Source organism: Megalops cyprinoides, chromosome 22, assembly GCF_013368585.1.
Source record: "Megalops cyprinoides isolate fMegCyp1 chromosome 22, fMegCyp1.pri, whole genome shotgun sequence".
Lineage (NCBI taxonomy): Eukaryota > Metazoa > Chordata > Actinopteri > Elopiformes > Megalopidae > Megalops > Megalops cyprinoides.
Genome location: NC_050604.1, coordinates 7,543,205 through 7,687,383, shown reverse-complemented (window position 1 = coordinate 7,687,383; position 144,179 = coordinate 7,543,205). Strand labels below are relative to the sequence as shown.

General features: G+C 43.6%; 5 protein-coding genes across 6 annotated transcripts; 3 read left to right on the top strand and 2 right to left on the bottom strand.

The window, feature by feature from the left end:
* Positions 1 to 28,999: 28,999 nt before the first annotated feature.
* On the bottom strand, positions 29,000 to 76,190 carry LOC118769795 (polycomb group RING finger protein 3-like). Its single transcript, XM_036517119.1, has 10 exons — positions 76,119 to 76,190; positions 50,124 to 50,227; positions 48,098 to 48,215; positions 42,302 to 42,398; positions 38,393 to 38,448; positions 37,561 to 37,671; positions 35,849 to 35,937; positions 32,514 to 32,651; positions 30,190 to 30,270; positions 29,000 to 29,565 (listed from the first exon to the last, which is right to left on the bottom strand). The coding sequence occupies exons 2-10, from the start codon at positions 50,136 to 50,138 to the stop codon at positions 29,518 to 29,520; spliced, it is 753 nt and encodes a 250-aa protein (XP_036373012.1). The 5' UTR covers positions 50,139 to 50,227; positions 76,119 to 76,190; the 3' UTR covers positions 29,000 to 29,517.
* A 9,808-nt stretch (positions 76,191 to 85,998) lies between these two features.
* Positions 85,999 to 91,562, top strand: LOC118769764 (DNA repair protein complementing XP-A cells homolog). Its single transcript, XM_036517066.1, has 7 exons — positions 85,999 to 86,127; positions 86,637 to 86,872; positions 87,113 to 87,220; positions 87,465 to 87,570; positions 88,309 to 88,474; positions 89,200 to 89,317; positions 90,627 to 91,562. The coding sequence occupies exons 2-7, from the start codon at positions 86,677 to 86,679 to the stop codon at positions 90,779 to 90,781; spliced, it is 849 nt and encodes a 282-aa protein (XP_036372959.1). The 5' UTR covers positions 85,999 to 86,127; positions 86,637 to 86,676; the 3' UTR covers positions 90,782 to 91,562.
* A 1,851-nt stretch (positions 91,563 to 93,413) lies between these two features.
* LOC118769747 (nuclear cap-binding protein subunit 1) lies at positions 93,414 to 106,561 on the bottom strand. Its single transcript, XM_036517039.1, has 23 exons — positions 106,380 to 106,561; positions 104,613 to 104,701; positions 104,230 to 104,330; positions 103,620 to 103,776; positions 103,304 to 103,411; positions 102,730 to 102,851; positions 102,266 to 102,335; positions 100,403 to 100,618; positions 100,017 to 100,114; positions 99,555 to 99,618; positions 99,301 to 99,411; positions 98,426 to 98,490; positions 98,167 to 98,229; positions 97,517 to 97,591; positions 97,213 to 97,313; positions 96,905 to 97,027; positions 96,410 to 96,512; positions 96,230 to 96,323; positions 95,560 to 95,663; positions 95,162 to 95,279; positions 94,656 to 94,796; positions 94,168 to 94,281; positions 93,414 to 93,611 (listed from the first exon to the last, which is right to left on the bottom strand). Exons 1-23 carry the CDS (start codon positions 106,411 to 106,413, stop codon positions 93,498 to 93,500), a joined length of 2,385 nt encoding a protein of 794 aa, XP_036372932.1. The 5' UTR covers positions 106,414 to 106,561; the 3' UTR covers positions 93,414 to 93,497.
* Positions 106,562 to 108,088: 1,527 nt separating this feature from the next.
* LOC118769720 (protein transport protein Sec24B-like) lies at positions 108,089 to 126,439 on the top strand. Its single transcript, XM_036517001.1, has 24 exons — positions 108,089 to 108,570; positions 110,161 to 110,787; positions 111,644 to 111,805; positions 112,720 to 112,845; positions 114,671 to 114,751; positions 115,639 to 115,811; positions 116,329 to 116,510; positions 116,913 to 117,015; positions 117,317 to 117,443; positions 117,798 to 117,907; positions 118,113 to 118,225; positions 118,748 to 118,866; positions 119,263 to 119,318; positions 119,420 to 119,626; positions 119,933 to 120,056; positions 120,762 to 120,920; positions 121,331 to 121,504; positions 122,129 to 122,239; positions 123,120 to 123,295; positions 123,857 to 123,994; positions 124,203 to 124,307; positions 124,409 to 124,501; positions 125,115 to 125,218; positions 125,611 to 126,439. The coding sequence occupies exons 1-24, from the start codon at positions 108,477 to 108,479 to the stop codon at positions 125,723 to 125,725; spliced, it is 3,579 nt and encodes a 1,192-aa protein (XP_036372894.1). The 5' UTR covers positions 108,089 to 108,476; the 3' UTR covers positions 125,726 to 126,439.
* A 9,799-nt stretch (positions 126,440 to 136,238) lies between these two features.
* hopx (HOP homeobox) lies at positions 136,239 to 142,681 on the top strand. 2 transcript variants are annotated; one of them, XM_036517148.1, is made up of 3 exons: positions 136,239 to 136,300; positions 136,658 to 136,838; positions 141,168 to 142,681. In XM_036517148.1, exons 2-3 carry the CDS (start codon positions 136,674 to 136,676, stop codon positions 141,243 to 141,245), a joined length of 243 nt encoding a protein of 80 aa, XP_036373041.1. In that variant the 5' UTR covers positions 136,239 to 136,300; positions 136,658 to 136,673; the 3' UTR covers positions 141,246 to 142,681. The 2 variants fall into 2 exon arrangements, with proteins under 2 accessions (XP_036373041.1, XP_036373042.1); XM_036517149.1 differs by lacking the exon at positions 136,239 to 136,300 and having other exon boundaries at positions 136,396 to 136,838.
* Positions 142,682 to 144,179: the final 1,498 nt, after the last annotated feature.

The window sequence follows — 144,179 nt, the reverse complement described above, 5'->3', positions numbered from 1 at the left end:
ATAAAACCGGTCAAAACGCTGAGGCTAGAAAAAAGAAAATAACCAGACTAAACAGACAGGTTTTCACAGCTGCTGTCATCATTGTCCTTTCGCCTTGTGATATTTTGCTGTAGGGCCTTGCACCCATGCATGAGGTGCTTTAAGGAGCCAGTGGCTTGAGTCAAGCTGATTAGCGTGAGGAGGGGTCGCAGGTGGTGAGACCTGACAGGGGGTTTCCTCGGTGCTCAGTGGAACAAAAGAAGAAACCGTGAGGATGCCAGTCGCCAGGCAGAGAGCCTGGCGACGAGAGGTATTTATGATTGTGTGTAAACATGTCAGACTGCTGCCTGGCGCTTGACGTGGGACCCCAGTTGCTTTTTTTCTGGTCTTTGAATCGAAATGTCAAGCAGCACGAGCAGAACCATCACACTGGGTCTGCAAATAATTGCGGTTAATCTCATCTTCTAATGCTACAAAGTATTGCAGGACAGACCAATGTGCAGGGAAGAGAGGACCTGTGTCACGAGCAACTTTTGTCTAGGCCTCCCTGGTGGAATGATAATCTACATGGAGTCCTCTGTCTGTAGATCTCCTTGTCAGACTATACAATCAAGCAGCAAAACTATAGGGCAAACCATCAACATAAATCTCTAATGTACAGTTGAGATGGCAGCCTGACATCAGAGCCAAACATAGAGATTGTATAGTTCCTGTTATATGTTACTGCAGTGGTGTTTGCAACAATTTTACACGTCACTATATCGATCATGCAATGATGTATTACACTTGGAAAGTTATATTATTATTTAATACAGTATTATTTAGAAATACATTCATTGCTGTATGATGGCTACATTTTATTAGTGTGATTGCGAAGCGAAGCTTCCCATCACTCATTCTATATTTACAAACAAGAAACAAATCAATCAGTCTGAGGTTAGTGGAGTCTGTGGGGTTAAACAGTAAACTCTGCATCTTGTGTCTGTGCAACCTCTCCTTTCCTCTCCCTTCATATCAGCATAGTCCCCCTAAGGGGGGGAAGACCTCATGCTACACACTGAATCCCCAGGCTTTGTTTTGCACCTGTTAAAAGGAGCGAAACATCTCAGTGTGACACTTTCCTCTCAGCACGCAAGACGTATGGGAGCCATTACTGTCATACTGAGGCTCCGAGTTTTTTTTCTGTATCTTTCAGGCATCTTCCCTCCTCGTCTCTTGGCCTTTCGCCCGTCCCCATTCAGCGGCGGAAACGACGCCTTCACGCCTCATTTCCCCTCGCCCACACTGTGGCCCCAGCACAGTTCCCAGGTCTGCAGAAACACCGCCCCCCCCCCCGTAAAAAACTCATCGCCCTCCCTGCATGCTCAAAGTCAACCTAGGGGAGATCCCACCCCGCACATTATCACAGTCAAGCTCACCGACCTCTCTGAGGTGATCGGGTTTCTGGGTTCTGAAAAAACAGTGGGAGAGCGTGGGTGTGAAGGGGCCATGAATGCCAACACAGGAAGGTTCAGAGCCAGGAAACGAGTCCAAATCATTGCTCTGCTTGGTTGCGGCCTCAGCGCGATGCTTTTTTTATGTCATGGCTTCCTTTTTCGTGTCGAAATGAGCCTCGTTTCAGATGCCTGCACTAACAGTATGACGCAGCGCTGGCAGCTGGAATCTACACCTCCTCCAATTTGATTCAGATTGATGTTCCTGCGAAATGACATTTTTGGTACAGAGTATCTGTCATGAAGCTGCATTTATTTAGCTCCATTGTGCTGAATGAATGCTCAGAGCACCAGTTTTGGTTGCAACAATTTGCAATTTTCCACTCTCTGTCATTTTTGAAAGCAATATTAACAAGTTGACAGCTAGCAGTTATGTAATATTTTCACTGAATTCTTCATACAGTAATATGGGTCTGAACTGCCATTCTTAGACAACAGTTATAGATTTGTTGTGTACTTATTTTATCATATTGTGAAATAATCCCAGTGTGTAGAATACAGTTGCAATACTTTATCTGTGATTGACAGCAAAATAGCAGAGTATCTAAAATATTCATATTATAATTAAGAACCAATTGATCTTGTCATAATTATATATGTACAGTAATGATCCTGATTATAACTGTGGCCTAATTAATATTGCAGTTTTATTCCACTGCATTTCCAAATAGCTCTTGGAAAGGCCCTTAAAGAATCACTTGTGCTTTCTTTTTTATTTTTATTTAAATGTGACGGTTATTATGCAAAAAGTCTTACAAGTTGTTTACATGAGATGAGAAAACTAATTTCCAGCCTTGTATGTCAACATTTTTAATTGTCACCATGCTCGACAAAGCTAAGGATATCGCTCTTATTCTTGGCTTCTTTATAAAATTGTCGTTTTTTTATGTGATGATGTGAAGAGATGTTGACCATATGAGGGAGCATAGTTTTGAAGTATCGCTTCCACAGACACAGAAAGCCCTCATCCCCTATTAAAGTAAACTTTCTTTGGCTTGATGCAGGCCAGATTGCCATTTCATGGGTCCCACAAATAAGGAATGCCTCACAGGGCAAAGCAGGTAAACATACATCATGAGTGTTCATCTTCTAAACTTTGTCTGTAGTATAGTTATAACCTATGGCTAAATGTCTATACTGAACTCAAATTGAGTAGAATGGAGGGAAAATATGTCCACTGTTATCATTAAGTAAAACAGTACCAACAGAAGTAAGGAAGTCCATTCAAAATTACAATTCAGTAGTCAGTCAGAGGACCTAATATCAAAGCCCTGTTAATTAATTTATTTTTGGAACATATGTGTAAATATTCACATTCATTAAACACAGATGTACAGTAGTCTTTAAAACACTTAATATTATATGGCATTGCATAAATATGTCATTAACAGTCATTATCCTTTGTATCCCATATAATACATTTGTAAGCAACTTATAATAATCATATTACAAGACAATTTATTTATACCATGCATTTGCTGTTGTTATAAACATAAATATCCCATTAACTTGACAGAATAAACTCTCATCTAACGGGTTTATGCAACTGAGCACTGCAGTCCCATTATACACAGATATGGATTCACAAAATCAGATTTCACAGGAAGTAGGCAAGATTTCACAGGAAGTAAACCATATTTCATAGGTAGTACGCCACCTCCCCAGGGCTCTCCTTTCTCAGATTCATGCAATTTAGTGGAAACACGGTTTCACAGATGCTGGGTTTGCATTACCAAGTTGATCCAACTCTTTTTTTTCCCTACAGTTTCATTTCTTTATTCCTTTCAAATTCTCTCTGTAAGATCTCCTCACTCCCCAGCATCCAGCTGTGTGATTCCGGCCTCCAGGAATTTTGTACTTGATGTTCTTTGCCGGAACATATCGACAGTAAACATCACACGTCACGCTCTACGATTTTGAGAGATATGTTTGATGGCAGTGTTACTAAACCGCATGAGTGGTTAATCCTTTTAAACTGTGGTTAATCTTTTTACGGTAACTGAATCTACTCACAGAAGTACTGGGGCTTCTCCTGGCAGCTGCAGGCCAAAAATGCATTGTTAAATTGAACTTTGGAAGTCAAATAAATTAGGGGCTCTTTTATAGATCTTGGGAGCCAGGATTGCTCTGAATTGCTTACTTGTATAATCAACGCTAAGGTGTCCCCCTCTAAGACTAATCAAAAAAGAATCTGAAAGCTGTGGTTTCATGCAATCCTCCATACATCTATTTAGTAAAAGATGTGTAAATGGGACCTTAGGAGGTTCAAAGTAACAATGTATAATAATTAAGAATGCAAAGAAAATGGGGTCTTGACATTGGTCCAAATATCCATTGTATGAGACAGGGCAGAAAAACATACCTTTGCCTCTGCTTCCCTCTCCCTTAAACCAATCTGATAGGAGACCATTAAGCAATGTCATACACAATTATCATAATCATTAACCTCTGTATCTCTGGGTATGCACTCCCTGTCAACGCTGCTGAAAAGATGCTTCCCACCATTTCTCCCTATTACAGTACATTGCTTTCAGAGATTGCGGTCATTTCCGCAACTGTCTACACAGCTGTGACTGATATCTGGCTCCCACGGAAGGCAAAACAAACGATCAAAAGCTTACACAAGGGGTGTGCTGGTTTTCCGTCCTCTCATTGGCTGAAAATTCTGACTTTCATGTCATGTGGTGCCTCGCAGCACCATGTGACTTGTCAGGTCCAATCTGGGGCAAGATGCAGGATGCAGATCTACATGAGAGAAGCACACTGCTTTCTCTGCTTACGTGCAAACAAGCAGATGCTGTGTTTGTCTGGCAAAAAAAAAATTGAAGAGTGAGTTAATTAGAAAACTCTCTTACCTGTCAGGTGATATGTTTGCATTTAGAGCAATGTGATGTCCTGGCTTACCTACCCTACCTACCTAACGATATGACACGATTCCTGCCCGCCCCCCCCAAACCCCACACCCCCCACCACTGAGCTGGAAATACACTCTCTTTGAAAAAAGGGGCCATTTTGGTCCCAGTTTTAAGGTTCTGTTTGGCTAACAGTGGTTTTATGATCCACATAAATTGTGGGGCTGAGTCATATGAATTGAGTGGAGTAATTCATGCACAGAAATTTTCTCCATTTCTGTTCTTATATGAGGGAAAGTTTTAAAAGCAATTATCGCACTAGAAAGGGGAGCAAGAAAAGTAATTTTGTGGTCCGAATCAGAGGGAGAAATGGTTCTTTAAATTTTGATGGAAAAAGGCCTGAATTAACTGAAAAACTAAATCATAAAAAAGGTTTGCTTTCAGTCATTAAAGGCTGTGGGATGACAGAGACAATGACTTTTTGCTTATATCTGGCTTTCCATTATAAATGATCTTTCAAAAGACATAACTGCTGAATGTCACATTGAATACACAGTTTATTAATGGTTTATAACTCAGACAAAAGATAAACAGCATGGCTATTTACAGAGTAATCACTAGAACAAAACAATGTTCCCTCATCCCACAGGTTTTCCAAATGTAAAAATGCATTTTGAAAGTTTGGATGTACTTTACATTCTCGTAACTATTGTAAACTATTGTAAATCGTAACTATTGTTTGTAAATTCTGTGGTTATTCATTTCCTGTGCAATTAATGGTGCGTTCAGAGCCCTGGGGCAAAGGTCCCGCCAACAAGCACATCCAGGTAGCAGGCTGGGCTGCTGTGCCGCCTACGCCATGGATAACCGAGCGTGTGTTTGTGTGTGGTGGGAGGGACTGCATCGAATCAACCCCCTAGCTCAGAAATAATGAACAGATGGTTTAACTGCCTCATTTTTATTTAATGTTTTTCATGCCTGAAGCCTACTGTTCCAGTACATGAACAGCAGCTGACAGTCAGGTGAGCCGTTGCTCAGACAGTGTCTCTGCGTTGCATGGGGACGGTGACAGATGCATGCAACCGCAGTCTGAATGCAGCTCCGTCCCCATTTGGGGACAGCAGGTTGCCCAGATGGTGTGGGCGTGCCAACACTTCATGTGACAGTATCAAAAAGGCACACGCACGCAGCAGTGTGGTGGTGCTCCGTTACTTTGCCCCCCCACCCCCAAATCAGCTGTTCTAAACAAGTTTTTCTCTGCATACTTTTACCCATGCTCAGCATGTATGCAGAACTAGGACTGGTGTTCCTGAACCAAGTGTCACGTCAGCCTCTTCGGAAAGCTTGAGGGTGCCCGGATGATGCACTTTTTGGAGGAAATGACCCACTTCCTCTTTTGATGAAGTGGCGCGTTAGCCCTCACTCATTATCCAAATTATTGCTCTGTCGCCGATACAAGCAGACAATCTCGCCTTCCAGATCTCCAGATTGTAACTCTCCATCTTCCACTTTTCATGTTGATGCTATTGATGTCGGCCTGTCCCTGCCTTCTCCACAGCTCAGCTCTCTGTGATTTCGGAAGCAAGCACATTCAGAAACAGTATGTTGCGTGACTGAACAAGCTTCCTCTGAAACAGCAGCTCATATTAATTACAGCCTTTGAAATGAAACAGGTAATTCTTTGCTTAAAGCCTTTGTGAGCAATTTAAATTTCAATTTCACTTAGATATGCCTTACAGCTTTCATAAGGGAAGACCCCATTCCTTTCAAGACAGGAGGAAGACCCAAACTGCAGTGACAGTCGGGGAAGGTGTTCACCCATAAACAATGTCTGTTTGTTCCCTAATCCTTGCACTGTTTTTGGGATGTGAAGCAGAGGTGTAGCCTGTCCTTCCCTACAATGGTAGCACACATCAAACTAACTCACAGTACAGAGTGGAGGGAGCATTCACCTGCTCCTGAAGGTGCATGCTAAAGGCAAAAGCAAAAACCCCAAAACCCCCGCAACAGCAAATGATACCTTTCACACTTATCATTATTATGCATTTCTTTCTTGTTTTATGCTGCCGTGTTGTTCCAACAGGAGTGTGGGGAGAAATGCAAGATGCCTCTGATTCACTCGTCATCTAAATACCTGCAATGCAGCACTGCCACAGACATGACACATAAAACCACGCATTCTGTCTTTATCCAAGAGGTCTATTTATACTGAAAATAGAAAAAAAGGAAATGGGAAACCACAGATAATTTAATTTATCAAACTGCTAAGTTTTAACTGTTAAGAAATAATGAGTGAGTGGTAAGAAAGTAATAAATGTTGAGTTTATTGAAATCATTATTATTATTATTTTTAAGGAGCTACATCTGGCATGTTTAGATCTGATCTACTTAAAGCAAGCAGTCAAGAATTGTGTAATGTCGATGAGCATTTGCATGTCAAGACCATGACCGGGCAATTTGATTATTGTTTCAATTGTTCAGTATTCAGTGACCCAAAAAGCATGTTTAGCCATAGCTCTCTCATCAGGCATTGAGCCAACGAGTGGCTAATGAACAAACACGACAAACTGACAAATTGAACAAATCACTGAGTTGGATTCTCAGACTGGACTGAATCAATCGAAATAGACACAAACAGAGCCGGACTGCCCAAAGTTTAGTGAATTCGTACTTTTCAAACATGCTTTGCTGTGGGTGGTGTTTGTGGGCCAGTAGGGGACAGCCTTCCTTCCAGACTAAGCAGGTAGAGGAACACTGTGCTGTAGGAGATGTTGTTTTTGGATATGAAAGTTAATTCCTGGCTGACTGTAATCATTGAAGATACCATGACACTTTTCACAAAAACTGGGGGAATTCCCCAGTACCCTGGCAAAAATCCCTCTCCACCCCAGCTCATGTGTGGTGAGTGCTCTGCTGCAAAAAATCCTCACCCAGGTGAGTGCAATAAAGTAGTGGTCACCCCACAAGGTGGATACAAATAGAACCCATATGTCATATGTCTTCTTCTCCTGATTCTTCTCCTTAATATTATTATTTAAACACAGGGCCTCGATAACATCAGCAGCATTTATTTAGCCTAAGAACTGATCCAATCACGTAATCCAAGGTTCGAACAGAACAAAAGCTCAAAGCGACTCCAGCACTGAAAAGCAACAACTCTGCTCTCCCCAGTGGTAGAACGGGTGAATGATTCTGACAGACTACGGAGCGTGCTGTGCAGCGGGGAAAGCAGAGGCCTCTGTGCCTTCACCTCTGCAGATGCCGTGCGTGCGTGAGGCAGGCTCGTTAGACCTGCCATCAGTCAGGAGAGAGGAGGAGATTAAATTACGGCCGTGGCATATCGCATCAGACTGCACATAAGTCGCGCAGCAGAGCAGGGAATATCAGATGAGTCTGCTCGCATCGGACACCCTTCATACACCTTTCCCTCTTCTGTTTCTTCTTCTAACGAGACCTGGGCTTTTTTTCCATCAATTGCGTACCTTCTTCTGGATCATTCCAGTAGCCAGGGAATAAAGAATTTTTTGAAGTCCAAAAAAAAGTTCATTTTTAAATTATTCAAGTCCCCTCCTTCTGCTTTTCCAGCTCCAAGATTTAACTTTGTTTTATCTAACAGCCCCTCATTATGTTATGCATGCTGTAGTCATATCTGAAGAAGAACATAAAGTGGAGCATCCTTTTTAACCACTGTGCTTCGTGTTTAACTTTCAGTATTGATTTTTTTTAGCAAGGATTGCATTGTGTTCCATTATTAAGCATTATCAGCAATTCCACAGCCACTGATATTAATCAATAAAAGGAATCGTGTGAGAATGACAATGCGCTGTAGCTTGGATCAACAGTAGTCATTAGAGGGGCTGGAAAGAGCAAAAACTTGAATACATTCCAGTTTCATGCAAATGGGAAAAACGAGGCGACTTACTCCAGTAAAGGGAATGCAATTTGTATCCATTCACATGCAACACACTCAGCATTGTGAAGAGGCAGTAACTATCCACAAAGGACAGAGAAGCCGGAGGACAGCATAAGGGAAAGGATGAGTGCAATTTATGGGTCTCAATGGGCAGGCGGTGTGATAAATAACAGAGGAACGTCTTCAGGGTTTCAGCATTGTTTGACCTTGAGACCTTTTCTGTGGGCAGTGGGTGGTAGGACCTTCATTTGTTTGGTGGAAGGGTAACATTTGTGAGCTCGTTGCTTTTGGCACTCTCAGCAAAATGACCATGCTGATGCATGTTAATTTTATAGGGTATTACAAAGTGATGGAGACTGTCCCAAAAAAAAAAAGGATTGGTTTCAAAAAGCTGTGCATCTGTCCACCATACAGAATGTGCAAAATATGGAACAGTTACTAAAGCATTGAAACCTTATGTGGTCTTTCAAGTTACTTAATTTTCAAATCTTTTTAGCATGCAATTCTAATTGCATTCACTTTGATGTCTGAAAACGCTTCCCTGGGAATCAGCATGCCCAACGTCTTTGACATTAAAGTAAAGAGACGGAGTAAAAGGAATTAAACTCTCATGAAGTTCATTCAATTCAAATAATGCTGAACTTCTTGTGAATTAAGCAGCTGAAAAGTTTCTATCCACATGCCCCTGTTACAAGACATGACATTAATGTATATACTGTCATGCCATAATGCTTGACATTGGTATTGGTGATTCAACATTTCGATCATACATGCATATTGGGTTTAACTTCCAACCGTTTATTCTCGTGCGGCACTTCAGTTAGGCCTAGGATGGAGGGGTTTTAATCTTTAGTGGATACTGTAGTGTTATTAATGAGTAATTATTCTTCCTGTGGTTAATAGGTGACTTTCTTTAAGTTTCTTCACTGAATTCCACAGGAACAAATTGCACCTTCTGTTCCACAAGCAAAGCATGTTTTCTATTAATCACGCAGAATCCCTGTTGCGCATAACTTCTGAGTCACCCTGTGTTTGGCAATAATTGCTACTTAAAGCTTCATGGATACTGCCTACCTAATCAAACACCTCCTACCCAAACAACCCTGTAACTTGTGAATAATTGCAGAAACTACTTGAGTTAACTGTTAAGAAATGTATGTGGTACTTATTCTTGTTTCATGTTTTCTTGCAGTTTCTGTAGAACGCGCATTTTACAGGGAATGTCGTCACTACAGGAAGCAATGTGTTGTGTTTTAAATGTTTGTGTCCCAAGTTAGCTCAAGGTAAAGTTAAGTTCTCATGGGCCCTCACCATTGGGAATCTGCAGTTTTCATATGCAGGCTTCATTTAACTCCTCCTATTTCCTTATGGACATGCACAAGGAATGTAAATTTCAAAAGGTCAATAGCAGTGACCTCAACAAGGGGTTTATACCTTGAGTTCAGACCACTTGACCACCAAACGATTAGAGGTGGATTGGCTGTTCCTGATTAATTCCTGCTAAGGTCATTGCAATTGTCACTTACAGCTTGTGAATGGGTCACTTAAGCAGCTCTCGTGGAAGGAGGAGTAGGCTTTGAAATCCATCAAATTTGGACGTGAATGAAATCCTGAGACATTCCAATTCAAATGGACAGCAAGTTAAACAGAAAAGATCTGACAGGCACAGATTTAATGTGGAGCTGTTCCCTTTGAAACGGCTATTACTTCATTGTTGTGGCAATTTCTCCAACATGCTTGAGGTCACCTTGAATAGACGAAAGCAAAGCACAGCGAGTGAAATTGTTGCATTTATTAATTTGCAGTGTAATGAGACCACGTTAAAATCACATCTGTTTTGCAGTACTTCCACATATGTTTTATGTGACTGCTTCTGTGTTTTGTGTGTTGGGGGTTATTGATAGCAGCAGCATAAAATAACAAAAAAAAAGATGAGATCAAGGGAAAACACGGATTACCGCTGCATTAAAAATTCCCTCTCATCTGCTGCCACAGTGACCTTATTACATTCACATGAAGGAGCCCCTTAGGTTCAGGGCTGCCAGCTCATGCTGAAATTTTAGAGGGGGGCGGGCATTTTCCACCTGGTCCCACCACCACTCACCAGCGGTAACCTGAAGCATCGGAGTTAATGGAGGAGTATCAATGGATGGAGGACTCCTTTGTCAATCCAATACCATAGCTCAAATGTCAATATCAGCCGTTTTTTCTGAGTGAAATGTACTTATGTGACGTGTGGGATAGTGTTACCTCTCAATATTGGATGTTTCCAGAAAAAAAGTACCCTGACCAGTATGCAAGTAATAATTGTTACACTTGGAATTGTGAAATTGTTTGTTCCTTGCAATGTTTCTGCTTCATCCTTTGCATGGTAATAATTAAACTTTGCTTTGACAGTTTAATAACTCTGAACAAGGAGTGTACGGACTGAATGTACAATTTGTCTCATAGTATAGGTGACCAGACAGACCCGGGCCCAGTGGCAATAGAATATCAATGTACTTCAATATCTCATGCATATCTGTGTCTGTGTCTATGTGTGAAAGAGATAGAGAGAGAGCATTTCTATGTGAGTGGTGTATGCATGCGTGAGTGTGTATGTGTTTCTGTGTGCGAGCATGTTTTTATATGTATATGACCCCAGAGAAAGACACACCAGTCTATCATCCTGAAGTGTCCTTTTACTCATTCCTTCAAGGAATGCCATAATTACATCGCTAGTTGGATCAATACAAGCAACTTAATGAACTGGGTTGGTGAAACACACAGGACTCATTCTGCAGGCCGATGGTGCTGCTTTAAGTAATATTCACCTTCTGTAGACATGACTGATGTCAGAAGAAATGATCAATAGGCTGTCAATACAATTGACATACAACTAAGTGTCATTTTTTGATCCGTGCTCCACAGAGAGGGTGGTATATTTTTCATTCTCAGATTTTCCAACAGAACACTTGCCAAGTCAGGCGAGAGACCACTAGATACTGTTTATCCTTTGCACAGATGTCCCACCAAAGCAAAGTGTTTTTTTTTTTCCTTTAAAGCAAAGCTCATTTCGACCCTGCCTTCAAAATCTATATACGGCTCGATGAAAGCACTTTAGCTTTGCCATTAGCTGCAGTGCGATTGGTGTGTGGGAGCAGGCTACTGCAGACGATGAGTATTCCTGTCACATACAGCCACTGCAGACTTTTACCCGGTCACTCAACATCTGCAGCCGAGTGTTTCTGAAAACTATCAAAATGTCTGCACGACTGAGCGGAGCAGCCCTCAACTCCCCCAAAGGAAATCAGGCCCAAACACACATTCAGAGAACAAACCCCCCCCCACCCCAAAATTTTCACTTCTATTTTCTCAGAGATGCCCTCACCCTGAGTGACTTGCAATTGTGCCCTGACACATCACTCGTTTATGTGTGAATAATTCCTGAAGCAATTCGCATTGGAGTCAAACTTGCAGCACCCCCCTCCCGGATCGGAGCCCAGCTTAAACTGCTATGCCACCACTGTGTAACATCTTTTTTTCACTGAGGGAAATATCAGAGGCACGCTCTGTTTGGGTGAAGCCTGACCCAGGTCCTTTCAATTTGCTGTGAAAGGGACAGCTGCAGGCCTGTGTTGCTTACACCAGCAGTGACATATTAAAACTGAAAGATGACATTCCGCACCACCGTTTGACAAGAAATGGATAAACAGTATTCATTTGATTTACCATGGGATTAAAAGATTTGTTTTAATAGAACTACAGCAGAGAAATGCAAATAACCTAAGGAGTTGCTTTTGGACTGACAAGTGGAGCCTGCATTCAGCAATGCTGAAGTTAACAGGGTTCAACAGCAGATGCCACGGTTGACAACACCAAACATATATAAATACCCGCAACTAACAATTGATTGTGGGCGGTTGTGCAACTTGGAACATCGGTTACCATGGTATTCCATTAAAGCTCAGAGCCAGCTTACCTTGCATCTCCAAGTTATTTTCCCCATATTATGGCAAACACACTCAATGTAAAAGCATGAGTTATTGTATTCCAAGCAATCCTTGAAACCAGATGTATTCAGAATGTATGTAAAGTATGCCTTGAATGTGGCCCCGTAGGAATACTTTGAACAGCGCACTCTCTGATTTTACAGCTTTTGAAGAAAACAATGTGTATTTATGGAAGCTGTAGAATGTAGAATGTCTACACATAAAAAGAGAAAACGTAGATAAAGGGATCCTCATTAAGAATTGAACTGGGTGGAATGAGTGGGTGGCTGTTTGGCTGGTGCATTATTAATGTATCGTAAATGTACATCCGCACTTGGCTTTCAGAAACCTCAGCCGCACCCAAATTCAGCGTCGTTCTGTGGCCGTTGAAATGCAAAGCCCCCGCCATCTTGAGGCCGGACCTTGCTTTGCTTTGATGCATCGAAAATAGGCATTGACTGTGTTTGGCTGACTCCCACTGTGGCTCGGTTGCCACCAGAAAGACACACAAGTCAAACTGAGCGCTCTAAAAATGCAACTCATCCAGGGGCCAGTACAAGGCAGCAGTGTAAAGACTGACCACTGAGCTTCAACAACACATACCCCTATGTGAACTAAAATGCTATTTAGGATGCATTGCAAGGCTTATAAGGGGAGAGAGTGATAGCATCAGGAAATGGGAAAGAACTCTGTAGCTCTGATACCACTTCGTTTCAGAGCAATTTCTACCTTGCTTCGTGTTTCACTGTTTTTACCCAAACCCCATTGAGGGAATGGTTGGAAGTTAACACTGCAGTGTTTCCATAGTTTTCCACAATTCTTTATACCTCCATCCCAAGCTGCAAAACATGCACCTCTGCAGACCCATGTCAGCTGCTCTTTAAGTCTACAAATAAACAAATTTGCTTCCAATAAGTCCACACATGGGTGTGCTGTATCAAGTTGCCGACATGGTAAAATGACTTTATCTGCAGCCTGGCTCATGCATTCTTTCATGACCTTCAGAAGGAATAAATGGAGAGACAGCTCGAGACAGACGGAGACGGAGAGAAAAAGACAGCTAAAAGTGACCAACTTCTTAGGAATTAAGAAAAAACAACACCTTAACCCATAAACAATATGACCATTCTGAGGATACTCTCCAGGTTCCATAAGTGTTACACTAGAAGAAGAAAAACAAAACTGACACCAAACCGTTGAGAACTGAGAAACAGCTTTGTAACGGAGCTTTGTAACACGACTGTTCATAACTTACCCATTTTGTACAAAAACAGTTTGTGGAATTCTGACAAGTTTGTTAGTATGCAACCAAGTGCACTGCGCACATGTTTACAAAACAAAGTTTTAAATTACTGTCAGGCTACGCTGTTGTTGTTAAGGTGGCCAACTACCAGGGGAGTGAAGCTACAAGCTGACAAAAACTTAGCTAAACAGTTTTAACTTTGTTTTACATGTTTATGGTACTGTGTTGTTGTGCTAACTAGCAAACATCTTACCACGTGTCTGTTTGTGTTTCAGTCAGCAGCCACTGTTTCCAGGTCAACGGGAGCAAAGGGTGATTCCTGCACTGTGACTGTATTTATAATATACATCGGGTGGTATATTCCAGCTAATACCAAATTTTCATATATGTTTTTTTTTCTTTATTTGTTTTATTTTCAGTTTGGGATTAAAAAGAATTAAAATTGTTTTGGATTGTCCCAGCCAGTCAGGAGGGTATTTAAGGGAGCCTTTGCCCTCATTTTGGGGTTGGCTGAATGGGAGTGAAGTGGGTATAGAAGTATACGGTGAGTGAGTATTGTTTGAAAACCCGGTAAACAGTTTTGTTTACCTGTTTGCTATTTTATTCTTTTGTTTTTTGTTGCATTATGGCAAGGGAATGCGTGAGGGACGCCTTGGTGCGTGAAGCACATGGGCGCGCTTCCCGAGGGGGAGGGCAGTGTGACGGAGTGCCGTCACTACGGTTGAGTATGTGCTCTGACTGCCATACCTGCCATACTGCTCTTTGGCATCGTGGTCAAAGTGGCATGGTTGGTACCCCGTAGACCTGGGTTCGAGGCTGGGTGGGGTGACTGCTCTCGCCCTTCGCTACATGCATCTCTGTTGCTTGAGTTCTGTGTTTGTTTATTTTGATACTTTTGCCACCTGCACTGTGTATGTAGCTGTCATCTTTAGCTGCATGCCTGGGAACCAATAAACACCCTTGCCACTTCATTTGTTGTTTGGCTCCATTTTTGGATTTTTTTTTGCCTGGCTGCTGCGGTTGTCCCGTCACAAGCTTATCGATTTGGGATTCGGATCAAAAAAGAGAAGGACATTTAGGGGCCAATGGGTGAGCACATTTACCTTTGTGAAATGAAATCCCTTGGCAAGGATGCTTGTGCACTGGTAAAGGCCGTGCTGCATTATCTGATAAAGATTGAACTCTTAAATGTGTTGGGGCTATTCTCACATAGCCCCGTGTCATCAAACATGGTCATGCACTGGTCAATCATTGACAGCAATTTGTGTTTAAACACTCCAATCATTCTAACAAATTTGGAATTTGGAACATATTTGACAGCCAGTCATCCGTAGTGGTTTGCAACTAACTAATAAATTGATTGTCTTGGTGTGGACCAATGACAGTCAAGTTCATAAGCCCTGGAGGATACCAAATAACAGGTAATCTTGTGCATATTAACGTCCAGCATCCAGTGGTGCTATGCTCATATAGGCGACACTAGTTTTTAGTGGTGGATAACAGTATGCCCCTGTTAGCATGGGAAAGATGAATGACATGTTACGAGATGAGGCCAGGTGAGGCTCAGGGGAGCCACAGTTACTTTTAGCCCATAACTGGCCCAGGGGCATTGTTTACATAGCTGAATTTGAGTAAAGGTTACGAGTAGTATTGGGAGAGCTGATCCTGAGTCAGTCGTCAATGGCAGAAAGTAAAAGCAGGTCACTACTTCCAGAAGGACATTCCTGTTTTTTTTTCTTTGTGTTGTGTTTTTGTACCATGAAAAAAATAAATCAAATTAAAAAATAAAAATTTTGGAATTGATAAAAAATAAGCTGTCACAGGGCCCCCTGGTGGTAGTGTCCTATACAGCACCATACTTTGCATGGCCATGAGCTGTCCTTGCCTCTCTGGAGCCTGTGACAGCGTGAAAGAATAGAGTGGCATTGGCGGAGGTATATTTATTGTTTTTGCTGTTTTTATGTGTTAAGATGCTCAGTGGTCCTCATTGTTTAAAACTGAGGGGTAAAAACATTACAGTGGCATTACAGGGGTTAAATATTATGTGGCGTCACTTACTAGCCTTCCCCTGAACAGACAGCCTCACAAACCCCCAGGGACATGAATTTCCATACAACATGAATGTGTTTATTGGAGACCGTGGAGGTTGCAGGGGTCATGAGGCCGAGGTTGGTGACACTCCTTTTGACATCATAAACAGGGGGAGATGCTTTGAACAGCTGACATGAGAAGGAAGTGCTAAGTGGGATTTTTTTATATATATTTGTACAGTGGCTTATCTAGTTTTGGTTAATAGCATAGGGATTTCGTGCTTCATACAGTAAGTATGCATGGACAACAGGGAGGATCATTGCTTGTTCCTCCCAATGTCTCTTATGTAATGGAGAACTGTTATTGTGTTCAAAATGTGCGGATGAAACACCCACTGCTTTCGACTGCTCAGCCTTTGCAAATGTCATCTCAGCTTACGGTGTGTTTGTTACTGCAGATTTTGTCAAGCCTTGTGAGCAAAATATTACAAAGGATACTAATACACAACTGCATGCACACATACCTGGATAAACATAATTCTTAAAGTATCAAAATACAAAAACGTATCATCATTATAGGCAAGTAAATTTTTTATTAAGGCTCATGTGTTGTTGTATTGCTGGTCATTTTGTGACCTTTATCAGACATGATGTTTATTACACAGATCATCAATGTGTAATAAAGGTATTGTTGATACCTTATTGATTCATAATTACAGTGTTATTGTCTGTGATTGATCATTGTACTGAAGTATTTCTGATTTACCCAGCAAATCTATTATATTATTTTGTGATGTTTTGTGAAATAAACTAAGTGTGGCATGTGCATACCTTCTCAGTCCACCTTCTGGGGTAGTGTAACCAAGCAAACAATAAAATTTTCAATTCAATTCAATTTTTCAATTCAGTTTATTTATATAGCGCTTTTTACAACCTGAGTTGTCACAAAGCAGCTTTACATTGGTAGTCCAGGCCTGATACCCCCTCAGAACCAGCCAAAGGTGAGGAAAAACTCCCTGACTAATAGGAAGAAACTCGAGCAGAACCCGGGTCAGAGGGGGAGCCCATCTGCTTCTGGCTGGCACTGGGTGGACAAATAGAGTAGTAAAGAATTACCTATGAAGTTCTTAACAGTACTTAAGAATAGTGAAACATGTATTAACATGTAGTAAGACACAACAATGAAACATGTATAAACATGTAATAAGACACAACAATGTAGGTGTGTAATACACAATGAGTCTTGTAAATCTTAAATCTTAAAAGTTATACAGCAGAATATGCATGGCATGTAGTCCTCGAGGGTCCAGTTCTTGATACTTGGAGGGCTCCACAGAAATGACAGCGAGGAAGCGGAGCTGGGGGTCCCGAAGCTTGAGTTACAGCTCCAGGCAGGAGCCCGGAGCCAAGTGGGGAAAACAGAATTGAAAACCATAGGTTAGTGGATGATAAGAATGGCAGGAATGTACAACAGAGAAGCAAGAGAGGAGGGGCAGGAAAAAAGATGCCAGTGTGCAACAAGGAAAAAAAACGCCGGCTGGCTAACATTATGGCAGCATACCTAGGGGACAGGAGGCAAGGGACCGGCATAATCATGAGGGCCGACCCTAAGGCAGTCAACACCAGATCACGGCCAATGACCACTTAGTCCACCAGAGACTCTATGATCCATGCCAGCAGCAGGCCATGTCCCTCAGCTGAAGGATTTACTGTATAGATATGTTTTAAAATGACCATCTTAATCAATGACTATAATTCACTGTAACAAAGTCTTCTGTTTATAAAAAGGTCTCACAAGTATTGTTGTATCAAAAGTATTGGCAAAATTGTTTCTCAGACACGATCCCTTTCTGTACTGGTCCCTCAGTGGTGGAATGAACTTCCCTCAGGGGTCAGGACAGCAGAATCATTGGCCATCTTCCGATGCACACTGAAGACCCACCTCTTCAGACTGCATCTCAGATCCACTTCAATCTCTGCCCCCTAACACCTGATTCCTCTAGTTTTTGACACTTATTTTATGTGTAGTATTGTGTTGTATTTTGGATTCTGTGTTCTAGGGACTGTTATATCATAGTATACTTGGCTTCCATCAGATTGGACAAGTTAACTTGTGGTAGGGCTTGAATAGTGTTATGCTCACACTCATTGGTCTGGGAGTGTTGTTAGCCTGGTCTGACACTGTTGTTCATTTAATGGAATGGATACACTTACACTTATGTTCTGTTGTGCTGGAAGTTCCTCTGGATAAGGGGATCTGCTAAATGAATGCAATGTAAAGCCATTGTCCAAGAAATTTCCATAGATTTTTTAATGTTTTTTATTTTTATAATGACTGGAGACTGACCAAAGTGCTCATAAATGCTTCAGCCCACTTATAACCATCCTCACAACATAAGTGTCATAATGTGACATAATGTTGCATGTATTGAAATGTTATGGTACATTAAAACAAGCACACATTCAAGGGTTGGGGGCTGAGTTGGGCTTTCTATGTAGAAAGGTAAAAAAAACAGTCTTCTTTTGGTTTCAACTGGATACACACACAGTATGTCAAAGATTTCGGCAACAAAAAATATCCCTCCGTAAATGCATGAGGGTAGACCAGTCACTAGCTGTCATCTTAGGCGTCCCTATTGGATTTTGTGAGGGAGGGCCTCTGGTAAGCACAAAGGATGCGTTGTCGGGTCATTTAAACACTGGCACGATCAAGGGCTCCTTCCAGAATCTGACACGGCATCTGGGAGGGTGAGACAGGCACAATGCCTGAATACAAAGGCGTGCCCGTCGTGCCAATCTCTACTCCATATCCTTTAGCGCAGACGCAGCACACACAATGAAGGGTGATGAATGACTGCTGGATGGAGCGCTGTGCTGATACAGATTCGCGTCTTTTCTCTGGATTTTATTGACGGAATGAATACAGCCACTTTCTGCACACACCCCACAGATGCGTAATCTTTCCGTTGTTCACCACGGCGTATCTTGTGGCGCTTATTTTAAAAAGGCAAAGGTAAAGTGTTGTACTCTTGTCAAATCCCCCCCAATGTCCTAGAAGACATAGCTGTGACACACCTTGTGTTGTGATTCTTCCTTGAACTGTTGACCATTAACATTCACATGAACAGCAGAGTACTTTTGGAGGCTGCTTCTTCATGGAGATATGTGATGTCATAACAGACTGCCTCCTGGCAGCACAAGAGAAACGTGGTTAAATAAATTGTACACATTTTCCTGCTCATCTCATGACCATCTAACAGAGGTGAATTTTTCTGCTGCCTTGATTATTCAGTTTATCTTCTTTGAAATCAGCATAATAGCAAGTTAAGCTGAATACAGGACACAGTGTTTGTTCCGGCTTTAATGGGAGTTTTAATGGGAGTGGTGTAACAACCAAAGTACTCGGAGCTGAGAGTTAGAAATCTGGAATCAAAAAGTTACAGGCCAACTTAGAACACGTTGCCTGGCAAACATCCCTTTTGAACACAGAAATCGACCTTTTTAATCAAACCCCATTATTAACACACTTTAAATATTGTGTTTTAAATGCTACGAAAACTCTGAGATAATTCCCAGGATCCACTAAACACATTTCAGGTGCTAGCAAATCGCTCGTGAGTTAATCAGCAATCGGTCTTCCCACTTCTTTAATGAACAGTGAGCAGCGTCGGCAATAACTCATCTCAGTAAGGAGTTCCTGGGGACTCTCCAGGCTGGCGGGAAGATGAAAGGATTCGAGTGAAGGGAAAGAGAAGAGGTGCACAGCTTCACAGCGTGCGCCACTGCTACCGTCAGCACGTTACCAACACCATTATCCAAGCAGTTTCACAGCCCGGCAGCGTCCAGCTTCGTAGGATGCGCTCTGATGATAAATGAAGTTGATTTAAAAATGTGCTGCAGGTGTCAGGTGTCATGCAATCAATATGCCCAGGTGAAACGTTTTGAAAAACACTGAAAGTTTACTTCACCATGTAAGTAATGTGGGCCTTTGAGTTGATTTCTTGGTAGGCCTAGAGAAACACATACCCAATATGCACATTTTTTATGTTATGTTGCATTTTGTTTTTATTTGATCACGGATGTGAATCAGGCCCAGTGCTACGGAGGTGCTTAGGGGAGCAGTGGACCCCAGTTGTCTCCTTATATCCCAATGCCTACATAGTATTTATGACTTTTTGTGGCCGCCCCATTGATTGCAATTGCACCCCTCTGTATTTTTTCCTGGCACCAGGCCTGGTATGAATACATTTAGAGGGCAATTTATATGTTTTTGAGGGAAACATTTTACATGTCTCTGACCTGTGCTGTAATACCCTATTAAATTACATTAACATAATACCATATGTCTTCCCCTACAGTGATGATTGGTTATACTCTGGAAAGAAGGTAGTGTCTGTATGGTTTTGTTTATAGACATGTAAATAAATTCTGTTGTATTCAAATGACATGACACCATTATGCATTCATATTTGATGTAGCAAGTGCCACTGGATTTAGTTAATTTATTTTAGTTATTTTCTTTGTACTTACAGTCATTTCAAATGAATCACAGCTTTCTGTGAGTTACTAAGGTGGGTCTTCAAAAGAAAGTTGTTTTAATTTAATAAACGGCAGCATCGACCCGGCAAAAAACACAATCTGACCCAGGGCAGCCAACTCCATTGCCTTGGAGTGGTCTTCATTATTGTTTCAGGCAGTGGAATGTGAAGACTTTAAGTTTTACACCGCAGAGTTAAATTGCTTTCAAACCGAAGTCGCGAATAGGCTGATCAATGGAGAGTTGTTAAGTTCAGAAAATCTATGGCTGCAGAGAGAAAGCCGATTCGTTCCATTGAAGTTCTCTCTTTTATCCCTCGGCCCTAAAGACTAATACTGAGGATTATGTAGCTGAAAGGAAATCATAAACAACTTTGATGTGGAATAGCGCGGAAGCTCCAGGATATTGATGTTCTCGAATTGCGGTTGTCCAGGCTCTTTTAGCTCCGTGCGCGAGGCGTATTCCTGCATGCTCAGGAAGTAATCATCCACTCTGGCATTTTCCACAGAGACAGCAATGATAACGATCCATTCAAAATGGAAGATGGAAAAAACGCATTTACAGGAAGCCACCATACCATACTATGAAGGGTGTAATTCTGTGTACAATACAAACATCACATGCTCTCAGTTAAGACAGATTTTGACTTTATGTGGTCTCCTGATGGCAGTGTCTCTTGAAAACTTTGAGTAACTAATAACACATTTTTCTTATTTATCTGGTAAATGCCCTCATCAAGAGTACTTCACAGCAAGAGGCTAAACCTACTGTTTTGTCCACTACAACTCTAAACACTGGCACTGACCCCTGATGGATGATGGGAGAGATGCATGTGCCAGAAGATTTGGAAATGGATGTGTGATGACTATGAAAATGAACCTTTTATAAACAGGGCTGTCGAAGTGGCAGAGTGGGAAGGTAACATACTACAAACATCACCAATGTGTAGCACCCACCTGCATGATTCTTGGCAGCCATTTTTGCACTGGGACACTCATCACACATCAGCTGAGGTACAGTGGAAAGGATTTATATAGCCAGTTAAACTGAGAGAGGGGTAGATCAGGAATTTGGCCAGGACACTGGGGAACAACCCTCTCTTTGTGAAGTGTCATGGTACTTTTAATGACCATAATGAATCAGGTCCTCTGTTTAATTTCTCATCCAAATGACTGTCTCTCATTGCACTGGGGAACTGGTTTCCCTGCTCCACCCAGATGGATGTCTGCCCCCCTACTGGCCCCAGAACACCATGTGTGGGAGCAGCGTGGATTCCCCAAAGCACCAAGCACACCAAAGGCTACGGGGTGGTCGAGCTGCTAGCAGGAGCATCACCCCCATGAGTCTTCGCGCCGGCGGGAGTCGCAGCGGCAGGCTTATCGTTAGCACGTGCCTCTCTCCCAGCTCCATGACTTGGCCAGCCCACGCTCCCACATTGAGAATCCATATCTGCCAATGCCAAACGCAAACATAATACCACCCTGTTTGACTGGAGCGACATGAATGGGATTAGTTTGGCGTGTTCCAGGGAATCCACACCAGCAGGGAGGCAGTGAACGCAGCTCCCGCGGGATAATGGCTGGCTGTTGTTTGTCGACGAATTCAGCCGCACTGTCTACCCTTGATTGTAATTATCCACAGGTCTTCCATTTGATATCAGATAAAGGCTTAACAGCCCTGACAATTTTGACAATTAACACCTCTGTCTAAAATGCAATCTGATAGCACATACCATACAACATGTGCTGATGCACCCGGGTCCTACATATTCCATGCTAGCTTGCTGGGATTACTTATGACGGTAAAACTACTTCTATTTACTGAATTCTTTTATTAAATGCTGTTACATGTTTATTTTGCGAATACTGTCATCAGGGCATGTTGTGACAGGCTTCAAAAGAAATTGAAATCAGTCTGTCAGCACAGATCTGACCCACCTGATAACACAGAAATTGGGTGTGCAGCCGGCAAACCAAAGTTTGTCTGCAGCATCTTGCTTGAGATTGCTTGACATTTTCGCACTGTGCCTCCATGACAGAAATGCGACAGAGTTCAGGTCGATTCCGCTAGGTCGGTCAGTTAAGCCCTGATGGAATTTTATCTTAGCAGGGGGGAGAATCCAATGGGCAATGTGACAGAAATTCAACCAATCGCACAGCAGGGAGAAGGTCACATGGTGACAGGGGGTTGTGATGTGAAAACAAGGTGAAAAATGCTCATTAGAGTGGAAGCCAGTGCAAGTGGGAGAGTGGGAGCAGAAGCAGGACTGTGGCTTATTGGGGGATTTGGTTCAAGGACGCGCCATGCCCTCTTGGCTATTCATGTGTCATCCCCCATTGGGCTCAGCAGGGAATTGGGGCTCCCAGTGGGATGGTCAGATTTCAGGAGCCCCTGTCCCTGTGCAACCTCCATTTTAAATTCAGTGTCCCTGCAGTACAGGTGCACCTTGAGGTGCAATTACTTGTCAGTCCTGTTTTGTATATGTTTTATTGGGCTTGGTTCTAGCATGTGGTTTTATGAACAAGAAGGTCCCAGAGGAATTTAACACTGATGTTTACATTTTTAACAACTTTTTGAGGACAAGCTAGCAGAATTTTGCTATTCAACTTTCAAGACTTCAAATTCAAATTTAAGACTTATCATTGGACCAGAAGGCTTAAAACACTAATAGCTAAATAAATTTAATTTGCTTGACCGGCTAAAATGGCTAAAATTGGCTAAAATGAAAATATCAAACTTAACCAGGACTGTCATTAAAAACATTTAATTCACTGCATTTTCCCAGTGAACAATTCTTGTAATTAAATAACGGTAAAAAAATCCAGCTTTCAGCAGCAAAAGAGACCAAGGAGGTTCTGAAAAGCCAAAGGGGTTGCCGAGGTTATAAAACCATTTGAAATTTTTAATTTAAAAACTTACAATTTGAATAATCCAATGTAATCATTTGATTACATGAGGGTAGATGATAATTATGGTAAACTCTAATCAGAATTTTAATTGATTTGTACGTTATTACAGTTCAACATTTAATTTGATCTGTCCCTGGGAATGGTGGCACTCATTAGTGTTCCTGCAGGATGAATGAAGTAAATATTGAACTGAATAATTCATTTTTAATTCACGAAGCTCATTCTAGAAACTATTTGAGAACAGGACTTTAGTTAAATTAATGTCACGCATAGTTAAATATGCAAATATAAGTGCTGGGCCCCTCAATATCACCCTTTTCCATTCTTTTCATAGTAATTTTGCACCATGTTGCCACTTCTAGATTTAGAGCAACAAGCCATAGCTATAATCAGCAATTCTAAAGGCCCACCCAGTCAATGGAAGGACATGAATGCATTAAATTTTAGCCATGCTGTGAATGTGTTCGATGCAGACGGGACATTTGTGGCACTGGGTATTTGAGTAATGACCACTGCAGTCTGATTCTCAATTGAGTCTTTCGTTAAGCCTTAATTATTCAATTGGACCCATCTGCTAGAATCCTATGTGCCCTTAAGACAGTCAAAAAACCCCACTTTCATTTCTCTAAAAATTGAAGATGAACACATATCACTTGCTGCCTCCCTCAACTAATCTAATCCATTTAAAATGACTGTGCTCTGCATCTTGGGTACCATTCAAAAACAAAATACATACTTGTGTCAAAACGCTTTATAGAGCCCTTAAAACACCCTAATTTCCAAAGGGAGACCCATTAAGGCATCCGTTAAAAATTTAGTGCCATGGAAATGAGGCTACTCTCAAGTGCTTTGCAGAGCACTGCTCACTGTAATTTGATATCCTTCAAAATCCAGTGAGGTCGTTTGTACACAGCGCACATACATGGGGACAGCGTGTAGAAATCATTCATACTGAGGTGCAGAGCACTTCACACAGCATACACACACCACGTACATGAAACATTAATTTTTAGACTCCAATTAACCGTCCCACATGAGAGATAAACTGTCCCACATCAAAGATAATAAAGGACAGATAACACATGGAAACAATCAAAGTGGTTACCGGAAGAAGGAATAACATATTCCAGAAATAGTCATTAAGCAATTAGGAAAATGGCAATGAATCAAAAGCAGAAATGAGATTTAGTTGGCCTTGGATGCAGTCACTTGTCAGTCTGAAAGGAGAAATCAACACAGACAAGGAATATTTAAAAGGCATTTATTAATGAAATGAGCACTCTTAAATTTGACAATGCTTTCTCAGTTATGCGCGTCAGAAGAGATAAAAAACAGCTTGCTCATTTTTCGCTGAAACTCTGGCTCTTTTCACATGGCAACGAAAACAAATCCTTTTATTACATGTGCAATAAATAATCGATTTTAAAAAAAGAAATGACAAAAGAGAACTACACCGGAATAAGTGCCCCTGTTTAAACCCAAACCTCAACACCAACCACAAAAAACCATATAGAACCATATAGAAAAAAAAAGACAACACAAAATATCACTGTTTCTTCTGTCTGCATTAGTGTAATCTGGAGCTTCCCAGTGTCCTGTACAAGAGAGGACTGGGCGGGCAATTTGTGACCTGAGAAAGATTTACGGAAAGTTTTCGGTTGCAAATTTGAACCATCTGAGAAGCATATATTGCACATTTTTTCCACAAACTGTACTGAGTAACACTGCCACACTGACTCTTTTCAAACACCTTATTCCCAAAAGAAGCACACGTTTAAAACGTTCGCAGTACACAGAAAACTGTAACGCAAATGTAATCACATTTCACAATGACAAAAGGAAAAGATGAAAAGTTTTGAGTAAGACCAAGCATGGAAAATAATGCTGTATACGTGAAAAAAAAAAAAAAAGTTAAAGGATTGCGATTTAGTTTGATAGAAGCCTCTATGCTGGAGACCAACATTTGAATCTACACTTATAGTGACATTTAGCTGTTAGAAAATGTAGAGTTATCTTGAACCTGATTCCCTATATGCAAAAACAAAATAATAATAAAACAAATCATAATCATGACCTCTTTGAAAGACAAAGAGTCCTAAGACCATGTATGTCTGAGATGCCACCAGGACAGGTAAATCTGTGCAGAGAAACTCTGGGTTTCTTTTTATTTGGACAGCAACGCTACTGGCTGCAGCTGCAGTATGGCTCGTAGGGGGCGTGGTGCTTGTGAAGGCTGATTGCTGTGGCTTTTTTTTTTTTGCCAGTATAAAAGAGCCACCTACGCTTGGCTGTCTCGCAGAAGTTTGCCCTGTATAAACTTCGACTGTCGGAGAACCTTGTATCGCTTCTTGGCTGGGTTGTGAAAATATGTCACTTTTTGTTTCATAACTCTGACATTTCATGTGCTTACTCCTGTGTCATCACAATGCCAAACTTCCAAACCTGCAAAAAAAGGACCTCACAACCACACAAACTCTGATGTGAAACACAACAGGCTGAGAATCAATATTTTGCTGGTAAGGTTGTTGAAGCATTTTCCTATATAATCTTACATGTAGGAGAGCATCTCTAGGTAGACAGCGGTGTCAAAATGACCTGCCAAAATGTGTAACAGCACCACAGCTGTTTCACAGACAGGCCGGTGTCCTTTTCAAAACATGTGTTTGACGCACATCTGATCCTTACAGCGCAAACTTCCTGTAAGTATACACGTTGCGAATATACACCGAGTGGACGGATGGTTACAGAGCGGGTTCCAGAGTGAAATGACCCCTAGCCAATGAGGGAAGAGAAGAGAGGGGAATGATGAGAAGGGTGACAGAGCCGACAGGGAAACGGTGATGTCACTGGGAGGTTGTGGGGTCATTGCTGCCGCCCCCCCCCAAGCAGTGATGCACCCTTAACAGCTTTAGTAAATGCTCAGTCGGGTAAATGGGGAAAATGTATAAAATAGCACCGGCATAATCTGCCCTGATTATGCTAATAACTAATGATGACATCACCAACCAACTCAGAGATTAAATGTAGCACAGGTCTCCAGACAAATGTAGACCCCAATAACAGACCCCATTAAAGACCTGACTGGTTTACTTCACTGAAACCGAATTCTGAATCCTTAGAAAAGTTCCCTGTGTATTTTTAGCACTCTCTTCTGACGAAAAGGAGACCCATTTTTTCGTCTTTCCCTCCTCGGTCTCCTCCTTTCACAGCAAACCGAAAATACTGCACCCCCTTGGCAAGACAGAGAGCACACGAGCTCAAGCTCAAAAACCCCCCAAAAAGCCGACACTTTGAAGGCATCAAAGTTCACGCGAGGTAACACGCTCTTGAGACGAGTGCCCCGAAAAACCGTGGAGCTCGTTCCCCAGAGACCAATCTGCACTATGTTGAGTTTATACAGTAAAAACGTTAGCACCATCAGTGGCTTCGGCGACAAAAGAGGGTGACCAGCATTCACCATGGCAACACTTCACCCCAAACTCTGTCCCAGAGCTCCGCAGACACCTCAACAGTACTTGCCAAGTACTAAATACAAAAACCTAACAACCATACGAAAAACAAAGAATGTGCCTTTGTCTAAATTATACCAGTTGTTTTAAAGCCACAAACTATTGTTGTACTCTGTCAAGAACCATTTCGTTTGACACGTTAGCTCTGTGCTATAAACGTCACACTCTGTTATAAGGATGAGATGGCTATTTCACAGCTAGTACCCAAAGGGTACTAGTCAGTTACACAAGCAATAATATGCAAACATAAAATTCTTTGAACATGAGGCAAGTAAATAAATGAAATGACAGAAGTTAAAGTAGCATAATATTCTACATCACTGACTGCATGGACAATAACTGGGACTTTACATGAACATATTCTAGGTAAAGGCATAAAGGGATTATCATGTTATCAAGAAAAAATAAAAATAAAATCCAGCAGTTACATGCAACCTATACATGTGACTGGCGAATCCTGCTTAACCTTAGAAGAAGGAAGAAGCCATCTGTTAAGGTGTTGAGTCAACATCTTGTATTTAAGATGCATGATATCTGGCTCCTTGCAGTCCGAATAGTAACTAATCTATGTGTAATTAATATGTGGCTGTAAAAGGACTGAATAATCCAGTAACTGGTCTGATACTGATACCTTGATGACATAAAAAGTATCACAAAACATATTTACCACAGACCACTTAACATACAGATGTTATTGAACACCAATGTTTGCCATGTTGGGTTCCATTTCCAGGAAAGCCAATCTCCATGATTTGGAACAACAAAAACCTTGGAAATGTTAAGAAATGTAACTTACCCTTATTTGTGTTTCAGTTCTGATTCTGTTCAGATCAAATGAACATACTCTGAACTCCAGCTCCCTAAATCTCTTTGTAGATTTTGATTTAGATTTCTTATGATTTTCTCCTATGCTCCCATGCATTTGCAATTTACTTAGAAAACTTACTTAGAAATACATGATTAGTGAGATAGTGAGGTTGTTATACATCGCAAACGTAGGATGGAAATGGTGAAAAAATCACATATATATATATTCGGTAAATATATGTGTGTATGTATTTCTCACACCCTTTGTCACAAAAACCATTAAAGAACAAATCAAAAACGTGGGGATGTTAATTCAGCAGAAAGCAAACATTTAATCACCACCCTGCTCCAGTATCCTGTACGCATTGGACTTGGAACCTAAACTGCTGTCCTACTCTTGGGAAAACGTATACCTAAGAAGCATGGAAGATTACATATGTGTATAGCTCACTTTATTCTGTACAGCTCTAGACACATAAAATGTACAAGTCACTTTGGTTTTCAGAACACCTGTTTATAGAAAATTATTTAACACTGTCTACAGTGAGGTTAGTGAATAGCGAATCAAAAACCTTTGCATATCCGAGTGGGTTGTTTTGCGATAATTTCGTATCAAGAAGTTACATCTTTGAGAATTGGCAGAAAAAAATTACCAATATCCAAAGCTTCTTCAAAGCAAAAAGTCATATTTCAAAGGGTTAACTGCCTCAGAAAATGAGAAGCTACTGTTATTTCCTTTCCGTCAAGATACTTTCTTAATTTAAAGCGACGTAGGCTTATATGAGATCCGGTAAATTTTAGTATGCACACTCAAATGGTGCGCTGGATAAGATGCGGATGCAGATCAGACGGGTTAGAGGAGCCATCATTACTGAAGGGAGCGATAAGCTGAGAAACGGGGCTGCGTGCGCAAACTGCCCCGCAGAAACGCATACATTCTCTCTGCATTCGCATACAGATGCAACGCAAGCTGCTCGATGCGTCCGCCTTTCTTATGCATGAGCCCGCGTATCATTTGATTTGCTAAAGACTCGCGAACATATGAGAGGCTGCTAAATTAAAGGACAGGCGCGGAGGAGAGAGGCATATGAATAAGTAATACATCCTCATCTGTTCAGAACTACACCGGAGATTTCGATGCGGAGCGAGCAACGGCGAAAGCTTAATTTCATCGGCATTCTGAAGCGACCGCAAAATGCTGGCCTCAGACAGCGTTAATCGCTTTCTCGCTTTCTCTGCAGTTTGCAGTTTGCAGTTTGCAATCGCGTCAGTCCCTCTCCCCAAACATATTGCATCCATTATGGCAGTGAGACATCAGAGTAACCCTACTCTCGCACCAATGGGACAACATAGCTAGATTTGGATTCCTTTCCCAACACAATTTATAATGCTCTAATAATGAAGAATAATAACGAAGCCGGAATGTATTTAAAATCCAAATTCAGTTTTAACTTATACACCCCGTCCCCCCACCCCACCCACTCCCCAACTGCAATTATAGCAATTATAGCACTTTTGGAAAACATGCCTATAACTCTCTGAAAACCACTCATAATGACATTTTTTATATACAATATTGGTATATAGAACATAAGTTACTACACAAAAAAAAAATTCATCCTATTCACAACTGACTCAAAGAACTGAACCAAAAAAAAAATAATAATAATAATACATTTGCAGAGACGGTATACAACTCAACAAACAGTTCAGAAATTATGCAATACATAATTATATATAGTTTCTTTGACCCTAAGGCTCCATAAGAGAGGAAACCAAACAGAGAGGAAGTCAAGTACCTCTCTTCCACCTCATCCAGTTCCCAAATAAGATGAACCTTTAACGCCAAGATGAGTTTGCAGCAAATGAAGGAGAGATGACCAGTTTAAAATAATAATATTTATATGATACTAACAATAATAAAAATTGTCACGCGACTCCTTACCTCCCAGTTCTTGTGTAAACACAGTGCCAGTAGTGTCTTTGCGGCTTTTCCAATCTCTCGTCTGTACAAAAGTATAAATATACGCTTTCTTCAAATGTTCACATATCTAGGACGCAGCGGACATGAGGGCTGTTTTACATAACCCCGCCCCTCAACCTAACCCTGCCCACCCGTTGGTGTCGGTGCCGGTTCCTGGCTGTGGTTTGCTGGTTCATACCGGTGGGACTTGCATGGTCGTGTTCGTTTTTGGTGCACTTTGTGCCGGGGTGATAGTCTCTGCATAAACAGCACCGTCCTGGGCTGGAGGGCCACGGGAAACCCTTCTCGTCCTACAATAAATCCATTTTGGGTCTGTAGTATAGGAGGAGGGGGGACTTCTGCAAAGAGGAGACAGAGACACACATCAAAAGGTGGCAGATGGGTAAGATAAGCAGAAGCGTTACTGTGGTTCTTCTGCTAGATTTCACTACATCGTACCTGTGCTTCTGAACACCCCCACTGCTTTACCACAAAATGGAAGTCAATGATGGGACAATGATGGAGGCGAGAGACTTATTAATATTTTATATTACATCTTCTGACATAGGGAAATAAATGCTCTAGCATAAAGTCAACTGTCAGCACACAGAGCCATCAAAATACTATGGGGAAGATTAAGCCCTGCCTGCAAACTACAGTTACTCATTTAGGCTGCTATGTCTTAACAAAACTGGCTTCTATACTCACATTGTACTACTGTACAAGGGCAAAACACAAAAGCTCTCAAGTGCTGTGCAAAAAGCAAAACTTTGAGCACCAGTAGCATTTCATCAGTACAAAAGTAACAAAAGTCACAAACGGTGTTGGCTAATCAGCAACAATGGCTAATCAACTGCCGACAGTACACAACTGAATCCATTAATTATCAATGCAACCTTGTACACATTTCTTTTGGTAGTATGCAAATGATGCCTTCATTTTTGTTTTTTTTTTCCTCTTGTTATCAGATTTGTGATAATTACCTTAAATCTCCATCTTGTCACGACTACAAATTTCAATGTGTGGTCCTTGCCCAAGATTTCTTCATTGCATAAAATATCAAGCTGGTAAGAGAACATATTAAAGGTGACATTAGTGTCAAAATTCATTGAAAGCTATCAATACTTAAAAATAGCATGCCTGGAAATAAGGCCCAGATCACTGGTCAGTAACAAATGAGCAAACAGGATTTTGTTGTATACTAATGTCTGATGGGAAGTATGTATGTGCTATGAACCTCATTCTGTCTCAAACACTACCTGTGCCAGACAATAACACCTACAGAGAAAACAAATCAAAATCATTAGATGGCTTTCATCAGGAGCAATGTTAGAAAATGACGGGGAAGAAAAATATTTTATATTACGTGTTACATAGTGTTTCTTTCCTTTTCTTTTTTCCATGTTATCATACTTGGTATTCGTGTTTTTAGACAAAAAGATATGTGAACAAAATATCTGTCAGTAACCTTTCTCAGTCGAGAAATCTATATACAAGAATGGGTTTAACTGGCCACAACAAGCTGTCTTTCTGTAGCATACTGTAGTATACAGTGATCGCACCTCAAATAGAGGGCCACCTCATTACAGACTGATACCTTTATCTATATTCAGGATATCAAGGGAAATGGAAGAAGCTGGAAATGGGTGGTGATCCAGAAAACTGGGTGTGGATTAAATCTCCTCCTCCCATATCCTCATGCCGCCACACCTCCAGACCTTTCTCTCCTCACAAACTGAGCTGAAGCCTTTTTTTTTGCCAGAGATAATGAAACTACTGGTGCAGCTGACGTGTATAAGGAGGATCAGGTAAAAAGCTCTACAATGAGGGGATACTGAACATGCAACATCTTTGGATTAAACGTGCTGAACTCCAAGGAGATCGAAATGAGAAGGAGATCAAGTTGAGAAACAAGACGTAATGTTTCCTGGGGATTGGTTTGGGGATTTTTTTTTGATTGAGGTAAGGGTGTAACTACATCTGAACTTCCTGTTAGCAGCTCCGGCAAATGCCTCATGCCAAGTTTCATCCAGAGTGCAGCTTAACCTATGCCTTAAACTAACAGTAGTAATGTGCTAAAGAGTACTATCCACTGTAACACACTGATATTCTCTCAGTCTGCAAACATCTGCAGAGTCTGATCAGTCTTTTCTCAGACACAAGGGTAACAAAGACTACAGGCTTCAGTCCAATACAGCATTGCCACAGAAGGCCCTGGCAGTTTATTGTAATAATGGTTTTGTTTTTCTTTTCAATGCCCACGGGAAGAGTATGAATCAGAATTTAAAGAGTTGTCCTCCACGGAAAGGAGAGATATGTCACATGTCTACAAATGCAAATGTGATGGTTGGGGGGGGGTGAAATTCAAAGAATCTACTGGTGTGATGATACACACTTATACAATCAGGACTTAAGAAATGTTTAGACAGAGGACAGGGAGTGAGTCATCTCCCGTCGCCATGTCTTTCCCCCCCGAAAATGTGTTTAACCAACGAGCTGTCATTCTTCATGGTTTAGCTACATAATGGCAGCGAGAGGTACGGATGGATATTTGTAACCGAGATGAGTGTTATGACGCTCGCCCACGCGGCTTACGACAGGCGGTATAAAACATCCCGCGAACAATCGGAGCGATTTGTCGCATTCCGCGCTTATGTAGTGATTCACAGCAGAGATGCTCCGCCAGGCAGAACGAAAAGTGGCAAACAAACAAGCCTGGGACGAAATTACACTAATTTCCTAATGCAGATACAAGGACTGAAGAGGGGGTGTGAGATCGAGGCAGGAGATGAAAACGAGGCTCTAAGGTTCCAGCAGCATTGCCCTAACATTGTGGCAATGTTTTTTTCTCACAGAAATGTTTTGAGTATGTCAAGTGTTAGCGGGGTTGTCAGTTATTGAAAAGGGATCAGTCTTTTTGAAAGATAACTTTAATGGGGATGGCAAATCCTTAGCAAGTCCAGTGAAGCAGAGGCAGGCCAAATTTCTGGGACATTTCCAGGCAGAGCACGGTCAGCTAAGCGCACATGACTCAGAGACTGCCTTTGTCTCTGGTTGAAACAGAGGGGATGGGGGTTACTGTAAATTTCAGATTTTTACTTATGCATGAAAAGAGACAGAAGGCATTTTTGGAACACGAATGTCCAACAGCAGTTTGCCTTCAAATGGCCAAACTAAATAGTGCCACAGGAAAAAAAACAGAAAACTTATGGTTACGAATACTGGATTCAGGCCCTATGCCAGGCACACCACTGCAGCACACACCCTGGCACCGACTCAGTGGGTATTTAAGGGGTGGGGGGGTTACCTCGTTAAAGGACGTCAGGTTGAGCTTTTTGGCGATGAACTTCTTGAGGTGCAGGACAGTGGCCTGCGCCGAGCAGCGGATCCACTTCCTCTTGAGCCCGCGGAGCTTGCTGCTGTTGCATTCCAGGCAGATGCTCACCTTCAGGAGAGAGTAAACGCACACAGAGACAGGGGAAGGGAGCCCAAACGCACACAGAGAGGGAGACAGGGAGACCAAACACACAGAGAGGGAGACAGGGAGACCAAACACACACAGAGACAGGGGAAGGGAGCCCAAACGCACACAGAGAGGGAGACAGGGAGACCAAACACACACAGAGAGGGAGACAGGGAGACCAAACACACACAGAGGGAAGGAGAGAGACCAAACACACACAGAAAGAGGGAGGAAGACAAGCGCACACAGACAGAGGGACAGCGAGACCACAGAGAGGGGGTGGATTAATAAGAATTCCCACATTCCTCATTCAGTATTCAATGCACACTCCTTATTTATCTTGCTGCACTCACATTTTCTCCCACAGAGCTCTCCGACCTACCCTGTCCCCCACCCCCACCACCAGCCCCCTATTTTTCCTGTGCATGTGTGTACTCCAGCCTGAATCCACAACCCCCCCCCCCCCCACCCAATTTACAAATGAACCATTGAATTTGTCTTGAATTTGAATCAAACACAGGTCCATGATGTATGTGAATGCCTTTTTCTGTTGTCACAGAACAGCTTTGAGCATGAAGTCTGAAATGCTTGTTCAGCATCTGAACTGCATCCACCAACATTACAAATCTGAGGAATGGATACTTGGCGCAAGTGGGGCAAGGGGGGCGAACAGGTGTCAACCCAAGAAAACCAGAGGACGGTCGGTAATTGAATCGGACCTTGATAAAAACCCAATGGGAAGCAGAGGACACGACACCTCTACTTTAAATGATAATTATGTGGTGCGATGTGATGAAACCAGCAGCAACACAATCACCTAAAGTAAGTTCAAAAAAGTTACTTGCAATCCACGTCCTCAGGAGACACAATAGGGGCCGTTGTTTCTTTTCAATCTAAATGTAAAAGCAGCAATAATGTAAAAAAAAAAAAAAAAAAAAACAACCTCCCCCTGGCCATTATTTTTTGTTATGCTGCTACTTCAAATAAATAAGAAAAATCTACTTCTAATAGAAAATGCTCCACCTCTGCAGCAGATCTAAGAGTTAGCCTTTTCTTTCTTTCAGGGGGAGGTGAAACATTCTGGTCTTTTCCCAGAAGGCACTGCAGGTGGGCGGGCACTCAGCAACAGGAAGAGGACAAGCTCTCAAAAGGCATTAAGAGTGCCTTGCCATTCCCTGTGACAGTAATGGTAGCTGATTGCCCAGGCAGAGCTGCACTTCGCCCTGCTGATACAATTATGTTTAAAAAACTCTAATGCAGCAGGTTTCTAATGCAGGAGGACAGCACTTTGTTCTTTCACAGAACAACAAGGAAGCGTGAACCGTCTGCTCGAAAGGCTCGTTTGGGCTTGCGTGTCAAACTGTTTTCCGCCGCAAGGTCAAGGTCGTAAAACGTGTTTCTGCTTGCCTACGAATTTAAAATTAAACATCCACAACACATATAATAACAACAACAACAACGATAATAACAATAACACAAGGAATCAGATACATAACTGGTGCTGCAACTGAACAGCCAGTGTTCAAGGACATTAGCAACATGATCTCTGTCTTTATTAGGCTCAACGGCTACTTTGCTCTTGCAGAACGCAGAAATGACTGTAATGCGATGAAAATAATAAATAGAATTTCCACTGCGCCCAGACCCATAATCTAAATGATGTTTTTGGGCTCAATGGCAGCACGCTTTTACCTAAATAAAACATCTACATCAGGCAGGTGAATTCCTGCCCTACTCCTTGCATTAATTTGATTAAAGCCTATATACAGAAAGGTATGGAGGATGGAAGAAGTTACAGGACTAGGAAGGAACAGCATTTGCGTTAATGTGATTAAGATTGGATTGGCTGTGTGCTTGCACAATGTGCAATCAGTCACAGTTTCAAAACACCGTGACGCATGTGACACATGCATTTAACTGACTAATGTGCTTTGAATTTTCCTCTCCCTGCATCTCACATAAGAGTAATATGTACGCGTGCTGCATTCGTGACATCTTTCTTATTCACGCAGAAAGCGCTGGAAACCTTGGGGGGGGGTGTCTTTGTGCTTTAGGAACAATTATAAACACAATACATCACAAAATTGCCCTGACAATTTCTCCACTCCTTCCACAGTCTGAACCCGCTCATCGAAGGTGATGCTATTTGTCTTTGTTGATGCTACAAGGTTGTGTGTCAGACGGTGCCGAGTCACCACACCTTCAGGTGAGCTTTACCCCTGCCACTTTATTTATACCTTTAAAATAAGGCTTGTGGCGACCTGTCGAAATGACGGGGGGGGGGGGGGGGGGGGGTCTGTCCCTGTCTCTCCTTTCTGCCCTCGAACAATGCTGATCTGTCCTGCACTGTGCTTGGTGCAGACAGCATTAATGCGGCATTAAACATTCAGCCCACACTCCATCTCTCCTGAATATCAAAAGGCCAGGGCCTTCACCCTGTGCTGCGCCGCTCTTTCAAAGAAAAAAAAAAGAAATCCTTTTCCCCGCTATATGTAAAAACGCTTTTTTTCCATTAATGCAATCTCGATCCTTCATCAATAAAACCGGCGTTAATGAGCACTGTAAACTTTTTTTTCTCCCCTATGGTAATTACAGTATGGTATACAGCGCTAGAACCATCAGAAAAATGCGGTGCTTCTAAATAGGCTAGGGCTGAATTTATTCTACTGTGCATACGTAATAAATATGGTGGAATGCATTGCATGGAATGCAAATGATAAACTAAAGTATGACTATTCAACATACTTGCACAACTTGTGAAATTGGCCAACCTAAACTAAGGTATACACAACACTTCAAAGTAGTTCCATACTGATTTAGTATATTCAAACCCTTGGATATGTAACTTTTATACATTATCTGCCTGACATAATTAAATTTTCATTCATTAACATAACACAAGGGAAACTGTACGTTTTTTTTTCCAAATTTTATATTTGATGTATACACATAAACAAACACACACACACACACACACACGCACACACACGCTCACCATGTAAAAAAATGGGAGCATACGCTCCCATTGCAGATAGGCTGATAAAGGCAGTTTTGAGCAGGTGATGTCATTTTTAAGTATAATGTCAAAGTTTAAGTAGAAACCTAGTCCACTCATGAAAATCCGGAAAGAACCGTGCCAGGTTACTGTAAGCCGTAATGGAGAGGCGGTAGATGGGCACCTGCTCGTCACTTCTGTGGTAGTCCTCATCCTCCTCGCGCTTCTCCTCCCCCGTCTCCTTGTTGGCGGTGTCCTCTGACTTGATGTCACCTTGGGTTATCAAGAGGCAAAACGGTAAAGTGTCGTCATGTAATAGAAAACGAGAATATGTTTACTGAATCGCTGGTCTGAAGTACTCAATGAGGAGGTTCAGAACACGCAGGCAGGTGGAAGACGAATTGATCTCAACCTTTATTACCAATTTGGGTGTTGTCTATTACAGACATGAGACTAGCACATTTAGGGACTAATGTACAGTGAATTTGCTCTGGTGAATTGCATTTTGGCTGTAAGATTAATTTACACTCCTCCTGACACCTATTAATTTGACCGAGCCAATATTCCCAAGGCTATCAAGCACACGGTAAAAGATGTGTTCAAGTTCGCAAAATGGCAGCTTTTCCAAAAAAAAAAAAAAGTATGGATTGGGGAAATGACATTGACTGCCCGCAATTTTCTTGTCACTTCCCTCAGTCACAGTATACATTTCAAACGCAGGATATCCTTAATCACCGCAACGTGATTAACACTCTATTTTCATCCCCTGAATTATTATTATTATAATTACAAGAGTCCCTGTTTAGAGTAATCAGCTTCGAGGATGTAATTACGGTTGAAAAAAATTGACATGTGATGAGGTAATTACTCAGATTCCAGCATCACGAGTGGATGAGAGGGCGACGCTCAGGGAAGGATGCATATATCCTAGCAAAGAGACACAGTGATACAGTGGTGAGGTACTGCTAAGTAACACCTCCTGTTCTGTCTGTTCTTGCTGATGGGCTGTTGTGTTAAAAGCCTTGGAGGAGGGTGGAGAATGAGTCTTTTAGTCCAGAGCCATTCACTCTCTGTGGTGGTATGATAGAAAAGAAGCCTGTCTGAGCTGTATTGTAATCCTTGCTCCCCGGAAAGCACCCTTTTTCTCAGGCAGTGCCACCTCCTTGCTTTAATAACTTAATTAAGAGCACACATTTGATGATACTCCCAAAGCCATCATGTATCACCACAAGTTTTAATCAAGCCTTCCCTTTTAAATTCTCTATCAAATCCCCACTTTTAAGTGCAAACAGCTCACTTAAAGCAAACTGACTGGGAATTCCTGTATCTCTTTTCCTGTGGAAGTCAGACAATAAATTGGCCTGTCCTGAATCCTGGTGCACTGTGGCTATTAGGGTAGGGGGAAATAGTAGATCTGGTAGAAGAGTTGAATTAACTATTGAATCTGCAGTTTGAAGAACCGCACACAATGACTGACTGATTTAACTGCAAACTTTTCAAAGCTTCTGAAAGCTCTTGAGAGGCAAGAATAGCATAAGCAATCTGCCTTAGATGCACTCCCATTGTATACAGTTGCTGAATACTGTATTGCTGGGGTAGGGAACTCACTTCCTGCAGTACTATAATTGTCCTCTCCAAACTCTTAACCTCATAACGAGAGAAACTATTTTGCCAAATTAATGCAGGTGGCAGTGTGCTTGAGGTACACATTTCACAGTTGAGGCCGTATCACCTGCATTGATTTAGTGTAATAACTGATCCAGCTGTGTCAGAACTTGGGTGGATCAAAAAGCACCTGAAACACCCCAGGACCAGGCGTCCCCGCCCCTGCAGAGGAAGATGCTGAGCGAGAGGCAGAGTTTAGTGCGTTGATACGGAGCAAACGGGGGACCCTACCGTTGCGGTGAGCATCTTGCTGGGTCTTCATTCCACACAGTTCTGCTTTGACATCCCCTGGCACCTCCATCCCCAGCTTCTGGTAGAACTCCCTTTGTTTTTTCATTTCCGCTGTGGGAAAAGAGAAAAGTTCAAATTTCTTTCATTGGGAGGGAGGGATTGGGGTGGGGCATTGCGCTGTAGTTGTTGGTAGAAAATAATGTCCGGCCTTAGAAGGCAAGTGGGCATTCTCAGGGATGTCAGTGGTTTATGCATACAAGCACCCTGAATGTAGTAGTGTAACTCATTACTGAGTGATGGTTATTAATAAACGGTCATCTCATTAATGAACGGTTCATAAAAATATATCCTCTGCCTTTCAAGAAACTAAATAAAGACTGGCTAGTGTAGCGGGTTTATGTAGTGGTGATGAGCACAGCTTGTAAGGCAAAGGTTACCACTTTAGCTCCCTGGTGGGGGACTGCTGTTGTACTGTTGAGGAAGGTAATTAACCTGAATTGCATCAGTAAATCTCCAGCTGTATGAATGGATGCTATGTAAATCGCTCTGGATAAGAGCATCTGCTGTATAACTAATGTAATGTAATGAAGGACCAGCACTGATCTCTGATTTATCCAATCAAATTTAGGAGGTAAACGGACATTGACTACAAATGATGTAATGCTGATAACAATATCTAGCTAGCATTGATTTGCTGATTTTGATTTTCCAGGAATGGGCCTTATAAGATTTAAGTGCAGATGAACATGGGGAAGAGAATGGACTGTGAACAAACATGGATTCAGGGCAACCAAACAAGATCACAACAGCAAGATTAAGTCCAGATACTGACCGTCCTGAAGGCCAGGCACCAGTTTGTAGACAATGTCTTGCATTGTTCTGTCATGGCTACAAAAGAAAGGGAGAGAGGAAATGTCAAATGCGAAACATCACGAAACATTCATTCCAGATGCACTACGCGCATGGTGCTACAGGACTGAGAAGCTTGTGAAATTCAGAACCAGAATCCAAATCAATTTCTTCTCACTTTAATATGTGTGTAAGAACACTTGCAGCCACTAATCATTGGTACGGAAGTCTTTGATTCATTTAAAAAACAAGTGAGTTATCAGATTTCTCTCAGTGAGGATAGACTAGTAATTTATAGGTGCTCGATAAGTCACTTAGGGCTACTGATCCAATGAATACTGTCTGACATAAGTTGACCCAACTCTGGTTGAATGAAGTTGATTGTCCTGTGGATTCTAAGTCATAGTTATTTTACAACATAGCACAGATTCAAACAACCAACGTCTGGATTGCCAACAGGCTCAATCTGGTCTTGGTACAACTGCCAAGTGAGCTGATCAGGGGTGATAAGTTGGTTTCTTACCGTGAGACAGAGAGCAAAACAACGTTTCAGCCCATACGGGTCTGTGTCAGGTTATATCATGGTGATTGACCTAACAGATCCAAGTGGATGGACACATAGATGGATCACAGATCAAAGTGTTGTCTTGGCTTTGCATTACAAAGCAGGAGGCATATTTCAGGGCTGAACAGGTGCATGGGCCTTAAATTTAATTTACTTGCCTATTCATCTCTCTTCTCTTTCTGTCCTCTCTGTCACTGTGCCACTGAGATCTGGTGGCTGGCATGCAAACGACCAACATTGATGTCAATTTCAATTGGAAAAAAGGAGACTGAAATCCAATTTTCTGTGACCTTAGTGCAGCACGAGAAGCTGAACACCTCGTCCAACAACTGACATTTGCATTCTCCTGTGACTCAGCTTCCAAACAGGGTTGCACATGCTGAGGTTGTAGAGGACAATGGACTAGGCAGGTCAAAACTCCAGCGAGCCCTGTTCATGGTCGACCAAAGTCAAACAGTTTGGGGGGCAGGGCGTTTGAAATTGCTGATCCAGCAACAGCACAGATGCACCACAGTGATGCATAATCTGGAGCTGAGGAAGGTCATTCCAAGGGCAAATGGCTGAGAACCTCATCCTGTTTTGAGGGGACATTCAATCCCTTGCAATCCCATGTTGAGGTGAGCCATGCATAAGTAGATAGTAGATAGTAGCCTACCATTAGAGGCTAAACCTGTAGTATGGTGCTTCCCTGTAGACTTTGACAATGCAGATACAATAGTTTGGAAAAAAAAAGTTGGGTACATGGAACACTGCATCAAATTGAGCTGCCATCAGTGAACTTTTGAAATTAAGTTTGTAAAGGCCTAATGATAAAGCAGCTTGATGCCTTTTTCAATCAGGAGGTTGGAGAAACTTGATTGCTTGTGCATCTTAATTGCTCGAGACAGGAAGTGAGAGCAAAAGGTTTTAATTCCAAGGGAGAAGAACAGGGAGTGACAGATTAATATGCATAGGTGAGAAACACAGGTTGGATAAAAATAGAGCTTTAATTTATGTGGGTCTGTAATGGTTTGATTCCTTTTTTCTTCGGCAAAGAGAACATTAAAATCCATTTTAAAAACAAAATTTAAATTAAAAACCATTTTAATTGTGTGCGTGTTTGTGCACTTGGGAAGGGGGGGGGGGGGGTGTTGCTTAACATCCATGTGAAAGCTATTGAAACCTACCGATTTGAATTGCTTGCGCCCTACTTGATCAAATTACATTTGCTCTACTATACTTAAATTATGTGACACCAGGTTCAAATCAATGACTGTTTTTGGTCTGTCTGATAAAATATTTCTATACATATAACCTGCTGTCCGTTTTCTCTTGCCAATTCTATTTGCTGAATGTATTAACCACCACAAAACTTTTTGCAAAGAAAGTAAAAGTCATGGCCTGTCATGGATACGAATGATGAAAAAATGTTGAAACTAACGCGGCAGGGTCGCCCACCAACAGCAGGATGCCGTGTGCATTTGTCAGTAGTTGCCAAGTTCAAAGAAAATGTCCAGAAGGTCAAGGTATATATGTTCATGTTTTATAAAAGCTCCTTTTATACATGTACTTAGAAAGATCCACATGCAGCATTATGGACTGAAGTTATCACAAGCTACCACGTCATGAAAATGAAACCCCAAATATAAAAAGGCACCCTGGTACATCTTTTCCTTAGACCTTCATTATTCCATAACTTGCAGGTTCTACACTGTTGCCTTGGACTTTACAGTGGATTGCAATGCTCAAGCAGACAGTGACCTCTACAGGCAGGAGGTTGAATTGTAGGATCAGGGCCTTCCACTGGAGATGCCAATTAGCCCTTTTGGGGTGGTGGGCAGGCGGGTGCACAGTGAAGGACACCCTGCCGATCCGCTCGGCAGCCACTTTCTGTCACGCGTGCAGCGGTTTGAAAAAGGTCACACGACAAACTCAGGGGGAGGGGGTGGCCATCCAATTAACTTCTGGCGGGGGGCTGACTATGCCCTGTGTGAGAACACAAGCACCCTGTCATGAGGCTATACAGGCGCACAGCACCAATGCTGGTAAAAGGCCAATCGGCAAGCCCTGGGGCCTCAGCCTAACGTCGGAGCCATTCACACTATGTGATGCGGAGAGAGAGGTTTCAGGCTACAACACAGACGCTGGACGATATTTCACAAGACAACTCACTCGAACCCCATCATCAGGTTTGGCATTCCCATTGGCTTTCACAATGCCTCAGCTGAAACCAATCCACTTTGGTTCATTCCGTTTCCCATTCAAATAAATTGCTGAATGATGGTGAAATGAGCAAAAAGGAATTCCTTTTTCCATCCGCTCTTTATGTGTATGAGCCTACAAGCTTCACAGACAGAGGGAAGAGGCACGTCTTCCTGTTCTGCGTATTCATTATCCCGCTCTTCTTTTTCTGAAGACAAGCCTGGCCTTTTCTGCCTCCACTAAATTGTTTGACAAATTGCTGGAACACGTTTTAATCTGGAAAATGCTTCAATTGCCTGCTGAGGGCGAGCTGTGAAATTAAGGGGCTTTTGTGCTGAAAGTACAGTTGGACAATGGCTTTTGAGCCAGAGAGCAGGGACTGCCTGGCTTTTGTGTGCGTGTCTGGGGACGGAGCGGGGTGCTTCATTACCGCTAACCTCCTCTCTGGCGCTGATGAGAGGCCAGAGCAGGGGCTTTTTCGTGACTGGGGATGATCATAAAACTCCTAACCTTCTGGACATTAATGAGGGGCTCTAGGAGGGCTGTGTAAAAAGCCCACGAGGCTCATGGCCCTGACCAGGAGCATGTCATTATCAGCAGTCTGTTAGAGTCAAACTGACACGAATGACTTCCACCCTCCCTTTGGTCTAGAAGAGCACGCAATATGACTGTGCATGGGTGTTCAAATCCATTCGGGATGCCACTGCGTTCAGCACGTCTGCGTTCTGCCAGACATCTGAAAAGACACCTGAGGGTTGTTAAGCGAGCAATGACATCCCCAGGGAAACTATTTATCTGGACCCTGCACGGAGTTGTAAATTTCCCTCACAATGGCTGATTAGTTGGGTATGTCAGACAAAGGTCTTTCTCTGGCGACATATTTTCAATAAAGACCATATAAATGTTGCACTCCAGGAAGACACATGTGTTGCATGGTGATACTGAGGTAAAGTGGGGTGTTTTCCAGAGAACAGCCCAGCTGCGGTCTTGGACACAGCACGGCCAGGTGGTGCAGCATCAGGGTTCACAGGGCTGGCTGGGGCGATGCTGCGCAGATGGACGTGAGCAGATGCAGATGGCCACAGACGGACGCAGTCGGCCGTTCCAGCTGCTCCGGCTGCCCTGGGCCCGGGCCCTGACACTCACCCAATGTACTGCAGCGGGTGGCTCTGGTGGATCACGATGCGGCACGTGGGACAGGTGTTGCTCTCCTCCAGGTACTTCACCAGGCAGCTCCTGCAGACTGCACAGAGCACAGAGGCAGGTTAGAGAGCCCACCGATTACAACAAGTTCTGAACATTAGTTAAGAAAGCTTTGGGCATTGCTATAGAGACCTCTGAGTATTGCTATTACAGAGAACTCATCATTAATACAGACTGTTCTGAGCATTATCATTGAGAACTCTGATTATGAATATTACAGAAAGCCCCCAACATTACTATAGAGAGCTCTGATCATTACCATAGAGAGTTCTGAGCATTATTATAGACAGCTGAGTATATAGAGAGGTCTGAGCATTACTGTAGAGAGTTCAGAGCACTATTACAGAGAGCTCTGGGCATCATTATTATAAAGAGCTTTGAATATTATAATTAATAGCAGTAGTATTTATTATCTTCAACTTAAATTGACACCACACCTATCTAGGGTGACTTAAGCAGCAGCTTCATTTTCTGAACATCTGTTTGTAAAGCTCAAGTACCAACCCCATGAGCGCAACAACAGCACCCCACCTGGGATTAAACTCTGCAACCTTCTCAGTACAACACCTCTTCCCTAACTACCACTATGTCTCCTGCCCCTCAGGTACTGACCCAGGATCAGATTACTGAACTCATCACTAATTTTAAAGCAGCAGGGTGCCACAGGAGTCCAGCACTGGGGCAAGTAACCAGAGGGTTGCAGCTGTGACCTTGAATCACTTCAGTAAAAAATCCAGCCGTACAACTCCTTCCAGACCACGGTGTCTACTAAAAACAAAGGTAACAGTAAAAATAACCACAGTTATTTCAAGAGAACAGCTCTAGGGTCAGTGCTTGCGGGTATATTCACTTAAGCGACTCAGACTTTTGCTATTCAATGCTAATGTTATGTCATTGCTCTGCATATCAATAATGCTCTTCTCGTGATACAGCATGTTAAAATATGACCATCCCAGTATTATTAACAATGCAAACCCTCTAATGCAGTGGTGAGAGGAAATGAATGGAAAAAATGAGAGCTGCATTCTTATGAATCTCCTTATGAATTTGCTTCTTCTCGAGTTCATCTGTAACTACACACCTCCCTCTAGTGGGCAACATAAGTACTAGTACTTTGCGGAGCTTTGCGATCGGCTGCTTTCAACATCCAAAGGGTTCCAGCATCACTACCAACAGTAACAAGTTCAAAACAGGGGATAATGCTGCAGTATAGCGTACCGGTAAGAAGCAGGGCTTGTAACCAAAAGGTTGCTGGTTCAATTTCTCGCTGGGGCACTGCTGCCGTACCCTTGGACAAGGCAATCAACCCAGAATTACCTCAGTAAATATCCAGCTGTACAAATGGGTAACATTTAAAAACTATAATCTATGTAAGTTGCTCTGGATAAGAGTGTCCGCTAAATGACAAGGTCCCTTTCTGCACCCCAGACAGGTTTGACAGCGCTTTCTTGTTGCTCTTCCACAGACATGTTTGGCAGTATTGTGTGGAGGCATTTCATTCTTGGATAATCTGTCAATCCCTTACACACCTCTGCCCGTCACTCTGCTCTGTAGGGCGGTTTTTTCCTTGCCATGGGCTTTACATGGCATATATGATTGTTCACCCAGCTTTCAAAGCTATCCACTTATTTCACTATTTTTAATTTGCTTCCATCTATACATTTGTCATGGGGGAGTTATATCAGTTTATGTTAAATTATTTCTTTATATTAAAAATTGTTGTAACTGTAATATTTACTTATATATTCATACTATATACTATATATTCACCATGCGAGTGCTTTATAATATAAAATATGTATACAATTACATTAATGCAACAAGTGACACATCTCGTATGATCCTTATTCTTGGCAATAAGCAGAAATATTCCTTATTTTGACAACATTAACATTTTCATGAGGACCAGCATCCTCTAGTATCTCTTTCATGTTGGATCAACCAGGCTTGCCTCTACAGCACAGGAACAGGTAACAGGAAGTACCCCAACTCCCCAGAGGAAGTGGTCAGGCTTAATCGACCTGGGGCTTCTCAAGTTTTGAAGCCACAGCAACAGCAGCAGAGTCAATCCCAACATCATAAGACGCTCTCTCAACATTGCCGCAACATTACGACCCCTGAACAATGTAACAGCCGTTTACATAGCTGTTGCGTGTTAGCTGATGCAGCATGAAATTCTGTTGTCAGCCAGACAACTATAACGAGTTCCCCATAATTCACACACAAGTGTATTTTCATGTGGACATGCTTGTGACCCACAACGGTTCATTGTAACAGGGCTGACAAATGCACTGAAACAGAAAAATATTTACTATCTCCAACAACAAAAAAAAAAACAGAACCAGCCGTTTTATAGCCATAAAACTAGCAACTACCAACTAAAAGCAAACTAGCTCTTCTGACCTCTAGAGTAGTAGAGTCAGTAAAGTATATGTGAAGATGGCTGAAGGTTAATCTTTTGCGTTAATGCACATCTTAATTCAAAACAGAAGGAACGCAAATCGAACAAAACCTTAAGAGACCTCACGCCGCATCTCAGCCAGGGGTCCTACTGTCTGCCGTTTAAACCGCCGTTAACGAGCTTCTCGGTTTTGCATCTGGCCGCACTGCCCTCAGGAGGCGCAGCTGCATCTGGATAAACCACTGCACAGATGCCGACTGTGCCCACAGACACAAACATCTCCAGCCAAAGCTCTCATAAAAATGAAGGCTTGAAGCAGAAGGCTGATCTTAGCGTAAATATCACATGAAACCAAAGACATGTTTGTTTTTAAGTAGGCCGACGTACTTCAACATGAAGCGTTTTTCCCCCCCTTTTCATCCGTCTTATCTGCAATGTACCTGCACCTGCATCACACCTGCTGAGTGTCTAGAATTGATGCATGCACTGAACAGGCTGCCCAGCTAAGGCTGGAGAAATAAGCCTTCCCACCCATCAGCTTGAACTCCTTCACCTCCAGGCAGAAGTTGGCAGCAAGTTATCTCTAAAATTGTACTCGTTATCTATACCAGCTAGCTTGGACGTTGTCTGGCCAACCATTGAAACCTGGTCATGCAGCGCTTCTGAAAAGCCCCTTTCAGACATGCACTGCAACCCTGAAGTTATCTAGACATTACCCAGAGGAGCTGTATGTGAGAACGCAAATGTCCGAATCAGTCGGACCGGACATTAAACGGACTTTACCCTGCCAGCTCCCTAGTACAAAGTCATGTGTAATGTCCGATTGAGTCCATGTGTGAATAGAGCAGGTCATTTTCTGGAGAATTCACAGGAGGCGAGTGGGCGTGTTGATGACGTTTCTATCATGCGACTGGCGCGAAACCGGAAGAATACAAACATCCAAGGGTGAAGAAGAAGGGTCATATGCAACTGGCACGAAACTGGAAGAATACAAACATCCGAGGGTCATTTACACGAAGATGCCTGCCTGCGTATATTGCTTTCCACTCTTTTGCTGATATTGTGGATATGTCCAAATACATGTAGCATTGATATCAACACAAAAAATCATTACGGCTGAGTCGGTAGCCTCGTCTGCCATCTTCGATATGCTGTAAACAAAACACTGAGATTTCCGCAGCGTACTTTTTGCATCATGTCCTGCCTCCTGCACGCTCTACCCAGGCGCCGCCCCTCGCCTAAACCAAACGGAGTATTTCCAGTTGTTGAGAGCGCGTCTGACACGGACAACCTCCTGTTGTGTGCTACATGTGTGAAAGGGCAACTCCGGACAATGTCCGGACCCGATTCTCCGGACATTGTCAACATACCTGTAGCTTTTTTGGCTTCTCTGCCTCCCTGATTTATCAGGCTCATGTTGAGAAAAATCACAAATAAATTTCAATTAGCTTTAAAAAGCGCAAGACAGGAACAAAGCTGAAACAGCCGGCGAAATGTTCCATGACCACAGCGTAACATTGGTTTAACATTCCTCCTGAAAGACTTCACCTCTAACTGCACAGTCACATGGGCATTAGATTTACTGGATCCAGCAGGAAGAGTGCCCCCTTCTGACCACTTCCAGCAACAACCTGGTTTGCCTTGACATCTTCAAAGGGTGCATTTGTAAACCTGTTTCACTACTCCAATTTTGTTCAATGAATTAAGAAACAAAACCATACACGCAGATGAAAATGGCACCTGAAGTTCAAAAGACACTGTTAAATAAAAATAACCCTGCCCTCTACAAAAATTGCAATAATCATTTAGAATAATGCAAGTCCCCCAGCTTTAAGAATTAAATTCTACTTGGCAATCAGCTCTAAGGTGCTGACATTTATGATGCAGCATCAACATGTCACCACAAGGGGGTGCAACTGAGCAGACCAGGCTTTGCCGTTCACCTCAACTGAACCTGTGGGCCTCAACAGGCTAGCAACGGGCAAGAAGCAGACACAGACCCAGACAAAACATTATTCTCACACAATCCACGAGCAGAGACTGCACAGCAAATCCTGGTTGTCATGGAGAGCAATGCACTGTGGAGGAATTCTCAGCAACACGCCAAGGAGAAAATGTGGCAAACAAATTTCTTCTTTTCTGTCATGTGTTTATCTTTTGTGTAATTCTCTCTTTGAAACATTTCACTAAAATTCAAACAACTTTTTGCACTGGAAAGCACAAAATCTGTTCAGTTTTGAGGCTGTGTTCAGCTTCATTCCAGTTGCTTATGATTCAGTGGCCTCAACCAGTGAGCTGCAATACCTGTCCAAGCAGTAAAGAACCCATAAGCACGGGTTCAAAGGTTTGTCATGTCAGCATAACAACACAGAAACTACAGAGATCATCAGCCTTTAAAAGATGGCATCCTCTGTGTTTAAAGCTGTGCAGCTTGCCTCGAGTGCTGTCCCACAAATGTTCTGTATATGGACCAGATATGTAGCTCCCTTGGCTTCACACCGAATGTTCTGTACAATTGTTGAAGCTGTAAGTGCTCTGATTCGCTGGCCCGTTATGAACAATGTTTAAGGGGCGTGGCTGGAAGCAAAATGACCACGGCTAGTAAAGTAACACAGACAGTACTGGAACATTCTGGATAAGGAAGCAGGGAGGACAAAAGGAAAGCAGGAGCTGGATATCTGGTCATGTTGTAGAGCAGTGGTTCTCAACCAGTGTGCCGTGGAATTTTATATAAATGTGTGTGTTATACTCTGTGAAAAGACCGATGTTTTATATTGTGCTATTAACCCTTCTGCGCGTAACTTATTTTTATACTATGTAGCCGTTTCCTCAAAGCTAAAATTAGTCAGAATTTTTCCAATCTAGTGTTCTAATCGCACCGGTTTTAGCATACGCGCTAAACGGCAAATCACACCGGTGTGACCGTACGTGCGAAAGGGTTAATGGAGAAATGTTTTGTTTTATTTTGTTTATTTTATTTTAGTATGTTGCTGATAATGATGCCAGACAAGTTCTTGCTCCAGTGAACTTCAGTGCATTTTTAATAAATTATACAATTGCCTGTCTGATTTAACTATCTGTTTGATAATTATTTGACAGTCTGCTGTAGTGCAGTATGGATCAAATCTCGCTAATGACATTATAGCCTATCATAATGTGTGTGACATTCTTCATAATCGGTAACCAACTTTAAGTTGGTGTGCCTTGACGTGCTGAGTTGACCTTTGATGTGCCTTAGCCCCAAAAAGGTTGAAAACCTCTGTTGTAGGGCATCCGTGGATGTGCTGCACTCTTAAGATGTGAGCGTGCCCAAGAGCGTGAGCATGCCTGATACTCACAGGTGTGCAAGCACTCCGTAACCGTGGTGGCATCGATCAGGTAGCCCTCGCACAGGCGACAGGTGATGTGGGCGTTGATGTCCCACAGCTTGATCTTCCTGGTCAGCATGTCGGAGTTCTGGGCAGAGACACAGGGCGAAAGAGAGAGAGAGAGAGAGAGAGAGAGAGAGAGAGAGAGAGAGAGAGAGAGAGAGAGAGAGAGAGAGAAAGAGAGAGAGAGAGAAAGAGAGAGAGAGAGAGAGAGAGAGAGAGAGAGAGAGAGAGAGAGACCTGAAAGCAAGGGTCAAGTGACCACCTACATGCAAAAACACTGACCTTAACTGCATACAAATACAGCTTCAAAGTACTTATCTTTAAATGCTTGGTAAAAATTTGCATCACATAAATGGAAATAATAAATATAAGATGCGCAAAACATCCTAAAAAGGGCCGATTTCTTATAAGCAAATTAATCAAAATGTGTTTCTAACCTATTTGGTTTCACTGAGAAAGAACTGACCAACCGTGATTGGAAGCAGCCCGTGCTCCCTGTACAACGGTGAATGTCTTAAAATGACCACTGAGAGAGTCAGTGGGTCGCATAACATGCGTGTTTTGAAAGTAGTACAGTAATCCTTTTTTGTGGACTGATTATATTTTTGGCATCTGTTTGATCAACTCATCAGATGTAACTGAATGCGATATACTCAAGTGGATTTGACTGTTGCTTAAGCAGTATATCAAATCATTAGACAGACAGGGCACTGGTGACTGGACATGCACGAAGAGGAGACCTAACCTTTTGAATGTCAATCCCGGTCAAACTCAAGAAGGAAAAAGAGAAAAGGAACTAATAGGACACTGCTTATCAAGAGAAAAGCGTCCTTTGTGTGGCTGCTATGCCAGGTCGAGACTCCATCAGGGCACCATCACTCACCATATGGGAGAGATAACGGCCAATCATTTCTAACCTGGCAAAACGTTCCAGGCTTGCTAAAGGCTTGCTGTTAATGATAGCATCTGGAAGGCGTCGTTGTGCTCTGTTTTCAAGCCAGTTCCACTGCATTGGAAACAAACATGTGTTTGTACACTGTGGCTGGCAGGTGCCCAGGCCAGGGAGGGACACGCTACATCTGCATCCGTAGGGAGGAGAGGGAGTCACTGCGCCGCCCTCCCCAGACAGGCAGGGTGCCGAGCTGCAAATCGCAGCCACCTCCCTCGCAGTTTGGGCTGCGTTCCCAGGTATCTGTGACACCGGAGCACCAGTAAGAGTCCCTACTGAAAGTTTTCCTTCTGAGCCGGAGGCAAAATTTTGGACGCCGGGCTTTGTGGTTGTCGAGAACGCAGAAAGCAGGAAGTGAGAGTTTGCGATAGCAGAAACAGAAATCTTGAGGAGACACGCGAGACGTTATTCCAAGGGTGACAACAACGGTTCCTTTTCTTGGCCGTGGGTGTCGTTTCAGCAGTTCCTGTTTTCCATTTGTGAGTAATCCACCCAAATTTTTAAGAAGCTGGTCTGGTCACGAGCACTGAGCTGATCGTGCAATGTGTGTATTAGAGTATAAATTATACCAAAACAGGCTTGTCTTGTCAAGCTTGTCAAGTGGGGTGAACGCCTTGCTAGTGAAGCAACTCTGTCTGAGCATGTATCAGTGGCTTCACTAGCAAGGTGGTGTTGGCAACTGTTTGCACTTATTAACTAACCCTGAATCAGAGCCAATTTTTTTGCAGTATATAATTCAGGGTTCGAATTCGGGGGTGGGGCAAGAAAAACCACCTCTCAGTTGTAAAGTAAGTACCTGGAGCAGAGAAAATAATGCGGTGGCATCCTGTAGTGGTGAAGGAACTGGGTTCACACTCAGAGGGTCATATGTTCAAATCCCTAAGGGGACGTTACGCTAGGGTACTTAACCTGACTGCCTCAGTAAATACCCAGCTGTATAAATGGATAAAACGTAGAAGCTAATCCATGTAGGTCACTGAGGAAAATGCAGCCGTGCAAGTCCACAAATCCCACACGGGATACTAACGCGATGGAAAGGCTTACCCCCAGCGCCGCCATATGTTTATCGTGGATGGTCTGGCTGCCACCTCTATTCCAGCAGGTGCGTGGCGGCGTTAGCTATGCATCATGGGTATGGCGTCATGTGACTGAAAGGAAACAGGGAGAGGGAGAGAGAGAGAGATAGCATTGTTTTCATTATTATTGTTCACTTACTTAGCAGACGCTCGAACCCAGGGACATCTCCACAATAACCAGATCCCAGCTAATTCCACCAATAATCAGGCATGAGACAACACACTCAACTCAGGATACCGCAGGTTTTGTGAAATGGAATTTGTGATAATAAAATTATCATAAAAAGATATTCCCTCCCTTGCCATTCTGCAGTCTTTCTCAGCTAACCGTGGCATCATATGGTGTTATTAGGAAGAAGCTGTTCAAATTAATACAGATAACATTCAACAGGAGTAACAGACAGAAAATGAAGCAAGAAAAATTCCACTGACATGGTTCTTGTGGGGAAAATGCACAGCACATTCTAGACAGATCAAAGCTGCATGGAAATTTGATTTCACAAATTTCAGCAACATTTTCTGAGTTTGCGAAATCTGGCACTATGGTATTTTGCCTCATTCCTACCAATAAGAGTTTCAAGAGCACATTAATGCAAGCAACACCGGCCAGCCATACCCAAAACAACTCTTCAAAGCTGGGACTCAGAGGTCAAAAGGTACCCAAGGACTCCCCTCAAACTTTGCCTATTTCAAAGGCGCATCAGCAACAGCGCAATCAGCTTTCGGCGAGTTTGCCTCTGTCTGAAGGTCAAGAGCACCTCACACTCTAAACCACGAAACATCTCTCCATCACTTTTTTAATCATAGGCCCACCGTGAGCTCTGGCTGTCAAGCAGGTTAGCTACTCTGGGAATTTACAGCACCGGCATTCATTAAGGTTGAGCGAGTGCTTTCTCAGCTCGTGACAAAGTTTCTGGCCGCCCTGAGTTATGCATTTTAATCAAGCGATCACTCTTTGCATCCAGCAGAAGCACTGGCAGGGTTCCAAGCCTCTGCGTGATCTCTCACTACATTAATAATTCAGAGTGTTTTAGTGGCAGTACCCCCACCCCCACAAGTGTGCATTCCCACTTTGTAAATGTAAAAAAATATATATAGAAAATGGACAGCTTTCTAATATAAAAGGCATTATTCTCTGTCCTTCAAATAACCTTCACTGGCGTGCCGACAGCATGCCTCCCTTCTGCATCCAGGTGTTTTGAAGACAGTGAATGGTGTTCACTGGTGTGGTGAGCTTTTTTATGCATGAACAATACAGGTTGCCGAAAACACAAAGAACTGCCTGCCCTGGATACCAGGAATGGGAGACAGAGCAGCTTTGCCATCCAACATGGAGAGTAAAACTCCAGTCCAGGAAAGGTTGAATTTCCCTCCAGGTCGCAACGGATTCAGGTCACATAAAGGTAGCGATGTGTAGGTTTTTTGTTCTTTTAAAAGGGTATTTCAGGACACCGTCAACTCTCACTTGGGCATCTGGACATGTCTGCTTGATTGCCTTTCCAAGGAGTGAGGCGACCGTGTGGTAACCGTGACAACACGGCATTGGCGGGGGCACCGTGTGGCAGCCTGGGGCTGGGATCCGTGAATTTGGGGGGCCGGGCCCCGGCACCGAAGGCGGTCACTAATTTGTTGCGTAGTCCCTTGCAGCTCGCCCTGAGGAGCGGTGACTAATAAGGCTCAGCCACAGAGAACCTGAGTGTTTTACAAGCTCATTGGACCGTAAAACAAGCTGGTTTCAGCCTATTGAAGTTACAGACCTGTGGCACAGCCAACAGGTATGAGCTGCCACATCAGGATTTATGGAGTCGATCCTGACCTCATGTCAAGGTGAGAGGTTCTTCCATGAGAAAGGCTGGGTTTGCCATGTGGCTGACGTGCAGTGGTGCTATCAATGTGGAAGATATCAAGATGAAGTGTGTTTCTTTTTTACCTGCTTCGATGAGACCCTGTATTAAGCCCCATAGATCCCTATTTGATTTCCACATGAATTGCTCTACCCTTGAACTTAGCCTGGACTGCTACAGTCAACATTCTCACCTATAAAGGGATAAAGACTAACACAAGCAAGCTGGGAGAAAAAAATGATACAAAACGGATCCAATCCAATCCATAAGAGTTGAAACTGATCTGGGGCCAGTATCAATCATGGGGTGTGATGTCTCACTACATTTTACATTTTGTGTAGTTTTAGCCAAACTTTTAGATTTTGGAAAGTTAAAGCTATGACAGGTCATCTGTGAAGCAAATAATAAATCAGGTGATAAGTACTATATTTGAAAATACACATTTTTGAAAGTGAGTTGATGAGTCACACACAGCGTAGTACGTCTAACCAAAAACACTTCTGTTTGCACAGAGCCTTTTAAAGAGGCCCTGCCCACTATGCACACCATCCAATGAGCACTGCCAGTGGGTGGACTCCATTGGCCAGAAACCCACTTGAATGGTCACGCCGCTGTTTGAGATTACACCTCCTCAGCATCATAACTGTCTACTCATGTGACAGGGTTTCCACAATTCATTGGTTAAAAAAAATCATCATCAACATGCAATTTCATTACTTGCAGATGTCAATGCTGCTCTTTTGCTGCTGGAAAGTATGCGAACCCCTTTGGGAGGCTTTAGGAGACATTTACTCATTGTAACTACAGAGTTATCATTGCTAATGGAGGTGCCACAAGGTATTGACTGAAGGGCTTCACATTTTTGCAAACATTAAATCTGAATTTTTGTTACATTTACCACTTTTGTTCAACAATGAAAGGGTATATATTTATATTTTTGTTTGTGTCATTATTTCAAATTGGGGTTTAGATAAAGAATTTCTAAGCTTATTTTAATATTATATACAAAAATAATGACCATCCCCATAGGGTTCACAAACTTTCAAGCAGTACTGTATGGTGAAATTGTACATCCCACAGACCTAACCCCCACAATGACACATTTTTTGGTATGAACAAACTTTTTTTGGTATGAGGGTGGGTTGATGCAGTCAAGGTTGACCCTTAAATTCTTAAATTCCAAATGCAGAGGACCAGAGGGACTTGTTTTCTGTTTTAATCATTTGTTGCTCTTTGTTGTTATTGCTGAATTTTACCTCATGGGAAGGTACAGAGGGAGGTAGGAGCAGAATCTGTCTGGCAAGCAGCCAACAGGCAGCAAGTTAGTCACCTAAGCTTGTCTGACTGACTCAGAGAAAGGCCCCCCTCTAGCTACTCCCTCAGGCTCCTGACACCCACTGGTAATTAAATCTATGCCTGATACACCGTACAGCAGGGGTGAGAGCACTGATGCCCACTTCCCACTGAAGGCCTCTCATGTGGGCCTCTTGGCAGAGCTGGATGAGACCTTCAAATCACCCTCTGGATCTGTAGCTGAAGCAAAGGACTCTGAGCTTTTGCAAATCATTCCCTTATAACATACAAAAGAAAAGTTCAAACAAGTTTCTCTCATCAAAGGCACTGCTTAAGCAGAATATTAAGTTCACAGTCTTCTTTAGGATGCAGCAAACTGAAGTTCTTTAGATATTTTATGGCCAATGTAAGACTTCCTCTTAAAATGGTTTCACTCCCCATTCTTGATACTGGTGGTAGAGAAAGAGAGTAAGAATAATGAGGAAGCGGAGCTTTTGAAATATTGATATTCATAATTTGCCATTTCCAAAAGGAATTGTTTCACTGTTCAAGTATCTGACTCATATCATGACATGTGACTGGTTAATGGAAAAGCAATAGCAATGTTGTCAATCAGATAAAAGATAAAAGATAAAAGGCTACAAAACATATACCTGCTGCATTCACACTGCATGCTTCACTTCAAGCACATCTTCAATGAGAGTGTCAATCATGCATCAAAAATAGTACACCATGCAGGAGATCCCAAAACAGCAGTTTTTAAGGGACTAGGGTTCACCTTCCTGGCCTAATGCTGTGCTTGAAATGCTCACTGAAACCCTGAATATGTTATTAAACGTATGAATATTAAATGTACATTTAATAGCCATCCCGTGTAGATCCACACTTTGCAGAAGTGTTAGCGGCTCTTGCATAACGACAACAGCATGTCACTGCTTCGGATAGTTGGATTGCGCTCAAGTTGGCAAATCCGTGCCCCTAATTGGATTAACCCGCAGATATAGGTTAAGGGGAAATCGATAGGAGATTGCCGTCGGGACGCCCCAGGGGACTGGCCCTGCCCGCCAGAGCGCGACTCGCAATCGATGTGACGGCGTGGGTCGTTTGATAGCTGGTGTCGGGAAACTTCAAGCGCCTGGCGAAGACACGGGGGGAGGTGACGTGCACGCGTCCTAAAATGCGATTCTTCCTTATTTGCACGCGACCGCTGGGTTGCACAACGGCCTATTTGACCTGAGGCACCATGAATCATCGCTGTTACCACCCTTCTAATAACACCTGTCTGTGTAATTAACTATTCCTTTTAGATTGGTGGATTATCTGTGATCTTGACTATGGCAGTGGTGTAGTGTAGATGAATAGGCCTTGTAACCATAAAGTTGCTGGTTCGAGTCCCCCATGGGGACCTGCTGCTGTGTCCTTGCATGCAGTTTTTAACCTGACCTCAGTAAATATGTTGCTGTTTAAATATACATAACATGTAAAAATAACACGATATGTAGGTACGATATGGACAAGAGCATTTCCTAAGCAGCTCTAATGTAATCTTCGCTGAACTGACATAACTGTATGCAGATGTATCAACTCACTAAGCATTAAAGCTTGTGATAAGGAGGGATGTAATGAAGTCCTCAAAATTCACAAAGCTCATGTAGAAAGTACAAGGTACAATAACTATTGCATAAGTAAAACTGTATCTCCAAAAACTGTCATTGTTAAATGTTATTAAATGTACTACCCACCTGAGAAATAGCAATCAGTTATCATGATGATCCGTTGTGACAATCAAATTAAAATGATCAATGCATCCCACAGGCAGGCCTACAATTTAAATTAAATTAGCCCATTTAACAGTTTTCAGATGCGGAGTAAAATAACCTTCATGTATAATGCACTCAATGAGAAATATCGGATTTAGGTGGCACCATGTTATATTTTAACAGACACCCCACAGGCCACAAAAGCGTGAGGAGGATACAGCAGAGGCCCAAGAGCAGACTGATTGGCCAGGCATGTCACAGGGGGGTCGATATGCAGGCAGCCCCGTTTCACTTACCCTTCAGAGTAGACTTTGATTACGCTACAGCATCAATACCATCAGGTTGCAGGTGACCCCTTGAGGCATACGGTGCATGCTGATAATATTCAGATGTCTGAAGGGTCTATTCTGATGCTATAGCTCCAGAACACAACTATATACTGGAATGGAATGGCTGGGTGCCACAACAACAAAACTCTTGAACGTGCAAGCTACTCACTTATAGATGGGTAACTCCAATCCACCCACCTCTCCTTCAGCTTGCAAAAGACTTACAGCTGGAGCAACAGGTGAGGTGATTTCCTGTTCGAATAATGATGTTGACTAAGCAAACTGGAGGTGAGGGCCAACAACGGCTAACAGACTCCTTCCCTCCCATCAATGAATGGAATTGCCGAATCGGACTTGACTCAGAAACATCGGCCAGATTTATCATATTCCCAGAAAGGAAGCTAATTTAACCTGCAGGGATGCAGCTTTGAGAAGCAGCGTTTCTAAACACTCTTCCTCTGCCTCCCTCCCAAGCACAAAAATAGATTTAAAAAAATAGCTGCAGGCCTATTTCTGCATACAAACGCTACTTCCACCCCATCCATTTGGAAACAGTTACACATTATCTGAGTTTTAAGCTCATCCTTGCATTACGACTCCAAGTCATCTTGATCCATTATTTGAACTGCACCACAGCAAATTCAAACCGACACACGAAACTCGCCAACACAAGCGAATGTTCGGCCAAAAAGGCCTCCAAAATAAAGGCGGTGTTGTTGACTTACGCTGTTGCGTTATTTACCTGAAACTGCGCTCGTGCCTGTTAATTTACTCACCTGCCCAGCAGGCTGCACAAACAGAATATGCACACGCAATAAGCACACAGCTGCGGGCGTGTTACTCAACTGCATGTGGGTTTCTCTATTACTCAACCATGACTGAACAAACCGCAGAATGAAGCCTCTGCTTACACCGATTAAGAATTGGGCACCGTGAGCAAGGGAGAGCTGGACCAGCCAAGTGCTGACACAATGGCAGAGCAACAGCGGGCTGTGGACTCCAGAGAAATGCTGGTTGGCTGTGCTATGCTAACATGCAGACTGGGAGGCTCAAAGCAGCACGCAGAGGACCACAATGCTGTGCCTCTCCTGTAACTCAAACACAAATTCACATTATTCATGACCTTATCTCAACAAATCTTGCGCCCATTCAGACAAGTGTGATAAAAGTGGTATTTATGTGGAGCTTATCTGAAGGGTTTGGAGCAAACCCCCACATGCAACAAGGGCTATTCAGACCTGATCACTGCGCTTAGAAGCTTGGATTCCTGCCAGGCACTTTAACACCTGATCTGAACAATCACTGCCTTGCCTGAGCCAATCAAGCTTCTCCTCTTGTTCTGAGAGTCAATGGTTTAGAGAGTGCTGGACTGTGGCCCTAAAGGACCAGAGCAGAGCAGCCCTGTTTCTCCTCTGCTCCTCCTGTGACCAGAGCTGTGTCCATATCCACAAAAACGTGAGAAATATAATCTACAGAGAGGAGGAAGGAGTAAACACACCATTTAGAAACTGCCATTCTCTGCAAATCATACTTCCCATCAGTGATGGTGTAATCACCACAGGGTCTACTGGTGTGAATACTGCTGAGGAAGTGAGAAGGAAGTTAATGTCAACATGAATAGCATTCGCGATGTTTTTGTGGGACTTGACTCTGCTGCGAGTCATCTGATAATTCAAGCAGTGGCAGAAAACAAAAATGCAGGTTCAAACCAACCTAAAGCAACCTGGATTTTTATCCCTCGACATATGTGGAAGAGGACCACCGAAGGTCCCGAGATCTTGTTCCAGCTCCAGGGAATCAGAACAGATGGTTTGTTTTGGATTCTTTAGCAGATACCACAGTGCAGCAATGATGAAACTTTCACAGACCCATTTTTGATTCACACTGGACAGTAACCGGTATCTTAACTTGTCAAACAGAAAAGTGCAACACAGAGTGATGACTCCCGGAGTGCTTGGCTGAGGTGGTCCAGGGCCCAAAACCAAGCAGGCTTGTGTGATTTCACGCTAGACAGGAGGTCCCTGCCTCCTGAAAGCAAATAGTGCCAATGTGCTTCAGTGTACAGTAGCACGCAGTGGATGCCAAGGTGAAAGCACTTTGAATGGATCAGAAAAACTCACAGTTGAATGACAAGTGACCTCATTTTGCTGTAAATATATGCATGACAGAGCATACAATCATTGTTCGCCAGTAGACAGCAAGGCACGTGATTGTCATTTTTATTATCATTATTATTAATGCATTTTTCATCCCAGTGGGCTGGACAATACTACATTAGACTCATCTCACCGCGACAACCTCTGCGCTTCTGCAGGAGCACTGGGACAAATGCAAACTCATATACACTGGCACACCAACAGCCAAAGACTACAAGTCCCACAGTGCACAAGGACAGTGACCATCGAATGGAAAATGGGTGCATCTCCCTGAAGTCATGTGAGCGACTCATAGGTGCCTGATGAACTGCAGGGTGCCTGTGAGCAGTGAGACCAGATGATCTTGCTGACATGCCTACCAACACCCCCAAATAAATGAAGCCAGTTTGGGCTCCCGAAAACTGCTGGCTGATGGCACAGTGGGCCTCGAACCTGAGCCCCTGAACTGACCAAGCCACTCGTTAGCCATAAGTTGTCATTTTCATTGCCATTTCACAACTTTTGCCATGAGAGCCTCAATCTGACGAAAGAAGAAAAAGAACAGCCAGGGAGGAGAGATTGTGAGAGACAGCTGTATAAAAGACTGTTTACACATTACTAAGAAGTCAGAGCGTGCCGAATATAGCCCATGGGTCAGGCTGAATACTGCAGACCAGCAATGTTGAACTAACAATTACCAACCAAAACAGCATTATGAGTGGACAATTAACTGCTTGTTATGCAAGCTATAATTATCTTTTTAGAAAGGTTACACAAGACAACAGATTGTAACTGCTGGGATACAGTCCTAATTACGCTTGAACAAATGAAAACCCTTCGCAAACATAAGGCCTAAAGCCTGAAAAATCATTTCGACTTAAATGAACTGTATTTGTGCTCCAAGTGATGTTTGGTTAAAAGGATGAGAAAGCAGGCCCCGCGTGAGGGACACGGGCAAGAGAATATTAGCAGGGCAACAGCCGGCTAATGCTCACTTTCGTTTTACACCCAGATCGGTCTGCTTCCGCGGCTGTCTAGCACCAGATATCACTGGCTGAATACCGCGTGAAAGCTCTTCGTCGCGGCGAGGACGACCGGCTCCTCAAAACGAACGCCCAGCTGTCAAAGCCAATCGAGCGTGGCGGGCTCAAACAGCAGGCAGATTACAATGCGTAGGAAAACGCAGAGCTCTGAGCAAAAAGGACGGCGGGCATTTAAAACAATGTTACGTTCCACGGACGGTAACGTTAAAACCACTGAAGTGACAGCGGTACAATATGGTGCTCAAAGCATCATCAGCTGATACTTGATCCGTCTCTGTACCGTTTCTGTATGGGTTACATAACAGAGTGAAAGATGAATGCAGCCATCCGCCTCCTAACACACAGGAAGTTTAAAAATCAAGGCAACTTTCTGTCTGGGAAAAAAATCTACCCGAGGTTTACAAGAGGGAGCAGACAAGCAATTAGCACAAATAGTGCAAACAGCGCAAGGCAGATAAACAGTGTTTTTTTCTTTGTTGCTGCTGGCGCTCGACAGGCCTCTTCATTTAGCATGACTAATGGACAATTTCTGATCACTGATTTCAAGTATGGTAATTGGGTTCAAAACTGTCCTGTCGGGAGAGTACCAGGAATTTTATCGTTCCTTGCCCTAGTCTGAGTTTTTATGATTCCTTTCCCTACTCAAGGCCAGACCAAGAGAAGTCAACAAATACATATACATAGCAGGCAAGAGGGCGAATGGCCTACCACCATAAATACCCCTAAATCAGTGACCTCAGGTCACATACCTACTTAAAATAAGCAGCCATCGCTTTAAGATTGCAAGAAGTCACCTAAAACCCAGTCAGATACTTAAAACCTCAAACTAATGATTGACTGTTTGGATGCACAGTTGATTTTGCCAGATAAAATTGGAAGTAGGGTGTGGTACACCTGCCCCTCAGATGTAGAATCCTTGGCTAAACGGTGGCCACAGTCATGTTTGGTTTAATCTGAAAGAGGTTCAGGTGCCAGATACTTCTAATATAATATTGAAGAACTCTGCCTTTTCAGCCAAATCTTAAAGCTACTTCTTAAAAGCAGTAACATCCAGATGGACCACAACAGCAGAGGGTTGCCTTCTCCCCCCCACTTCTCCCCTTCCTGAGCACAAATCAGCGTGTGTGTGTGTGTGTGTGTGTTTCTTTGTGTGCATCTACATATTCGGATCACCTACCCTTTTATACCCCAAAGTTAATTGTATCCTCATGTCATGGATAAATTGTTGGAAAATGCAATGTCCTGTGATAACTTGTATTTCTCAATATAGCAGCAAAACCACCATTCTACCCTCCTCTGAGCCAACTTTCTCCTCTCAACCCATGCCTATTAATATTTGGTGTCATTGCAATGCTCATGAATGTAAAAATGATAATCTCAAAAATATACGTGGTATTTCCAGATGTTGGGATCTGAAGCACAAAATCGAGTCCTGACGAAACTTCCAGTCACTCCCCCACCATAAAATTAATTATGCGCTGGTCAGGGAGGTGGAGAGAGCTTCTTCTTAAGTCAGGCCTAGAACAGGCCTTGATGCTCTGTACGCTCAGTTTTTGCCCATGCTCAGCCTTGACGTCAATTGCTAAGTCTTATGCTCAGCCAGCCAGACAGACAGATGCTCAGTCATCCGTTCAGTCATCCAGTCCGTGGCTAAGTTTCTCTTGCAACTTTTTGAATTGTTCCTTTTGGAGTTTTGCTGCTATTGTGAGTGGTTCCGGTATTCCTCCTTGGGAGAGGTAAACATTTGGCTTGGGTAATTTTCTCTTCACGCATTCATTCATCCATTCCGTGATCCATCCATGTTCTTGTTTTGTTAATGTCTTTATGTAATTTAGTGTCTGTTAAGATAGTGGACCAGGTCTGTAGCCCAGACTCTGAATCTTGTCTCTGTCTTAGTGTAACTGCCCAATAAACCTTTTTAATTTATTCCAGTTGTGATTGTATATTTCTGGCAAAGGTTGATCCACCAGACTGCTCATTTCCTATCATCGAATTCGGAGATTTAATTGATAATTTAATAATTATTAAAGATATTAATTAAATCAATTTTTAAACTATTTTACATGTTGGTTAAGTGAGGAGTTTTAGTAATGGGTATCATTTGTGTTCGGTATTCAGAGTGCCGGACAATAAACAAGAGCATTCATTTCGAAGACCGCTGGGTTCAGACCATTTAATTTTTATTAAATTCTCACTTCCCCGACAGTCCAGATTGGGTCATTCCACGACTTTGCAATAAACACACCCATTTCCATCTGGTCCTGTGTGGTTACCGTTCAGTATCATATCTGAGCAGTGGCAGTGGTCTCCTCCTGGGCCCATGTGTGTCTGGAGGTAGCATGAACACAACAAGCCTCCAGCCACAGTGGGGAAAAGCTGAATTAGACACACTGTAAACAGCCGCTGCTAAACATGGTCTCTAAAACACCGAGGTAAGCCTCCAGCTGCAGCTCAGGCCCCTCATTGTCTGGCTGGGCCTCCAGAGGATCGATGTCTGCTCCCATTGGATGGTGAGCATTGCTAAGTGCTAACGGCTAATGGTATTGAGAAGACAACCAAATCCATTGCGAGTGTAAACACACCTCTGGTGTGGGAAGCCTGGGGCCTGCGGGGGTGAGAAAATTAGGGAGACACCAGGCACTGGGATACAAGGGAACCAGCCTTGGGCTGGCACAGTGGTGATGTTAACCGAAGTGTGGGAGGTGTGAGGTGGGGGCGGGGGGAACATCCCAAAAGCTGTAGCAGGCCCGAAGCTGGCACATCCACACCACAGCTCTCACAAATTATCCTGGCTTTGATCAGAGCTCGGCGCACCTGTTCGTCTGAGGCGAAACGCACAGCAAAGCTGAGGCCTTCTTCAAGCCTCTGACTGATCCACTGTTGCAGGAGAGGTGCGGATCAGCCCCAGGCACCCCATCACAGAGTTGGCAGGCCTGGGCCAGCGCTGACTCAACAGAGAACAAAGGCCCTGTTCCCCTGCTACCAGATCCTTTGAAAAAGGGAGCCTTGCAGCTAAACATGGAGGGGAGAAAATGACAGCAAACCGGAGCACACCGGAGCTGCGAGAGTCCCTCACTGAGATGCCAATTCACAGAAACAATGCATCTAAGTTCTAGTGGTACCTTCTAACAACAGACGCCTGGGCATGCTCTGCAGATACAGTGAATTTAAGTTCTTTTCTTTTTCTGTTCCTTCACAACAGTTGCAAGACAATAACCCCCTGCTTTATCTAAGGCCCTTGTCAACAGCTCCTGTGCTGAACCCCTTGTTTAAGCTACATTACCCCTTAAACTTTCACGGTCAAATATTCTGCTACACTTAAGCGCACTGCACTGCATTTCCATCAGAGAGCTATGAGACATCTCAGTTTGTTTGGATATTATGCCATCGAAAGACCGCCATTCTTAAGGATCGGAATAAAATCACTTTCCAGAACCCTCTGGGGAAAAAACAACTTTCAGTCTATGGTTTCCCGCACTTTAACCTCTACCAGCTAGATTGTACCTTGCCTGGCAAACTACTGAAACATGGTCATGCACTGCTTCTAATATTGTTGACTCCTTATGTGGCTTTTTTCTTGTGTTGTACTCTGCCTCACTTGTAAGTCGCTTTGGATAAAAATGGTAAATGAGCGGATTAGAATCAATGCCAACCTTACAAGGTGTAACCCTCTGTCTGAGCACACCATGTTTTGCACCAGCCTCAGAGCACATCAGGTTGTTTACAGGGTTTGCAGATTTTAACACCACCATTCTAACATCTCCGTGTCTTCTTTAACAGAATAGCAACAGCCCCTGGTCTTGTTTATTTCAGTCTCCCTTGGTGAGCTTCAGATGCCTCAGTGTTCAAAAACATGTCCTAAGTTAATGGTAGATAGCTAAATTTAAAGATACCATCATATGACATCCAACAGTCATGCCCTGATGGGACCTTGACCATTTAATGTAACGTTGAAATAGATAGTGAACTGGAAATTGGAACAGGAAGGGAAAATTGGTTGTAAAATGGTAGATCATGTTGCGTTTGCAGACTCCAGTGATAAGTTCATCTACGATGGGTACTCATGATACGAATATTGAAGTTGGGGTGGTTCCATTCCAGCTTCAAGTGTGAGGCAGTCAGAGGCAGGACAGACAGTACTCAGTTTAACTCGTTGTTAGTTTTATGCAAAAAGACAACTATTCAAATAGAAGAGAAGGAAGAAGAATTACTGGGCCTAATTGAGGGGAAAAAAACATGTTATATAACATGATGTGAAAAAAATAGCAATTTTAGCACAGCACCAAAGTCCAATGCTGGTGAGCGGCTGAAAATGCCTGGGAATTACAACTAAGCATGTTTGTTTTTGTAAGCTATTCAAAAATTAATGTCAACTGCTAACTGAATTTGAAAATCCATGCTAGCATTCTGGTGTGTTCACTTTGTTTCACAGACTCAGTGGGACTGTGTGGGTAGATGCAGTATGTCTGTCCTGAATTGACACCAGAATAGTAATTTGCACTGATGAACTGGCAAAGCACCCAATTTCCTCAGGCCGGATTGATGTAGGCTATTAGACCTGTGTGGCAGGGCCTTAGCTCCATTCCTAGAGGTCACCAGAAGTGCACTCAATAACCACAGTATTTTGGAATGTCATGAGCTTATGCTTCACTCAAAACCATTTGTGACACCCGCTGCAGGTGGTTCTCTAGTTTGGCACCACATTAGCTGAGGTGCTCTTGCCACTGGCTGGGGTGCTAATTTAACAAAAATTTGGGACGATTGATCTAAACGTCGCTTAAGACACCCTGAATGGCATGGCAGTGCTCTGCAAATGTAGTTACTGCACTATATGCTCAGCTACAAGAGAAAAAAACAGGATGTCTTAGACACGATTCCTGTCTGTACTGGTTCCTCAATGGTGGAATAAACTCCCCATTGAGGTCAGGACAGTAAACTCACTGGCCATCCTACAACACAGACTGAAGACCCACCTCTTCAGGTTAAACCTCTGGTACACTTCAATCCACACCCCCACTTCAGTCCCCAACCCCTAACACCTGATACCTCTAGTATTTGATATTTATTTTACACGTTGTGTTGTCATGTATTTTGGATTCTGTGCTCTAGTGAGTGTTGTATTGTAGTATACGTGGCTTCCTTCAGATCACACAAGTTAACTTGTGGTAGGGCTGAAACAGTGTTATGCTCATAGTGACTGGTCTGGAAGTGTTGTTAGCCTTGTCTGACACTGTTGCTCATTTATATTGACAGGATACACTTACGTTCTATTGTGCTGGAAGTCGATCTGGATAAGAGCGTGGCTAAATGCATAGAAATAATATGTAATGTTTAACGTTCTCAGTACACTTGTAATATTAAATATAGCCTACTTGCATAGTTTTATTCATTTTAAAATTACATTGTAACTACACCGTGAACAGGTAGCTCATATTTAAAATGTGTTATGCTTAGGTAGCCCAATATTATGGTTAGGTAATGCATACATTACTTGTATTACCCAGCCTCAATCAGCTCTTCATTTTGTTAAAGCATGGATGTATGTAACCAAGTTAATTTATTTTACCACGCAGAAGGGTTCTGCAACAAGATGGTCAATTCAACACCATTTCTGCTTTGGAGAACTACAGAGAAGTCTTTCAAACACTGAAGGCACCCAAGCCTTTGGAAGTCCCATAGTTTGTCTATGTATTTATTTACATGTACCCTAAGTTAATATAAGCACTATAATGATAATCAGAACAATAACTGTTAAATAACACTTATAACTAAATAACAAGGGACTGAACATGAGACCAATCATTTGATTATTTGCACGTTATTTATTTTGCAGTATTTATTTTGCAGCGAGTGCTTATTTACAAAGAGCTTTATGCAGCTTAGGGTAAAATAAGCAAAGTTCAATTTTTAGGCTATATCTGCTTTTGAAAAGGCAATATAAACAACCACCTGCCATTACACGATCGCAATAATGATCTTAAATGCATCCTAATGAACAGTTTACCAATAAAAACTTACCTATATCTGCAAATGGCTTCAATAAGGTCTTATTTAACCTAAACACTCTTCATTCAATCCAATGTGCTAAACCTCAATAAAAGCACTGGACAATTAACACAAACTGGCTATTTCAGCCATTTTATAAGATCAATAAAATGCATTAAGAAACGCATACATCAATGTATTTAGGCATAGGGCCTACTGATCAACATGTCATGCTTTTCAGGTCGATACTCATAATTATGTCTTTTTGTGGGGGTTTGCAGCCTCAGGAAAACCCTGTGCTCGACTGTAACGTGTATGTGGGTAGTTCATTTGAGGCTAAGAGCTCAGCGTTTAAAAAAGAATAGCTCACTCAGAGGTCCAGTCCATCATTGCAATGTTTGTCTGCCAATTTCAGTTGCTGATTTGAAATTTGAGCATACCTGCTATCACACTGCCTGGTTCTCCACTGCTAGGCAGTACCCTCATGGTAACAGGCCATGAGGAGAGAGGCTCTGGCACCTGCTAGGTTTCCAAGCAGAACAAACTTTGGAGACATCCCCCCTTCCACCATAAGCCAAACTGTCACACCCTGTTCAGAAGTAGTTAAGGGATCTCAACTGAAAGTGTCAAGTGTCAGGATTACAACTGACAGGGGAATGTGATACAGCTGGCTAAACCTAGCCCGAGCGGGTCCTATTCCTCTTTAACAAGGCACTACAAAACACGAAACCGTTCATGCTGAGGGGTGCCATTACACCTGTTCCTGACTCACCTCGCGTGACTCCATCGCTGCTGTGCTGATAGGGTAGGGGAGGGGGCTAACTGGAGTTGCTAATTCACCGTTCCCTACCCGGTTCACCAAAACTCCAACACCCGCTGAAACTGCCACCGGTCCAAAGTGACCTGTTCTTTTAAGGTCCAGTGCAGCCTGCAAGCTCATTCTGAAAGAGAACCGTTTTATGCCACCCAACAGAAATTCCATAAATTTCACCACAATTCACATCAGCAGGAAATGGTCTCTCCAAATGAGCAGGAATCTGGATTTTTTCTTTCTTTTTCACAAACAAAACAAAGCCACACCATTGCCCTCCATTGTTCTACTTCATGGTCACCTCTTTCTCAGTTGAGAAGCAACACAGGCCAAAACTCTCACGGTTTCCTTGCAGCACTTGGACTGCTTGCATGGATTAGCCATTTTCAATCCTAAAGTAACCCGAAAAGAAAATCACATTGACCTTGTGGGAAACATGTTTGTCACAGAATGTTACACACATAGGGCCTAGCTATTTTCAAGAGGTTTGGAAAGATGAAATTATGTACACAATATGTCTGGTAACCTGCTTGAAAGACTGCTGAAAAGAAAAATAAAGCCATGCTTTGTATAAAAAAAGCTTCATTATTTTCAGATAGGGACTCCTCCTTCCACTGAATACACCCTGCTTTTCCTACAGGAGGCTGTCTCATGTTCTTTCTCACAACCAAATCTTTGTTTCTTAGAGGCCCTCCCTTGAAGGTCTCCAACCCTTGGTGTAGAATCCCAATGGCTGATGCTCCATCAGGCCTGTCAGAGCTAATTATTCTGCACGTGGGTCAGGGGTCCTGGGGTCACAACCTCTGACCTGCAAGGCATATAATTAGTGGCCAATGGGAATCTATTACTCTGTCACATAGCCTGCCATTCACTTCATCATCCTGCCCTGCTTAATCTAAAACTGGAAACTATCCTGCCAACACAAACACAGTGGAGAGGACCCACTTTAATTCAAAGCACTGCATGGCGATCTTCAGCCAATCTTTCAAGGACAGACAGGCAATCATGTGAGAGAAAACTAGCACTCTTGGCAGGCTTGATGGCCTCTGACTGCCTGTGATGTTTTATGGAAGCCAAATGCTATCGGTGACCGTTTCCTTCAGTTTCTGTTGGTACCTGATAACACCAGGCTTGTTCGCACCTCCTGCTACATCTGCTTTCTTTTTCATGGATGTCAGTTGTCCAGTCTACCAAAAGGTTGTTTGGATTTACTCTTGAACTTTAGTCTTTGCTGTTATTCTCAAGAGCCAATCGTAAATAAACACAGGGTATCGGGGCTCCAGAGTGGCTCAGTCAGCAAGGTGCTCAAGCCAAGTCCTGCGGCCCAGGTTCTCAACCGGATGTGACATCAGCAGGGACACCCTGTCACATCCCTCTCGGTGCCCTGTGACTTTGTCGGGCACCTGCAAGTTGCCCAGATGACGTCAGTGGAGAAGCCCCTCTTTTCCAATTAGCACCCACTTCCCTGTAGTGCACTGTGGAATTTTTAGTGTGGGTAACAGTGATACTGGTACGTGGGTGTATCAGGTTTCCATTCATTTCGCCTGTGCTCTCGCGAGGACAGACGTTGTTGCAATGAAACAATCCTAAGGTAGTTTAATCGCCATTCACAAAGGTTAGGTGAAAACGGTGGGAAAATACAAAAAAAAACATCCCTGTGTTGATCAAAATCTGATTGACTAATGCTGGAGCTTGACTCAGTGACAGTGACTAAAGCAGAGTGGAGCACAGCGGCCTCTTTGCATCCCCATTGACAAACAGCCCAGTGAAATATAGAAAATCAAACAGATCACCTCTGTGGGCAAACAATCCATCCAATCAAACAACAGATCATCCCCATCAGATGGATTTTATGCAGCTCTTCACCAATCACACAGCAGATTATCCCCAGAAACTAACAAAATAAAGTAAAATCCATCCAATCATACAAAAGATTTATTCAAACTATTAATCAAGAGCTCAGCTGAAAAGTAAAGTTGTACCAGAAAGCTATTAATGACCAGTTCCAACCTGTATAATGACACTCAATATATGTTCCCTGTGGGAACTCTGCTCTTGGCTGTAATTCATGTTGAACAACCACTTCTTCTACTGTGAGGAACCTTTGTAAAGACCTACAAAATTACTTCTTAGTTTTTTTTTTTTAACTCTGGGTGTGAAGCATTTGAATTTTAAAAGCGCCCACAACGACAGAGCTTAAGAAGCCCAACAGGTGACCCGCCTCATGTCTGCCAATCTGAAGACTTCTCCACACCTCCGAGGCCGTTTACTGGAATCTTTCACTGCATGGTGGCAGCCAAGCCCCTGGACACAGGAAGCGTGCTGCCTTTACGACCTTCTTAGAAAAATGCCACTCAACCTCTTCTTTAAATTGAGCACCACATAAAATATTCTGCGTGCTGCCCATACATCGGAGACCTGAATGTGTGCCGAGCCCCGCAGAGGGAAAAATCAATGGGAATGAGGGGTTCATCCAAGTCCCAAATGTGCTCTAAATTTTTCCCCATGCTGTACTTAGGTTGACTTTTTTTGTAAATCTGCAGCCTTCAGTTCAAGCACACTGCTCAATGACAATTCGATGCACAATTTTCTTTTGAAGTGTATATTTTAACAGCTGAATTATCTTGTCAGAGTTTAAAAGGTTTAAAAAGAAAAATACTTTTTTCTTTACTGTAACTACAAAGCATGCAGAAAGTCTGTGCAGGTTTTCTAAGTGCTTGTTGCATCCAACAAATCCCTTTTATTATTATCTCACAAAAGCATTCTGGGTGACTTATTAGAGTGATTAATTCACCATTCCCCAGACCTCGGGATTCTAATAACAGGGTCATTATACACACAGACGCTCTGCTATGCGTTTAGAGCTTACCCTTTACCCCTGCACACCCAGAGTGCTGTAATTGCCCAAAGTGTTTAACACCAGCATTATAACTGAACCTCATTAAACGTGAATGCCCCAACACTCTCATTCTGTTGAATATTTAGCCCTACCCTATGGCTGCCTTAAGCACTGTATCCAAACGTAATAAAATAAGCTTTTCTGTGGGTCCCCTGCTATGAGATAATTAGATTAGTTGACTGGAAATGGATCATCTTTCTCCACCTCTGACCCACTGCCTATCCTGGGAGGAAACACGATCTGAGCCAGGACTGTGTTTCATCTATTTACGATGCACTAAAGGTGCTGGTCTTTTTCTCCCCCCGTCATGGTAACTCTTGTGAACTGGGTCAATCTGCTGATTGCTGCAGACACAGCGATTACACAGAATTTGCTTCTTAAGAGCCACACAGGTGTGACTGGGAGATCTAAAAAAGAACATCTTCAATTTAAACTGAAAAAAATCATGGTGCTAACTCTCTGAATTTTGCATAGGTAGAGCTTTGAAAAGAACCATCACTGGGCGGAACTGTTAACTCTGAAATGTGGTGAAAAGCTTTTCACAGAAAACACACTGTGAGAAAAGCAGCAGCTGAAAGCTAAAAGAGCATGGTTGACCTTTCGAAGTCTACCTAGCAGCAAGAGTGAACTCCAGGATGGCGGAAGAGGGTCATCCATTTCAATGCACTTTTTGAGAAATCGCACATTGCACCGTTGCTCAGCAGGAATTTAACCACTCTCCTGGACCTTGGGTGCAGCGGTTGTTTCACGGATAACAGGATCCCTCAGATGTTTGGGTACCGACAGTGCTTTAAGCCGACCACTCTGCAGCTGTACAGAGACGCCAAGGACAGGGCTGCAGTTAGAGCGAGGGAAGCTGCATCTTTGTTTCACTCTGATATTGCCCGGACGAGATCCAGTCTGGATTGGCAATCTGACCCCATGCTGAGGTGAAGCTACAGATCCAGTCGTGGGGCTTCCTGCATGGGACGCGGCTTCTGTGTGCAGCCACACGTAACGGACAAATGTGCCCTTGGGACCTCTGACATGCTGGTTTCATAAATTACACATAAATTACAGGAATCCTGCAAGCAATGATACTATACATTGGCACAAAAAATGCATCTTCTGCATCAGCAAGTCTACCTTAATTCTTAAATCTCTGTGTTGGGGATGAGATGTGCTGCACTACACAGCCAATAACAAACACAAAATTCAACTGCAGGTTTAGAAACAGGAATACAAAGTTTAATAATGAAACATTAATGTGTTTTAGGGTTTTTTCCAGCAGGCATTTCAGTCGTGCTTATTATAAATTGTCACAAATGTTTATATCTAAAAACGGCACGTCTTAACCATCAGAATGCAGTGATTTTCTCGTCTAGTTGCGTATTAAACAAATTTAGAGCACGACTTCAATTGATGGTCCCTGCATTTCAGTAGGACTGCCCACATATTGCAGCAGGCATGCTAATGAGTTTCAGATCAACAAGAACTCTTCATAAACTAACATTCTTTATGACTCCAATGCCTCAAGTAGGAGTAAAATGCTACTCACTGGTTTTCTTTCACGACAAAAGCACAACTGGGGGACACACTGTACACACACTGTTGGGCAAGGTACTTAACCCACAGTTGCCTCAGTAAATATCCAGCTATATAAATGGATAACATTGTAAAGAACTGTAGCCTATGTAAGTCGCTTTGGATAAAAGCGTCTGCCAAATGAATAAATGGAAATGTACTGTGAAGGTAAGTGTGTCTTGAACAGACTTCATCTCAGGGTGGACAGAGAAACCACTTTACTGTGAGATGTATAACCGCAGACAACACATTGTCCTATGGAGTAGACAGTTGCATCTAGGGTATTGAAATTTAGTATTTTGTCAGGGGTAAAAATCATGACACAACCGCGTACACAGCTAAACAGTCCATTTTGTGTCCTTATATTGGGGGGACGAAGGACATTCGCATATAAAGGGACCACCATTAAAAAACTGCATTAGACATGTGATTCTCGGGTTTCTCTTTTCCACCACAGAGCAAAGCAGGCTGGCTTGATTAATTCCAGTTTCAGATGATGTAAATCTGGCTCCATGTAGGTACAGTACCTGTTTCACTGTTGCCAGGGATTCGTTGCACAATATTTGGCAGAAGCCAGCAAACTTATGGAAGTGATGAAGGAGGAGGTGGTATGAGGCCAAGCAAAAAGTGGGATCTCCCACGAACAGGAACGATTTTTAAACGAAACGCTTAACAGGTCCAGCCAGATGGTATCGAGTTTCAATGCACAGGCCAAGGAGGAAGAACTTTCTTCTCAGTTTCATTCACAATGGGGCCTTTCCTGCATGGCTTGTTAGCTATGCAAAAATGGAAATGGCAAAACACAGGGAAAAGAACATAACAAAAAACATTGCTGCAGGACAGTAAAATCAGGTTTGACCTTTTTCCACATAGTTAGTTGCTAGTAAGTGAAGATGAGCTGCCCCCTCCCCTACAGACAGCAGATGCACCGTTTGCTGGTGGTTTACCATCATGACAGAGGAAGTATGAAAAAGGGTCAAACAGTGTATTTTTACTTTAGACGGACGTGTACAGTCGGGCCGTCGAACCACCGGTCAATGTTGCTAATGGAAATGGCAGTTTCCAGCAAAGCAGCGGCAATGCTAGTGGCAGCCTACTGCAACTAGCACACATAATACGATTCCTGGTTAAAATCAGGGAACCATGTGCCTTTTGCACCTCATATACACAATAAATGTCGAGCCGTACAACATGAAGGAGAACTGATGCTGCCCATAATATTACAAATCCCTACAGAACACATATAATCGCCAAGTGTCTGTCTGGCTACTTAGCCATTTCTTTCAGAATACCATGCTTGTATTGTCTGTAGCTCTGGCTATGTACAGATGGATTAAATAAGCCCTCATGCTCTTGCCACAGCTTAATGCGTTTCTCTTCTTCCATTTGCATTATGGTTTTATCCTCTATTGCAATGTTTTATTTGTCATTCCACCTCACTCTCAAATGCCGTTTTCTGCGAATCTACAGGAGACATGAGCAGCTTACAGCTTGCTGTGTTTTTTGGACACATTAAATTAATAGGTGGTTATTTTTCATTGGCTGTTGGAAGGTTGCTTGCTGTGCATGATGCCCAACGCTTAAGTGGTAATTGGAGGACATTTCAAGACTGCTTGATACTTGCTAATGGCTCATAAGAGAGACCAACTACCATTGCTGGCGGAACCTGCAACCATGCAAGAGCTATCGAACAGAAATGCAATTTTGGATCACATGCCCACATGCAGCTATCAGAGTACAGCCTCAAATTCTACAGCCTTCTCTACCAAAAACATCTACATTTCTTTCCTTGTTTAAAGTCAAAAGCGATTAATTGCGCAAGACAGCATGAAACCAGCTCCTGAGGACTCAACAACCTCCCATGACAAGTCTACAATGAGGATGCTAAACACGATTCTCCACTCAAACCCATACCACTGCAATGATCAACACTGGTTCCACACAACTTAAGAATGGTTGCCGATTGTTTTGTGGAACACCGACTTTCTCCTGCCATGTTTTTTTTTTTTTTTGCCTACCATACAAGTGGAACATTATACTATTTTAAACTGCACGACACCAGCAGCAATTGAAAACATTTTTATGGTAATAGGTGATAATTAATTAATGTACTCAATATCCAAAAAAAAAAAAAAGAAAGAAATACAGGCCTCTTTGTGCCACTCCGGAAAAATGGAACAGAAAATGGATTGCTCACTTGGACTCTGTGAGTGATGTGTTGAGGGACATATGGTAATTCTGGATTCCCTGCAAATAGGTATGATTTATAGCCTAATTAGCTCAAAGATTTTTTTTATCTAAAGCACATTTGCCCTGCAGTAAAAACACACACAAAGCTCACCCATGGAGATGGTAATACACCACACTTGGAAAAGCCAGAATGAACTTTGGGTAGGGACCTCAGCTTTGCTTCCACCCTAAAAATGCAAATCACTTCTAAATTTGCCATACAAGTCCAACAGCTTTTAGTCATTACTGACCAAGGCTGAGTTCAGCATTAGAATCTAGACATGTAAGCAGAAGACTGAGGTTTCAAATCCCAGTTGTGATGCTGTTCCACCACTGCACAACTTGGCCTTCCCTGCTTCACTTTCTAAGCAGGTAAAGAATGCATTTAACTTCAACCCTTTTAGTAAACATCTAGAATTAATAATATGACAATAAGTAAGACATTACAGTCACCCCGACTAAGGTTAACTGTTGACAAAATAAATAATGAAATATGCCATTGTAACCTTGAATAAAAAGAGTCCACTAACGGAAATCAGTATAGCTTAAATCGATTAGGCCTACTTTGGGGAAGCAGTCATGGGGTATATTTCACAGTGACATTTGTGGTGCCTTAATAGATGCCTAATGTCTTAACAGAGGCAATTTCTTACATGTCTAACATGACTTAATAAAAGCTAGCAAGCCCATCATTAACTAGACACCCACCTACTAAATCAAATAGCTAGACAGACGAATACACAAATCCATCTCATTTCATGACAGATTAAATGACACTGTGCCATTTAAACACACTGTGCAATCAACATAGCTAGAGCCTACATATATTTAACTTCTGAGCAGGGCTGTTTGATGAAATGGCCAAACCACAGGCATTTATGAAGGGACCCATTACTTTTTATCATTTGGAGAAAGATTTGTGGGGTTACCTGAAGAGACTTGTAAAAAACAGTCTATAGTTTTCCAGATGAAAACAGGAATTGTTCATGTTATTTTTTATTTCCTCCTTGGTTTCAGTTCTTCTCCAAGACCATTTCCACCTCAAATGCTCTGGCCAGACTCAACTCACCATGGCAAATGCTAACATGCTAACAGGCATACATTCAGACCAGCTCAGTTATCCCTCCATGTCAACACCAAAGGGGCCAATACTGCAGTTAGGCCACCAGCGACGGCTGGTGGTGATATTGGGTGGGTGGGCTAACAAATGCATTATACCCATCAATAGTTCACTCTGCAGCAACAGCAGCATCACATCAGATATACCAAGTTACAGCAACAACACTATATACCTTGTTATAGCATAGAAAAGTACCCACAAGAATGGCCTGATGCCAAAAGAAACTCTCTCTGTATCTGTATCTGTCTCTCTCTTCCTCTCTCTCACACACACACACACACACACACACACTCATACACATACCATTTGACTAGGGATGCACTGCAAAACATGTTCCAACTGTAACGACTGCCAATAGATACTGCAACTGAGGTATATTCCAAAAAAGAAAATATCCAGCAACAACGTAAAATGCTGAATCAGTCTGATTTTTTAATATTCAACATGCTAGATCGATAAGCTAAATTTGAAGAACAGTCAGGGATTCATTTAACAGAGTATTTTCTGTCATTTAGCTACCGTTTTTAAAAGCTTTGAGGGATAGGTCCAAAATCACCTCTTATTTTAACCAACAAAATAAGCCTTCAATATATCATCACTATATTAGACTGATAGCTATTTGACAATACTAGCTAGCTAACGTTGGTTGACAAATACTGAAAACGTTATCTGTGATATCTAATGTCAGCTATTAACCAGCTACCTATTGACAGCCACTCTTTTTTTAGCCATGATCATGTGATTATTAGAAGAAATGGGCAAAACAGACAGTCAATAGATGTCAGTTACTTGTATTCTAGGAGACAAATATACAGCCTGATACAATAAATGATGTAGTTTCGCCTGACTTTCTGAGATACTTCTCAATAGTTTCCGATGGAAAATGACATTCAAATTAAGCAGCGAGGAACTATTTGAGCCTCCATAAGCCACGTGACCGCCTGGGACTTCCGGGTACTTCAATGGCGCAACTCTCTCTATCAACGGCTCTGGGCTGAATGGATTTAGCCCAAATGATCAGCAAATCAAGGGGGCGTGCCACAACACCTGTCACTCACTTGACACTAAGAAGATGAATGGAAGCTGATGCTACTGTGTTTAGGCTGTAAAAAAGCCCATTTAGATATATCCTGTGTTTTTCTTGTGACTATTCGGTGCTGTTGCTGCTCTAGGTTCCATCAAAATTTTTTAAAAAATCTGTTCTAAGGTTTTTTAACAATAATTTTCTCATCTTTATTGTAAAAGATAGGGTGGGCTTAGCCCCATTAGCCCATTTATACCAGCCATCTAAGGCCACTGTAATCCATGAAGTCAACAGCCATTCCAGTACAAACAGAATTCAGAGCTCTAGTATCTGAACTTGCTGTTTAAACAACTGATAACATTGTTGTAATTGGCCAAGACGTCTAAGGATGAGGCTGAGGTTGTGGTTAATAAAACCAAACTGGTATGATAAAATGTTGTTTATGAGAAGCAGATGTTCTGCACTCAGATACAGATTTCCACCACCAGTATTTCAGAGCATTGTGCATAGTCTCACTTTCAAGCAAACAGCAGCAAGGACTTTCTATGAAGTGCTCTGAGTGTTTTGTGAGGGCCATGGGTCAGATCAATCGTGATCAGCAGAAGGTTCCGGACACGTTGCGCCTATCAGCCTGCGCTGGAGCAAAACATTATCTGCAGAAGGCTGGAGACAAGCCCCAAGCGTGCTCACACATTATAAAGAAGTCAGGCTATTTTTTAGGTTGAACAAACAGCTGAATGTGATATTTACCGTGAAGGTGTCAGAATTTCAGTATGTTCTTAAATTAATCCACACATTCTGGATGCGATCTGATTTAACAGGTGAATAAAAGGTTTTGGTGAAGGACTTCTCTCTTGTGATCGATCCTTTCCAAACGACTTAATCACGTCGCAAGCGGTCTGAATTGACAAGAATTGTGGTCAATAACGGCAATCGTTTACAAATCCAAGCAGTCGTCGTCTCCGCATTTCGTGCTCGACCCTATCTGCAGGCTCGGTACCTCAGAGAGACAGGGTTGCAATTAAACAGAAACTTCGGCTCCATACACCCAGGACTGCAGATATTTTAGACGCTATGCAATTGTTACAAATTAAAGCCCACCTCGCTGAAGTAAACTGAAGTCTCATATTCGAGGCAGTCAAGGCAGCTGGAATGTCTGGCTGTGTCGCTATGGATAGCCGCCTCTTACCGTGCTTCGATCAAAATCAGTCCATAACCACACAGTTCTCGTTTCGTTTTATTTCTTCACGAGTTATTATGATACACAATGTCATTATACACTCTTTAGAAATGCCACGTGCAGGTAGCTAGATCGTGACACTGAACTGCGGGATGGGAATTCCTCGAAAATTAGACCTGTAGCACCGCGTTCTGCCATAGCCGATTTCGCCATAACCTATCCGTATAACCCCCTCAACAACTTTTGATTTTCATATCAATCAATCACACTGCGACAACCGCATCACCGCGTACGTTAGCCAAACTTTCGAAGCCGGAAGGGGTTAATGGTGGACAGAGGATTCCGCGAACATTCCGAGCTAATGAAAAAATTGGGGTTCGCCGTGTAAAGCAGCACCTAACTACATCTGAAGAAGACAGTCGCAAAGATGAGCTTAAACTACTATGTTATCGTGTCCAAGTACCACAATCGCCAGCGCGTCCCATAACACCCGCGATCCCCATGCAAATGCACTTTTCAGCTAAAAAGATGACCCCAGTGTGCAGGCTAATTGTCGGGCCCGGCGTCGCCATGCACTCGATACCACATAGCACACAACAACACGCAGAACATGCACCCACGATCAAGAGAAAAAGCTAGAATAAAAATATAACCGAACACAGTTTTCATTACCGGTTGGAACATACCGGCAACGGCCTTTGCAATTTGCATCGACTGTATTTCTCACAAGTTAAATGAACTGACTGACCTGTTTCGGAGCAGAACAGCCCGTTGGATGTTGGGTTGAATCCGAGTTAAATCCACTTTCAGTAAAACAAAGAGGCGAAAACGTCCGGGCGATCCCGAAACCACCCGAGCGTCTACTCCGTGGAAACTGCTGAGCATGCGCTTAACAGACAGAGGGGAGGGGTGGACAGCGTGAGGAGGCGGTGCAGGTTGCAATGTGTTGACACTCGCGTGTGGTTTAATTGGAAAGTAACAACCTGTGGTCTTGCGTCGACACCTACTAAGACTTGCTATCTTACTGCATTTAACTATTCAAGGACAGCTTTAGCCTTTGGTCTATCAGTTCACCGTCTGCAAAGAACTTTAAATTCGATTTAAGACTGCTGACGGTAATACGGCCGTGGGATGTCGCTGGGCTTTTACGGGATAATTGTGATGGTTCAGCAAAGAGAACATGAATGAATCGGTGCGTCGACCTGGGGAGTTTATACATTTATTAAACGGTCTTTGCTGGGCCCATACCTACAATTCGGAATGCTATGCCACAGGGAAATACAAGAACATACGCCTTCTGGAGACAGTTTAAGATTTCAAAAATAATTAACCTGAATCCTCACGAAAATTTGACCCCTGCAAATAATTCATGTATTAAACTGACTGGATTTGTATTTTACCTGTAAATCATGATGACTCTGCTCTGTATTGAATTAAGGTTAAAAAAAAAACAGGGATCAGGGGTCTGACCCCCCTAATTAAGACTTGGAACCCCCAAAAGAGGTAAAAACAATAGTTCAGGGGGTCGAAACATTGATATATCCTTCTTACCTGTAATTGTAAATATCACAGCATATTTCCCATATTCATGCCTGGAAGAATCTTGTAATATGATTTCAGACACCCTAAACTGGACCATACTTTGTAATATTTACAGTTAGGCTATATAAATGTTATATAAATGCTCCATGGTTAAAAGCTGCTCACTGTTCATGCTGTTGTATGTCAGTTTTCTGTTACAGGGGAGTTATAGGAGATGTGTTGAAAGTTTGGGTTTTTGAAAACTTGCAATTTATGCTTGCATAATTTCTTTATGTTCTGTCATTTGAATATCTCAGTTTGCTCCAAGTACTCAGAACAGATCTATTTGTTCACTTGTTAGCACTGCTTTCATATCAGCACATTAGAATTAAATGACTCTCTCTGCAGAAGCATCATGCCCATATATTATTTTTTAAGAATCATATATCAAGTATCAAGCCAAAAGATGATTTCAGGTGTTTAGCACAAAAAAAAAACTACAAAGACCATTATATATTAATCTCCACTGGTCAATATTAAGGTCACTAGAAATAGCGGCATCTCTAGCAGAACAAGGCTGTGTGAGTACAGTTCTTGACATTATATTGCATTACTTTCATGTAGCAGATGCTCTTACAGCTACAGATCGAATTTCAAGGTGTGTCTAATAAAGTAGCATGAAAATTTGCACAAACAGGACACAACTAGCCACATACGAACTAAAGTTGTGCCAGACATAGTGCTCAGACTGCAAGTGCACCCCAACATCAGGCTGTACAATATACCGTGAAGTATGCCTCCACATAAATAATTACACATAAACCTGAAGTACACTTCCACATATGAAATTACACATAAGGAGAACAAAAGCTCATGCTTATGCTGGGGAACTGAAGAGTAGCCTAAAAAGGTGGGAGTATTTGCAGAGAGTACTTATCTTCAGAATGTCACAAACATTTTGATATTGTTAATCTTCATTTAGCCTATTCTGTGGTAAACAGTGCACAGCATAACACTATTTTTACAACTAAACTTGGTGACAACGTGCCATTTTTTAATGAAATACTTTGAAGCACTTAAATGCAATGAATGTAAGGAGCAACGGATTTTTATGCTTGCTCGGTTTTTCACAAAGGCCTTGAAATGACAATGCTATTATTGATCTTGTTCATATGAATGTTTTATCTCAAGATACCTTTCTGAAACTAAATGATAAAATGGTACCCTTTAATCAAGTGAATATGTCAACATGTAAGAAAAATGTAGGAGGTCCACACGAGAGTGAGAGAGAACAAAACATATCCAAGTCCCCTCGTTGCCTCTTTCGCGGTAATGATATTACAATTAGGTCGAGTCGAGTGCCGCACAGCCCTGCAATCGTGTACAGTAGGCCCACCTCGGAGCACTCGGGCTTCCGCCAGGCTGACAACATCACGCTGCGCAATTCCATGAACGAGTCCTCTGGTGCCGTATCTGCAGCAGCGTAATGTATTCAGCGGCAGCTGCGCAGATATAATTTACTCCTGTCAAATCAATCCTGGCTTGCCCGACAAGAAAACAACCGAGTTTAGACTTGTGAATCTACAGCACTTTCATGGCAGTGGTGGGCAGGTCTGTTTTGTGCTCTTTTCGTGGGCCTAGACCCTCTCATATGTCGTACCACTAACATTTGTCTCTTTTTTTCATTTTTATCGTTCTGTACTATAAGACGATGCCAGTTGGATAGTTGCACAGCACAGTGCTGACGCATTAAAAGATGTGTTCACAGAGATAAGATTTACAGCCTTACAACATGCCTTATTCAGCAGAACGTGTCACGTTTAATGTTGACATTTATAATTCTCTGTCATTCTCTATCTTTCAACCCAGTGTCCGGCAAAACACAACTGTGAGGGATGTTAGCGCGCAATAAACTGTTTAATTTGATGCCTCGCTCAGTTTGCTGAGGAAGTGTTAACAACATCTCAAGCTACCAAATTAGCGCTTCTGCTAAGAGCAGCAAATGCTTCCCGTGTTGTGCTCGGTGTTTATGAGTTGCGACATATCCAGTGTAGGTAGAGTAGCAACATAGTCACCTTGCAGCTTGCAATTTACAAAAACATACTTCTCAGACATTTTTCGGTGTGAATCATACACAGTTTCAATCATGACCCCAAAAAATCTAATCTATTTCAATATCTTATTCGAGACCATTGTAGGGGTCCCAAACCAAAGCTGGTCCCTAAGAGCTAGAGTAAGTGTAGATATTCATGGAACAGGTGGACATCAGCATTGAGTCTGCAAGTCTGTGTATGATTCACTTTCATTTTTGCGATAAGTGAACTTGAAAGAGAATTCCGGGACTTTCAAATTGTCTTCAAACAATTAACTGCAGTCAGTCAATTTGTGACATTTTATGACATCTTGAATGACGTCTTCATTTAACAATAAAGAACGACACATTGTCCAATGCCCGTGCCTTGTGCGGTGTATGTGCGGTGCATTGCAAGAACTCACACGGGAACTCTCATGACAAGACTGCGAAAGTCTGGCTCGTTCCATTGTTGCTTGTTGTAGCCCGGAGTCTGTGTTTAACCCCGTCTCAATTGCTTTAGCGGACAAAAAGATAACTAATAGATTGAGACCACTCTGTGTATTCGAGGTTACCACAGAGCAGGCGGTGCGCAGCAGGGGTGCCGTCTGTGTTCTGCTCATAATGAGCACGAGTTTAGCCATTGGACATTCATCGACCGTTTGCACATAAATTGGAATCCTTCAAAGACCACATGGGGTTTAATTATATCATTTGTTACCTCTAATAGCAATTATCACTCCTTCGAGCTGATGCCGTGACTCATTTGAGACATGGATGCTATTAAACATCTTTTAAAAAGGATTTTAGCAACGGAATTTGATTTGAATATACACTGTGAAAAATCGGACAGACTTTCCCGCTTTAAATCTCTTTTACAGTAATGTTTCTTCGATCATTTTATTGTTATTAAATATAGAATATAGTGGGTCTTTAATTAAATTAATCCTTTCCACTCCTGTGTTGCAGTGACTTTGATTAAACATATTGTTTTTGTCTAGTCTCATTGTGCTGTTCCATAAATCTGTGACCATATAATTTATTTTCACACACCTCCTTGGTGCACCCCATCACAAGTTATATTCTTCGAATCCATTGCCTAATATATAGTTAAGTTGTCCATGTTTTTTTATGTTACTGCTTTGCATAATTCATATTAATTATCTGAACATAGCTCAGCACATTCTGAAATGTGTGAGGATCAGATTTAACTGAACTGCAGTGACTTTTGTCCTGACCTTTTAACTCTGAACCAACAATAACATCAACAATACATGATCCCTACTTTTATACGATGTTCAAAGGTAAGAGCATGGCACTTTGCAATTTAGGCTGAACAGAACCCACCACGTGCTTTAGTTGATAAGGCAAATAACATAAAAGAGACTCGCATAATTCACAAGTTTTTTTTTGTTTTTTGTTTTGCATGGTTGCATTCCATCACAGTGTCCATGTTATTAGAAAGGGCGAGAATGTGAAAATAATCATCTTTATTCAACCTTTAAGAAAGGCCTAGTGGCTCAGCAGGTGATGGTGTCCACAGCATATCTAATGCATTACACCGAGGCCTGGAGCTGGAGAAATAATTTACATCGACAATGGGCTCCCTGCCCCCTGGGACTGTTGCATCTACAGAGAGACATTTGCCAGCCATGCATCAGCTCTCGTGCATGGCTTGTGGCTGTTTATGCATGGACCACCCCTAATTGCAGGGAGGAGCATTGCTTGTTATGGACATGTCCCTCGTGTAATGAGAGACGCCTACTGTGTGCCGCTTGAGCAGGTGAGACACCCGCTGCTTTCTGCAGCTCAGTCTTCGGGCATCAATCATCTCAGGTTAGAGCGCGGCCGTCGCCGAGAAGCGTTGTCAAGGCCTAACACGCAGCTGGTGAGTGACGCTCTGCGCCACGCTTCTACACGCAGAACCAAGCCTCGCCCTCCCCATTAACGCCCCGCTTGTTACTCGACTTACCCACGCGAACGGTCTGAAAGAGGACTCGGAGTGAGTGACACCCAGCAGATGCTGAGCATCAGGCAACGTGATACCGTTTAGAAAGGAGGACAGATATCACAGCTGTGATGGATTAACTTCTCTGTATGTGAAGTAGCCAGTGTGGACTTTGTATCCTTGAACGGAGGCAAAGAGACACCTGTATTATGTCATATGCTCCTGTCCGATGTAGCATAGTGGTAAGGAGTAGAGCTCATAACAAAAACCGGTTGCTGGTTCGATTCCCCACTGGGGCACTGCTGCTGTACCTTTGGGCAAGGTACTTGATCTACAATTTCCCCAGTATATATCTAGCTGTATATATGGATAACGTAAAAACTGTAACCTATGTAAGTCATTCTGGATTAGAGCATCTGCTAAATGACAATAATGTAATGTAATATACTATCTTTCATCTCAGTTAGGACTCATGTACCGGATTTAAGCTCAGATATGAATCTACTGCTGGAGAGATTTTTGTGTTTGTTTAACTTTTAAGACTTCTATGCCTTGAATAAACTTGTCAGCCCAATTAAAACTTTGATTAGTTGCTTTGGTTGCAAAGTGCAAGATGTGGCTAAGATTACGAGGCAATTTAATGCAGATCATGTCATCGAAGCTGTTCAAGAAACCACAGAATTCGTCAGTACGATGCACACCCTCACAATGTGTAACTGCATTACTATTTGTAGATCTTGTCGGTGATAGCACTGCTACTCACCAGCATTTTGGATTTTACCTCTGAAACAAACATCAGCAAAAGGCATCACAGTGCTGTTTGTGTAAAATCTAGTCATGGGTAATTCTCAATTTTGGATGAACATATTCACAGAGAGAACATTTTGATATTTAACATTTGACATTTAGTCAGACAATAATTTTAAACATTTGAAAAAGAAGGCATTGAGCCTACATTTCTTCTAAATTAGTCATCTTCAAAAAGGCAGGTCTAGTCCTTTAATCATACACATGTTGTAGGGCTGCTTTTTCAAGACCTCTTGAGCAAGGCACTCTTTGCCCACTATGTGTCCTTGGAAGTCGATAATATTTTCTGGCTTTGAATCCCTCTGAGCAATGTTTAGTGCTTGGAACTTGGATCTGGGTTCCTGAAAAAGTGCGGTCTCTTTGGAAGTGGAAGAAGAGCTTTCGCCCATTAACAAAATCCAGAACAAAGTAGAGAGTATCTGTGGAGAGAGTGCTGTATATTCGTTACAAGAAGTCTCATTGTGCTATAATGTGTTTTTGCTTTCTCTTTTTAAAATTCACTCTTTTTGTCCAGCTTGAGTTTGGCCAGGAGAACCTTTTAATTAGCCTCGTTTTACTTGAATAGCACTGTTTCCCATTTTTAACATGTACAGCATGTTCCTGAAAATGTATTCAAATGTATTCTTCACTCAAGAGGTGAGTGTGATATTGTATTCTTTCTTGTTATAATTAGTGTCCCATCCTTAGAATGTCACTCTGTGTAAATGGATGTGCTTAAATTACATTCGCATTACATTGTCACTAAGCAGAGACTCTCATCCAGGGCAGCTTACAAAGAACAAGGATACAGTGCATCTAATAAAGTGGCATGAAAAACGGTTCACAAAAGACTCAAACAACCATTCTAAATCCTTCCACAGGGTAGTGATAGCCCGTGTTTACAGACAGAAGCGCATTCCATACATAAGGTCAGCACAACATAGCCTACAGTAAGACTACTATAAAGTAGTCCACATCCACTGTAAAGCTACATAAATAAGGGAAGGAGAGTTATGCTTTAGAGTATGGGACCCAAGGTACAGACTAAAGAGGTGTGTTCTCTGTCTGTAATGGAATATGGCCAGCAACTGTCCTGTCCTGGCTGCTATGGGAAGCTTGTCCTATTATCCCATTAAAACAGACAGAGGACATGGATACAAAGGGGAGCAACAGCCAGGCCTCCTGAAACTGCAGACTGGAACGACCTAGAAGGTGTGTTGTATATGAGGATGAACTGTAGATGAAAGAGGGCATTCCTTTTGCTGCCCAGTGGGCTAACACTAGCATTTCAAAATGGATGTGAGCCATTACCAATGACCGGTTGAGGGAAATCAAGAGGGATGAAGCATGTGAGAAATTAGGAAGACTATGGGCCAGCTATGTAGGAGCATTTTGCAGGGGTCTGAACATAGAAGCTGGAAGGCCAGAAAGAAATGAGTTGCATTAGTTCAGGCAGGGGAGAACCTGATCTGTCCACCATGTAGTGTCACCCTGAGGCCTTTGGCAAGCTATGAGGCTGATACTGCTGTGTTTTCTATAATGAAAATGAGCTCACATTAGCAATCAGCTGAGATGTAGATAAGTTCAGTCCTAGCCTAGCTAAGCCTCAGGTGATGATTGAACATCCACCATGCGATGTCAGCTGGGCAAATGGAGTTACATGTTGAGATATGTGGGTCAGAAAAAGGGGGCAAAGAGAGAAACAGCTGATTGTCATCAGCGTAACAGCGATACAAGAAGCCATGGGAGCCAAGCAATGCTGCATACAGTCAGAGGTCAGCTGAGCCCGGTGTTCTGTAGGATTGCAAGGGTTAATACAAGCTCTCTCCAGGCCATCTAATAACAGTGCCCAGACAGGCAGGATGAGCTCCAGCTAAGAAGAGTGCCCCCCAGGTGCCCATCACTGCCAGGGCAGACAGAAGAACATTTTGATTCTCTGTATCTAAGGCTGCAGAGAGCCCTGGAAAAATCACAACAGGAAAGTGGGAGGCAACATTTGCAGAATGAAGTTGATGTGATGGAAAAAAGAGCTGTTTTGGTAGAATGGTCAGCCTTGAAGTCAGACTTAGCTGGGGCCTTGAAAAAAGGACAATAGATTAAAAACGCATGAAATAATTTGGAGAGGAAAGGGAGAAGGGAAATCAGGTGGTAACCCTGTACCACATACTACATACCACTACTAGTAGTTCAACCAGTGATATTGCTGTTCAACCAACAGATACAGAACCAGATTTACCGGACACTAGATGGGCTCTGATTGGAGGGAAACGAGGGCGAAAACTTCAAAACTTCAAAAAGCAGAATTCTTTTATATCTAAAGGTGAAAATCACATTCTGTGTGAATGTGGATAGCTTGAGAAGATTGTGACAACACCACATAACAGAACACACCACCACAGGCAAGAAGCAGCAATATGCGTATCAGCAATCATGTGAGCCTGGGCTGGATTCAGATCAAACTGTTACAAACCCTAATCACTAATTACAAACCCAGAACCAAGAGTGGCTTTTTGGCTTGTTTGGGGACTGTTGGTTAACACCACTAAATATAACTGTTGCTAAAATGAGGGTTGTAATTTGTTATTAGTGGGCATATCCTTGTTTTGGTTCTGTTCACTCCTACTCACTTGATACGCATGTGGTGCACCAAATGTAGACAGAAGCTGATTCTACTCAGGTTTTAAACCAGCCACTAAAAATAGTCTTGCACATCTGTCAGAGAGAGATCTCTTATACCAAAGCTGTACTGAAGATTTTCACTTCTCCATTCCTAAACTTAACAGTGCTCTCAGGCATAGGCTGCTTGTAGTTGGAAAAAGACTACACCTTCGGGGTACAGTGGGTAATTGCTACTACTACTACAAATAATGTATTTATTTGCTTGGCAAACTTTTACAGTTTTTTTTTTTATCTAGAGTGGCTCACAAAGCTTACGTGCAGTAAGTGTCGTGTTCAAGGATACAACTGCAGTGATTTCCACTGCGAAAATTGAACAGTTTGAGTTACCAGCACTGATCCTTACCACTGTACCATACTGCTGAGTGCTGACCATGATCATTTTCATCACTGTCATCACCGTCATGAACCATCGTCATCGTCATCATCATCATCATCGCTGTCATCATTGTATCATCATCATCACCATCATCATTATCATCACAAAAGTCATCATCATCATCATCATCATCATTCATCATTAAAAAGCACTAAGCGGACACCATTATTTATACATAGATTACATAGATTAATGACTTCAACGATAAACATCAAGATCAAAGATGGCAAAAAAAGTGAACAAGTGTCAGAATATTTTCTCCAACAAATGATAGGGTGAATGTGATTATATAAAAAGTATACAAGAAAAATCCCAATGTTATGTTTTTTTGTTAATGCAAATTAGATGTAGTAAATGCAGAGTTACTATCATTGCCAAGGGCGTAGTTTTGGTCTCAACATTGGTAGGGACACAACAACCGAGGGACATTGGAATCATGTAATATGACTTTACTCTAAAGATAATGCGAACGAGCTCGCTCAAATATTGGTAGGGACATGTCCCTACCATCCATATACAAAATTACGCCCTTGATCATTGTTATGGGTCAACTGTCAGTGCAGGCTGGAATCTAAAGTCTAATCTGGCCACATTTTGTGTAATCAAGTCTTTGCATTTAACATCTCTCAGTTTAAGGACTTCAGATGTAAGTTCAAGCGGAAAGTTCACATTTGAAACTGAGAATTGCTTCATGCATAAATAACACATTTGCTTCATGTATAAATAACACATTTAAAACTCCACTTTGTTTCTAAAACTTGGCCTCTCTATGAAATCCGGCCAGCAGTGCAGAAATTATTTATTAAAGCACCATTGCCACCTATTTGATTTATAACCTCATGACAATTATTAGATCATTTCAGCCCCAGAGCTGTGGCGAGGTCAATATCCTTGGTCGCCTTCCGCAATCCATTCAATTTGCACGAACTTTCATGGATTGCAATATATTATTTATTTGGTCCTCAGCGCATGACACCTGGCTATTAACTAATTATTAATCTGCAAACACATTTTAAAATGTTTTATGCATTTGGTTGCATAAGAAACCTTGAGATCAGATAATAGATTTAATGTAGCGGTCTGATAGAAAAAACCCTCCACGTGAGAGAAAGTAAAAGTGGAAATTAATTCGATTGACAAGTATTTTATGAGAGATGAGCACGTATGTGTATGAAAGCAGAAAAAGACAAAACCGGTTACGTAATTGTACCGGCACTGTGAGAGTACGTCATCAATACGCGCAAGGAGTTCGGCAAAAGAAAGAAGTTCGTGCAAATTTGTGTGTGTGTGTGTGTTGGCTTAGCGTTCAAGGATCCTGTGGAAACTACTGTCGGGTGTCACTTTAATGTGTAACCACGAAGCTGTTTGATTACATAGTGAGTAAGCTTACGCAGCTAGTTTTGTACGTTGAACTGTTTCTGGTTAAGCGGCTGCCTAGTTAGCTAGCTGGCTAGCTAATTTTGTTTCATAACATCCCAGAATACATGCATGGTGAGCTGGGCATGCACGGTTAATTACCTACAATGAAAAACTGCCAAATGAATAAATGTAAATGTAAATGTAAAAACTGAATATACAGAGTTTCTAGTGTGACGCAGGCGGTACGAAACGTCAACATTGTGTAATAAGCTAGTATTTTGCATTTGCTAAAGCTAGCGTTAAATAAAAGTGACATTTCACATCGGCAAGGACTACAAGAGCTAAATAGCTAGCGTTAGGTGGTACTTAAGATATCGTGATTTTGCTACGTCTTTCAGTACTGACAGTACGCCGACATTTGCCTTTGGTGTCACTGCTTATCTTTGTAAAATAACTTTAGTGTCTGGGGTGTCTGTACAAATTAAACACATTCCAAAAAATGTTCAATTGTAACATTCCTTTATAGGACGCCGCTCGGGGGACGGTTGTCGATGTGAGAAAAAAAAATGGACTTGCTTAGCAGTAAACAGGATGCAGCTCCAGGTGCAGACAAAACAGGGCAAGCTGAAGAGAAAGATCAAAACAGTAAGCCTGGCGAGCCTCTGTCAGCAGCCATGCGAGCAAAGATCGAGCGCAACAGGCAGCGAGCGCTCATGCTAAGGCAAGCCAGGCTCGCCAGCAGACCTTACTCTGTGCCGGAAGGTGAGCTTCGTTTTCCTGTTTGTGTTTCAATCAGGCATATCCACGGTGTCTAGATTGCTATGCTAAAGCTGCATTTGTATAACCGGTAAGTACAGTACATTACAGTGATTTCCATCGCAGGAGCAGTGGTAAGGAAAATCCACACAGGAGCAAACTTTGGATCTAAATCATTTTAATTTCTTGTGTAATTATATTGGTTTCCCTGTTCAGAGCAGTCTTGCTTGGCGTTCATTTTCTCAGGCGGAACGTGTGCCAAGGTTTCCAAAACCATTGACTCCGGCGGAGGGTTCTTCATCGAGGAAGAGGAGGAAGAGGTGCAAACAGTAAAGAAAGTTGTGCACCAGCCAGGTATGTCCGAGCCAGAGACCTCTGCATATTTTAGGCCACTGGGAGACATTCGCTTAGCCTCTGTTGGCATGGAGGGGATGTGAGGTGAGAGGAGGTCTGAGGGATTTCGCCAACAAAGACGGATGTGTTTACTCAAATGCCACCCGTGAGGCTCTCCGATAGCTCGTTTGTTGAGAGCAGGTGTAAACAGACTGAGACTGATTGGGACGTACAGCATTCACTCACAGTCACTTTAATGTCTCAGCGCCGGTGATTGAACCAGACTACCTCCTGTGCAATGACTGCTGCAAGCCGTTCATGGACTCCTACCTCAGCAACAGCTTCGACCTCACCGTGTGTGACAAGTGCAGGTACTGTTCACCCTGTGTACCTTTCATGTAGCACCCAGAATTCTTTTTCTTTAAACTAAAATACTTGTAGTGCAAGTTTGTATTTTCAGGGGCATTATAGACAGGGGAGTGAGTAAGTTTTGTGAGGAGGCAATTTCATGAACCATATTCATAGAGCACACTGGACTTGAGTATCAGCATGCCTTAATGGCTGGGCTGCAGTTTCCATTGACATGCCTAAGCTGTATGTCAGCTGTAGGTGAGCAGGAGGGGTTTCAGCAGCAAATTCTCCCAGGCTTACAGCATGGTGACCTCCCTTAGATATGATATTAGGTTCACCCTGAGCCCAGGCAAGTCATGGACTCAAGTGTATTTATGCCATACAAAAGAGTGTAGCCAGGGAGTTCCTGAAATGGTGGTTACTCCTTCCTTGGTAGAATTGTCTTATCCACATAGTATCATGTGCTGCAATATTTTAGTCCCTCCAAAACAGGGGCAACAGAGAGAAAAAACATCAGGACTTTTTCCTCCGTGATAAGCCAGCCAGGAAACATTCACATTTAAGTACCAGAAAAGCTACATTTTTAAGGTGTACCATTCAGAAGCCCTTGAGTAGCAGTTGAATCTGTTAGTTGAAATGTGAACCATATTGGATGCCATAAGAACAGCAGGAACGCAGGTAGAGAGGGGTCAGGAAGTGGACCTCGCGGGCTCCTATTGGCCAGCTTGCTGATTCGGATGATGTCACGCTCCTCGCAGGGACAGTGAGGAGAAACACAAGCTGATATCCCGCACGGAGGCCAAGCAGGAGTACCTGCTGAAGGACTGCGACCTGGACAAGAGGGAGCCGCCGCTGAGGTTCGTGCTGAGGAAGAACCCGCACAACCCGCACTGGGGCGACATGAAGCTCTACCTCAAGCTGCAGGTAAAAGTGCTGCGACCCAGAGGGCCACGTAGTTCCTGCCTCCGTGGCACTGTGGTTAGCAGGAGGCGTGTCTACTTGCTCCAGGTCTGTCCAGCTGCATAAAGTAGTATTGTGGAAAAAATGCAAGCTATTGAAGATACCCCTGCTGAGAAAATAACTAATCCAAATTATAAGGGGTTTGACTTGAAGCCACTGAGGAACATACCAGCTGCAAAGCAGATGTTGTTGGCTGTGGCTGAGCAAATCACACGGGCTTGTTGTTTTCAGGCGTCTTTCCCCAAATATGTGTATGTCTGTGTTCTGGGCATGGTTTGGTGAACCAGTATTGGTTGGTTGGCTCAATGACAAGTGATGGCCGCTTGGGATTTGCAGGAATCCAGAAATATGATGTAACAAATGTGGGGTAGAATTCTGTGACATTCCCATCGCTCGTGGGTTGGTTTCCTTCCAGGTCTTTGAGTTACCTTGAACAGTTCGTTTTTTGACGTTCAGACGATTCACAAGCTCAATTCCGAATAACAAATGACCAAAATATTTCCATCTTTCAGTTTAGCTGTTGCTAGAACGAATAGGAAATGTGTAAATTAAGTAAGATAAAAGCCAACAGTCACTTGAATAAGTCTTTCAGAGTTAAGGAACATCTTCCTTGGGCTTAGATTGAACCAGGCCCTCAGTCACAGGTTTTGTAGTGGTGCTGAGCGTGCCCTCCTGCTCTGTACCCCTAGGTGGTGAGCCGCGCCATGGAGGTTTGGGGCAGCCAGGAGGCCCTGGACGAGGCCAAAGAAACCAGGGAGGAGAACAGGGAGATTCAAAAGCAGAAGCGCTTCAACAAGAAGGTGAAAGGTAGGAACCTTAACCACCAGGCAAGGGGTAACTGACAGTGCATGGGAAAAGCCCAGGGCCTCATTCAACCGTCTGCCCTAAAGCATCACAGCGCATGTATCAGCTGTTCGACATAATCTTCCCTGAGTAACATTCTAGAGTTGAAAAGAGTTTCTCCTATTCATCATGGTCCCCTCGTAACTGTGCCAGCCACTTAATTATCACCGGCAGAGGGTGAGGTTTCACTTTAAGAGGAGAGTGAGTCTTGAAGGTGCTAGATCATAAGAATAAGGGTGTGGGGAAGCATTTTTTTTATTCGTTGGTACATAATTGCAGTCTTTTTTTTTTCCAATCTCTCAATTTTTTATGCTCAGTCCCCCTTTGTCAGCTTGTTTTGTGGTTATGCTGAATATGAATTAGTACATTAGCCCATAACAAGGTACGGCTCTGCGTGAGATAACAACAGACCGCATAGAAGTATGTTTCAATCTGCCACATATAACTAGAAGCTGGGAATCATTTTGATCCACCTCAGTAAGTGGAGGCTAGCATAACCAGCTTCAGAAGCTGTGTGAACACCTCAGGTTGGCAGTTGGGAATAGGAACTATTTCAGGGGGTGTTTGAACGGACTCCCCTCCCTGCCTCAAACAAGACCACTCACTGTTTGCATTATGGCAACAGCATTTTCATCACAGTAATAGAAATAGTAATAGTAATAGAAATGACAGCTCATCATGAAAATGATTGTTACACCAGCATGGTATTGGCAAACAAAGCACTGAAATGTAATGTGTGAATTGCTCTTATTGCCACAATATATTTTTGCCTCGTTCTGTTCTGAAAATTTTCATAAATCAGCCTGTCATTTGGCAGTCCTTCAGACTCTCTCTCAGCGGCTGTCAAAGAACAAGTACAGATTGCATCTAGTAAAGCTACAGGAGATCCAGCACACGCAGGACACAGCTGGCCATGTTCCAACACACGCCAGGCCCTCGTTCAGTGCTGTGGTAACTAATGCATACACGCTTCAGCAAATACATAGGGGCTGCACCCAAGTGAAATACAACATACCCTACGGTAAGAGTACATAATCAAGGGAGAGATGAGTTATGCTTGTGTAGGTGAGGCAAGAAGCAGTCTCAGGAGCCAGGTCTCTAGCCTAGGATGGTGACAGCTAGAGTCTTTGTTGTGGGGAGCCCGTTCCACCATATCAGGGCCAGAACATACACATGCCGTGTAGCATGTTGCACTATGCTGGGGTCTGAGTGATACGGAGCAGCCCAGGTCTCCTCCTGCTGCCGCCGTCACGCCCGCTTTTCCGCCCGGCAGAGCTGCGTCGGGCCGTCAGGAGCAGCGTTTGGCGGAAGGACACCAGCACCCACCAGCACGAGTACGGCCCCGAGGAGCTGCTGGACGAGGACGAGGACACCTACAGGAAGGTGTGCACCACCTGCGGCCACGAGCTCACCTACGAGAAGATGTAGCCGTTTCTCAGCCGCACCGAGGGACCAGGCACCAGGAATTCCACAGGCTCCGCTCCCAAGGAGGGGCATCGCCTTCACATCCTTCAGTGAGGCACTTCACCTGCATTACTTTGTTAAAATGCTCACCTGCATAGATTAATATGTACAATGTAAGCTAATTAAGTGGCCCTTTATAAGGGTGTCTGCTTAAAGCTTAAAGGATGTGAAATCCAAGGGAACAAGAATTAGTGTGTAGCCACATTTGGACAAGAGTTTTTTAAGTGTAAATTTGGCACTTTCTTGGATGTTTTTATGGTGCTAAAGGTCAGTGTCTTTTTATGTACACAAGTACTTCTTGAGAGGTATGGTAAAACTTGAAGACGACTGTGCCTAGTATTTATAGAATGCAGAAATGTATTTGTATACTTTTTTTGACACATGCATAACAGGAACAATGTTAAAAACAAAATTTCTTGGGACATGCGTGTCCTGAAGTAGCAGTTAAGTTTCATGGCTGTAAATGTTTTTTTCTCCCCTATATGTCATTATAGTGCATCTGTAATCTTCAGGTGCAGGCTGGGATGTAGTGGTATGTTGGTTGCAGAGGCTGGAGATTTTTGAACATGTCATATCTGCTTTGAGAGTGGAAAAAAACACTGAAGTAATGTGCTATCTAAACAGTCTTTGGACCCAAAACTGTACTGAAACCAGGAAAGTGTCATGTGTATGGAAAAAAGGGTTGAAAACCATAAGATGAAACCCATTTCATGAAAATGGGATATGGATGAGATTAAATGTGGTGCTTTGCAGATAAAGTATAAAATTCCTGTGAAGTCTGGTATATGGTTGTGTGTATTCATAGTCCCTTAAATACGATTTCACAGAACTCTTATTGTTCAGTGTTTTAGAACAAAATCATTGGGCGGGGGCATGTAAGAAGGGGCTTTTGCTGAAAGTAGCCACTTTCAGCCTGTTAAATGACAGTGTATTCAGTGTTCCATTTACATTCATACATGTCCTCCTAACACACCACATAGTTAAATGTTACTGCAAATACATTTCAGGGATTGTGTGTTATATTTCTTCCTGTGACTAGACAGTGAATACATGAGGTGCACTCCATTTGCATAAAACAAACTGGTGAAATGCTGCATTTAAGTGTCAAGATGTCAGCTACTCAAAGGAACAGCCCACAAATCTTTCTTCCTGCAGTATAAGCTGTCAAACTCCACTGACACGCACTCCCTCTGCTGGCAACAGATGTATACGCACCATCTGCTTAGAACAGGCAGTTCCAATTCCATTTTCCACTCAGCACTGACATTCCCATGTTAACACATGCCATACAGGATAGCCAACTGAAAGGTAAGAGGCTTTTCACAATTTTGTTGTCCCATCACAAGCCGAGTCAGGGAACTTATAAAAAGTGCAGTGAAGGGTAAGAGTTTGAAAGCTTGTTTTACTTTTCCTCAAAACTACATTGAAACCTTTGGAGGACTCATGTTTTGATGACCTGAACCATTTTTCTAGAACAGATTCCCCTTGACAGACTGGCACAGGGCCTTGCAATAACGTAATTGTATCAATATGGATACAAAACAGGCTGTGCTCCCTCTACTGGTGAAACACAAGCATAACATCTCACCAAACCAATGAAATCCCAGATTCCCTTGCACTGCAGTGGCTTAAATTCTTCTCAAAACTGAAATCCTCAGCATGTGACCTGGTAAGCAACAAGTGGGTTTTTTTTTTTTTAAAAAAACCCTTTAATGTTGATTTAATGAGAACGTTTAAAACTCCTTTGAACTGCACCCCTTTGTAAAGGAAAACAGGAAATAAACAAGTGTGGCTACCACTCTATGATAAAAGAAACATTAATGAGACAGCCTGAGCTGGAACAGCACTTCTGTTAGCAAAAGTTATACCTCTGCTGTAGATTACCAATGGCAAATGAACGTGAGTAGATATCGCCAATCAATATGAGCAGATAATGCAAAGGAAACACGTCACCCAGAAGATCCCCGATTACTTTCTGCCATCGATTGAACCTTCAGTGTCATGTGTGGTGGCAACCATAAATGAATCCAAAAAAGAAATGAGACGGAGTCGAGTGTTTAAAAAACAACCAACAGGAACACGTTCCAGTGTATTTTCACCATTTCAGACATAATCTACAACCTCCACATAGTGACTGAACGAACGTGCCCTCCCCCTTTCACAAAGGCGTACTGAAAACGATGCAGGCTCAAATACACTGTACAGCATTCCACTGTCATCTCAATTTAATTGACATAAAAATATTTAAAACAAAAGGTCATTCTCGGTTAGGCCCAAGCTGGAAGTGGTAGCTCTGGCTTCGTGTGCGTCTGTTTTACGAGTTCCTGTTTCGAAGTCCGCTGTGTCACTGGACAACATGAGCAATGGTGACAGGAAAAAAAAAAAAAAAAAAAAAGTAAAAGGTGTTTTTTTTAAAGTCGACTTCAAAGCACAACCTTTAGTCGACAAAAAACAATTCAAAATACACTTCTAAAACAGGCTTCTGTACAGAAACATTTTTCACACGAAAGACCCTGAATGCAAAAAAAAAAAAAAGAAAAAAGAAAAATAAAATGTAGAAAAATAAAAACAAATGACTAAATTGCCTACATGGAAAAAAAAACCATCTTGATGCAAGAAATGTGGAGTCCTTGCTGTGTGGGCATGTCTGGGCTCTATGTCGCCATCTGGTGGGGGCAGCTCACAGCTGCAAGGCGCAGAACTGCTGGTACACGGCCAGGATGTGGTGGTCCAGCTCGGCTGTGAACAGCAGGTTCTCCAGGGTGCCCATGTACTGCTGGATGATCACATAATGCTGTGGGGAGAGACACGCCCATGTGTCAATCACAGCTTTTCCTTCTAACATTCTGATCACCTGTGCCTCCTTACCTGGCCCTCACAACACTGTACACTCAGTTCCTATTTCAGCTGTAAAAAGCCACGAAAACAAACGTCACTACAACCGCTACAGCTAAGTGATTAGCGCATTCGCTTGGGTCAGAGGCAATAGACAGTTTGCAATGATAGGCTGAATACTCATATTTGCTGACAATTTCAGTGTGAACAGTCTATGTTGAAAACTACTGTCCAGTACTGCTTAGGAAGGACTTATTCCTACAAGGGAAAAAGGGCTAGAACAAGTTCAAGAATTCTTTTCGGTACAGGAATGGATCATTTAAAGTAAACTCAAAGACTAAAAAGGCCTCCAGTGGTCTGTGGAGACATCAGAATAACTGAACTTGGGACTAGAGCTGATGGTAACTTTAAATGTGTAAGAACAGAGGTCCTGAAGTGAGTGCCGCCAGCCCCACAACACTCCTGTAATGGCGCTATAAGAAGAGGACGAGAAGGAGGAAGAGGAGGAGGAGTACCATGAGGAAGATCTGCTGCAGCCGCTCGATGCAGTTCTTGTACCAGGGCGTGTTGAAGTCCACGCTGCCGGTCTCACAGCGGACCAGGTGTTCCGTCAGCAGCATGATGAACCGCTAGTGGGAGAGAAGACAGTGTGTTATTAATCATCAGCTTTCTACTGTAAGAACACTCTACAAAAGGAACCAGAGGGTGCCTCTTTAAAAAGACTGCTCTCACTCAGGCCTACAAACAATTCTAATCACTTGGTGCATTAGAAACTAGTTAGAAAGTGCAATAGGAATGTGAAACTCTTTCTTGCAAAGAATGGTTATATTTTAAACATTAACTCAAATCTAAGTGTTGAGCTTCTTAACCAGACAGTTGTGGGGATAGTTATAGCTTGTATGATTAAGGTCAGAGTCACAATACATTTATACAGCAAGTCAAATGATGGATGTTCTAGGTTCAAATTAGCTGGCTTCTCATGAGGTGCCTGAGAGCTGCTGACCTGGAAGATGACGAGGAAGAGGTTCTTCTGCTCGCTCTGGGCGGACTCCACCTTCTCCTGCAGACGCTCAATCTGCTCCTCCAGCTGGCTGTCCTCCTCGTCACTGTTCTTTTCCATGTCCTCCTCATCCCCGCTGTCCTTCTGTAACGCGCGAGCATGCGCGCGCACACACCGATGAGAGACCGACACAACCCCACAGAAATGCACACACACAAAGGTGGATACAGGCAGACACACACACACACATCCATGAAGGACTGGTACAACCCCACAGAATCATGTGCGCGCACACGCACGCACGCGCACGCACGCGCACGCACACGCACACGCACACACACACACGCACACACACACAATTACTCAATGTAGCTGGGTAGACGAGTATTTAGGGGACATCACTGTGTATGTGAGAGAGAGAGAGAGAGAGAGAGAGAGAGAGAGAGAGAGAGAGAGAGAGAGAGATGTTGAGAAACTGCAGTCAGTGTGACTCCGCTTGGCTTTCTCACCCTCTTCAGCTGCAGTTTCTCCAGCTTCTCCTTGGACTCCTCCAGCTCCTTCTGGATCTTCTGCACGTGCTTGTTCATCTTCCGGATGGTAGAGTGCAGAATCTCCCACACATACAGCCTGTCCATCATAAAACACCACACTTTATACCTGTGGATTACTATGGACAAAGAGGTGAATATCTCAGATATTTAATTTCCCTTACAATTTACTATTATTTAACACAAATATTTCATTGGAATTTGAAAAATTAACTTCAGGTCCTACAGAAAATGTCCTACAAAAAAAGTTGTTTAGGACACCCCGGGAAAGCGTATGGCTGGACAGAAAGCACAGACCCCCGGTAGGATTATAAGCCCCTTTGCTTTGATCAATTTACAGATCTTTAATAGTGGGTCACCTGGTGAAGTCATGGGCCATGTCTGGAGAGAAGAGCCAGTTTGCAACTGCAGCACAATCCACGATCTGTGTTCGAATCATTTTGTCCACCAGCACTGCAATCATCTGGCCGACAAGGAAAACACTGTTAATAACATATGACAGGAACAGGCCAATCAGCTCATCCTGATCCATTCTCATTATGCATATACCATATCGCTGCATCTTAGTTCTGACCACCATACCACCTCAAGATCATACACGTATATAGACTCCACGGCTAATCTTTGCCATAGTTAGTTAGTTCAGGTTACTGAACCAAACCATGGGCAGGTTCAGGTTCAGTTATAGAACAAGGACCCAAAAATATGTCACATGTTCAATGGGGTTTGCACTACAACTAAACAATTAATTAGCAACACACAACTGATGCCAGCCTGGACTCACTCACTCCAGCACACTTTCTAATCCCTCTTCCAACAGATGAAAATATCAACGGACACGTTTTGCAATGAATATTAAGAAATGATATGAGACGATAACTAAAGAGCAAGAGCAATACCTTAAAGAGAGACAGCTGTGAGAGAACGTGTAATCTTGAGTCTCCCTACGAGAGTGCTCTTCTGTCTTATTAAGCCTCAACATTAACACCAAGACCCCCACCTCTAACTTCACCCCAGCTCGGCCCTCACCTGTGGGTGGGCCCTCCACACTCCGTAGACCACGCGGAGGATGTGCAGCTTGCCTTCGTCGCAGTCCGTCAGGTTCTTCAGCACCTCGTGAAACCTGCAGGGACACCAGCATCTTCACTCAGACCAGGCTTTAAGGAGCGCTTCCTACTGCTGTGAACCGCGGGTCATCGGCACACTCACTTTGCCAAGGCGCTGAAGGAATGGCTGAAGGACTTTGACGCCAGGTTGAGCAGAGACTGCAAGAACACCTCGATCTTGAGCGGGTTGAAGCTGTCTCCTCCATCTGGCCAGAGAGGACAGAGATCAGAATGAGTGGAACCCCTGCCCTCCAATAAGACAGACAGATCACTGGACCGAGGGCCATTCCAGTTACACCACTAGAACGTCTGCTCTATTCCTCCTGTAGACCAGCTGCAGTCTTCTCAAAAAAGCCTGAATCCTCTTCCACAGATTGTAGGTGTGCTGCAGGGGGAGTTTCCCAAGCAGTATAACATGGCTACTGCACTATGGGAAATGTATAAAGGGTCATTTCAGATAAATGCAACATAGTCCATCCGGTGAATGGTGCAATGCTCAAGTAGTAGTTTTACTATGAGTCTACCGGGCACCCCGTATGCTGTTGATATGTTTAGCCCAGACCTGGACGATGTAAAGTGATAGCACAGGAGGGCTCACCGTCGTCCTCCTCCTGATTCGGGTTGGGCACGTCCTTCAGGATGGTCAAGATCTCCTCGTTGCTCGCGCGGTTTTTGATGGCGTTACTGACCGTGATAGACACAGCGTAGCCCGGGAGGGAACCTGCGGTAAGGAGTTCCATTACAGTTAACACAGCAAGCAGCGCTTACTTTTCACCTGAGAGGCTTAGATAAGTCTAACCACCCCAGAACACACGCTGCGGAAGGTATCGCATTAACAGAGACCAGTCTGTTTACTTCAGTTTAAGCCACTCTTTCCCAGGGTCTGTAGAACTTGAGAGAACTTACTGTTTTCTTCGCCATATTTGAAGGTGAATATGGGGTTGGCTGGAATCAGTGCTGAGAAAGTGGGTGGCACAATGTCCACTATTCGCTGGTGATAGGACAGTCTGGGGAAAAAAAAACCTGTCAACAAGCAGTGTTTCTGGCTCTGTGCCTGTTACCACAAACAAAGAAGTCATTAATGTAAATTAAATATACTGTAATGTAATGTAATGTTATGGAATTTAAAAACAATGATGACACTGGATTTTCTGTACAGTTTCAGGGGCTGGGGAGTGAGGGGAGGAAATGAGAGCAGCTCTTTAAATACCTCATGCTCTTTTCCAACACTTCTCTGACAAACTTCGGCTTGGGCTTCTCAGCGTCCTGAGCCAAGCAGTCAGCCCTGCGAAAAAGTTGATAACAACGGACACAGAAACATTAGCGGTAACGTTATAATACTAGACCCATTCCATCGCTAACGCTTTGCTGTCGCTATTCACTCTACTCAGGAGCCTAATTCTGCCCGGTCCACATTTGGAAATAACACTCCCAGTCTGGGATAGTACAGGACTGTAGGTAATGTAGGCCCAATAAAAGTCCCAGCCATGCTTAACCTTAGCTACAACCAGAATATAAACAGCCTACACCCATATCATGATGAGGACCATATCTAACCTTACGTGCTATCTTTAGTTTTTAAAGACATGCATAGACCATAGCAATTTAAGCAGCTTCACTGGCAGCTCCTCTCTAACTGTATACCAGTGGATGGGGTTTTAGATTTAGGTGTAAAAAGGTTGTTAACAGAGGAAATCACTTGACTAATGAAGGCAATATGCCAAAAGGTTCTTTTAGCATTAAGGCCTGAACCTTTTTTCCCCATGGAAATTTTCATGAATGTTCTCTTAAGCTTTGACAGAAAGCCAGTTTATCACACCGGTAGATGGAGAGAATTCAGAGATACGAGTGCTCGCTCACCAGTCATCCCAGCTCCATCTGAACTGAAAGTTGCTCAGATGGTGTGAAAACCAGTTGATAAATCTGCAAAAAACAAAGGGAAACGATGAGCTCACTATAGGTCTTCAGCCACATTACTCAGCAGTTGATATTCAAAATCAAGAAAAAACTAACCAGGACAGGAATGGAATTTGCTCCTTCTTTAAATTTGCCATTGTAATACATTTACACAGGACTTTCTTGGGTGGTCAGGCTTTAAAACAAGGAGTTTGAGGTTTACCGGTCTGCACAGGTTGTGTTCATGGTGTCCAGGCGCATGTACATCATCTCTGTGGCTTGGGCGAGCTGGGAGATCAGTATTAAGGACAACTCTGCGATTCTGAGCACAGACGCAATGAATAACAAGAGGATGAAATTACACAGTGCCTCTGCATTATAGCTGCAGGGTTATGTCATAATGGTAGCAAAAGCAGCCCACCCTCTTCCTAGGGTGGGGTTGGGGAGGTCAGTTGAGGAGAATCTTACCTTTCCCTAGCAAAGTCAGGAATCATGCTGGCACAAGCTAGAGCCAAAGCTGGCTAACCTGGCAGCTACATGGAACTGTACTGCATGACATCACACTGAATGCTGTTCTCTATCCAGATTGACATGCCTGAAGCCCAAAGCTGCCTCTTTACTGGGAAACAAGACTATGTCAACCTCAGGCTAATTGTCATTACCAGAGACATCAGCATGTTCCTCCCCCCTCCCATGTTTCTAGCACTGACAGAAGCAACACTTATGTAGCTTGCTGATCTCATCCACAGCTTGTCTGTCTTATAATACCAGCGGGCTAAGCTGACATGAGTCGGCACGACAAGAGAGAAAAGATTTGCCTGAAACCTGAGATAAGCCAGCAACGTTCCAGCTCTACAGTGGAAATATGGTACAATAAGCCTGCCTGGTTAAATGTCCACAATTGTAAAGGGGTGTAATGAGCAAGACTTTTTCCAGCTACACCCTTTTTCCCCACTGTAGAATGAGCCAGACTGGTTTCAGCTCTGCAGTGTAAAAGGGGTATAATAAGCCAGTCTGGTTCCAGTTCTACGGTATAGAAGAGCAGCTGGGAAACCAGAGAGACCTGGAGGAAGCACACACTCCTCCCTGAAAGGATACAACTTGGGGCAAGGAGCCTGGCTGCAGCTTGCACAGTTCGATCAGCAGGGTAGTGTACATGACGTCAATTTGGGGTGGGGAGGGCAGCTGGAAGAGCTCTCCGAAGATCACCTGAAGAAAATGAGCAGCATTTCAGACTACGAGATGTCTCTTCCCTGGATGAGTCTGATCTTGTTACCATCTCTCCAACTGATTTTGATCTGTAACACTTCATTTATTAGGAGTGCTAACTATAAAAAAATGAACTTGCTTACCTCCACAATGTGATAGTTGAGGGGGATCTTGTTTTTCCCTGGATAGCTCAAAAGCTGGGCGGCACTAGTTTACCAGGAATAAAAAACAGAACATTTTACATTTACATTTACATTTATTCATTTAGCAGACGCTTTTATCCAAAGCGACTTACATAGGTTACAGTTCAATACAATGTTATCCATTTATACAGCTGGATATTTACTGAGGCAATTGTGGGTTAAGTACCTTGCCCAAGGGTACAGCAGCAGTGCCCCAGCGGGGATTGAACCGGCAACCTTTAGGTTACGAGTCCTGCTCCTTAACCACTATGCTACACTGCATATTTTATGCAGACTCTGGTCTGCATAAAACCCCACACAAAAGCCCAATTTCTGAGACTGTGAACAGTTTCTGAGCCTGCAGTCCGCTCCCAATGGTCAGCTTTTCAACGAATCACACAAGCCACATATGGGACAACTCACCAGGTCTTCCTCTCCCTCCAGTGAGACTTGATAATGCAGTGGAGGTTCTCTTCGATCACAAACCTCTCCACTGAGTGGCTGCCTGGCATGACGGGGCCCTAGAAGGACAAACAGCGCTGTCACATTCCTTGTTCTTCAAAACTGGTATCAGCTTTGCCAAATATCAGACTTGCCAAGTCATTTTGTTATTGGCATTCATGTGCTTTGCAGACGATTCTATCCAAGGAAACTATGGTGGCTTTAAACCCCCTCCTCATACACTTCCTATAACCAGTCTTGTTTGAGCCCTTGTTACTACAACTACTGCTGGGTTAGAACCAATGACCCCCTGGTTATGAGCCCTGGAGCCTGGGCTTCCACCGGGCAGGGGTGGTGGTGGGGCTGACCTCGGGGGCGTCGGTGTAGTCGAACATGCGGAAGACGACACGGGGCATGGGGTAGACGGCGTCGTCCATGTGGGGCGGCGGGGTGAAGGGGGGCAGGTTGTGCTGCAGGGCCTCGCAGAGCACGCTGTCGAAGGCGATGTACGGCCGCAGGATGTGCCGCTCCTGCCAGCGGTCCTTCTTCAGCTTCTGAATCTGAGCCCACAGGCAGTCCAGGTACTGCCACAGGGAGAGAGAGGGGGAGGTGTGGGAGAGAGAGAGAGAGAGAGACAGAGAGAGAGAGAGAGAGAGAGAGAGACAGAGACAGAGACAGAGAGAGAGAGAGAGAGAGAGAGAGAGAGAGAGAGACACAGAGACAGAGACAGAGAGAGAGAGAGAGAGAGAGAGAGAGACAGAGAGAGAGAGAGAGAGAGGGAGAGAGGGAGAGACAGAGAGAGAGAGAGAGACAGAGACAGAGACAGAGAGAGAGAGAGAGACAGAGACAGAGACAGAGACAGAGAGAGAGAGAGAGAGAGAGAGAGAGAGAGAGAGACAGAGAGAGAGAGACAGAGAGAGAGAGAGAGACAGAGACAGAGAGAGAGAGAGAGAGAGACACAGAGACAGAGACAGAGAGAGAGAGAGAGAGAGAGAGAGAGAGAGAGACAGAGAGAGAGAGGGAGAGAGGGAGAGAGGGAGAGACAGAGACAGAGAGAGAGAGAGAGACAGAGACAGAGAGAGAGAGAGAGAGAGAGACAGAGACAGAGAGAGAGAGAGAGAGAGAGAGAGAGAGAGAGAGACAGAGAGAGAGAGAGAGGAGAGAGGGAGAGAGGGAGAGACAGAGACAGAGACAGAGAGAGAGACACAGAGACAGAGAGAGAGAGAGAGAGAGAGAGAGAGAGAGAGAGAGAGACAGAGAGGGAGAGAGAGAGAGGGAGAGAGAGAGGGAGAGAGAGAGAGAGAGAGAGAGAGAGAGGGAGAGACAGAGGTGGGGGGGGTATGGCACACAGAAAAAGAGAGGGGCAGATAGAGAAAGGAGGATGGGAAGGTTAAAGAGAGAAAGGAACGGGGGGTACAGAATGTGAGGAACAAGGAAAATAAGAAAAGGGAGAGAAAGAGAGGGAGGAGGAGACCAAAAAAAGAGGGGCAGAGGGATAGGACAGAGAAGAAAGGGGAGAGTGGGGATGAGGGAAGCACAGAACGAGTTATGAGGTTGGACTACAGCAGCAGCTTTGAACAAGTCCTTTTCGGGACAGCTTCCTCCCCACACAGTTTTAGCTACGCCTTGTTTTCCAAAATGTCAAAGGTCAGCCTGCACCATGATCTTTGTTTGGGAGCATGTGACAACTCTCCCAAAGCAGAGCGTGATGTTAGCTCTGGCTGAGGTCCTGGCTTCTATCACATTTTGTTTAGCCTATTCTGAGATGGGCGGGAGGCAAGAGCTAATTATTACACAGTGTTATCATCAAACGTGAAGCCAGGGACAGTTCACTCAAGTGCATTCATAGACCAACATTTTCAGCTTAAAGAAAAGGGTACAGTTAACAGGCTCTCATCTCTCTCTCTCTCTCTCTCTCCAACACAGAGGGAGACTGCTTCACTTTCATAAGAAGAATCAGCCAGGGTAGGGGGTGGGGGATAAGTGGCTCAGTCAAAATTAATAATGACAAATGTCTGTCACAAGCTGGAAAACATTACCACAACACTTCATGTTTTACTGTTGCTGCAACTTTTTGTTTGTCGGATACTGGTACACCCATTATTTCCTCTCTAAAGATTGCCATGATAAATAACTAAGAACAAGGCTATCACTGGTAGCCAAGAATGTCAGCAGAGTAATGAAAATCCAGCCAATCACTCTTTACAGGGCATAGCCTGTCACCAGCTCACCTCCTCCTGTGGGTGGGGCTTGTCAGCAGTCCAGACCTGTAGCATGGGGAGGTGAGTCTTCTGCCGTCTCCTAAAATTTACAGCGCACAACTTTAACACAATAACTAGACAAAGGGACAGGTATCTACTTAAAAATGAGAGAACCAGCTCAGAGGCTGCCCCTGTTTTGGTGGATCTGCTTGGTAGTGCCTTTTACCATCTGGTGGTAAAAAAAAGGTACTACGTTACTTTGGGGAAGCTGTTCTCTCAGTCAGTTTTTCCATTTCCAGTGCAGTGACTACACATATAGCCACACCAAAATGTGCATGCTTTCTGCACATCAATTCTCTAAAGTTTCCCATTTAGTATTGGTCTCCCATATAAACCTCTAAAATGAACCCAGTCAGACAGAAATGTGGTGATTGAGGGTGACTGCTCTTTCTAGAGCTGTCTGACTTGCTCTAATTCAGAAGCACTGGACTTACTTCAGGTAGCCCTCGATTTGGTTGAGCAGCCGGTCCATCTCCACGTCCTTCTTCTCGTACAGCTCCTTCCCCACCCAGGGCAGACAGGACAGCACCGTATACACGTACCAGTCGCAACGCACCTGTGACGAATTAAACACACGGATGCTCTCTCAGGGCCACAGTTTCTAATACAAGTACAAGGAACTGCTTAGTAGAACCCCTGCAGGTATGGAATTGGGGATCCTGATGTGTTTCACTTTAAGCCACTTCATGTTTTACAAAAATTGAGTCTGAGTCAGTTGTAAGGAAGCTAGTAAATTGCCCTGCATCAGTTTCTGTCTTCATCCAGACTTGCATGGCTGATTTTAACATGTAATCCATTTGAAAGGCTTGTGTATTACATCAAGCAATTCAAATACAGAAAGTTAGTCAAGAGTTAAACAGCTGTGCTGGACTTTAAAACCTGTCACCTTCTGGTTACAAATGCCAGACGCTTATGGCACAATGCTAGCGGCACTGTTAGGTCTTCTGTACATGCATGTGCATAAATTCAACTGCTGTGCGATGTTTTTAGACGCTGTCTTATAATCACCTGAGGCACATCTTCCTCTTGAATGACACTGACAAAATTCTCAAACATGGCCACCATGGAGGGGGCTGCAATCACATGGCAGTTCACCAGGTCGCATAGGAACCGCACCTGAGAGAAAAAGAGAGGGGAAAAGCCTGAGTAAGTCTGAGAAGCTTCAGAACCCCTGAGGCTTACAGCACAGTAAGTGTTACAAACTCAATCAATGACATTTGGACAATGGTTGCGGCTGTTTGTCCAAAAGAGCAACCCAATATGCAACCCCAATAAGGCACACACATCACACACGTGCCGTCTTGCTTTTAGACTGGATGCTTACCAAGTACACAGCTTCATTGTACATGTTGGACTTGAGGGTCTCTTTGAGCTGCCGAATCATGGCCTCCACAAACTCCCCCCCGAAGTTGTAGTTCCTGGCGTTGAGCAGGCCCACAAGGGTCGTGTACACAGTCAGCTTCTCAGGAAGCAGCCGCGCACTGTTGACATCAAAATGCTGGTTGGCCACCTGTGATAGGATGAACTTTCTGTCCAATCACAACAGCTGAATTTTATGGCTGCCTTCCCGTGTGTGTGACTGACAGGACAGTGACCACCGACACTGCTTAAAATATAACGGCAAAGTAAAGAAACCCTAGTGTTAACAGCTTGACCCTTTCCAGAAGGAGATGTTTTTACATGCGACTTGAGCAGGGCAGACTTGTTTTAAGCCTGTAAGTGTGACACCTCAAACTGAGATACAGTAGACTTAGAGGAAAATCATGTCAGTGAATGAAATCTAGAGGTTCATTCAGCTTCTCTGCTTAAGCTACAGCCCATGTGCATGGCAAGGTGCAAAATTCTATGGAAAATGTGTCTTAAATCTTCTGTTCTCCATCTCTGGCTCAGGCTAAGGGGTTGCCACGGACACTCAGGCCAGTGAGGGGCCTTACACTGCACACAGGATTCGAAGGATCTTGCTCTTGTAATTTGGCAGGTCGGCCTCCAGCACACCAGCCAGCCCTTCCAGGTTACTCTCCAGAGAGGAGGTGCTCTGCAAAACAGAGAAGCCATTAAATAACCACACAAACTGTGCAACTGTGAAGACTTGTTCAAAATAAGGATGTGCATATGAGATTCAAATATCTGGGATGGACTAATTTTACAATTAAATATTGAAACAGAACTACCCAAGGATCTACTATGGACTGGCGCACATCTTTCGGGAAGGCAAATGCATACTGGCTAAAACGTCTGTTCATAAACTGCTTGACAGACTGCATCAAGTCTCATTATGTTGCAATGATCACATGTAAAATGTGCAACCGGTCACCACCTTTTCTCCCACTCTGCATATCAGTGACTCCAAGCGATCCTCGATTTCGATGGGCTCCGATGTTCTTCGTCTTTTATGGGACTGTCCCCCTGTGAAAGCGGATGTCAACATCACTGCCTTTAATAGGTAGGTGAATACTACCAATAAAGTGAAACATACTGACACAGAAATGTGGAGAGACAAATTAAAGACACAGAGTAATTTCTACTGCATATCAAAACGTGCACATTAATTAACAGCTATTAATACAAGGAAGCAATGGGTAATCCACCCACTAGTACTTTTGACTTTTTGATGAAGCATTAAAGAAATTATTACGCGGTTGTGTAACTGATGTGAAAATGTTCAACTTCGGGACGCGGACACCGTCTTACCGAAGCAATAGCCACTTCACAATTCCTGAAGTAGTGTGGAAAACGGGGAACTGCATGAGCCAATAAGAAAAACTCTTTCGCTAGTACAATAATGTAACAATAAACCCAGCAGTAGGTCTCTGAAGTGACATAACAGATGGTATCGGAAAGCTCTTGTCTTACTCCGGCATATGTACCGCATAACGTATAAATAAGCCTTCAAGAGGGGGGTCTCTTAAAAATCCGACAACTTACTTCATTTCTGACGGTGATAAAGAAGGAGGTTTCTAACCAAAAGGTTGCCCGTTCGATTCCCCGGTGGAGCACTGCTATTCTACCCAGGGGAAAGGTATTGAACCAGATTTGCCTCAGTAAATACCCAGCCGTTTGAGTAGGTAAGGTTAAAATGTAAAAACCGGGCTGTGCAAGTCGCACTGCAAAGCATTCACACATCGTTGGCTGGAATCAACCTTTTCCAAACATATGTAGGTAAATTAAACTGGCGATAGTACTTTCTCCAATAGCATTACTTGCTACTTGGTGTTGATTAGCGCGTTTTTCGAGGACACGCCTATATATTATGAGTCTTCAGACAAAATGACCCACTTGCTAACTAGCCAACAATTACCATGCAAGGCCACCAGTCTTATAAAATGCCAAACCATACTTACAGCAGATATATCTGTGCTGACCTTCTGATGTCAGTGTTGCTGTCAGTAAACTACCGAACCAGTCTGGACTTCTGCTAGCTAATCAACGTTACATGTTACTCACAATAATAGCTATCCATAACAATACCTCATCAACACTAGCTAACCAGCCATATAACAGATAGTTCGCAAAATAAGACTCACTCCACATGAAGTAGAATAATCTAGCATTCGCTAGCAATCTAACTAACAAGACAGCTAATTGGTTACATCAGGAAGTTATGGTAATGTTACCAAAACTTAGGATTTAGACAAATTAGTCACAATATGAGACTTGCTAGCTTGATAACTAACCAATTATGTTGAGTTATCTAACAAATGCTAAATTTCCCCTGCTCATCGTGGCCGTGCAATCCAACTAATTAGCTATACCCAGCAAACACCTAAGTTATTAGAGTTCAATTGCTTTTCACTCATATTAGCTTGACAGTTGGAGGACTAGCTAACGTAACTAGTATGTTGTTAGCAATCAATACAAAACTGTCCACATTGGCCTTGGCTATCTAGCTAGTTTAATTTGTGCTCCTCAACTATCCATAAACATAGGCATCACAAATGCGGCAAATTTGCATTTTATCAGCGAGGAGCTGTTTGTTCTTCTTAAACGTCCACCCACCGCAGTTAGCTTGGCTAGCTAATCCAACATGGGTTTCCAAAAGAATAACGTTAGCTTTATAGCCGCTAGCTAACTGCCGCACACCTACCATCGTTTTCATCGCTGTGTCGTCTCCTTGACATTTTTAATTCCGTGCAATTTATATATGTTGGTGAAATTAAATATTCCTCTGAGACGGTCGTTGTCTGTGCTTTTCAAATGATCAAAGCTTTGCTTAAACGTTTTAGTCAAGACAACAGCATTTAAGAGTCCACACTACAAACGCCGCAATATGGCGGTGAGCAAAATTCAATTCAAGCTCATCCGAGGCAAAGGTGTTTAACCGGAACTACGTAATAAAAGACAGTTTTCAAAGCCAAGATGTCCCCTCAGGCTCAGTAAAGAGTTCCGGCGGTATCTCAGTCACCGAGCAAAGTGACGAAATGGGCATTTTACTGAGAGCAATAACGCAATTTATCAGCATAAATACAGGGCTATAATGAATACTCAGTATTCCTTTCTTTACCTAATGGTGAAGCTGATTGTGTTGTTGGGTTGCGACCATTCACGGCGGAATGTGTTACATTGCATTCAACACAATTAATATAATAAACAATTCACCGCCCTGTACAATCAACCCTACAGACACACGCAAATACACACATACGGTGCCTTTCTACAGTACCACCTCTGCTCATTTCTCAACACCTTAAGTCATTTGCTGCAAACGTACACAACTGTGAAGAAGACCTTGGTTACTCGGAGTGAAGATCTATGCCTATATCAAATGCAATAAATCAATAATGAAATGCACTTTGTGCAGACCTTAAGGGGCTTCTCAGAGAGTTGCTTTTGGTTGCCGCTAGTTAAGTTGAGAACACCAGTGAATAGTATCGCCCTGGTAGTTATAAAAGCACTTCAATGTATTCCACGGGCGCGAGTGACAAGTAGCATTAAAATAAATAAATAAAATACCAGCACATTGTCTTAAGCTCCAAACATTGTTCTTTTATTAAGGGTGGCCGAATAACATCTCGGCCAATGTAATCTTAACGTTAGCTCAGAAGAAACTTATTTTTGATACGCGCAATGCAGTCTTCTATTAGCAGTGAGTGTAGTACACTTTATGTGCAGCGCAGGGCCATTCTAGCCTGGTAATTTTATAAGAGTAGACCACAATTTGACCACTTTATCGTCGCAAATTTGCTTTGAGTGTTTTGTTCATTTGTTTGTTTTTGTGTTAAATCGAGGTGTACACTTTTCACAGTACCGTTGTCCAGTCAATATCAAAACATAGCCAGAAAACAGTGACAGTGAGCTTTGCAAAGACCATTGAATTCAAGGTGATAAACCATTTTCGACGACATTATGTGTCATGAATGACTCGTGTGTGTGAGCCATTTTTATTTGTATAGCGCCTTTACTCTGTGATTACTGTATCGTGGTCATCTGCACACAAACGAATGCCACATAACTTTTGATGACGAATGAAAACTAAAACTAAACATTCTCGTGGGGGTGGTATCTGGCACTTTTTAGCATGCGGAGAAATAAGGTATGTATGTTTCAAGGTGCATGCGTGTGCAAGCTGTGTGCCTGAGACTTTTCAATGTGTCACTAGTTTCCATGGATACCGTAACAAATTTTCAGAATTCTAAACAATTTTAGAACGCAGAGGCAGATTACTAGTTGCTGCAAATTTGCTAATACAGTAGATGGCTGGTTTGACTGGTTTAGCATCGTTTCAAATCGCAGTAGTTCATAAGCACAAAGTTAGGAGGATATGCAGTACCATTGCGCAACCCTCTCTCAGCTAGCTATGCGACGATGCTGGAAGTTATCCAGTTAGCTACCTTCTCAGCCAACTAATGAAGGAGAATGTGAAGCCTTCGGAGTCATCAGAGAATTGTTATTTTTAAATTAGATTATCTCTCTTTAACACTCTTTGCTATCCCCAACAATGCCTTGATCTTTTCCGTTTTAATATACGGACAGGTGGCGCTACTTGCCCCTCAGTTTTGCTAATCGCATCGAGTTAGCTAGCGAGCCAGCTAGCTAAAAAGGCGTTATTTAAGCATCATCATTCTATGAAGCCAGCTACCCACTGGTGATCTGAAACTTGGGCAGTTGGACATTTTTTTCATCAGGACTGTCTTGATAATATCATATGCAAGTGTTTTATCATCAAAGATTTTTGTACTGAAGCATGTCTGCACCGGGTTTCTCCAACCTAAATTCTTCTGCCGCCTACAGTGCAAACACAACGCCCAATGGAGGAGCGCCTGTCCCCTGTCAAAATGGTAAGACAGGCCGTGGTCGTAGATGTGAAAAAGGGGCCTATAGTTAAACTGGTTGCTGCTGGGTTTTGGTGGTGGGATTGTGATTTATTGAGTTGTATTAGGTGGCGTGTTCTTTGAATGTGTGGTTTGAGGGGATTATGTTTTATGAGAGGCAATGTTATTATGACTAACTACAAGACAGCCAGACTAGGTAACGCGAGCTAGCAGAGCTGTTTGCTACTTTCTACGTTAGCTAAGATATCTGGCAAACTATCTAGCTAACTCGTCACCCAGCTACTTCATAACAACGCTTTGAAACAGATAACGTTGTAGATAGCTCTGGTTGGCTATCTAACGGACCTGCTAGTATACATTTTTACATTTAGTACTAGATTAGCTGCCTCGCTGTCGTGGTTGTTTAGCGTAAAGCTGGCTGGGTAATCATTCCAGCGTTGTCTGCATCAATGGTGCTGGGAATCCCCTGATAATTCAATTGAGCAGTGCTCGAAAACCGGCTATCTAGCTAGAAATCATTATACCAAAAAGCATATAGTTTAGTTGGAATGTCATGTTGCAGTAGCTGTCAATATCCAATCTGAAAGGACGGTGAAACTATCCACTCTGATTGCCGTCGAGAATGAGGTTCGTATAGTCATACAAACCATTATAACGGATCAAGTCCAAGCCTCCATTTAGAAAATGGTGACAATCATGTAGTTCGTCAATTTTGGACAGGGGAATTGGTTTAAACCTTGCTCTCAGCATATCTGATATGATGACCATCCACACCTGACAGCCCGCATCGTCTTCCCTTTTGTTAGCCTCGTCATTATCATGATCAGTTTGTCTGCACTACAGAAAATTGTTTAATTGTTAGAACATATCGTCTCTGGAAGAATTTCACAATGTTTCATAGTATTTTGGCATTGTTACATGTTTACTGTGTCTGTTACATGTTGCACGCTGACAATATACTGTTTGTGTCATTTTTCCTTCTGTGTGACGATTTGAATCATGGGTGATCTGCTGAATGTATTTAACACCAGCCTGTTCTAGCATGTTACACATGAGACGAGACAGTAATTTTGACGAGCATATTCAGTTACAACAGGTGCGGTTCGTTTCCGCCCTGAACGACTTTCGCATTGTTTGTGGGTTTCAAACGGGTACTCTTATCGAGCATAAACCACACCGACTCACAGGAGCACGGAAAAGACTGAAGCCTAGTGTTGTGTTTGAGGAGAAATTCACTACATAATGGTAAAGAAATAAAGTGCGAACTAACGCATTAGTTTGTAGTCATTGCTGTATGTTTTCCCTCTTACATTTGGCTCCATCTGCCTGTCTCTTTCCTCTCGCTTTCCTCTCTCACTGGCACTGTGCATATCAAAGTTATGTCATTTTACCTCAAGAAACCAAGACACAATGAAAGGAGTGAAGGCTGATAATGTCTGATTGCTGCCATGTGTATGTGTTCATGTGTTCATAATCCAGTTGGTGCGGGCCAATGAGATATTTTAAATGGATTTGCATTAGTTCTTTTGCTTTTGAATTGTGTTGCACTCCTCTGAGGTCCTGAATGAACAGACCTTTCTCTGTTTCTGTCTCCAGGCCCTGGACAGATGTACCCTGCCGTGCACAATGCAGCAGGATACTACGGCAACCCTCAGCAGATGTACCCCTTCACATCAATGGACAGTACCCTAGCCCCCGCCAAAGCCCCAGTGATGACCAATCAGTATGACACTAACTACTACTACAACAGCCATCAGCAGCCTCTGCAGCCCACTGCCAGGGCGGGGCCAGGTCCTGCCCCATACCAGGCCACTCCTCAACCGCTCAGCACTGCCAGGCCTCTTTACCCCGCCCCTATCCATGCGCCTCCGCAACAGCCGCCATTCCAGCAGCCAGCCCCCCACCCGACCGCCCAGTACGGCTATCCTGCTGTCTCTCAGGGACCCGCAAACCCAACCCAGCGGCTGAGCTCCGCCGGCGCCCCCCTCCACCCCATCGTCTCGTACCCTTCAGCACCGGGGAGCAGCCAGTATGGCACGCTGCGCTCCGCTCAGACCGCCGGGCCCGGACCTGTCCCCAGCGTGCTGGGGGGCCCACAGTCCCAGCTCCAGCAGGTCCCCTTGGGCAACGGTGGCCTGCCTGGCTCTGTCTCACTGGTGCAGCCCAGCTGCACTGGGGCTCCGCCTGGACCTGCCAGTCTTCTCAACGGCCAGACCATCACAGGTATTACAGCCAGCTCTGGCATGTTATGGCCCATGTGCAAAGTCACACTGTCCAGGTTTTAGTTTAATGTTGATAACTGTGTGTTTGCAACTGGTTGAACCCTAAACTGGGTATCATTAATGTATGTCTTGTTTCAGTCACAAAAACATGCAACTGCAAAATGGTTTTTGTCTGGCTTTGAATTAAGACTCCTTAGTAATTCATGTACATTTGTGCCATAGTACCCCTTTTCCACTTTTGAGCTGGACATGAGCTGGAGCCAGATCTGACTCTTCTAGTGCAGGATGGTTACTTTACCATCATATAACCCCCAACCTGCACTGTAGTACGTGATGTCTGAATGCTAACAAGTGCCTGGATTATGCCTGCAGTTCCGCACATGTAAACCTTTGGTTGGTTGCGGAGTTGCTCCTTTGTGTTCCTGCCGTATTTATCTCCTCAGTTTTAAGGGCTGATGCCAACGAGAGAAATGTAGTTAGCTCATTTGTAAGGGGGCTAATGCTAGCAGTGCTAAAGCGCTGAGGTGACACGGGCCAGCATGAATAGAAGCATATATAACGGAAAACTACCTGGAACTTGTACAAAGTGAGCCAGTCTGATCCTACCTCTACAGTGCAAATGTGGTTCAGGTTTTCTAAGGTCATTTTCCGCCTAGTTTGTTGCGAAATCTAATACTCGAGCATCAGTGCATAATTTCCAAATGTTAAATCGCCACCAGCCGTCTGTCCTAAAAGGATGTAGATAACAGAGAGGTTTAACTGGCAGATGATGAAAAAGCTGATCGAGCAGCTTGAGAAGGGTACGGAATAGGACGTGCCTCAAAACTGATGTTTATCTCTGCTCCGTCTCCTCATAGCCCCACCACCCTCTGCCGCACAGCCCTCTGACCAAAGCCAACAGCCAGTAGCGACCTACCAGTACAGGCCGGCCCAGCCCAACGCTGCCAGTCAGGCTGGGGACAGACCCCCGTCTGGGACCTCTTCCACCTCGCTCCGCTCTTCGCCTTCTCACCAGCAAAGTAAGGCCTCACCACAGCTCTGGTTACGCACCTGATGTCCCACAGTGTCATCATCAGTGTTTTGTTCTTCTGGTTCACGATTTGAGTCCCGGCCATGTTGAAACGCGATGCCCCAAATCTTGTTACTGTGAACTAGCTCAGCAGCGAGACGTTGTATTGTTTCCGTAGGGACTGTTTGTGTGTGTGTGTGTGTGTGTGTGTGCGCGCGCACGCCTGGGTGTGTGTGCGGTTGCATGCGTGCATGTTTGCATGCTCCTGAGCGTGCAGGCATGTGTGCATTCTGTAAATGAGCTTTACTACACTGTGGGGTGCTGTTTTAGTCAGAGTTATCTGAGAGGCTGTGTACCTTCATAATCAGGATGTCTTGGGGGGGGTGGCCTTTACTAAGTCTCTCTACGCTCTGTTTGCACAAGATCTTCCAAGCCTACACCAGCATTGCTTCACTCAGTTCACTTTGAGTGTATGTGCAGGGACCTGCAATTGAGTACCAAGACAGAACTGTGTGTAACCTCGGCGAGTCCCAGTTGTCAGATGAATTTATCAAACTGACGGATGCAGGATTTGCCATGACACAGAAGGCAGTATGAAAATGGTGTGAATTAAGTCGCAGCGAGGCTGTATATTGTGCAGAGACTAATCCGCAATGTCTGATGTGAGATTTCTCTATCCTGCTGTACAGATTAAAGGACTGCTGTCTTTGTGTTAAATTTCTGCAGTGGCATTCTTCACCTCAGGCTATTTCTCAGCAGTTCTGTATTTCGTTTCTCTTTAGTTATGCTTCTCCAACTCCTCTGTGGAGTTCTACTGAGCATGCTTGGTCAGATGCAGATGCAGGCATTACATCTGTGACTTCTGACCCCCGCCACCCCCCGGTGTTCCTGGCTGATGGTTGTTTGTAACTCTTTAACCCACAGGGATGCAGTATGGCTATGTTGCTAATAGCGGCGTTAGCTCCACAGCAGCACCTCCCTCTTCGTCAAGTTCTGATAAGGATGAGGAGGAGGAGGATGATGAGGATGAGGATGAGGATGAGGAAGCAGGTCTGATTTAGCATTTACTCTTTCCAGTCTCCACCCCCTGTTAGTGTCGCTGTCATCCAGACAAACTCCGCCCTCTCCTGCTACGGCCCCACCCATCTCCCCTCCAGCACTTGCCCACCTTTGTTCCAGTGATAGAGACTTCATGAACTCCATGTGCTGCCAATCCATGTGCTGATGCGTGAACCAATCAAAAGACCGTTCCGCATGGCGTGGAACCGTGATTGGTTTAAACACGTCATTGGTTAAAGTGATTGTGCTGGATAGCCAAACCCGTTTTTGGGGTTCACGAAGCCTCACCCGTGCCTACTTCATTCTGTGGTTCCCGCTAACGTTAGCGCATCCCAGCATTCTTCATTCCCACTCAACTGCATCAGTGTGTCGTTCAGAGTGGTTCCACTGTAGCTTACCATGCACATGCACACCATATGCATGGAGTTTAGCCAGCCCCGGTTTGTGACTTTTGTAGATTTGTATGTTTTCTGGAGTCTTGTTTGTATTTCGCTTTATGTCACTTGTGTTGCTTCATCGATGTTTTTTACATGTTTTGAATATGTGTCTCACTTGCACTGGTAATGATTTTATGAAAGACTGAAAGAGGATGAAACACAGCACAGTCCTGTTAGTGTCTTAATCTGAATTCAGAATATCGTCCATGGTTTGGTGCCTGTTAGGTGTATGGGTGAGTCACAGCCATTCCTTGGCGAGTTTGGCATGATCATCTGAATCAGTTATGAGGTTTTGAATGTGTCTTTGGGTGAAGTCTCTCTATGCTTTCACTTCTGCTCCTTTTCCTCCATCCTGTGTAATCTGTTTTAACAAGAATGGGTGTCATGATGCTTATTCTGTCATGCAGGGCGGTGAATAAGTCGCCACTGTTTTCCCTTGTCTTATTTCTTTTAGATAGTCTGTTCACGCCAGCCCCAGGGGATGTCCCAAATCCCAAATCACTGTGTCATTTTTGGCTGTGTGTCTCTCAGCAATGTCCTTCATGTTCCAGCATGTTTCAGGGCCCCTCCTCCCTGAAACTGCTCTGCTCCCTCGTGTTTTTGCTGCGTCTGGGTTCTTGCTGCCTATCCATTGTGTGTCGAACCTCTCATAGCGAAGATGCAATTGTCAGTTACTGCACAGATCCACGTTCTTCCTGCTCCCATCCCCTGCTGAAACCGTGTGCTTTAATCCCCAGCAGTGGAAGATTTACCCTGGGATAATGGAGCTCATCCTTCAAAATCTGTGTGTGTGTGTGTGTGTCTCTGTCTGTGTGTGTGCTGTCCTGGTGTCTGCTCGCTACATTGAGTAGACCCACATATTTTGTCCCCTCCCATCCAGGTGTTTGCTGGGATGTCCGCAGACCATCTGACCCCCTCTCATCCTCTGATGAGCTTAAAGGGCACTGTTCTGAGCATAGATCAGTATTTTAACTTGCAGTTATTATTTAAGGTTTGCACGGATCCTGAAATGAATCCTGTACCAACTAGTAAGTGTGAATGAAATTAAAGATGTGAAGAAATGAAAACAAATGAGAAGAAAGAGTTTAGTTGAATGTACCGATCTCTCTTGTAATGGACCTCAAAGGGTATATTTGGAAACTGATCAATCTTCCTTGAGATCTGAGCTGCCCTGCAAGGAAAGTTGCATCAGCACAAGAGGGTGGGGTCCATCTATGTCAGGTGACTCATGCATATCTGTTCAGTTTTTTGTTTATTTTATTTCATTTTTTTTTTTTTGGCTCTGTTCCTATGAGGGCCTGAACTGACAGGCATAGGCGCGTCTGCAGGGTCCAGACTAGACTGTTACACACTGTAGATCTGCTCTTCTTCCTCTTCAGGTGCAAACAGCTCCTCCACCACTGCCAGTGCATCGCCTGTGCCCGAGAATTATGAGGCCCTGGAGGGAGGCGGCTACCCAGGTAATGCAGCGTGAGCGCATCTGCTCATCATTGGTCGGGTGGTCCCGCGTGACACAGTTGAGCCAATGAAAGCTCAAGGAAGCAAAAGGCAACTCATCTGAACAACCTAAGTTGTTAAGAGCTGAATAAGCAAAATTCAGTCAGTGGACAGTGTATGGTGTAACAAATATTAACACTTGATAGTCCTGTTTGGTAATTATATCCTCCTCAGTGATGTTAGCAAGTTCCTAAATCTAAAAGAAATATATATTTTTTTTGTTTAAATGGCAGTTACTATCAAGACCAGCAAAGTCAGTGTGCTGATAATGCTAACTAATTAGCTACCACAGTGTTTTATATGCTAAGCCCGCTGCCAAAAGTGGTTGATGACTGCCAGTGTTCTGAAAGGCACGTGTGCCAAAGAAGTATTTCCTGTGGCATTTCTGTGGGGTTATAGCGGCCGCTACCTTATATAGGAGCCAGGCCACATGCCAAACCGCCGGCGGCCGCGGGCCCACGGAGCCAGGTGCACTGCGGCAGGAGCGCAGGTGGCTGTCCAAGGTGCTGACGCCCCCAGGCCGGTCACAGTGCTGAAGGGACAGCAGCTGCAGCTGCACCTGCCAGCGCCACCATGCCAGTGACCCGCGAGGGCGGAGTTATGTCATACCAACACCCTTACAGTGCCAGCCATCTGAAAGAGCAATGTTGTAGACATATCAGATTTCACTCAGAGCTTGGAATGATCAGGGGCTGAGCCAGGAGAGAGATCCAGGGGATATGTCCATATGTGTGTGGGTACAAATACACTTGCATACAATAAAAATACAGATTTTGTCATGCCAATAGAGCAAGCTGACGCTAAATCTGTGTCTTATACATAATCTGTGCTCTTATTCTGCTGTCTGCAGATTCCTCAACATATGCTCACCAGCCTCCTGCCTCCAGTGCAGCGCCCACACCCATTGGTTATGGATATCCCAGCCTCCAGCCAGCCTATCAGCAGGGACCAGCCTCCAGGACAGACTCCTCCCCTTCCCAGGGAAGGTACAGCAGCCCACCGGGGTACGAGCAGTATCCACAGGTAAGGAAGTGCTTAGATGTTGTTCTAGGGAGGCACACTGTGGGGTCGTTGTGGTTTTCTTTTTAAGATTGTCCACGGTTTATTTTAGAGGTCCATAGTAAAGACTTTTTTGTCATAAATGCACATTCTTGGCTATATAGGAGCACGCATGGTTGTAAAAGCTCATAATCAACTGTATAGGAGTACACAAGCGGTCATAAAAGCTCATTCTTGGCTATATAGGGGTACACATGCTGTCATAAAAGGTCATTCTTGTCCACAGGCAAAAGAACGTTTTGATTTTATGACAGGTATAAAGTGAGGTTATGAGGTGGACCAGAGGATTTATAAGACAGGAGATTTACAAACATCAGAGTAAACACTTTTCAGTTAAGTCTCAAGTGTTCAGCAAAAGAGTTCCCATTGGCACTGTTGTACTAAGTGACCGAACACCCACTGTCAGTGTTGTGTTCAGTGGCTGAACTCCCTGGTGTCAGCGCTGAGTTCAGTGACTGAACCCCTGTGTCTCTCCCAGCAGTCCTTCCCCTCCATGTCGCAGCTCTCGGCAGCGCTGGGGGGGCTTGGCGCCCCGGAGCTGGAGGTGGAGGGGCTGCGGCCCGTCAACCTGCTGCAGGAGAGGAACATCCTGCCCCCCGCACCCCTGCAGCCCTCCGAACCCAACCTCAGCGCCGACCTCAAGAAGGTCAACTGCAGCGGCAAGTGAGTGTGCATTTCCCTGTGTAAGTGTGTGCGTGTGCGTGCTGTGCCTGTGTGTGTACGTTCATCTCCATCATGAGATTCCGTGTGTGAGCATGTCCACACGTGTGGGGGGTCCTTGTCTGCTCATGAACATGCACGTTTGAATGAGTTTCTGTTGCGTATGCGTCTGTGTGTGTGTGCAAGAGTGTGTGCGTGCGGATTCTTTTATCACATGCCAGCCAACATCCAGCCAGCCCCACTGGATCCAGCTGGCTCTTCCCAAGCTTGGAGTTGCCCAGAAAATGCGCTCGCTTGTGCTTGGACTCCTGTCCGCCCGCTGGGTGTTTGGAAAGCAGTCTTTGTGGTTCTGCTGTAATCGCTACGTCACTGCCCTTTGGTGACCCTGTCCTTAACTGTCCGCAGCACATTCAGATGCACACTGACCAACATCCCCCAGACCCAGGCACTGCTGAATAAAGCCAGACTACCCCTCGGGTTAATCCTGCACCCATTCAGAGACCTCACGGTAAGATCCTGGCTGCACGAAGGCATTCACACAGAGAGTATTAAACAGATTCCGCTCGACTAAACGTAGGGTGCAGCTGTTATTTCAAAGGTGTGCCTCGTATGTTAATCTTACAGTATTCCTGTTTTACTGGTTAAATAATGATGATTGATGGAATAAAGTCTGAGAGTGTAACGGAAAAAGAATACAACCAGCATAAAAGAAATCCTCATACAAATAGATGTTCATGCTGTCCAGTATGGAAATTGTGAAGCTGATGTTTGTTTAACCGGTGCACCGCGGGTGTGTGTCTTCTCCATAGCAACTGCCTGTCATAACATCCAACACCATAGTGCGGTGCCGGTCCTGCCGGACCTACATCAACCCCTTTGTGTCTTTCCTGGATCAGCGGAGGTGGAAGTGCAACATGTGCTACAGGGTCAATGAAGGCAAGTCCCATCCGCTCTGTGTAGAAGAAGGGTGATCCATGAGCAGGCTTTGGCCTCCACACCATTTTCTCAGTCCTTACTGCTCTCAGCAACGCTGGTCTCAGATCAGTGTGGAGCATGTGACCTGTGGAGGATTGGGGAGTGGTCCACAGATAGGGTGGGATGCTGTTTGTCTCAGGTAGAGCTGACATACAGTGAACAGAATTAGCAGGAAAATGATCCGTTATGTAACTTTTTCTTACTGCCAATTTTTGTTCCTCTTTAATCAGGCATATGAATTAATGTGGGACAGGGTGATGGGTTGACAAGATGTTTTTGTCTTTTTTTTTTTACTTTTTGTTTTTTAAAACTTAGTTCCTGATGAATTTATGTACAACCCCCTAACACGGTCTTATGGGGAACCCCACAAGCGACCGGAGGTCCAGAACGCCACAGTGGAGTTCATAGCATCCTCAGATTACATGGTAAGCCACCTTTAGCTCCATCCACCATAACACCATTCCCTAGAGTGCCTTTGAGCATGGATCACCTCCTGTAGACACAAGCACAGCACAGTACAGGTACAATACCTGCTCTCCAACATCTGCCTGTGAGTTCTCATTGGTTGCGGTTGATCTAAGATCCCCAAACGGATGTGACCAAGCCCTCCGAAATCTCTTCTCCCTCCAGCTGCGACCCCCTCAGCCGGCCGTCTACCTGTTTGTGCTGGACGTCTCCCACAATGCTGTGGAGTCGGGATACCTGAGCGTCCTCTGCCAGTCATTACTGGAGAACCTGGACAAGTGAGGGAACAAGCACTGACAGACACATACACTCTTCATCCCTCACAGATTACACACAAACTGCTGAGTGTTCTCAAGCAAGGGACCCTTGCAGTTTGTCTGGTCTGAGTGATAGATTGGTTGGGTCTTCTTCGGGTTTGCACCATTTGCGAGACCTTTTTTTGTCTAATTAGAGGGTTAATCTTCAGTGACCTATTTTGTTGCTATCCATAATTTGAATAAAACTGAGTCAAAAGTTTAGAAAGTTTAAAAAGTCGAAAGCTTGACTTGAACTTCTGCAGTTTAATATAGAGGAGTGTTTAGAGGAGTGCAGCTCACATTGTCTGCTTACCGTTGGCCTGTTTGTATGACTCAAGATTATTTTGAGCTTTTTTGTTATGTTGGTATGGCATCAGATGACCTTCTGATACTGTAACCTAAAAAGCAGTGAAATAAGGATCAGTGGGATCTGCAGTGATCCCCTGCCCAAATTTACCACGTTGTGAGTGCTGCGCTAAAGCTGCCCTTCCTGATTTTTCCCAGACTTCCCGGGGACACGCGCACCAAAGTGGGCTTCATCACCTTCGACAGCACCGTTCACTTCTACAACCTGCAGGAGGGCCTGTCCCAGCCACAGATGCTGGTGGTCTCTGACATCGACGGTACGCTAACTCTGACATTACGTCATCTGCAGGCTCACATTCTGAGTCATAGTGTGTCTGCCTTCAGGTACCAGTTTTAAAGGGCCTGAGACATGTGGCCTTTACGTAGAGCATATGTGTATGGAAAGTATATGTGTGGGTGTTAAAATATAATGTATTATTTTAATGTATTTATCGCTATTGCCATTAGAAAGTATACTGTGGAAGTCATTTTGAAGTCAGATATATAATGTATAGTGTGTAATATATAATGTGTTCATGTACTGGCACAGGGGCTGTAACCAGCACTTTAAACTATTTTAGCAGTGAATGTGCTGTGCTGAGGTCATGTTGAGGTCAGCGGTATTCATTTCCTTTGTGAGGGGAAGATAAAACCTCTTTGTGCTTGGTCTCCAGATATTTTCCTCCCCACGCCTGATGGCCTGCTGGGAAACTTGAAGGAAAGCAAAGAGGTGCGTGGAGAATTTCAGAACATTTCCCAGACGTTTGATGAACGTTGTAATTATGTTGTTCGCTCACCACTCGGGTTGCTTGCTCCCCTGTGCGGGTCCAGCTGGTGCAAGACCTGCTCACCGCCCTGCCCGGCATGTTCAGCCACACCCGCGAGACGCACAGCGCCCTCGGCCCCGCCCTGCAGGCCGCCCTCAAGCTCATGTCCCCCACTGGGGGGCGCGTCTCCGTCTTTCAGACCCAGCTGCCCTCCCTGGGGGCGGGGCTGCTGCAGTCCCGGGAGGATCCCAACCAGAGGTCCAGCACCAAGGTAAGCCCCACCCTCACCTCGGTTTTATTTTGGAAACTATCCTGACCTTTCATTTTGAGTGGGTGTCTGTGTATCTGTGTGTGTGTGAGGTGGCAACTGACGTGAATAGAATCTGAACCAAAGAACCATATTTGTCACACACATGTAGCGCCCTCTACTGCTGACTGATGTGCATTGCATCTTGAGACATCATTGTGTATGTGTTGTGCGTTTTCCTTTTACACCATGTTATGAATATTGCCAGTTTGAGATATTGTACTTGTGGCGAGCACTTTCTCAGTATGCCCGTGGCTGTTGTTCTTGAAGGGGGTGCAGCATTTAGGACCAGCGACAGACTTTTATAAGAAGCTGGCCCTGGACTGTTCCGGACATCAGATTGCAGTGGACCTGTTTCTCCTCAGCTCACAGTATTCAGATATGGCTTCATTAGGTAAGCAAATCTTCACACATTCTCATGACTAAAGAGTAGAAACACTGAGCATTAACACTGTTGAAACCTCAGTACACTGTGAAATCCTTTTGTGAAAACATGGACCAAGGCAACCTCTTCATTCAAATGAGTTCCACAGTGGTAAGGATTACGGCTCGTAACACAAAGGTTGCCAGTTGGATTCCCCACTGGGGCACTGCAGTTGTATCCTTGGGCATGGTAGTTGACCCAGACTTGCCTCAGTAAATTTCCAGGTTTTTTTAAAAAAAAAACACACAAAACATTAAAATTGTAACTAATGTAAGTGGCCGTGTATGATGGCATCTGCTAAACAACTAAATGCAGATGGAAACGAATATGGAAAACCACTGAAGAGGCAAATCTGTTTCCTGATATATTGCAGATCCTCCCTTTGGGGGTAGCTGTTGGAGTTCAGTTTTATGAATTTTAATATCTCATCTGTGCTCTCAAAGTGGGCCCTGTCAGTGTACAGTCTCCTCAGACCTGATCCAGAGCACCCTTACGCAAGGACTGATACGGTTACGTTAGAGGATGAATACCATTAGCACCCCATCTGCCACCGCCCACGTTTGTGCAGCGTGATGAACTGATCCCGGATCAGCGTGAGATCACGTGGAATGCAGGCAAAGCCACCTCAGTGTTCCATACTTACTGAACCCAGAGCTGCGCTCTCTTTCTTCTCAGCTTGCATGTCCAAGTACTCTGCGGGCTGCATCTTCTACTACCCCGGGTTCCACCACGTCCACAACCCGGCCCAGCTGGAGAAGCTGCAAAAGGACCTCCGGCGGTACCTGACCCGGAAGATCGGGTTCGAGGCAGTGATGAGGATAAGATGCACAAAAGGTGGGGGATCTCTTCGAAGGGCGTGTATCTGCCGTCCACTCTGTTGAATTTCCTCAGTTTTGATTATATGCACAACCCAGAGGTTTTAGTTTTGGAGAGTTATTGCTTCATTGCTTCATAATTTCACATATTACAGCAAATGGTAATGGATGGTTGTGATTTGGCCATCTATTTTTTTTGGGCTTTGCTCAAGTGAAAAATAAGAAACTTGTGTAACTTGAGATATAATGACACTGCTCCAAATGTTTTGTAGATTTCTGTAATTGTAACCAGTTGTCTTGAGTCATAATCAGTCAAATATCACTTTTCATTCGGAGCATTTAATACTGATTTTGGGATGGGCTTGTTTCACTTAGAACGATTAAAAGCCAGGCGTCCATGTGTCTGACCGCTTGTCATGTGACCGTCAGGGCTGTCCATCCACACCTTCCACGGGAACTTCTTTGTGCGCTCGACCGACCTGCTGTCGCTGGCCAACATCAACCCCGACTCGGGCTTCGCCGTGCAGATGTCGATCGAGGAGAGCCTGGCCGACACCTCGCTGGCCTGCTTCCAGGCAGCACTGCTCTACACCTCCAGCAAAGGTGAGGCGAACCCCGCCCCTCACACAACAAACCTGCCCCTCATAATCAAACTCTGCCTCAAAACAACAAACTCTCCCTCACACAATAAACCCTGCCCCTCACAATCACCACCACAGGGCCCACCTGCTTTAATAATGGAAACAACCTCTCAACAATCTTCTCCTTTGAGGTGAACAGTACGAAACTGTTAAATTGCAGAATTTTATAATGTTCGCCCAATTCTTGAGCAGTCATATGTGCTTTACTTTTATTGTAATTCATGAATGTCAATTTATGAATGGCATTTATGATTAGCTATTTGATAATTTTAGGTCACCCTCAATATAAAGTGTAACCTCATAAGTAATTCATAAAGCGTACATAACACTTTTATGAGCATGGCATTAGTACTTTAAAAAAGTTACATTTACTGAGTGTTAACACCATACTCATGAAAGCGCTCTGTTAACCTTGCCTGTATAAAGTGACCTGGATTTGACAGAGTAGTCCATAATACTCCTACAGTGCACAGCAGGAAAAAGTACTTCGATGGAGCTGTGTGTGGGGGTGGGGTTGCGTGCCGGGGGGGGGGGGGGGGGGGGCTTCACTTTCAGGAACTGACTCTCCCCCTCTTGTGGTTTGAAGGGAAGAGGAGGATCCGGGTCCACACACTCTGCCTGCCCGTGGTGAGCCAGGTGACGGACGTCTTCGCCGGGGCTGACGTCCAGGCCATCACCTGCCTCCTGGCTAACATGGGTGAGTGGGCCGGTTCCTGCGAGGTCGCCATGGAACGCCAGGGCAGGTGCATTGTGGGGGACAGCGGCATAGTAAGGGAGCCGGACTTGGTGTGAATGTCACCCCCTTGAGCCATAGCCAGAACTGCCTAAGCAGATTTCCTGCTGTGTGATGGCTGACATGCAGGAATGCAAACTGTTTAATTCACCCAGAATAAGGGAATCAAATAAGCATGTATATAACATATAACATACATGTGTAAGGTAAACGTAACGTAAAAGTAACGTAAATGTAAGGTAACACACCCTGCTACGTGCATGGAAAACCCCTGTGACTAATTAAAAATTTAAAAACACATGAGGCACAAGGGGAACGTATGGAGTTGTGCTGAGATACCTGATAAAGTGGCTGTGGGTTGTGGGTAATGCTCTGCTGATGTACTGTGTGCCCGTTTTACTCCAGCAGGATTGGGCTGACTACCCTGAGTTTTAGCAGGATGTGGCATTCAAGCAAGGCAAGACGGCATGGTTAAGCTTGCACTGTAGTTCTGCATCCAAATTCAGTAAAATTCAATCTAAATGAAATTGGAGCACAGGTGTGAAGGAGCAGGCAGAGACCGCGGCTGGTAATTCAGAGGGCTGCAGGTTCTAAAGCCAGTAGGGGGCACTGCTCTTGTACCCATAAGTGTAGTTGACTTGAATCTGAATTGGTTCAGTAAGTACCTAATCGTACGTTAAATTTAAACCACAAGTTCCCCTGGGAAAGGGTATCAGTTAATCCTGTTGGATAGCGATTATGACGATGGGTGATGATGAATGGTGAACAATGATAAGTAATGAATGATGATGTTGATGATGATGATTGGTGATGAATTTTGACGATTGTGGTTATTGTGCGACAGCCATCGACCGCTCGGTGGCCTCCAGCCTGTCGGACGCGCGGGAGGCCCTGGTGAACGCGGTGGTGGACCTGCTGTCGGCGTACCGCTCCTCCGTCTCCAACCTGCAGCAGTCCGGCGTCGTGGCCCCCGCCGCCCTGCGCCTCTTCCCCCTCTACGTGCTGGCGCTGCTCAAACAGGTGGGGGCGCTGTTCGAAGACGCTAACAGTGGGGAGTGGGGGCACACAAATGCACCCTAAGCCCCTGTCCCTTGAAATTCCACTGCCTTAAAGAGGCACCTTAACCATGAGCCCCTGAAAATGTGACCAGTTTAGTTTTTTTTGCAGAGACATTAGTTTGGAAACATGAAAACACTGCTTCTCTGCTAAAAAGAAACTTGGTGTTTCAGATGGCATTTCCCTGCAAAATCTCAATGAGTTGCGGTTTAGGAGGTTTTTAAGGTCTGAGCAGCATGTTAGCTAGCTTTCATGGGTTGAAGATGCACCTTACGACATAGGAAACCTTACTTAATGCTAATGTCTGACTTCGCTTCTGTGGAGATAATTTAAATATAAAGCATTTAAGCCTGGCAAAACAACAGGGAATCTCCTTGGTGAAGTCATTTCCTCCCATGGAGATCCGAGCAGCTTGAACTTCTGCTTAAATTGTGAGAGGTCTCCGTCTTCAGTGACGCGCTCCTCCTGTCCCGCGCCTGACCCCCTGCCCTCTGTTTCCCTCTGACCTCTCGCCCCGTCCCGCAGAAAGCCCTGCGCACGGGCACCAGCACGCGCCTGGACGACCGCGTCTTCGCCATGTGCGAGTTCAAGAGCCAGCCCCTGCCGCAGATCATGCGAATGGTCCACCCCGACCTGTACCGCGTGGACGACCTGTCGGACGAGGTGAGGGCGCCCCCGTGAGGCTGGACGTAGGATAGCCGCCCCACACGCAACATTGCAGGCGTTTCGGTGTGAGAGGGGTATTTCTCTCCGCTCTTCAGTACTGCAGTGCATATTGGATGTAAAAAAAAAAAAGTGAATCACCCTGGGGGTGCGGTAATATTACAGTAATCATGAAACTGACCTAGCAATTCCCTGTGCCTGTCAACAGGGGGCGCTGCAGCTGAACGACCGCACGGTCCCCCAGCCCCGACTCCTGCAGCTCACGGCGGAGAAGCTGACCAGAGAGGGTGCCTTCCTCATGGACTGCGGGAACGTGAGTGCGGGGGAATTTCGGGGGGTTGGTGAGAACAGCCCTTCAGTCCCATGTTAAGATGGCTGTGCTGAGTGCTGTTCTTTTACCCTCCCTCCCCCCAGGTCCTGTATCTGTGGGTGGGGAGAGCCTGCAGTGAGGGCTTCCTCAGAGATGTGCTGGGCTGCCAGAGCCACGCCTCCATCCCTCCTGATATGGTAAGCACAAGCAAAGATGTACTATTGGAGCCAGATATTCAGCTCTTGTGATCCTTCTGCCTGCCATCTAGGAGGCTTTAGGTAATGGGAAGTTCCAGTGCTGATTGCCTTCCTTTGCATTTCTACACCCCCCGCAACAATATTTATAATGAGCAACACGTTAATGTTGACAGCCCTAATATTTTTCAAACTTAATGTTTGTTTTCTGTCTGGCTTTTCTGAACCTGTTTTTCCTTCCCCGGCAATATGTATGGACTGTACACTGCATATTGACTTTGAGATTTGGTGTGGAAGAGAGTATAAATAACTGATATTTTAAAGTACTAATTTTTTGTACTGAGGAGTACTTAAGTGGAAAAATGAAGAACAGCTTTGGTGGAGACCTTTGAGGTCTCTTTGTGGCACAGAGCTTTTAGCTTTGATTGTGCATGAAAGAAACAGACTGATTGCCTTTGAGTTTAAAAATTACTGCGGTTTTGCTTTTGCGCCTTTCTTCCAATTTACTAATTGGTATCACTGATTCTGCATTAAGTGTCAAACGTCTGCCAGTGTTTTCCAAATTGAGACCCCTCAGAGACTAATTAAAAAACTAATTTATTTCCTTGATCACCAGACTCAACTTCCAGAGCTGGAGAACCCCTCTTCAGAAAGAATGAGGTCATTTCTGAGTTGGCTGCAGGAGTCCCGATCTTTCGGTCCGACTCTTTACGTTGTCAAGTAAGTACATTACAGAGCCATCGCTTGGGTTGTGGTGATGCTTGGTCAGAGTGGATAAGGGAGACATTGTGGAACTCCTGTACATAGATGGATAAGATCAGTAATATTAGCTGTCTGTCAACATCCCTCTTTACGGCCTTCTCAGGCTACGTAAGCTTGTATCTCCTCTCTGCAAGTCCAAGCCACACCTTAGTCGTTGCAGTTTTATTTAGAGCAGCTGTTAGGGTAATGTTCTGATGGAAGCTGGTAGTGTTCTCATGTTAGGTTTGTAAAAAGTATTAAACACAAAAGTGTAGTCCGCCTGAGTGGATTGAATTGCAGCCTCCATGATTATGTTTCCCTCTTCTTACCCATATCTTTTCGAATCCATCTCCTTCTCCTGTCACCTTCAGAGACGACACCTCGGCGAAGACCAGCTTCTTCCAGCACCTGGTGGAAGACCGGACAGAGTCTGCCTTCTCCTACTACGAGTTCCTGCTCCACATCCAGCAGCAGATGTCCAAATAGAGAAGCCGTGAGACCAGCGGCTCTGCTGCACGAAGGTGGTCAGTATTTCGCAGGGCTTCGGAGCATCTTCAGCTGGAGACTCCCATCTGACTTTGCAGGGTGGGACCAAAGAGGTTTCAGAGACCTCGGCGCACCAGCCAGCCAATCACAGAGCGCGTGGCATGGGGGCTGGACAAGAATGTGGACAAACAATAACAATGATGAAGAACTCGAGGGAAATGGGTGGGGCTTTCTGGACTCCGTCCCCACCCTATCGTAATGCAGGCACGTTGTGCGTGTCGCTCGAACACTGATTTGCGGCATCAGCTCCACGTTCACCCACTCACCGCCAGCCAATCAGCATCCGAAGAGGGAGCACCACCTCGCCCCATTGGAGGAGAGAGGCTCTTGAGCAGGAAAGGGGAGGAGCATCCTCAGCTTGCTGTAGCTGCTTTAACCTAGTTTCTAAAAAAAGTTCACGTCGCTGCTAAAAGCAATGCCTCCTTGCGTTGTTTTTTTTTTTTCTTTTTTTTTCCCACAAGTCACCAGTGAGCCAGTTGGTGACCACGGTAAAGCCGCGCTCAGCACTGCTCTGCCGAACGAAAGCCAGGGCAGGCGGTCACCTCAGCGTGAATGCAAGTGCTCGACCGCAGTGACTAATCCGCATCTGGGGGGGGAGGCCAGAATCTCTGCTTTTCGGGCGATGACAGAAGACCCTTTGGTCCTGCTTTGTATCTTCTCACGCAAAATCTTTCATGTGAAATTATTTATAACCTGCTTATTAAATAAAACACTATTTTGCTTTCTTGCTGTGTCTCAGTGTGGTCATCACTGCTACATGCAGTTCACCAGGAAAGCCTAACTCTCTATGACACCCTTAACATGTAGTTCCATGTCCCTCTGTAACAAGTGGACAAGGGATTCTAGGACGATGCTATGAATTTGGGGCGCATACTGTGTCATCTTACAGAGTCTCCACAGAATATATCTATATAGCACTGCACAAGAATGTATAAATCCTAGTATAATTACAATGAACTATACTTGGAGTTAACATGGACTATTTGTCAAAGGGGAAAAAATATATATCTTCATATATACACTATTTAAGATAACATAGCATTGTACTCATTACACATATTTGCGCACACACACACACAAGACTGGGCACACAGAGGTGACAAAAATGAGTGACAACTGTACAACTGTACATACTGGCAAAACATTTAATTAAATAGAAAGTAATTTCCTGTACTGTAATGTGTCATGTACACATTTTATATGCAGTATAAGGCCTGTTGGGTCAGTCATTGAGTGCCTTGACAGACTGTCGTACATCATGTATGGTTTGGGTCTTCTGCTTTCATCTCTCGCCTACTCTGCCATCTGCTCGTGTCGGTGCTGAATCTGAAAGAGAGAAGGGGGAAATTTAATTGTACCTTGCAGCACAGAGTATTAAAAGGTCTGACTTAGCGAGGAACACTCTGACTTACTCTGCCTGTAGTGTGTCAATCCTGTCGAGTCGAGGTGAGAGAGCATCCCCCTACTGGATCTGTGTTCACCTGTCAGGGAGGGCAGTAAAAGTCTCTTAAAGGCTGCACTGACCTAAAGGGCCACAGGGGGCAGCAGAGAGTAGTAGCTGGATGTATGAGTTGGAATGTAATGATAGGCACACCCGTTTTGCAACTCAGTGCAAAAGCACATAATTGAATTAGTACGCATTCCCTTTGGCCAGTTGTAATTTCATATGCTTTCATGCAAACATGTTAATGTTTCAAGCCTTGTTGACCTCGTAAGTTTACCTGGATAAGCACGTCTACTAAATCATATCTGTAGATGCAAGTTGCCCTGTTATCTACATGCCAACACCTATAGGACATCTGTTATTGTACTTCACAGTTGGTTCATGAATGTAAAATTAGCCCACTATGTGGCCTATGTACAGTGAACTACACTATGATCCAGCTGTATCTTACCTGTCTTTTTCTAGCTGCTCTCTCCCTCTCTCTTTCCAGCTCCTCCCTCTCCTTTCTCTCTCTCTCCATCCCTTCCCTTTCCTCCCTCAGTCTCTCCTTCTCTCTCTCTATCCCTTCCCTCTCTTCTCTCAGTCTCTCCTGCTCTCTTTCCATCTGTTCCCTCTCCTCTCTCAGTCTCTCCTGCTCTCTCCTGAGCTCCTCCTTCTCCTCCCTCATCCTCTTACTCTCTCTTTCCAGTGCTGCCCCCAGCTTCTCCATCTCTCGCTTCTCCTTCTTCATCCTCTCCCTCTCTGCACGCGCCTCATCCTTTCTCTTCTTCATCCTCCGAATCGTTCTCTCCATCTCCTCCCTCTCCCTCCTGAGCTCCTCGCCCTCTGACCCATCCCTCCTGCTCCACTCCGCCTTCATCCTCTCCACCTCTTCCGCCACCTCCCCTGCATCACTCGCCCATCTCTCTGTTTCCTCGCTCTCTTGCCTCGTCCTCTCCATCTCACCCTGGACCCTCTCCGTCACCTCCTTCACCAGCCTCGCCCTCTCCTCTTCCATTTCTGCCCCTTGTCTTTTCTTGCTCTCCTCTAACTGCTTAATCAACCCCTGCAGCTCTTTCTGATCTCTCGTCCAGTCTTCAGAGATCGACCCCATCTCCGCCTCCACCAGCTCTATCAGGCTTGACAGCTCCTGGGCCTCCGCCTTGCACGCCTCCATCTCCCTCTCAACCTCCTCCTTCTCCTCCTGCAGCCTTGCCATCTCCTTCCCCATGTCCTCCCTCTCTTTCGTCCTCTCTTCCAGCTCCTGGTTCTTCCTCCTCCACTCCCTCTTCTCCCTCCTCCACTCTGCTATCATCTTCTCCATTTCCGACTCCACTGTTTTCATCAAGTTCACCCAGTCGTCGACCTCCCGGTGACTCCTCTCCAGCTCTCTCTCCAGCTCCTCCTTCTCCCTCCTCACGGTCACCACCTCCCTCTCTCTTTCCTCCTCCCTCCTCTTGTCCCTCAGCAGGGAGCGGACGGTCTCCTCTTTCGCTGTCAGCGTAACTGAGATCCTCCTGTGCCTCTGGCCTACAGCAATCTGGGAGGAGGCACAGAATGGGGAAGACCGCAAAGCAAGTGAGATTCAGTCACGTGTCTCCCACACTAACAGGCAACATTTCTAGGTCTGGAGAAAACACAGTCTCATTCCATAATAGTCGCTGGCGCTGGCCCCTTCTTCACGCGTCCTTTTACATTCTTCGCAATAATGCATTATGGGGCGATTCCTGTCAAGTCTCTTGTGAGTGCTGTAGGCATTTTTTCTCTGAACTTTTTTTTTTCTGATTTGTTCGTTGTTTTTGTTTTCCTGTCCAGCTCCAACTGGATATTTATAGCACCTCAACAGGAGGCAGGAACGCAGCTCAGTTTACACTCAAAATGTTAGGCATGTTAAAGTTCAGAAATGACGAAAGCGTCCAACTTTGTCATCGAAAGTAATGAGATAAAATCGGAAGTCTTACACCTTTAGGGACCACAATGTTCATATTCCCGTAAATTTATAGTGGGGGGTGTTCGGGATGCTGTACGACCCCGACATTCAGCCATAAAATCATTTAATTTGGGAAAAACACCACCGTGAAACGCTCGGCTGACAACTAAGTGACACCCGTTACGCGAAGGAACGCGCATAATTCACTTACCGCCCGCCCGCTCCTACTGCGCTTGCCACGGTTCATTCTGCTAGTTTAGATCAGAAGCTGCACCAAAGCTGCAACCTTGTTCGTCTTAAGTTTCAGGTGTGCACCACTCTCTGATAAAGTAGCGTCCAGTGAACGTTTTCTTTTTTGCTAAATGAACGTTTGCAGCTAACACTTGCAGGAATTCTTTGAAGACCCCTATGATGTCACAATTTTCATCACGTTGCTGCCGAGGATTTTCCATCACCACAACAAACACATTTGAAATGAGAGACGCTAGTGGCAAAAGTTAACCTAGCAAACTAACTTAGCAAATGTGATGATCCCTAAGACCGTTATATAATTTTAATGAAAACCCTTAGCCCTCTTGTATTATTATTGCCATGCTTACAGAATCCCACCAGCCGTAACCTGACCCAGCTCGAGCGCTAGGATAACATTAGAGGGGATCTACATCAAAATGCATCAGCTCTCCAGCTAATAACATATTACCATGAAAAACATTCACTCTGCGTCACTAGACCACCCTGTATCGTTAGATAGGAAACCCTCAACATTCTTCCCCTGCCCACTCTTTGAAAAGACCCACCTGTAGCTTGCAGTCGAAAACTCCCCACTCAGAATACAGTTTAAATTTCCTCACTAGGGGGCGCAGGAGTGCCTTCACCGAAATATGTGTCGCAATTACTTAGAAAGGTGTACAGACATGTATTTTATACACAACGTTTTGTCATAAACTCATCTAGAGTGGCTTAGAAAGTGCATCTGAGACAGTCCCGGAAAAGACGGTACATGCAGAACACAACTGCTCAAGACAGAATACGTGTCAGGCCATTACACAGTGCTGTGAGAATTAGTGTGCACATGCTACATAAGTGAAGTGTTGCACACCCCACAACAAAACTAGACATATAAGAGGAGTAGAATCATGGACACCTATTGTCCTAGCATTGTTATGTGTCAGTCACCAACTTATCAAATGGCATCATAAGCAGTGAATTACATATCACATACATTGTTGATATTTAGGTTTGCATAAGACAATATGGGTAGACTGTTTATTGTAACACTAAATGTATAGTGGTTATCATAAACATATAGCAATTACCTTCACCTGTCTCATTTTCTGTTCAAGTTGTGGAAGGACATTCCTCATTAAACGACAAAAAAAGTACCCAAAGAATCACATATAACAATGTCCAACACAAAACATAAGAGTAGCAACAATATTCCTATTTAAGGGTTCTGTGGACGAGTATAGCACAGGATCCAACAGTATTCAGTTCAATTCAAGTTGGCACCAGCACAATTCAGGACCATCCTTAGTACGTATGACTGCCCAATGCACAGTCAGTGGAGCCACTGTTGTACTCCAATTGAAAGAATGCTGTTCAAGAGAATTGCTAGCGGGCAGAACATTGCCAGCAAAGCAATGTGTGTCAGACCATTACAGCTCTATCTGTATATACAAAAATAGGTCTTTACAAGCTTTTGAATAAAAAGGTCTATGGTTTTTCAACAAATCCATACATTACACATTGAATTGGATTGTGCAGTTTTGTGATATTTTGTGTATGTAGCTAGTAGAAAATAGTGTTTAATAATCATGTAGAAAATCATGAAACATGAAGATCTGGAGCTTGGTATCTGTAAATGAATTGGGTTGGCATGGTTATGACCAGGAGGGGTGGACTTTGTTTCTGATTTTTGAGAAGCAGTTTTAATCCTGCCAGTCCCAAGAATTATAAGTTATGATCAACTAAACCTGTTTTCAGTTTTGGTAGTTTTATCTTCAGATTCACATAGAAATCTATTCATGTGTAGGCGTGGAGACAATAAAGAGTCAAACAAACTTTAACTCTTTGGTCCATGCAACAAAATCTGTTTACCCTCTATGTTGTTGCCTTGTCTCCATTTTAGGAAAGCATTTGCACAATGCAAATGGGATCTCATGGCTATGAAAATGAGGGGCCCAGTTTGGATGTGTCACTAAGACAAGAGTTATGCCTGGGGAGGCTACACCAAACTTGATGGGCCCTCATATTGATCCTGTCTGGTTGGGAACATCATTGCACTGCAGGTCCCAGGCTCAATGCCGATGTGTCAGCTTTCAGAATGCTGCATTTCTAGCTCAGCCATATCCTGAAGGCCTACAGCTTCAAGGCCTACCGCACACGAATGTTTTTGCTTCCCTTTGCACCAATTGCAGTAAGTGTACCTCTAACCTACAGGCAGGCTTTGGGTATGATGGAAATTGCCTTTGTTTTGTATGAATAATTAAGTACTTTTGGTCATCTTTCCAAAAGTATTCACTCTGTATTGTGAGGAAATTGCTGCAGCGCACATTAATTATTAAGTACTTGGCAGTCACAACAGCCGACAGAGCAGTTAAACATGAGTACTGCAAGAAAATGATGACCAATGTGTGTGTGTGTATGTGTGTGTGTGTGTGTGTGTGTGTGTGAGAGGGAGAGAGAGAGAGACAGAGAGAGAGAGTGTGATCACAAAGGTTGGTTGAAGGAATACCACCTACAAGACAACGCCACAGACCTTGTTTTTTGACAGCATTCACCTGGAGTCAGCTGAAATCAAACGCTGAGCCACAATTGCCTTTGCAATGATAAGCATAATCACATAACCTGCATGCAAAGCTAAGGGGGCACATTGAACAAAATGGTCAACAGGGTATGGTTCTAAAAACATTTCAGACTAACTCCCTCTCTCTGTCTCTCTCTATCTCATGCACACACACACACACACACACACTGTTACACACAAACAAGCCTTTTAGCTTTCAGTGGCAGCTCAAGGGCAGTTTGGGCTGCCTTGACCTTCTCCCTAAATCCCAGGCTCTTAAGTACTTGTCAATGAGGTGTTCCATGCTATTTCCCAGGACAGCAGTGCTCAACAAACACACCACTGTTGACTGTCTATATTTAACACACACACACATACACACACACACACACACACACACACACACACACACACACACACACACACACCCATGCAAACACACATGCACACTGCCTGCCAGCTCTACAGTACACATTGATCATCATGTGCATATGGTTGTATATGTAAATAGTTTCCCTGCTTAAACTAGCATTCCCTGTCTTACACTGTAAATGCATGACTGCATATTTCTTCATCAAGGGTTGGAACATATTTGGGATTTCCAGAATGTAGTTGGGTATCTCCTGTGATCCCCTAAAAAGTAGATAAGCTGTTCTGTCTTACTACTGTGACTTATTCTTTGTGTGAGCCATATCACCAGGACTCACACTCAACAAAGCAAAGTGAAATGAACTAGCAAAGCTGGGGAAAAATATTGCATGAACTTATACAAAAAAATGAACTGCATGGGTCTAAGAATAATAAAAAGGGAGAAAGATAAGGTATGGGTGCAGAAAAATCAATGTGCTTTTGTTTCGGTCTTGAGACCGTCATCTGTGCTTTATACACAGACTTTCTGCTCCGTTTCACAACTGTTTTATGGACATGAATTCTTTTGGTTCTATGGTCTGCATACCATGGGGCATTATGTAACATAGGAACCATAACAAAGATTTTTTTTTTTGTCATTCTCTGGGAACGTTCAAAAATAAAACACGCAACTCGGCTTTGTTGTTCGGTCATACGATGCGTAGACCACGCCACTTTTCACCAACCATAAGTCTCGAAAGCGTGTCATTTTAACTGTGGAAGGTGTTTTGCTTTCGGTGGGGCTTTATGAAAGATTAACTGGCCTGTTCTTTCCGCACACAGTAGGTAGGGTTTGTGTTCATTGGCACCGGGAGGCTTCCCATACAGTAGATGTACACGGACGTCCATCTTTTTTTTTCTTCTCCACATACTCCCTGCAGCAGCGTCATAAACGCTATTCAGTTTCTCATCACCCCCCTGTGAGAAGTCTAGCACTTAGATTTAAAGGGGGAGAGTGAAACATGGTATTTATTCAGCTGTCCAAAAGCTTATTGCAATTCTAGAAAGATCTTTTACCAAAAAATGTAAATAAATTCATAAAAAAAACAAGACAGGAGGGTTTGTTTTGATGAGCGTTCCCTCTTCAATAGCTGCGACCTTTGACCTTCAAGCACACAGAGAGTAGCTATAGGATGGGGCCACTCCAGGGGGTGTGAAGGTCAAAAACATGTCTCTAAAAACAGAGGGATATATGTTACAGATTACATATTAAACTCATTATCTTGAGAATTTTGCTTGATTCTCAAAATGAGGGAACTGCCACTCCAAGTAGAGCTTCAAACAGGAGATTTATGATGATTATTATTACTATTCTGATGATGATTATTACTATTACTATTATTACTGTTGTTGGTTGGTTTAATTTACAAAACATTTATCTTGGAAGGACCATCCTCTTCTGCCTGGTATTTTCAAACAAACACTTCCCTTGAGTTTAATTCAAGCTTCTTAAGATGAGTTTCTGCAGGGAAATAAACAAGTTACCCTTTGATTAGATACATCTGTTAAATGATCACAGTGAGGTTGACATTTTTGCCAGAGAACTCTGGGTGCCTTTTGAAAAGATGCTGCCAAAGCAGCAGCTCAGCAGCATTCCTGAGCAATGTTACTTACCTACACAGGGATACTTCGAGCTCCAAACTGCTCTGCTGAATCCTCTCACAAATGGAGTATCTTATGGGGACAGCCTGCTGTGACTCGACCTGTTTGACCTGGCTTGTATGTCCCACGAGGACCAGGGAGTCATTCTGACCCTTACGAAAAGCATCCTGCCATCCTGGCTCTGCTTTTAAGAGCCCCCCTGATGTGCACACACACACACACACACATACCCCTTCCTCTCAGCCCCGTGCAGTGCTGGACCCGCCCCTCACACCCACCCACCCTCCCAGTTCCCAGGTTGATTTTACGCTCTCAGGAAATGGCTTTTTTTTTTTTGCTCTTTAGGTGAGCTGTGCAATCCCTTTGTCTCTCCCCCGACTCAATGCCCCCTTCATGGAGAGGTAGGCGGCAGGCTCCAGGAACGAGGCGAGGGCGTGGTGATGCCCTTTCGACAGGCCCCAGATCAGTGCCGCGCACATGGAGCCCCCTTTCCTCTCTTCCAGGCCCGTATGAATTCCAGATGTTTTCCCGCTTCCCCGGGGACCGGCCAGGACTTATGTAAGACCCGCGTGATCAGCCGCCTCCTCGAAAAGGCTGACCGGCCGCTGCCACTCTGAGGCAAGGATGGGGAGGACTGTTTTGGTTAGCTCCCCTAGGGTTTCCAAAGGGAACATAACCATTAATCTATACACCAGGACAACCTGTAAATCAGCTTTCCATTATGGGGGTGGATCTGGTGTGTTTGGTCTCGTCTCGTTCTTCCTTTATTTGTCTTAATTGCCCTATTACCCCCGATGACATTTGACTGGGTGGCAGTGCATAGCAGAGGTGAAGGACCTCGACTTGTTGACAGTAGGTTGCAGGGTTGAATCCAAGTGGTGCTGTACCCTTGAGTGAGGCATTGAATTCCATCTGTAAACATGTGGTTGTGAAAATGGGACAGCTTCTCAGGTGCAAGATCTGGAGGTCTCCCAGGATGGGGACATCTAGAGAAAAATAATAACAATAAATAACGGTACCATCCTGCACAAAAGTATTGTCTATGCATCTGCTTTCCTGTGTAGAGCAATGATGTCACCATGCCTGATTCATTTTAATGTGTGTGGTCACATGCAGATGCACCATAACATCAATTCTATTCATTATACAGTCTTTTTGTTCTTGCTACTTATTACAGACCTTTTGTATTTGAAGGTCTCTGCTAGAAGGCCTTCACTGCTAAAGAACCTTGGTATATTGATTGAACTTTGTCAACACCCCTAAATTAAGCATTCTTAATGGGGCAGAATGATATTTGTTCAATGTTGTCCATTGACCTTAATGTGTTTGTCAGAACAAAATATGCCAGATGATGGTTTGTCTTATGGGTTTGGCGAAACACAGTGGAAAATATTGGTAATTAAATTTGAAAGTGCCCCTTATAAAATAACCCCCATCACAGAAAAATGGAATGTGTTATCTAAATGATGTAATCTAAGTGGTGCTATCATCTTTTTGGCCTCAGGAATTCTTGTTTTTCATACTTTTTGATATGTTATGGCCATGAGTATTCCACATCTTTAATGACATGCAGTGGATAAAATGTTTCATTACCATGACATAGTAATACACCATTTATCAACACTGCCAAAAATATGACTTAACTATCAACACTATAACAGCACTATTATTTGTGCTTCATAACAATGCTATTTTTCCAGTTATGTTTTCCCGAAATGACTTCAGTGCTGAGGTGGGGACTGTTTTCATGATTGTATTAGTGCTCTAGATATAAAACAGCATCAAACAAGAGTAATAACCAAAGATGTAAACAAGTGTTTGGCAGCATTTATAATATGTTCGTGAGAAAATCAACATGACTCACGGACGTTGACCTCACAGAGCTAGCCAAAGTAATTAAAAGCTGGGGGACAAGACAAGGGCTTAACATGGGAACAAGCCTCTAAGGGGCAGTTCTGGAAAAAAAATAAATAAATAAAAAAAATTAGTGCAGAAAAAAGCCATAAGTAATTCTACAAACATCTTAATCCTTTTTGTAGAACCTGGGCTATTATTTGTTGTTGGTTTTCTCACTTGCAGCATGCCAATCAATTATTCAGTTCAACTAAACACATCCCTCTTGAATCTTTAAAATGTCCTTGGTGGTAGCGGAGTAGGGCACATTCTGACCACACAAGCGGACTTGTTTGTGAACGCGGTGATGCGACATACCTGTGAAAGCGGGTTCTACAGGTGTATCAACTAGCAGCGCTGGTGGCATCGTGACTGACTGACGTCACCTGGTATATATTTAACAACCCACAGCGCTTCAGAGAGAGGCATAACGTTATGCAACTGGAAAGGCGACCCTTCACGGTTCATAATATTGTATGTTATTTCTTCGTCTTCTTTTTTTTGCCAGTGCCTGACTTGCTGTATTTTTTGATTCGTTGAAGGAAGCTGGCTTGAAGGGGAGGGTCTGTTAAACGTTGAATTCCTAGCTGCATGTTGGCTGTTCTGTGTTCATTCACACGGTTCAAGCACTGGAGTACAGCGCGTCTTTTGTTTAGTCAGCAAATTGCAAATAGCTGTAATTGCTAAAAAGTGCCTGTTCGTCTAATTTTATTTGCTAACTGTCGTTGGCGTTCCCTGCAAGGCAAAGCATCATTTGTGCGTGAAATTCAACTTCGACTCAGAAGTACTCTGAAGCGCCCGTAATAACCTGAAAAATCTCTGAAATTTTAGAGGGAAACAGCTTGAAATGGCTTCGAACGGGGGAAACGCAGATGCTGCTGAAGGCTTGGAGCTCGCCGAGGACCAGATTAAACTTCTGGAGGAGAACTTCATGAAAGTCAGCAAGCATCCGGACGAGACCACTCTCATGCTGATCGCCGCCGAGTGCGGTCTGTCCGAGGAGGACACAGCAGTGAGTACATTACTGGAGTAAACATTTGCTTTAGTTGTTCGTCGAAAAATAATAGCATTTCAAAGCAAGCACACTGGATTGCTGCGGTCACAACTTAGCCTTGGAAGCGCGCGTACAGTAGAAACTGCCAACATCAACCAGCAACATTACAAATTATCTCGACGCATTATCAATTATGTAGTTTACAGATAGAAACACATTTGAATACAACACAACACAATTGGAAGATTTTATGCACCCTCTACCTTGTCTGTTTTGAGAAGATAAATGTTTTTAGAGTCTAAACACATGTAGCTACTTATGTCAAAAATGGAAAAATTCTCAGACGGTCAAAGTTTCTTTCAAACACACATCACGATCCAACGTTGTTACAATGTCCGGTAGAAACCGCTAAATACGCATTTAGTAGTGCCACTATGTACCGATATTAACCGTTAACTGCATTCAGTAGAGACATTTATTTGATATGACACGTCTGATAGCTTAAACAGTGGTCTGCATTTCCTAAAAAAAAAAACGGATCGGAGTAAAGAGTTCGTATTTATGGCTGCACAGAACGAACTAGAGATATCTAGAAGTATGCCTGTTGTCACTAAAATCTGTAGTTGACACTTGAAGTACTTCGCTTGTTTTCGCTGTTTTGTCACCGCTGTCACCACAGTCTCGCGTGCTATGATCGCTGCTCCGCTCGCAAGTGTTGTTTGCGGGTGGCTCAACCGCGTCCTGTCCTGATTTCTGCTGCAGGTTTGAAAGCCGTTTTCTTCTCCGTTCGTTTCAGATTTCACCCTGCCAGCGCTGTGTGGTTTTTGTATAACACACGCTCTTTTCATTGTGTGAATCACATGTCATGCACCCGGAAGTCCAGCGGAATTCCAAAGTGCACCAATTAACCTACCCGCGTAGAAAAGGACAGCGTTTCACTAGTTAGGTAATGCCAGTTCTACATGATGACATGCCATGCGTGCATGCATGCCATTGGACCTCCAGCTACGAACTCGTTGATTAACAGATAATGAGCCTCTATGTGGGGTCCAGACAAAAACTGTTTTTTGGGCACAGTAGGATTTGGATTTTATGGATAAATGCAAGCACCCTCACAGCATTGTGTGACTGTGAATCGCTAAAGAAGTCCTCGTTTTGTCTAGTGAGCTACACGCCTCACTCTCTGCCCCTGTTAGCAGTTAGAGAAGGATGCTGTGGTTTTCATTCAGTGGCGCAGTGTATAAATATGCCATAAATGGATAGGTGGAGTTTATGTTACACTGTGCAGACTCTGCTTCAACTTTACATTCATGACCAAAACATATTAATCATGATTCTATTTAAAACATTTCCTGTACAAAAGACACATTCAATATGCTGTGTCTTTTTAAGAACATTATATCTGATTTTGTGTTCATTTTGTCCATGGATGCATTAAGGGGCTGCCGTGTCTGACCCCTCCCATATCCTTGAGCAAGTGTTTTTTTTAATGTGACAGTACTTGCATACTTCAGAGTAGGATGGTTGGCTACAAAAATGCAAACCAAGTGATGACATATTCTTCCCAAAGGCCAAGCATAAACCAGTTCTTCCTGCCCATGTGCTTGCTCAGTCACAAGGAAAAATAAAAATTTCCATTGTAAATTTACAAAGGTGGGTATTAACCAGCACAAAGTCTCCTCCGTCCTCCGCCTTTATCGTGAACGAATCCTAGGGCCTTTAACTTACACAGTATTTATCAGCTTGGAAATAATGCAGATGATCAAAATACATTTTTAAAACCCACGGAAAACATATCTTTCCTAAAATATTTTCTTGTGAATAACTAAACTGCATTTAAGGTTAGACTGAATACCTTAGTTGAATATCCAAAGTAAAGGGAGAGTCAGACTGGCTTTGTTTGAAGCTGATTCTTTTTTGCCCCTTGTTTCTGTATTAGTGAAGATGTGAGCTGTGACAGGAACAGCTTCACAGGGGGGGCTCTACCCTCACTCATCCCTGTGGGCATTCACAGTATGCTGTTTTAACTCAGCCAGCTGGCAGGCTGCGCTGTCCAACCACAGCGAGGCTTGTTTGGAGGTGTAGTGCCTGTTGTCATGGTTTCCATTTGCAGGCTGTCTCAGGATCAATGTGAGAAGGTTTCTAAAGGGTGCTGTCCTTCTGAGGAAGCAGGCCTCTCTCTGGGGATCACTGCAGCTGACTGCTCGTGCTCTGTAGAGTTCACGCTCAGCTCAGAAATGGCTATGACCAACAGTATAGGCTACAGTGCCTCATTACATTAGTGTACCAGACAGATACATATCCAAACCAACTTATATGCATTTACATGGCTGCATATTTACTGAGCATACAAAAGGCCCACCTGGAAATGTAACTGGCCCAGGTTCTCACCACTGCACCGCACTGTTGCTCGGCATGACATGAGCTTAGGAGATATAATACAAGAGCACAAAGGAGTGGACCCTCACTGTGTGAATACACTGTGTAAATACTCCCAAATGGTGTCCTGCAAAAACATGTCTAGGCCTACATGGTCTTCTATTAAAACAAGTGACCTCAAAAACATCGCTTTTGTCCTGACCTTCAAAGTATTTAATGAAATGTAAAATATGAAAAATAATAATCTGTCATACTTGTTACTAGGAGTAAAGCCCAAAGAAAGGACATCAGGCATCTGCTTTTTCATAGTACATATTTTTCAAATGTGCCCTGTGTGGTTTGCAACAGACCATAATGTCTGGAAACACCGCTGGCAGTGCTGTCTGTTACTGATGTGGTTTCACGAAGTTTCACAACTTTTGTCTGTAAACTGTGGCATCGGTGCAGCCTGCCCTTTGACAGCATGAACCAGCTCGCAGTTGTATTGCAGGAAGGATATTGGCACAACAGCAAATCATTTCATTGCTTTCAGACCACAGGGAAGAATGCACACTTGTGCAAGGACGTCTGGATCACACAGCTGGGCGTTGCATGAAAAACCACTCGCAGTTTTCCTCACAATTACCACTTATTATGTAGATCTAATTGGAGGTCATTTGACTCGAAGAAGCAAATGCTTGTTTGAAGGCAAGATCGAGGGAAAGTGTTTAGTTGGACATTCCAAGCATACATAAACCGGCCCTGAAAAGGCGGTTCAGACACGCTGGCCACTGTATGTCTAACACTTTTCATGGATTTTGATTTTCTCATACACACACCCCAGATGACTTTTAAGGGTGGAACAGGAATGCCTCATTTCCATACAACACGACATGCAGAAAATGGTTTGCATTACCTGCCTCTTTCAGAATAGGCATGTCAATGTACTGTAAACCAAGATTACATCACAAGTATTTTATCTGTATTTTCCATCACTATTCATGGAAGGCTGCAATGCACAATTATGCTAAAAGGAAGCGATATGGTTACTTTGTTGTACAGTTATTATGACCTGTAGGTTTGACTTAAATGGCCAATAGCAGAGTGTATAGCAGCAGTGTGGTGTAATGGTTGAGGTTAACAGCCCAAAGGCTGGTGGGGGGTCAAGTTAGTGGTAGGCCATTCCCAGGGAGGCCACTGCTGTTGCACCCATGGATAAGCTCAAACTGCCTTTGTAAACACCCAGTTGTATGAATGGATAATGTTAAAACTGTAAGCTGGCTGATTTGATTAGTCCTGATATGGTTATGCAGGTATTTGATTATGCTTCATATGCTTCATATTTTATGGTTATATGAATACAGTACAGCACATTTTATGCGTTAGACATCTCCAGTAGATTAGAAGCAACTGTTTGCCTGTGGGAAAAGACATTTCTGGAAAGAACATTTATGAAAACCTAGAAATGATCAAACAACAGGCTTTTTTCACCTAATATAAGCATAGACTGAATTACGCTCCTGTGATCTGTTCAGAATTTGTCTCTATTATTTTATTAGTTTTTGTCTCCTTCCTTTAGGATATTTACATATAGGAATATATTATCATATCTGTCTGTATGTTGTGATTTATCTTTTTGATCAGTGAGAGCCTGCTTTTTAATGTGCTAAGCAAAAGGTGTTACCTGTAATCTTACCTCAAACTCTACAAAACCTGTTTGTGTACCAAGCTTTCCTTTTCTGGTGTCACCATCAAAAGTTCAAAAGTTAAGTAGCCAGTGACATTAATGAAACAAATGTCTAAGAATAATAATAATAAAAAAACAATTTCTCAATATTTGTGACCTCCAGTAAGGCTAGGAAGTACCACAGCAATCCAGGCAGACTGTCCCCTCGATTGAAAAAAATGCATGCTTCATGGTAGTGGTGTCATTTCAATTAGAGTCATAGTCTCCTCTGAACAGTCTGCTCGCCTCTGCCTCTCTTCCAGAAATGGTTCAAGCAACGGAATGCCCAGTGGAGACAGTCGGAGGGTCTTCCCGCTGAACTGGGATCAGTGATGGACTGAGAGAGATGAATGCCACCCTATCACGTCTCAGGCCGACCTGGCTGACTGCAGCTCAGGGACGATGCTGCGGCCTTTCCTTCTCTGCCCTCTCCTTCTGTATCTAGACTGTACTCACTCACTGAATGTGAACGGCCTGTGAAAGTCTCATATAGAATAGAATACGTTTTACTTTAGTAAAAGGACAAAACGCATTTAACTATGATATGTACATAAATGTTATACATGCTTAATATTTACAATACTGTTACAAACCACACTGTGTAAAAATAACCATATGCATTTGAAAATAAGAATATATTATATATATATGGAAACATTGTGGTCTGTATAGGCATAGAATGTACGGCCCACCAGAAGCAAGGGTGCATTTCTCTGGCACAGGGAACTCTGAACTCTTATCTCAACTCCTCTTGGAGGCTGACATCACTGTCCGAGCACACTTATCAGTGAACATGTGCATGTGAATGTGCATGTACCTTCTATGTAGTTATCTGCAAAACACCTCCTGTTTTCACTACACTGGATGTGAAAGTGACAGGCGGCAGGTAGGGGCAGACAACTGCCCTCTGCGTGTGCGATGCGATCGGGAGGCTTTCACAGCCTTGTTAAATATACATGAGGCGTCGCCGGCTAGCCTCCATCAGGCTGGAAGCACCTGCTCTTTATGGGGGAGCCTGGGTGGTGGCCAGAGTTCTCCACAGGCGCTGATCGGCCAGCAGGTGATTAGAGAGCTCTCTGCTCCGGATTCTATGCTTCTATGCTTTTGCAGAGTCGTATGTACCCGCTTAGCAGCAAAACATGCATTCATCTGTGCGCAGATGTGTGTGAGAGAGACACAGACAGACTGCCCCACTAACAGCCCAGTATATCACCACATGTCACAGCCTAAGGGACCAGCGATCAGCACTGTGCATGAGGGAGGATACCACAATAGTTCAGTTTACCAGCACTGGTCATTTCTGTACTCTTCTTATAATAGCCTACTTTTTATTGTGATTCCTTGTGTGAGGGAGAGAAAGAGAGAGGGAGGTGGGAAAGAGAAGAGAAAATGTTTCTGTTTAACGGGTAACAGGCCATATACTTAAACAAATAGGTACATTAATATGATACTACATTTTGTAGAGCTAAACATTTTGTTTCTGTTTATGCATTCTGTGTATGAATGTTTGTTTTGCTTTGGCAACACTGATGTATTTGTCCTTCCAATAATGCTAATAAAGTTTATTGAATAGAACTGACAAAGACAGACATACACACCAATAGTGTGACAGAGCGAGATTGTCAAAGAGTGAAATACATAGTCACTGCGAGACAGAAAAATGACAGAGTGATAGAGTCAGATGCACCCAAAAGGAGTGCCAGGTAGATGCTGACACAGAGAATTTTATACTGATACAGGACATATTGGTCATCCACGGTGACCAGGATCCAAAGTTTGTCATCACAGACTGAGTATCGCTGTTGTTCAGGACTACATGGTTAAGGCAGATAGCTTCCAGGGATGTGCTGTTCTGCACACACCTGCAAACACTTCCTGAAAAGAATGTCTGGAAATGAAGAGCGCCCACAATCACATGAGTTTGTTTAAAGCCAACAGATGTGAATGTTTACCACACACCCTCCCTGCTGAATCCATGAGCCCATTCCTTGTTCTTGATTTGTGTTGTCCTTTAATAGGGAAACTGGTATTTCCAAAGTTGGGTCCTGCCGTCCTATTCAAATCAACTTATGTGAAAGCATTGTAAACTATTTCCATTAATATACATATATAAAATATAGAGTAAAAAACCTTGAGAAGTTTGTTGATAATATTAGTAATTCACAAACTCTGATTTGCCATGATCATACATCCTACATTTAGCCTTGTGATATTAGTACTTGGATACACCTGGAAAAACTTTAATACATCTATAAAAACAAAAGTGTGATTCAATCGAAACACAAAGCTTACGTTTAGTAACAAACTCAAGCCAGCGCAGAATTTTGGCTCAAAATAAAATTTAAATATTGTTCAAATAAAAAAGGAGCTTTTAAAAGGTGTGTGGTAAATTGTGTGTGTCTGTAACAGGGAGATGCTGTCTGCTCCAATGAGCAATATTCACTGGGTTAGAAAAAAAATTATCATACTCCATTCCAGGCAGTAAAACCTGAAAGATACCAGACACTTATAGCTGCAGGTTGGTCCAGGAGTGCTGAATGGGTTCTTACCATTGTAGGGTACATATGACAAAACTGAGTAATAAAAATCAAACCATGACCCATGAATCATGATGGATGATCTCACAGCAGGGAGAAAACTGTGTGTTGACAGTGGGGACAACGCCATTTACTATACTGAAATTGTATATATATATATATAACACAGTGAAACCCTGCTGCTGTGTAGGCCCTGTGAAAGTGTCCGCGGCAGCAAAGCATGAAGGGAAGGCAGCAAAAGCGTGTCCGCTGCGGAGATGTTGCTGAAGCCGTGCGATCCTCATACGCCCCATGAGGTCACAGTGTCAGCACATCTGCCCTGAGGGTGTCAGTAAACACATGTCTCCAGGTCCAATTTTAAGAGCTACATTACCTCAACCAGGAATGGGAGTCAATACAGTGAAAAATACTGCATGGATGTACCAGGCCATGAAAGCAAGGTGTAACCGTGCCTTGCAAAGGCTGGTGTGGAGTGCCGTCACAATATCTGCCATCTGCGGTTAAACCTGAGCCAGGGCTACCTGAAGTTAGCTGTAATTTAGGTATACATATCAGAGGATACTTGGCTCTTGGCCAAGGTTAGTAGGGCAATTGCCAGTTTTCTGTGGTTGGCCAACTGAATCCGATAGCTTGTTCATTCACAGGGATGATTTTTCTGGAAACTGGTCATTAGCCAACATGTTATACACATGTGGATGGGACAAGCGAAACTCTGATGAGTAATGAAACTATAGGACC

Bases quoted from the DNA above. Each gene is read 5' to 3' on its own strand.
- LOC118769764 (XM_036517066.1), top strand. From the start codon at position 86,677: ATGGACTTGCTTAGCAGTAAACAGGATGCAGCTCCAGGTGCAGACAAA. The intron at 86,873-87,112 runs GTGAGCTTCGTT...TCATTTTCTCAG, and splicing joins ACCTTACTCTGTGCCGGAAG to GCGGAACGTGTGCCAAGGTT. The intron at 87,221-87,464 runs GTATGTCCGAGC...TTAATGTCTCAG, and splicing joins GAAAGTTGTGCACCAGCCAG to CGCCGGTGATTGAACCAGAC.
- LOC118769720 (XM_036517001.1), top strand. From the start codon at position 108,477: ATGTCTGCACCGGGTTTCTCCAACCTAAATTCTTCTGCCGCCTACAGT. The intron at 118,867-119,262 runs GTACGCTAACTC...CTTGGTCTCCAG, and splicing joins GGTGGTCTCTGACATCGACG to ATATTTTCCTCCCCACGCCT. The intron at 124,502-125,114 runs GTAAGCACAAGC...CTTGATCACCAG, and splicing joins CCTCCATCCCTCCTGATATG to ACTCAACTTCCAGAGCTGGA.
- LOC118769795 (XM_036517119.1), bottom strand. The intron at 42,399-48,097 runs GTGAGTATCAGG...TGCTCTGTGCAG, and splicing joins TACGGAGTGCTTGCACACCT to TCTGCAGGAGCTGCCTGGTG. The intron at 35,938-37,560 runs GTAGGGTCCCCC...TGATAACCCAAG, and splicing joins GCAAGATGCTCACCGCAACG to GTGACATCAAGTCAGAGGAC.
- hopx (XM_036517148.1), top strand. From the start codon at position 136,674: ATGGCTTCGAACGGGGGAAACGCAGATGCTGCTGAAGGCTTGGAGCTC. The intron at 136,839-141,167 runs GTGAGTACATTA...CCTCTCTTCCAG, and splicing joins TGTCCGAGGAGGACACAGCA to AAATGGTTCAAGCAACGGAA.
- LOC118769747 (XM_036517039.1), bottom strand. From the start codon at position 106,413: ATGTCAAGGAGACGACACAGCGATGAAAACGATG. The intron at 104,702-106,379 runs GTAGGTGTGCGG...CCGCTTTCACAG, and splicing joins ACACAGCGATGAAAACGATG to GGGGACAGTCCCATAAAAGA. The intron at 98,230-98,425 runs GTAAACCTCAAA...TGTTTTTTGCAG, and splicing joins AACACAACCTGTGCAGACCG to ATTTATCAACTGGTTTTCAC.